Consider the following 141,532-nt stretch of genomic DNA (forward strand, 5'->3'; position numbering starts at 1 on the left):
TCCTTTTTGCTGCTGCCCTTCGTTCTGCTGCGGGAACTTTGTTCTCAAGTCACGGTCACAATCTTGGATTTCTCTAGCTCTAACTTCTGCGGCGAGAAGAGGACACTTGAAAAGCTTGTTCAATGGGAACCTGAAATGACTTATCCAGGGGAACTGATGCTCCTCTTCCATTTTAGCCTCTATGAGACGAGGAGGCGCCTTACGCACACGTTGACCTTCCTACGCATGCGCACATATGGAGCGCCCTGTGCCCGTTCAAAGGAAGCAGGGCCCTGCGCACGCGCTTAAAATCTTCAACGGCAGAGAGCGAAAGTGAAAAATACGCATGCGTGTCTGAAACCGGAGCTCGATGGGGGAAGAGGGCGGACATTCAGCCAAAGAAGATACCCTAAGGACCAGTGCGCACGCGCACATTGCTGTTGTTTAGTCGTTTAGTCGTGTCCGACTCTTCGTGACCCCATGGACCAGAGAACGCCAGGCACCTCTGTCCTCCACTGCCTCCCGCAGTTTGCTCAAACTCATGCTGGTAACCTCGAAAACACTATCCAACCATCTCGTCCTCTGCCGTCCCCTTCTCCTTGTGCCCTCCATCTTTCCCAACATATTTCCTAGCACATTGCTAGGTTCCTGTTTTTGTTGAGCGGGTTGAGAAGGCGGGATTTTAGGTGACGATCTTCTTTTCGATTGGCTCACTCAAAATGAGAAACAGCCCTATCTTCCACTGAGAAACGAACCTCTATGCCTGGCCCAATCCCTCAAAGCGTAGGAGAGCAGTTGATGGATGGGAATTGCACAAAGGTGCCAGAATCCGTACTCTCCTGCCGTCATCCTCTAATTTCAAGACGGGGTGAAGTGGGGTGTCGGGCCCATCCAGTCCTGACTTCATCGGCATAATAAAATATAGTAATTTGCAGCTTGCATATAGATTTTTTCGAAATGTTCTGCTTGCTAAATATATATAATCGAAACCAACCTTGCAAAATTGTCCGTAATTCTCAGACTGCCCTCCTAAAGCACCACGGAGTAAGTCCCACCGAATACAGTGGGACTTACTTTTGAGAAGGCGTGCATAGAATTGCGCTTCAGCATCGTTTTATCAACCCTGTAAAACTGACTGGTCTTCTTATCCTCATATTGCAGAAAGAAGAGGAGGGTGGCAGAGGCTGAGAGATTGGGGATTGATGTGCCAGATTTACGTATAAACTAAACAAGCTATAGCTTAGGGCCCCACTCTCTTGGCCCCCCCCCCAAAAAAAAACTAAAGAAAACAACAACCTGCATGTACATTTCCAAAATATAAGATAAAAAATAAAATAAAACCTACATACAGCAACAGTGTTATTTGGTAATCTAGTCCAGCCCCTTTGGCTACAGGAGAGAGAAGAAACGGAAGTTGAGGGACGCCTCCTGATGTGCTGCAGCTGTTCCCTACAATGAAATGGAAGGCTCAACATTTGTCAGGCACTTTTGGAAGCTCAGCAGCCCTGTGTGGTTACAACAACTCTGTAAAGTAGGCCAGTGCTATTCACTCCCCAAATTGCAGCTGAATCCCTCGCAGATTTGCATCCAACCTCTGCTTCAAAGCCTCCAAGAAAAGAGAGTCCACCACCGCCCAGAGAGTCTTACCATCAGAAAGTTTTTCCTAACGTTTAGTCCGAATCTCCTCTCCTGCCCTCCTCTCTGGAGCAGCAGAAAACAAGCTTGCTCCCTCTTGCAGCCCACAGATATTGAAAGATGGCTCTCCTCTCTCCTCTCAGTCTCCTCTTCTCCAGGCTAAACATACCCAGCTGCCTCAACTGTTCCTCATCAGGCCTGGTTTTCAGCTCCTCCACACTCTTTCCCTGCCTTCCCCTTTTCTCTCCCCTCTCATCATTTACATTTACTAGGACATTCATAGCCCACTTTCCTCCCAGGAGCTCAAGGTGGCCTTCATGGTTCTCCCTGCCACCAATTGTTATCTTCACAGCAGCCCTGCAAAGTAGGCTAGGCTGGCCCAAGGTCCACCAGGGAGCTTCATGGCTGAGTGGGGATTCGAACCCTGCTCTCCCAGGTCCTCCTAGTCCAGCCCTCCAACCGCTACACCTCTGCCTGGCTCCATTTTGCATCTCTCCAACTGCCCTACGACATCGGACTTCTCCCCCTTCCTGGGGGTCTCTCTGGCTCCATGGAAGATTCCACCGACTTCCTCATGTTCTGCTCCTCTTCTGGGACACCTTGATGCTTGGAGGATCCTCCTAGGGGTCTCCTCCCTCTCCAGGAAGGGCAGGGCTGTCCTAAGACGAGGCAGAGCAGCCCTTTTAACAGTTGGCAATGCTTGTCTTTCCATTGGGCTGGAGCTCTTGAACCCATAGCACTTGGGGCCTCCTTTGTCTCTCTGCCAGCCCTTCATGCTCTGGGCTGCCTCTTTCCAGCTCTGGCGATGCCCTTTCAGGTCACTGAACTGCAGAGAGATGGAAGGAATTGGGCCAGATGCCCCCTCCTCACACACAAACACCCCCCAAGAATTGGGGCTGCCAGCTTCTGAGTCGCTCTCTCTGCTCCTCTCTTCTAAGTTAAGGTGCTTAAGATGCCTGATCAGCCGCAGCAACAGCCCTGCAAGGCCCGAAGCAGCCCATGGCGTCAGGTGAGCAAGTGTCCCTCCTTTTTGGGACAGAGGGCAGGAATGGGCTAGGGGGGTAGCTAGTCAAAAGATACACAGAGCCAGATGGCTGGATCCAACCCAAGGTCCATCTGGGCCAGCATTTGGAAACCCAACCCCCGCCCCCTGTGACCACCCCATTTTGTGAGGTCCAATGGAGGAAGCAGGTGGCTGGGCTGTGGGGCAAGGCGCGGGGGGGGGGGCAGTTGTCAGCGAGAGGGGCGCCTTCCCTGGGGAGCCATGTTCTGCGGGCAGGAGGCTAGGATTGGTCCCCAAGGCCTGGGGTGTCGCTCCCCTGTAGTAGAACTTGGAATCCAGGAGAAAACTCTTGGAATAGCCTTGCCCAGGGGCTCAGGGACGAACTCACCTGTCCCCATGTCCTTCTCTTTGCAGATGTGCTGGGGTTACACATTCCTTCCCTAGCGGTGAGCAGTCAGTGAGAGCAAGGATCCCTTAGACCAGGGGTCTGCAACCCGCGGCTCTGGAGCCGCATGTGGCTCTTTTACACCTTTGCCTTGGGTCTGGGGCGGATACTAGCGAGGGGAGGAGGCGCATTGTGCGCCCCGACACTCCCCACTATGGCGGGCGCTATACTGGCTGTGACATCGCATGGGGGCGGTGCGTGCGTTAGTCACGCACCGTCCCGACGTCACCTTCCCGGTTTTGCGGCTCCCAGTTTTTTTTCCTTCGGAAACGGGTCCAAGTGGCTCTTTTTGTCTTAAAGGTTGCAGACCCCTGCCTTAGACCTGCCTCCCGCTGCCTGGGTTCTTTGTGCTGCCCTTCCACCTCTGCCCAGGAGGCTGCGGGGCCCAGGGAGGTCCTCTGGGGCCAGGGCCAGATTTACGTATAGGCTAAGTAGGCTGAAGCTTAGGGCCTCTAAATCTGGGGGGCCTTGCTAGCCCGCCCTGTCCCCAGCACTGCTGTCTCCCCTCTCCCAAAATTGCAAACCCAAGACTTCATGAAAGGGCAGGGCAACTTGGGCCTCTAAATCTAGGGGGCCTTGCCAGCCTGCCCGCTCCCCAGCGCTGCAGTGTCCCGTCTCCCAAAATTGCAAACCCAAGACTTATGCGAGGGCAGGGCAACTCAGGCCCAGCAACTATGAGACTCAGGGCTAGCCAGTGGGGCCCAATTTGAAGCTCTGGGGCCCAAATTGGAATCTTAGAGATATAAATAAAATCCATCTAGATTGCCCTGGTGTGGGGGCCCACGTAGGAGCGGCTCACGGGCCCAGTTTGGCCAAATTGCTCCAATTGCCTTAAGGCCAGCCCTAAGGAGACCGTGCAGGGGTTGGGCTGACAAGCCCTGCAGCTTCTCGGTCCCTGAGTACAGACTCAATGACTTGTTATGGAAATAAAGGGGGGCACTTATTAGAAATTAGTTTTGTCACCTCTCAACACCTCTCCTCCCTCAAAACCCCAGGACGATGAGACTTTGCACTGTTGACTGTGCAGAACTACTTGTAAAGGCAGGAGGCCAGAATGCAGGTTGGTAACTGGACCTCATCCTGACTCTGACGTTAATGGGAAGGGGGAGACCAGGCTCCAAGCTAACAATCTTTTGCAGAAAATGGAAGAACTGGAATTTGTGTTTATGCTGCATTTTTGGACCTGTGTGCTAGGTCATTTTCACAAGGTCAGCGAAGCCCTTCAAAAATCAGACCTGTTATTGAGTTCTTGTGCAAGTTTGTACAGTTCACTTCTGGGTTTTTAAAGGAAAATTAGAGATGATTTTGAAGAGCTTGAGAAACAAGCAAAAGCCACCTTGCCAAATGTCAACTGCAAAACAAGGAGACAAAGAGTGAGGGAACGGCAAAGAAATGACAGAAGTGCACCTGGTGCCTTAGATGTGCTTTCTTCAAGAGATACGTTTAGGATACAACCTGTTGATGGAAGCCTACCCAGAAGATATTGACCTGAAACTTACTGATGAACTTTTGCACTATCCATAGGCTTGGAGCAGAGCACTCTCGGTCTCATACAGACATTTATCAAATTATATACAAGGGGGGGAAATCAGATGGCCTTTCCTAATGTGGAAGTAATCTTGCAGCTATTTCTTAGTCACTAACTACTCAGGAGAGAGGAGTTTTTCAAGACTCAATTATAAACGAATTAAGGCCCATTAATTACATAAATTATTAGGGGGGGGATGGAATGAGGAGTCACATTGATAAGAGGAATTAAGGCAATTTATACAGCTCAAACTGCAAACCTGATTGTAAATAATGCCATTACAGGAAAAATGTAAGATGTAGAAGGGGACAAGGTAAGGATGCTCCCTATGTCATGGCTGAAACTGCATTTGAAGTAGAAACTTCCTTAACACTGTTATTTTAAATCACTTGGCTATACCAGATCGGAAAACAACAGATCTCTGCCTGCAAGGTGCTTGCTAAATAAGTGTGACAAGATTAAGAGATGTGGGGGAGGAATTAGGAAAGCCGTGGTTCAAATCTCTGCTCTACCATGAACAGCCCAAGTTGCATGAAGCAAGGAGCTCAAGTGACATATGTGGCTCTCCTCCTCCCCATTTTATCCTCACAACCACCCTGTGCGGTAGGTTATGCATTCCTGTGCATGCTTGGATACGACATACCGGTACTCATTTTATATTATTTATTTATTGTATGCATGGTACCTTTATTGTGTATTTATTTCATATTCACATGTATTAATGTGGCTCACACTTTGGGGGGCTTTGGGTGGTGTATAAATAAAAAATCATACCATATCATGCCATGTGTGTTGCTGTGTGCATAGGATATGTTGCTGCATGTTGCCGTGAATGTTGGCATGGGGTCCTGCTGCGAAGTCTTCTGCACACATTTGTGTTTGTGTGTGTCAGAGAGGGGAGGAGGAGCTATCAAGACTTCAGCTGATCAGCTGTCTCTCTGGTTTGACTTACTCTGTTCCCTTGCCCTGCAAGGGAAGATGTTTAGGACCGAAAGACAAGAGGAAAGTGTGGATACATGGAGGCAGGTCCACACCATACACTTAAAATACATCCAAATCACATTTAAGGCACATGATACCCCTCCCCCCAAGTCCTAGGAATTGCATTTTGTTAAGGATGCTTTTGTATTATGGTGCTGGAGGAGACTCTTGAGAGTCCCATGGACTGCAAGAAGATCAAATCTATCCATTCTGAAGGAAATCAGCCCTGAGTGCTCACTGGAAGGACAGATCCTGAAGCTGAGGCTCCAATACTTTGGCCACCTCATGAGAAGAGAAGACTCCCTGGAAAAGACCCTGGTGTTGGGAAAGATGGAGGGTACAAGGAGAAGGGGACGACAGAGGACAGGATGGTTGGACAGTGTTCTCAAAGCTACTAACATGAGTTTGACCAAACTGCGGGAGGCAGTGGAAGACAGGAGTGCCTGGCGTGCTCTGGTCCATGGGGTCACGAAGAGTCGGACACGACTAAATGACTAAACAACAAGGACGCTTGGAATTGTAGCTTTGTGAGGGAGAAACTTCAGTTCTCAGGATCTTTTGGGGGAAGTAATGTGCATTAAATGCACTTTGTGTTTTAAATACCGCTATATGGTTTGGATCTGACATAAAAGTTGTAAAGCAGCACAATATGAGACTGTGGAACATGTTTTCTGCTTACACAGTGTAAAAGTTAAGCCAGGTCCCTGAAGCTTTACAATTCCCATGCTTTTTGTTGCATGCATAAATATATGCCATAACTCTTCACTTAAACATAAGGTTTCAACGTTCCTAGAATAATTGATTCCTAATAGTGAATACTATCTAAACTTCAGTTTTTGTTTTTTTATGTATAATGATTTGTATTCTACTGTCAAGTCTGAGAAGTGGAAATAAAGGATGAAAAGCCATGCCTGCCTGCCGATTCCGAATCAGACAGTAATAAATCACAGTAACATGTCAGAGAGGTTCTGTGACTTGAAAACATGGGTTGTGACACCATATTCACTTGTCTGTGTGCCGTAAGTTATGAGATACGAGGTCAGAAAAGTGACACTGGATTTGTAGTTCCAGTTTACTCTGCCAAAGATTATCCCTTCAACAGGGATTTTAACAGAAACCCAATGTACAACGTGTTTGCTGCAACTGGCTGTGTGACTACAAGCCTTACTGGTCTGGAAAGGATTCCCACAACTAAAAGTGTACGTACTTTCCCTTTTTGCTCTATGGAGATGCCTGCATATTAAGTGCCTTAGAATGCCATCTTCTATCCTTTCCAAGTCTCAGGCTGCTAGAAACCCCAAATTGTGCTGGGTTTTGTGATGTCCAGCCCCACTTCAGCTTGGATGTGTTGAGAATTGACCAGCACAACTGTAAATAAATCATAGAATCGTAGAGTTGGAAGGGAGCTTGAGGATCATCTAGCCCATGGGTAGGCAAACTAAGGCCAGGGGGCCGGATGTGGCCTAATCGCCTTCTAAATCCGGCCCATGGACGGTCCAGGAATCTGTGTGTTTTTACATAAGTAGAATGTGTGCTTTTATTTAAAATGCATCTCAAGACTCAAGATCTACCCACACTGGAAGAATGGCAGATGCAGCTGATAGACTATATGCAACTGGCAGAGATGACCGGCAGAATCCGAGAGCTGGGAGAAGAAAGGATGGAAGAAGATTGGAAGAAATTTAAAACTTATTTACAAAAATATTGTAATTTGATTGAATGTTAAGAAGGATGCTTGATCATAAATAATTGGCCACCACTAAACTAGATTGAAATTAGATGATAAGTGAGATTAAGGAAAAGACAAATCCTTTGGGAGAACTATTAGATCATATTTAAATGAGTGGATATAAGATTGAAAACAAGATGATAATTTGCTTGGAAAAACTTTTTAACAATGTAAGTGGGAGCGGGAGACGTGAGGAAGTCCAAATGAGTTATGGAAATTTGTATATGACATAAGCATTGTTGTTTGTTATTTATGCCTTTCTCTTATAAAAATCTTTAATAAATATTTATAAAAAAATAAAAATAAAATGCATCTCTGGGTTATTTGTGGGGCATAGGAATTCGTTCATTTTCCCCAAATATATATATATATTCCGGCCCCCCACAAGATCTGAGGGACCGTGGACTGGCCCCCTGCTGAAAAAGTTTGCTGACCCCTGATTCTAATCCAACCCCCTACAATGCAGGAATATAAAGCTGTCCCATATAGGGATTGAGCCTGCAACTTTGGCGTAAACAGCACCATGCTCTAGCCAACTGAAATGAGTGCTAATAACTTCCCTTCTTTTTAGAAATGAAAATTAGAGAGAGGTGATTCTCAAACAAAGAAGATGAGCTGAGGGAATGTCTCACACTGGAATAGGACTAAGAGTGACTGCACACAGTCTTGATTTGGTCTGAGGACTGGAGCAGTAAAAGGAAAGGGACAAAGCTTAACCCTGAACTTGCTCAAACCAAAACAGCGCAGCCCAGCCTAGGCATTTGTATACAGGAAATCACTCACATGATCTGCTTCAGCCTTTCCTGTGTTTGAATGAAACCGGAAGAGCAGGGATAATAGCTCGTTTTCCCACAATTCCCTCCTTGATGATTGCCCCATCAATGCCCCAAGGCCACAGGTTCAAGGTCTGCTGTGAGCTCTGTGCTATTTTCCAAAAAAGCTATCAGAAAAGCTTGAGTCAGTGAAGCACAATCCTGCTGGAAACATCAACCCAGAAATTCTGCCCCCAAATGCTTAGGAACCTGGCAAGCAGAGGAGGAGACGGGGAGTTACTGCTTGATCAGTTTCAGAGAATAAGAAATGTCAAATCCTAGATGTGTGATCTCTCTTGACACATCTTCACTATGCTTAGAAGCATTAGAGGTTCCCATAAATTATTTTCCCTACCCCTTGTAATCACCAATTGTTATTTTTAAAATGTTCTAGGTCTGGGTTCATGCTCAATTTTTCCCTATTCCTTTCAGTATTTGATTGTAAGCCTGCAGTCGTCATTGTCTTCTTCTTCTTCTTCTTCTTCTTCTTCTTCTTCTTCTTCTTCTTCGAAATTCTGACAAAATCAGAACAATGCAGAACAGAACATAGGGTTCCATATTTCAAAAAATAAAATTCTTGACACCCACAAAGTTAAAATAGTGATTTTAAGTTTCCGTTGCTTTTTTGATCGCGTTGCCATACATCTGGGTTTTCCATGACATTTTGCCGATCCCACCCCCGACGCCATTTTTACACCCCCAAACCAGGACATGTCAGGAATTTACCTGACGTACGGCAAGCCTACCTAAACAAAACATAAGCATAAAAGTTACATATAGCTACAACCATTGGTTAAATCTCTGTTCTTCTTTACTTATGACTGGAATCCTCTTTTTGGGGGTCTGTGGTATCACTTTATGTGATTCCACAGAAGGTCATGCATGGCTAGTGGTTGCCATTGATGTTGCTTTTGTGCTACGTATTTAATAAAGAGATGCCATGTTGCTTGTAACTTTTCTTCTGTCTTTTTTAATTTGTTCGTTTTTTGCCTTTTGTGTTATTTCCCCATCAATACAATTGCCCAAGTTTGCTGGAAGCATTCAAATAGCAAGTTGTCTCTCAAATCCAGGGGTCAGCAAACCTTTTCAGCAGGGGGCCAGTCCACTGTCCCTCAGACCTTGTGGGAGGCAGGACTATATTTTGAAAAAAAAAAAATGAACGAATTCCTATGCCCCACGAATAACCCAGAGATGCATTTTAAATAAAAGCACACATTCTACTCATGTAAAAACATGCTGATTACCGGACCGTCTGCGGGTCGGATTGAGAAGGCGATTGGGCCAAATCCGGCCCCCGGAGCTCAGTTTGCCCACCCATGCTCAAATCTTGCTACCTTCAGGCTGAAATACTCCAGATAGTAATATTTTTAATATCCTTATTTTTTAATCACCCCTAACTTTTTATCAAATTTTTGTAATATACAAAAATAGATAGGCACTGGAAAAAAGGCAAATAACAAAGGGGGCAGGGTGTGTAATATACAGTATTACAGAATGAAATAACAACAGCAAACAATACCAATCATATATCAGATGGTATTGAAATACCCCAAGCATAATGTTTTATATTTTGACTTCCCTCATCAAATATGGGTAGCAATGCTATCCTGGAATTTCGGTCTAGTTTCTGACCCATGGTAAGTCCCATTTCATAAAATATTTTTTTCCCCTATAATATCTGTATCTTCTCACAGGACCACAACATACGGAATTTGGAAATTGACTCTGCAGCCTCTCCAGCATAGTAGGCTATCAGTACTTGATATTCTGCTAAGACTGTGAGGAGCCAGGTACCGTCTATGAATTAATTTGGATGAATTTTCTCTCATTTGGGATGCAACAGACTGGAATGGTATTGTGCTCCAGATTTGGTTTGGTTTATTCAATTTATTATATCTCTACGCCGCTTTCCATTCAAATGAATCCCAAAGTGACGTACAAACAATAACAATAACATAACATGTAACTGAACATCACAAATAAATTGTATAAAATAATTAAGGAATTACCAGTGAAACAATACAATTTATAGTCAACTTTATAGTCAGTTTCAGGCTCTAAGTCTTGTTCCCACAGTTCTCTTAGGCTTAGGGAGTCTAATAATGCTCGTGGTTTCTTGCAGTTTCTGATACAGTCCACTTATCAGCAAAGATTCCAATTATTTAGAAATAATGCATATTTATTAATTTCAAGGCTGTTGAGAACCAAACCAGGAGTGGTTAACCTGCGATCTCCAGATGCTGGAGGACTCATAACTCCCATCAGCCCCAACTAGCCAGAGTTTTTAGGGGGCTAACCAGGTTGGGATAGCTGGGATAGCAGGCTTGTTAGTTTTTGAATGTCTTGTGTAGATTCAATTTCGTTGTTCTGTATGGGACAATGGCAATAAAGATTATCGTATCATATCGTATCAATGATCACCAATGATTGGCGCTGCAGAGCCATAAAACCCAATAACATCCCGGGGGGCACAGGTTGGCCATCCCTGCCATAATCTATCTCACAGTATTCAGTGTGCCCCATGCTCCCCGGATGTCCCGTCTTGTATATATTTTCTTCAGGAGTCAGTTATGGACCTGGTCTCTCAGAGGAGGTTCAGAGGCTTTAGAAGTCTTCCTTTGATTGGCGTGAGCTGCAGGAGAGCGCAGAGTTTCGATTTTCACAGAACGCTGCTCCGGGAGAGAGAGAAAAAGCCCAAGAGTGCTGTTGGACTCCAAAGCTTGCCCGCGCCCCTTTTTATACCAAACGAAGCTGCTCCCCTGGGAAGGGAGACAATGGTTTTATGTATCTCCTCCCACGGATCTGGAAAGCAAAAGCCCCCGCGTTCTGGAGGCCGGAGCTGACCCTTCGCTGGAAAGCACCCTTGCCTTTTGTTCCACCCGGGGGGGGGGGGGGAGAGAGAGAGAGAGAGAGAGAGAGAGAGACCCGCCTCCCCCGGGGCAGGCCGAGGAATTCAAACCCCTCCCCTGCCCTGCCTTCCCCGCCTCGCTCCGTCCGGCACTTCTGCCCAGGACCGAGCGCAGCGAAGGTACAAAGCCCAGGCAGGCGCGCCATCGGGGCTTCCTCCTCGACGGGACGAGTTCCTTGTGTGACGGGGGGGCCTGTCTGCCCTCCACCCGTCCCAGCGCCGGCTTTGAAACGGGGCTAGAGAGCGAGTCCTTTCCGTGGAGCCGGGCGCCGCTTCGCCTGGAAGCTTCGAGGGGAGGGACCGGACGGGACTGGATAAGGAAGCTGATCGCGGCGCAGATCCGCTTGGAGAGCCTCGGACGGAGGGTGCCTTGGGAGAAGAGCAGGCAAGACGCCAGGGTGGGGGGACGACGGGGGGACGAACACCATTGCCTACATCGGATCGCGTTGGCAGGTTCGACGGGGCCCCCCTAGCGAGTTCCCCGCCCGCTTGGGAGGAAACCGGCCGTAGGGAGCGGCCCCCTGTTCTCTGCGGGAGAGACTAGACGGGGTGGTCTTCCTACCCCTGGTGAGGGCGATGGAGAGCCTCTGACCCCGGATTCGTGGAGAGGAGTCTATAAACTCAAAGGGCTGGATCCTGCTTCCTCGACGGAAGGGGGTTTTGGCAGGCAGGAGTGTTCACCCCACTTCCCTGCTGAACGCCCCTGTGGCCCCCTGGATGGTCTCGATCCCGTGGGAAGTGGCGAGGAAGGCAATGTTAGTGACCTAGATGTGGGGGGCCTTGGACCAATGAGGCCCAGAGGACTCCAAGGAGCCCCTGGGAAGTATGTTCCGGAAGGCCCCACTAGTGGCCTGGGGGCCAGGTTCGCGGAGCGGGGGCACCACGGCCTACGCCAACCCCGTCTGGACGGCGTTATTTGACTACGAAGCCGCCAGCAGCGACGAGTTGACCCTGCGGAAAGGCGACTTGGTGGAGGTGCTCTCGTGGGATGCCGCCATCTCTGGGGACGAAGGCTGGTGGGCCGGCAAGGTGAACAACCAAGTGGGCATCTTCCCTTCCAATTACGTGTCGCCCAAGACGGGGGGCTACGCGGGCCCCGAGAGCCCCCCTGAGGCCGACTTCCGGGACCTGAGGCTGGAGGAAGTGATAGGAGTCGGTGGCTTTGGGAAGGTGTACCGCGGCAGCTGGAAGGGGGAGTTGGTGGCGGTCAAGGCTGCCCGCCAGGATCCGGACGAGGACATCAGCACCACGTCAGAGAGAGTACGGCAAGAGGCCCGGCTCTTTGCCATGCTGCAGCACCCCAACATCATCGCCCTCAAAGCCGTCTGCCTCCGCGAGCCCAACTTGTGCCTGGTGATGGAATATGCGGCCGGGGGTCCCCTCAGCCGCATGCTTGCTGGCCGCAGGATCCCACCCCACATCCTCATCAACTGGGCCGTGCAAATCGCTCACGGGATGCAGTACCTGCACTGTGAAGCCATCGTGCCCGTCATTCATCGCGACCTGAAATCCAACAACAGTGAGTAGGAGGGTTGGGATTGGTGGTGAGGGATTTGGATATATTTGCATATATTTTGCCTGAACAAATCAAGCTGGTTGGTTAGTTCGTTTCAAAAATGTGCATCCCCGCCTTTCGGCTTGAAATTGCTCGCGTAATGATATATTAAGATCGAACAGTGGAACGAAAGGTGAAAAAATGTAACCGAGCCGTAAACTGACAATAATGAAAAGAAGAACAACCGAGAAGGGAAAATAAGAATGGAACATGGAAAATTAACTCAGAACATTCCTGTTGAAATAATCTCGTTTTTAAATGCCAGCTTAAAGATGAACAGGGAGGAGGCCAGGCAGACCTTTCTGGGAGAGAATGGCATCTTCTGGGTGCCACTTTGGAAAAGGCTCTGTCTCTCTCCCCTCTTAATCAAATGTTTGCTGTTGTGCAGAAACAAGGAAAGCCTCAGCAGCTCGACAGAGGTGATAGGCAATTCTCAAGGCACCACCCTGCTTGCAGATTTGAGTGCAGTATTTAAGAAAACGAGGAAGCCAGGAACAGGAAGCATTAGGCCTGGGGGCCAAATACGGCCCCCAGGACCTCTGTCTGGCCCTTGAAGCTCACCCAAGGCCATAGCCCTCACCAGCCCTGCTCTGTGCCATAGCTGAGTCGTTTTGCCTGGTTTGCCTGTCTTTGGACTGTGTGAAGGTGTCTTGCTTGCCTGGGTACAGGATGGGAATATGTGGGGGAAGTGGGAGCCATGCAATTGCCTTTGGCTTTTATGTGCCCAGAATGCAACCTACGGCACAAAGCTGAGTGTCACATGCATTGCTCTGCCTACTTTCGCATCTGGCCCCTCCCACCCCGGCACGCAGCACCTAGAGCATTGGCCACGAAGGAATGCGACCTTAATGCGGGGAAGAACTTCCCCATTCCTTCCTTAAGCCTTGATAATAAATGTCAAAACTGCAATTCCAAATTGCATCAATTTCATGGCCTAAGCTATGTCCTTCCTTATTTATTTTAGCTTTGGGGTACACAATCTAGCAGGCGGTTTGTGCCATTGTGTAGAAATATAACTTCCCGCTAGGGATTGTGCCCCACAGGGGGTGGGAACCACAGAAAGCCTTCCTTTCAGCAGTGGCGCTAAAATTTGAAATGTTGTTAGAGTTTCAAGTGTAAAAAAAAAAATGCGGGGGGGGGGGGAGGGCTGAATGAAGGCAAGAAAAGGTGACTTCTGGAACAGGTGTACTGGGAGCAATCAGCACTCTCAAAAGAAGCCATTGATAAGGAATATGCACCGTAAATTTGAAGCACTTGTTCCCCCTAGAGAATCCTGGGTACTGTAATTTAAGGGTGCTGAGAATTGTTGCTCTTTGAGGGGTAAACTATAGTTCCCGGGATTTTATTTGTATGGTGTATATGCAGCAATAGGAATGTAGGAAGCTGCTGTATAGCAAGTCAGACCATCGATCTATCTAGCTCAGTATAGTATAGAAACATAGAATTGTAGACTTGGAAGGCACCCCAGGGGTCATCTAGTCCAACCCCGTGAAGCGTAGGAATCTGCACTAGCTGGCAGCTGCTCTCCCAAGATTTCAGCCAGGGGACTCTCCCAGCCTAACAGGAGACGTTGAGGGTTTAAACCTGGGACCAACTGTGTGCAAAGTGGGCACTTGACCACAGAGCTACATCCCTCCCTGAAGGGGCAAGCTGCCCAGTGGACAGGAAGGTTTTGGAAGGCACGGGAAAGGAGCCTTCTTTTAAGCCAGAATCCGGCCTGGAACCTTCTTTCAGTTCTGGGACATGAGAAGCGAGGGTGCCTCTGAGCACATCCAGAATACTCTCCTCCTCCCTCCCCCGCCAGTTAAACACATTTTCCCCCTCCCACCTGCCTTAGGTCAAGAGGTGAACTAAGGTGGAGGCAGGCATGAGAACTAGCAGGTCCAGTTTGGGAAATGAAGTTCTATCTGCCACCCTCTCACTGTTCTCCTCCCGGAGTTTTGCCACCAGACAGCAAATGAGTTGACCTCAGTGACCCAAAGCTAGAAGGAAGTGACAGCAACTCTCTCTCTCTCTCTCTCCCAGAAACTAACTCTACACTGTCGTTTCCTCTTGTGAGGGCGAGATAAATGTTTTTCTTTCCATGCAAACAAGAGCCTGATGATTTGAAGCCTTTTCCTCTCTCTCTCCAGGCGCTGGGCTTCCTCCAGCTGTAGATTTGGGGAGGGGAAACCAGGGACAAGGAGGGGGAATTTTGTCCCATACCATTGCAGCCCTCGCCCTAAGCAACTCTTGCTTTGATCTGTTTGAAAGAAAATCTTCCTGTGGCAGAAGCCCGCACCTCCCCATCGCAGATAGGCAGATGGCCAGAGTCGTCTCCCTTGTGCTGGTTGCAAGGCACTCTGCACATGTTCAGAGGAACATTGTCCTCTAGATGTCGCGTCTTTCAGGCAGAGCACTGGTGGAAGGGTTCCTGTTTCATAGCTGATCGGATGATGGCTGTTTTCTTAGTCCCATCCCAACTGCCTGCCTCTGTCGGTCATATGAGAATCACGCCTTGCAGGGTTGTTTTAATTCTGGATTAATGAATTTAACTCTGGGTTAATGAATTTAATTCTGTATTAAATAATTTAATTCTGGGTGAAATGGGGAGCATCTGTTTGGCTACCATGGGGAACGACACGCTGGAAGAGGTGAGCCTTTGCTCTTAATCCGGCAGCTCTGCTTCTTACGCTGCGGGAATAGTACCTAGCAATTTGTTCCCTAAATTGTAGTTATTACTGTTTGCAAAATGTCCACCATTATGTCAGGCACGGTGTGAGAGGAGGACAAGCCCGTATATGGCAGGGAATGTTCACTGCAACAGGATTCCTCCAAATATAGGACTAAATGGGAGCTGCCTTTGGATGCAGAGTTGGGAAGGGAGTAGATGTTAAGCATCCATCCTGCACCTGTGTGCAGAGCACTGTCCTCCTCGTTTCTTGGTCACCCTGAGTGTGACAAAATGCTGCAAACTGGGATACAGTGGTGCCTCGCTAGACGAAAAGAATTCGTTCCGCGATTCTCTTCGTCTAGCGGTTTTTTCGTCTTGCGGAGCAAGCCCATTGACAGCTTAGCGGATTAGCGCTACAGCTGTCAAGCGGCTTCCAGCGATCAGCTGTTAAGCGGCTTATCAGCGGAACAGCTGATAAGCGGCTTAGCGGCTTAAGAAAAGGGCGAAAAAAGCCGCGGGGGGATGCAAGATTTTTTTCGTCTTGCGAAGCAACCCCATAGGGAAATTCGTTTTGCGAAGCGCCTCCAAAACGGAAAACCCTTTCGTCTAGCGGGTTTTTCGTCTTGCGAGGCGTTCGTCTTGCGGGGCACCACTGTATATGCATATATTTTAGGCCCGCGGATCTTCCTGGCTCAGGGGCCTCACCTAGAGTCGGAAGGGACCCTGAAGATTGTCTAGTCCAGGGGTGGCCAACTCCCAAGAGACTGCGATCTACTCACAGAGTTAAAAACTGGCAGTGATCTACCCCATTTTGGGGGGGTTCAGGTCAAAGCTGTTGAGCTTCTTTGGGGGGAGCCACTGATCTACCAGTGATCTACCACAGAACGTCTACTTATTTACTGGTAGATCACAATCTACCTGTTGGATGTGCCTGGTCTAGTCCATGGGTAGGCAAACTAAGGCCTGGAGGCAAAATCCGGCCCAGTCGCCTTCTAAATCTGGTCCGCGGACAGTCCAGGAATTAGTGTGTTTTTACATGAGTAGAATGTGTGCTTTTATTTAAAATGCATCTCTGGGTTATTTGTGGGGCATAGGAATTCGTTCATTTCCCCCCCCCAAAAAAAAATATATTCCAGCCCCACACAAGGTCTGAGGGACAGTGGACCGCCCCCTTGCTGAAAAGGTTTGCTGTCCCTTGGTCTAGTCCAACCCTAGGAATATGCAGCTGCCCCATATGGGGATCAAACCTGCAACCTTGGCGTTATCTGCACCATGCTCTAACCCAGTGTTTTTCAACCTTTTTTGGGCAAAGGCACAGTTGTTTTATGAAAAAAATCACGAGGCACACCACCATTAGAAAATGTTTAATATTTTTTTCTGTAATGGCAAACAAAAACGTTGCGGACCGTTCTCTGCTCAGCGGGGATCGATCCGCTGATCCCCGCTGAGCCGGCAGATGACAGCTCCGTCTCCGCACTGTTTGCGGAGAGGGAGATGTCAGAGCCCCGCTGCTCTCTATGGGGAATCGGATGAGAGTGGACTGCCTGTCCGCTCTCATGCGATCCCATCCGATCTGATCCCCACCCAGGACAGATGGAAAATAGGGTGGACACAGTCCGGCGCCCGCCTAGTGGGCGAAAATTTGACATTTTTTTTTAATCTTTTGAATTTTTCAATTTTTCCCACGGCACACTAGGCAACATCTTGGGGCACACTAGTGTGCCGCGGAACAGTGGTTGAAAAACACTGCTCTAACCAACTGAGCTATCCCACTAGGGCACAAGATAGGGAATATTTTCAGCCTATGAGCAATGTTCGCTTCTGGGGTCACATTCCCCTTGTAGGCAGGACTAGCAGCAAAAGTGGGTGGAGCAAAAATAATGTTAATTTTACCATTGTATAATCAGCTAGTTTCTACACACACTCAACACATTGCACTGTATTCTCCATCAAGAAGCATGATCAGAGTTCAATGACACATTCCAGCTTGGCAAAAACACCCAAAGGAGGATGTGGAACATCTGGAATTTGACAGAAGGGCATCCTGTTCAGAGCATACAGTATAGCCCATAGCTGTCAACTTTCAGATTTGAAAATAAGGGATCAGCAGCCTCACCTGTTCCAGGGACAGTCTACGGGATATCTAACAATCCGGGATAGCAGCAGGAAGCAGCGGGAAACGGCGCTGGAATAAGGGAATTTCCCGCAAAAAAAGGGAAGGTTGCCAGCTATGGTATAGCCTCTCCTAACAGGCTCAAAATACCTGGCCATCTGCCTCTCTATAGAAATATAAGCTACCGTAACAGAACGTAGACCAGAGCTTTCCAAACTTGTCATGGTGGTGACACACTTTTTAGACACGCATCATTTCATGACACAGTAATTCAGTTCTACTCACATACCAGTAATTCAGCTTTACCAGCAAGCTCTCATTCTAGGCCACACTGCAGCCGGCATGATAACGTGTCGTGACACAGAATTTGGAAAGCTCTGACGTAGACAGTCGTTTTTAAGTCAGTAGGAGGTGGCTTGGGAGAGAGATTTCGCTTCCTGTGATGTACACACATATGCAAACTTATCTCTTCCTACTGTCACTTCTGATCAAACAAGTTTTGTGGGGGTGGGCAAAGGGGGGAATACGGAAAAACTTGCCAAACCTGTTTAACACAGGTGAAAGTGGAAGGAGTAGGTACACCCCCCCAAGCAGTGATCCCTCTTTCAAATTCTTTTCGACTCCTCTCAAAGGACAACAGTTGCTTGTCTATAGGTTCTCCCTTCTTTATTCCAGGTCTTATGCGTATGTGTGTGTAAATTTGTCACTCATCTCAGTATTCAACCATCTGGCAATATCTAAAAGCAGCATGAGAGTCTTCTTTAAATATCTGAAAGGCTGTCCGTCATGCAGAAGACAGAGCAGACTCAGGCCACCTTCGCACCATACTATAATACTACTTTATAGTCGTGACTTCTGTGCCAAAAACTCCTGGGAAGTCGCGTTTGTTAAGGGTGCTGAGAGCTTTTATTCCTCTATTTCCCTCCCAGGGCTACAGTTTTCTGAGTGGTTTAACAGTCAATCTCTTTCCCCAGGTAGCACTAGAAATGGTAGCTTTGGGAAGGAGAGAGGGGTCTCCTAACAACTCTCAGCATCCTTAACAAGCTTCAGCTCCCAGAATTCTTTGGGAGAAGCCATGACTGTTTAAAGCAGAGACCAGTATACTTTTTCAGCAGGGGGCCGGTCCACTGCCCCTCAGACCTTATGGGGGGCCAGACTATATTTGGGGGGGATGAACTAATTCCTATGCCCCACAAATAACCCAGAGATGCATTTTAAATAAAAGGACACATTCTACTCACGTAAAAACACGCTGAATCCTGGACCGTCTGCAGGCCGGATTGAGAAGGCGATTGGGCCGGATCCATCCCCTGGGCCTTAGTTTGCCTACCCATGGTTTAAAGTGGTATCATAGTGCTCTAAATGTATGAATGTGGCCTTGCTAACTGTTGTTTTGGAAGATTAGGTGAAGAACCCTAGGTCTGGGAACAGCAGGGAAGAAGGTTTTGGCTAAAGATTAAGAGAAAGGTCCTAGTGGCATAAGCTGTCCGACAGAGAACCAGGCTGCCTTGAGAGTCGCAGGTGGGCCCTCCTTTGCAGGGGCTGTTAAATCCCTGAGTGGCTGTCGGTCAGGGCTGTGTCACTGTAACATGCTGCACGAAAGATCCTTTGTGGAGGTCATCTTGTGCAACCCCTTGCTCCACGAAGGATCTTCAGTAGATCTCAGGGCTTGCCATTAAGCCAAACCAACACAGAGTTTTCATGTATTGATGACTTCATCAATGCATGAAAACTATGTGTTGGTTTGGCTTAATGGCAAGCCCTGAGGAGCTGACTGGGGAGAGGGCAGTTGCTATGGTATGTTGTGAACTGCCCTGTGATCTATGGGTGTGGGGCAGTGTACAAATTTAATTAATAATAATAATAATAATAATAATAATAATAATAAACACAGTTTGAGCCAAGGCTTGGCCCTCACCTCTGTTTTCAGTGCTCCAGTTTGCTAACAGAGAGGAGAGTTTCTTTATACCCAGCAAAGTGGCACTTTCAGCTTTACACCACAATATTATAGGGGCTGGATGGAATTCCAACCCCCTTCAGTGAATTCCCAGGGTGTCTTACCGTAAATGCAATTAAAAGAGTTAGAGAAGCACCACCATTTAATGAAGCAGCTGAAAAGCAAGGCCAGGAGATAAAATTATTCTTAAAAGCTGTTGTTGTAGTTTTTAAAAGCACATCTTTGCCCCATGCAGAAGCCAAATCAGAGTAGGCCTCACCCACGCTTCCTTAAGGAGAGCCTTTCACAACCAGGCTGCCACCACAGAGAAGGCCTTTTCCTCGATCACCACCCACTGCACTTCTGATGGCAGAGGACAGCCGCCAACGAGACCTAAAAGCAGGGATGCGGAGCTTGCGGCCCTCGGCCTGGCTTCATGTGGCCCTCAGTCAAATATCATGCGGTTGGCAGTAGCTGGGGGGGGGGGGAGAGAGAAGGAGAAAAAGTGGGGAGTGGGAGGCAGGAACAGCTGAAGCAGAAGCAATGATGGAAGGGGAGAAGGAAAGCCCTATTCAATAAAGCAGTCCAGACCTCTGGCAAGAGAAGTCTGCTCATTCCCTGGCAACCTGCCAGGCAAAGAAAGGTGGGGGTTGTAGAAAGAGATAGACAGATAGAGAGAGCTGGCAGTCGGAAGGTGGAAAGGGGAGCTTACCCTTCCAATCCTGAGTGTTGCCACTTCCCATTAAGGTTGGGAGTAGTTGCTGACAGTGTTCGAAATTAGCCAGGGGCCAGGCGCATTTTGCACCTGGGTTTCGACCACTCGCAACCAAGTGAAGGTGTCTGGGTGCCAGGATGGCGCCTGACATCTCTACCACCTGGGGATCATTGGATCTGGACTGTTTTCCCACACTAATACCCCATCCTGTAGAATTCTTATCAGATACATTTTATCTTCACAATTGGAATGAATTTCAGGAACCAAATTGCTTTACCTGTGCAGCTTGAGCAGGAGCAGTCAGCATTAAGAAAAAGAGGTCGGAATAGGCCGATAGATATGCGGGCTGTCTCTGGATCAAGTGACTTTTCTTCTTTAAGTTCTCAAAAGTTCTTAAGCTAGCTCAAGGTTGTCAGCTGAAGTAGCCGGATGTTTAACTGAGAATCAGTCACAGTGAGTCCATGAAAAAGAAGACTTTAGAGCCGTCTTGCCCTAAAATGGCAACTAGACATTCTCTTTTGGCGACTGCAACCTTGGTTTAAGGAGTCATTTGGCTTATATACTTGAGTTTCTAACACGGCGAGTCTTGGCAGGGCGGCAGAAGCAGGAAATGAGGAAAGTGCTCATTTCAGCCGCACACATAGGCGGTGTTTTCATCTTCAAACCATAGCTAAGTTTAGCCATTGTTGAAAGCGACATGTGAACCAATCCACTGCCAGGGCCCTTTGCAGAAAAAGTGGGATGCAAATATTCCAAATAAGAAATGAAAATATATGCTGGGGCTGGTAGCAGCCTCACACAGCCTGCGAGAAGTGGACCCCACCATCTCCACCATGGCTGTGAGACCTGAGATCCGACATTTTAAAATTTTATTGCATTGCATTTCCACCCCACCTTTCTCTCTCAGGAACTCAGGGTGACGTACATAAATCTCCCCTTCCTCATTTAATCACCCTAACAAGCCTATGAGGTAGGTCCAATGTCACCCAGGGATCTCCACGGCCAAGTGGGGATTTGAACCCTGATCTCCCAGTTCCTAGTCTGACACACTAACCACAACACTGTACCTGCCTGCGCACTCCGGTGAGGAGTCTGTGTGGGGCTTCTCAACTTAGGTGTCAACTTTTGAATTGGTGGCGGCAGCTGCTGTCGCTGGTGTGCCTTTGAAGATCTTACCACTCCTCTTGTGGTGCTGGCACGGTTGTTCTGCACTCCCACTCACCCCACCCCCGCACCAAGGTGAGGATCTCAGTTCTGCCTGTTCTCTCTCCTGTCCTGGAATTGTGAGCCAGAACTCCCAGACAGTTGGGGAGGCCAGAGAGTTGTGAAATCACGAGCAGAAAATCCCCGCGTACCAATTGTGCAATAATCACCATGGGAACTCTCTCGTATGTAAAGCAGCAGTTCTTGGCAGTAGAATCACAAGTAGGGACCCTGAGGTTGTTTATGTGCATGTGACTGAACGTCCGTGTGAGAGGCAAGATGATTTCTGTGTAACATATATATCCTCCTTATGTTCTAAGGCTTTGCTCCTCTGTTGCAGACCAACCAGCTAAGGCATAAGTGTTTCTCTGTGTGTGTACTAGTTGAGGAGGGAAGGGCAATTCACTCTGTAGCTGCCCCAAGAACTCCCCTTGTATTATACTTGCTAATAACATTACTTACTAATAATATTGTTCAAGGTTGGTTTCCATCTCAGTCTTATTCTGAGTAGACCTATCAGGAGGTTGTGAACTCTGCTTCCTTGGAGGTTTTTAAGCAGAGGTTGGATGGCCATCTCTCATGGATGTTATAGCTGAGATTCCTGCATTGCTGGGGGTTGGACTAGAATGACCCTTGGAATTCCTTCCACACTACAATTCTATGATTCCATGATTCTATGATCCAATGAAATCCATAGCTATAACTAGCTTAGGACCATTTATTCCCATGGGTCTACCCTGAGGAAAACATAATTGTTGACGACAACCCTAGATGTATTTATTACCTGCCCTTCACAATGATGTTCCAGAGTATTAAAATCAGTTAAAACTGATATTGCAGTACCTTGAGAACCTTGCCTTTTTGAGGGGAGAAGAGACAAATTTCTAGTTCTTTATGCTGCCAAGTAAAAACTCAGTGGGCCGCCCATGAACACAAAGTAGTGTGCTGGTTAATTCGTAGGTAGAATTAACCTAGTGGCCTCCCGAACAATATTTACACCGTACATTTAAAGCATTAGAGTACACTGGGCAGCTTCCAACTTATATAAAAACATAATAAAATATTTAAAAACTTCCCTACACAGGGCTCCCTTCAGAAGTCTTTGAAAGGTTGTATAGTTACTTATCTCCTTGGTTTGGGTTTTGTTTTGTTTTTGCATAACTCCATACCCTCCAACGTTTCTCCAATGAAAATAGGGACATCCTAAGGAAAAGCGGGACATTCTGGGGTCAAATCAGAAATCGGGACAGCTTCTGTAAATCCGGGACTGTCCCTGGAAAACAGGGCCACTTGGAAGGTCTGAAGTGTGGGTGCTGCCACGCTAAAAGATGGATTGTTTACAAATGTGGAATCAGTGTTACGTGGCACCTGAATCGGCACCAGTTCCACAGACCAAAGCGATTTGGGTGGGTACGGAGGAAGAAAAGGCGACTTAATAAGTTGTGTGTGTTTGTGTGGCGGTGCTGGTAAGCAGACCTCCCTCCGGGATCTCTAGGAAGGCTGTGGATGTCGGTGGAGGGTGTGGCGTTGTTTTAAAGAGGGCTTTCCTTGCGTAGGGTGTTCTTTCAAGGCAGAGGAGGGAGGGAGGGAGGGAGAGAGAGAGAGTTGTTCTCCAGCCTCTCTTAAACAATGGCCCAGTGGTTGTGGCAGAGTTCTGGTCCCTTCACTTCCTCCCCAGTGGCTTCCTGCTCGCTCTCGCTCAGGCTTCCTCTCTGTCCTGGCTGACTGGGGAAGGGAAAAACGTCTAGGCCTCAGAGCAGCAGCAGCAGCTGTTGGGGGCGGGGAGGGTGCCTTCTTGGGGTACTTCTGTCAGGGGAGCCCCTTCCCTACAGCCCAACGGAACAATGGACCGATTCTCCTGCCAGCACCACACACAATGGGGCGCTCAGTGACGCAGCGTCCCAGGGAAATGCTTGAGTCGCCTACGGGTCATGAGGCCAAAGCCCAGCCAGAATGGCGGGGCTGGGATTGCCTCGCAGCCAGAGCTGCGGAAAGGGCTTGTGGGCCGTAGTTAAGGACCAGGGCTGAGAGGGACCGATGTTCCCAACTGGTACTAAAGGAACGTGGGGGGCAGGGAGTCCTTTTGGGTCTCTCAGAGGGAGACACCCATAACCATTTCCCAGGATCTGGGAGGTACAAAACGGTAACAGCAGTGCCTCTGATGACGTGCAGAGTGCAGTCTTGGGTCACCGTATCCTGTGCTCGTACAGCTGGATTAAGGAGACAGGCTTGCTTTCTTCTGTTTATTGGGTGGTGGTGTTTGTATTTATAATGCTCTGCAGCATCTGTCAGACATGAGACACTAATCCGCTTATGCGTTAGGTAAGGCAGATAGATCACAATTCCAAATATGTCAGATCAGAAAGGTATGGCAAGGCAGCTCTGTTTCAAGTAGCATTAGGGATTATTTGGTTTATTCATAACCAAAATACAGTCGTACCTCAGAAGTCGAACGCCTTGCAAGGCAAACGTTTTGGATCCCGAACTCCGCAAACCCGGAAGTGATTGTTCTGGTTTGCGAATGTTATTTGGAAGCCGAACGTCCGTTGCAGCTTCCGATTGGCTGCAGGAGCTTCCTGCACCCAATCAGAAGCTGCACCTTGGTTCTCCAATGTTTTGGAAGTCAAATGGACTTCCGGAACAGATTCCATTCGACTTCCAAGGTACGACTGTTGTGAAATGGACCTAAGTCTTGGTGGACGTTTACAAAGGGCTTTTGCCTGTATGTATCTGCAAGGAGGAGGGAAGGAAGAGTGTTTCAGCTGCTAGGGGCCAAAGTCCCTTCGCCCTCCCCCACTAAAGTATTTGAGGGGGCCAAGCCCCCCAAAGTTGATGGCCATTGCCATTCAAATGGTGTGGGTGAGCCCCAATATGTGATTGATTATGGGGGGGGGGTGGGCTTACCTGCCCTCCCACAAATATTTTACTCAAGTTGGCACGCCTGGCTCAATGGGAAGACATCTACTTGGCATACAAAAAGTTGCCATTTCAATCCCTGGCATCTCCAGTTAGGGTTTTTGAGAGCATCCTTTTTGAGAGCTGGACATTTATCTCTGTCTGGCAGCCACTCAGAACAGGCAGCAGCTTTTTAACAGGCAAGCTGCACATTGTTAAATGCACGATCACATTTAATGTACCTGCTTTTAAAAGGTGGGGGTAAGGAAGCCGAATCGGGACCACATCACAAAGGGAGCTGCGTCAACCCTCCTCTCTTGCCATGGTGAACATATACACATGGAAGTTGTTGTACACGTTTCCCTCCTGGGCAAAGAGCAGCGTTCAGTGCGGTGATATTTATCAGAGTCCAGGCACAGAAGAAGGAAAAGGTTCAACAACCCTCTCCCTACCACATGCCACTGTCTAGATCCCTGACCAACATAGGCCTGATCCCCCTCCCTCGTCATCCCCCAAAATGCCTGCTCTTAATAAAACGAAACAAACCTGTGCACACTCAGTGTGATTATTGGTTCCTAAGATTTGTCGTCTCCTATTCTGTGTGTGCCCCCAAACTGTTCTGGGGAAACATCCTGATAAGCAAGAGTTGTCTGGAGGCAGAACAGGCAGCCTTGGGAGGCGGTGGGCTCTCCTTCACTGAAGGTGAATAACTAGAGACTGTCAGGGATGCTGTCAGTGGAAGATTCTTGCCCTGGGCAAGGGGTTGGGCTAGATGACCGTTAGGATCCCTTCCAGCTCTAGGATTCCACTGCCCCTCCTATGTTGGTGATGACCACAAACATCTAGATGCTCCTTCTGGCTCCTGGATCTCAAGTTGCATAGATCTTTAGGGGGAATCACTACCATCTCAAATAGAGGTTAAAAAAACGGACCAGGAATTACATGTGCTTTTTCCAGCTCTGGCATGTTGCATTCCTGACAGTCAGGCAGTAGTTTCTGATGACTGGTCCCAGGGCTCTAGCGTTGATCTTGGAGCATCAAACAGGTGGGGTAGAGAGCCTTAAATATGAGGACTAGCAACTTGAAAATAAGACCCAAAGCCATTGGAATCCAGTGGGAAATTGAAAACACACTTGTAGCAGCAGGAGAGAAGTATGAGTTCAATCTGGAAAATTCACCACTGTACTGAGCAAAATTCTTTCATCTCCCCACTTTGAAGAGTAGTGAATGGGGGAGTGGGTTTCAGCTTTTTGGACCATCAGGGCATGGAGCCAGGACTCCTGGGTTCTTTTGCCTGTGAAGTTCTGAGTTGGGTTTTGTAGGTTAGAGCAGAGGAGCGTGACTGCTTCTGCCTCGCCCTGGCACAGTTTCCATGCTGTGTGTGTGCCAAGTGCATGGAGGAAGCTTGGCAGCGTGGGCAAAAGCTGCCAGCACAGGAAGCTCCTTTTGTGCCAGGGAGGTGCTGACGAGGGTGCCTTCCCAGGGACCGATTGCCACATAGTGCAGCAATAAGAATGTCAGGAGAGCTCTGCTGGATCAGGCCCATATGGCCCTGTTCTCACTGCTGCCAACCAGATGTCTGTGGGACGTTCACAAGCAGGACCTGAGTGCAGCAGCCGTGATCCCCACCAACCAGTGTTTGGAGGCATAGTGCCCCCAATAGCATATGTAAAATATTGCCATTGTAGCTAGTAGCCAAATCATAACCCCTTAGCCACCCAAAAGGCAGTACTCTAGAATGGCAACTTAAGCTGACAGAATATGCGCTTTGCAGACTTAACATATAGAGCAAAAGAACGAGAAGAACATATGTTTAAAGAAGAATGTAAAATGTTTATTGAATATATGGGGGGAAACTACATCTGAAAACGCTGGCAGCATTAAGATAAATTCAACAGTGTAAATATGTTTTGATGGATGCAATAATGGAATACTGAATGGTTTAGTTTTTGTAAAATATGCAGGGATTTATGATGTGCAAAATGAACCATGGAAAGAGAAGAATGGAAGTCATTAATATTTTAAGGATGTTTAAATGAGTATTTAAAATTGTAAAACAGAATTATTTTTTTAAATTATACACACACACACACAAAATAAAACAAAATGGCAGTACTCCAGAGGGCTGTCACAAAAGGCTGTCAGCCTTTGTAATTTAAGCTCCCTTTAAGCTGTTGCTATTATTATATATTAGAGGATGTGGGTGGCACTGTGGGTTAAACCACAGAGCCTAGGACTTGCTGATCAGAAGGTCGGCGGTTCGAATCCCAGTGACTGGGTGAGCTCCCGTTGCTCGGTCCCTGCTCCTGCCAACCTAGCAGTTCGAAAGCACGTCAAAGTGCAAGTAGATAAATAGGTACCGCTCTGGCAGGAAGGTAAACGGCGTTTCCGTGCGCTGCTCTGGTTCGCCAGAAGCGGCTTAGTCCTGCTGGCCACATGACCCGGAAGCTGTACGCCGGCTCCCTCGGCCAATAAAGCGAGATGAGCGCCGCAACCCCAGAGTCGGACACAACTGGACCTAATGGTCAGGGGTCCCCTTTACCTTTACCTTTATTATTATATTTGGGATGCGGGTGGCGTTGTTGGTTAAACCACAGAGACTAGGGCTTGCCGATCAGAAGGTCGGTGTGTTCGAATCCCCGCGATGGGGTGTTCCCTGTTTTAGTGTAACCTACCTCACAAAGTTGTCGAAAGGAAGAAGAAAAAAGTTTGGTGGGCAGGGAGATAGAAACCTTGTGCACTACCTTGAGCTCCTTGGAGGAAAACTGGATATAAAGGGAATTAGGTACATAAATGGGGATGTGGGTGGCGCTGTGGGTCAAACCACAGAGACTAGGACTTGCTGATCAGAAGGTTGGCGGTTCGAATCCCCGCGATGGGGTGAGCTCCTGTTGCTCAGTTCCTGCTCCTGCCAACCTAGCAGTTTGAAAGCACGTCAAGTGCAAGGAGATAAATAGGTACCACTCTGGTGGGACGGTAAATGGCATTTCTGTGTGCTGCTCTGGTTCGCCAGAAGCAGCTTAGTCATGCTGGCCACATGACCCGGAAGCTGTCTTCAGACAAACGCCGGCTCCATCGGCCAGTAAAGCGAGATGAGCGCCGCAACCCCAGAATCCCTTTACCTTTATTATTATTATTTGTTTGTTTGTTTGTTTGTTTGTACCCCACCCATCTGACTGGTTTGTCCCAGCCACTCTGGGCTGCTTCCAGCATTTACAAAAACTCAATAAAACATTAAATATTAAAAACCTCCCTATAAAGGTTGTATCATCCGCTATGCTGAAGTCCATTAACCACCTTTAACATGCTATTTCCCCCTCTCCCAATATTTATTAAGATAATGTGCTAAAACCCAAATAGCCTTGAAAAATAAAAAAGTGCCCTTAACTTTCCATCCCACCAATGTTGGGTCCATGTCCTAATTTAGCATTAGGACAACTTCCTATGGACTAGGGCATGGGAGACCGGAGTTTAAGTCGTCAACACAGCCATGGAGCTCAGCGGGCGGGTGACTTTGGGCCAGTCACTATCACTTGTCTTGACCCCCCTCACAGGGTTGTTGTGAGAGTATAAGATTGAGAGGGGAAGAAATCTGTATGCCACATTGAGCGCTCTGGAGAAAAAAAGGTGGCGCCATACAAAAATATAATCAGGATGGTGCAATGGTAGATGTCTGTGTTAACGGGAGAAAAAGTATTTTGTTACTATTTGTAACAAAAGGACTCTGAGCATATGAAAGGTGTCTTATACTCACTCCTGATTAGCCCCTCAGATTTACATGGGGAATTTTAAGGAAAGGCTTCCAGGTTATGAGCAATGAGGGCCAGGGAAGCTTTGGCCCGGTAAGGCCTCTCTGATGTGTTTTCCTGGATCGAGGCCTCCAAACCTTCTCCACTGGCTTCCCTCAGAATCCCATGTCTGCTTCTTTTCTTCCCTCAGTACTGCTGGCGGAATACGTGGACGATGGAGATGTGAGTGGGAAAACGCTGAAGATCACCGATTTTGGGCTGGCCCGCGAGTGGCACAAGACGACCAAAATGAGCGCGGCAGGCACCTACGCCTGGATGGCACCGGAGGTCATCAAAAGCTCCACCTTCTCCCGGGGCAGCGATGTCTGGAGGTGAGAGGGTGGCTGGGCCCTGTCTAAGGTTGGGTTTTGGCCTTGGAGCCCAGATGTGCAGGAAAAAGCAAGGACCCTCTTGCCCTGGGACACCTCCCTTGCCAAAGCAGAACACCCTGTTTTGAAAACTGTCTCAGAGTCCCAGTTAACTAACACGCTCTTCATATTCTTGCTCCAAGGATCTGTGGAAGTCCACAGCAGGTAAAGGAAGCCAAATTCTGCATGTGTGTAAGAAAAGAGCCTCCCCTCTTACACACACGCCTTTCAGGCTGGGTTTGGAGCTTTGACAGGGAAGCAGCTCAGACTGAGGGCTTGTCTGGGAGCTGGAGGTTCCAGCCCTTTCTGGCTCTCGGCAAGGCCCTGATCCAGGCAGGTGCTGACTTGCACTTCCCCCTCCTCACATGCAGCTAGCCAGGCACTTTGACAGCAACTCTGAAGCTTCTGGCTGCCTTGCCATCTCCTGTGGCCCTGAGGGAGACTGGAGGGTCTGAGAGCCAGCCAGTTGGTGCAGGGATCCCTAACAGGTCCTCACGGTAATTGGTAGTGTGGATATCTGCAATGGGGCTGGATGTGCTCCCCTAGTTCCTCCACCAAGGACACTGCAGGTCCAGGTCTGGGCAAACCCAAGCAGGGTACGTGTGTGTAAGAAAGAGGCAGACAGAAACAGGCCTCCTTCACACCATACATTTAAAGCGCTCTGATGCCACTTTTAAATTGTTTCGTTCCCCCCCAAAGAATCCTGGGAAAGTGGGAAGGGTGACGAGCGTTTTTAGGAGACCTCTGCTCCAGAGCTACACTTCTCATAGTGGTTTTCCAATCAACTCCTCTTTGTGGGGAACTCTGGGAAATTGTAGCTCAAGGAAGGGAATAGGGGCCTCCTAACAACTCTCAAGGGGACGCGGGTGGCGCTGTGGGTTAAACCACAGAGCCTAGGGCTTGTCGATCAGAAGGTCGGCGGTTCGAATCCCTGTGATCGGGTGAGCTCCCGTTGCTCGGTCCCTGCTCCTGCCAACCTAGCAGTTCAAAAGCACATCAAAGTGCAAGTAGATAAATAGGTACCACTCCGGCAGGAAGGTAAACGGCATTTCCGTGCGCTGCTCTGGTTCGCCAGAAGCGGCTTTGTCATGCTGGCCACATGACCAGGAAGCTGTACGCCGGCTCCCTAGGCTAATAAAGTGAGCTGAGTGCCGCAACCCCAAAGTCGGTCACGACTGGACCTAATGGTCAGGGGTACCTTTGCCCTTTACCTAACAACTCTCAGCTCCCAGGATTGCATTGCCCGTCATGCATATGGTACAAAAAAACCCTTGTGAGCTTGCAGCTCCACGTCTCAATCGCAAGCTTCAGTCTCAAGTAAGCGTAAAGAGATGGGCTTCACTTTCCAGGTAGATGTTTGCTTGCCGTTTTAGCCTTGCTAATTAACTGAGGGGAAAGACACCCCCCCCCCCGTGGCTTGCAAATATCAATAATAAAAGAGTCTCTGCCCTCAGGCTTACAAGCTAAATTGTTGTTGTTGTTTTATAATTTGTACCCCACCCATCTGACTAGGTTGCCCCAGCCACTCTGGGCAGCTTCCAACAAATATAAAAGTATAATAAAAGATCAAACATTAAAAAATTTCCCTAAAAGACACTGCACAAAAGGAAAATAGATTGGGAAGAAGGAGGAAAAAGACATTTGGCACTAGTTCTTGCAGTTCTAGTAAGGACCAGCTGGAATAGGAGATCAACTAGAAGGGGACAGAGTGGAACCCTCTATGGATGCAGTTGCAAAATGTCTGGATAAGATTCATGAGGAGGGACTTTATAATTCCCACCCCCACCCCTGCAAAGATCAGGAGAGGAGGGAAGCCCAGAGCTCCACCCTTTGGCCTGTGTGATGTAGTGGTTAAGAGCGGTAGTCTCGTAATCTGGGGAACCGGGTTCGCGTCTCCACTCCTCCACATGCAGCTGCTGGGTGACCTTGGGCCAGTCACACTTCTCTGAAGTCTCTCAGCCCCACTCACCTCACAGAGTGTTTGTTGTGGGGGAGGAAGGGAAAGGAGAATGTTAGCCGCTTTGAGACTCCTGAAGGGGAGTGAAAGGCGGGATATCAAATCCAAACCCTTCTTCTTCTTCTGTTTTGAGAGGGCAGCAGAATATCATCCTGCAAGCGGGGATCCCGGGTGGCTCAGCAGCACCCTAGATTTAGCCCTATCTCCCTTGTCCTTTTCCCTCCAGCTATGGGGTACTCCTTTGGGAGCTTCTCACTGGCGAAGTTCCGTACCGGGGCATCGATGGCCTTGCCGTGGCCTATGGGGTCGCTGTGAACAAGCTGACACTTCCTATCCCGTCCACTTGCCCGGAACCCTTTGCACGTCTCATGGCAGGTAAGCAGGAAGCAGTAAAGGATGCGGGACTTAGGGACTCCATCACGAGATGGGATGCCCTGCAAAGAAGTTGGGAAAGGATTGTACCCATTTCTGGCACGGTTTGAGCTCTGTGTGCATTCTGTCTCCCTCCCTCCCGCTTCCCTGTTGGTCCCACCAGAGTGCTGGGAGCAGGACCCCCACCGGCGCCCCACTTTTGCATCCATCCTGTCCCAACTGACGGTGCTGGAGACCCAAGTCCTCCATGATATGCCCCAGGAGTCCTTCCACTCCATGCAGGACGATTGGAAAGTCGAGATCCAGGACATGTTTGATGAGCTGCGTGCCAAGGAAAAGGTAAGGGAGAGACAAGAGGAGCTGAAACGTTCATTCGGAGGCAGGGCTCGGGCCTAGAATCTTGTCGTTGTACCAGAACACAACACTTTTGAAAGCAGCCTTTGTCAACCTGGCTCCCTTCAGATGTTTGGGACTACAATTCCCATTCGTCCAATGGGAGCTGTAGTCCAAAATATCCAGAGGGCACCAGGTTGGCAAAGACTGCCTGGAGGTATCACTTATTTTATTATACGGTCACAGGCCTGCCAAAATAGAACAAACAGAGAATAAAAACATGACAATTAAAACATTCACTTATTTAAAACACAACATGATACAAAGGGTAAAGCATACATATTTAAAATACCAATATGATAAAAGGATAATCCATCTACTCCCAGAATGAAGGCATAGGATACCACCCTGAAACTGGGACCTTGTACATGTCTCCGTATTAATGACAGATAGCGCTTCTGAAACAAACATGAAGTGTAATTAATGAGTATGAATGGGCTTTGTTCTGTTCTTTCTTTTTAGCTAGGAGGGATGGTTGATGGCTGCCATTTTATTTCCCAGGAAGCCACAGTACGGCGCCACAGCTGGGGCATTCTGGGACAATAAAATGTTGATGTCCAGGAGGAGGCAGCAGAATAAGACAAAGAAGAGTGAGGGTGGAGACAAAAGCAAATGTGGGTAATTAAATCAGGGGTGGGGAACTTTGGCCCTTCAGATATTACTTTAACTCCCATCATCACTGGCCATTGGCCATGGTTGCTGGGGCTTATGGGAGTTGTGGTTCAGCAATGTCCGGAGGGCGAAAGGCTCCATGTCCCTGAATTAAAGGAAGGCGAATTTACTCTCTGAATTCCAAGTCAAGTGAGGGGTTTACTAATGAAAATGAGTGGAAAAGCAATTTCGGTGCACCCTTTCGCCCAGGTCAGTGGCAGGGCCTATGTGCTGGCTGGGACTCATGGGAGTTAGAGTCCTGGACGGGCCCTGGGGAAGGGCCATACCTCAGTGGCTGAGCACCTGCTTTTGCACGCATAAGATCCCATTGGCCATGATTGTTGGGGTTGCTGGGAGTTGTAGTTCCGCAACATCTGGAGGGCCAAAAGTTCCCCATACCTGATCTACATGAACCAATGTTCTGACGCAGTATAAGGCCATGTTCACACCATACATTCAATGCACTATGGCACTACTTTAGACAGTCCTGGCTTCCCCCAAAGAGTCCTGGGAGCTGTAGTCTGTAAAGGGTGCTGAGAGTTCCCTGTGGAGAGGGATGGATTGCTAAACCACTCTGGGAATTGTAGCTCTGTGAAGGGAATAGGGGGTCTCCTAATAAATCTCAGCACGCTTCACTACACTTCCCAGAATTCTTTGGGGGAAGCCATGTTTGCTTAAGGTGCTTTTAAAGATAAGGTGTGCATGTGGCCTAGGTCAGGTTCCGGCCCCGATACTTCTCATTGGAGAAAAGAAGCTCTGTCGCTTACAGGTTTCCAAAAGCCAAACACTCGCTCTCTACCTCTGCCCAGACCCACACACGTACCTTTCCCCCCTCTTCTTCGCAGGAACTGCTGAGCCGTGAGGAGGAGCTGAAGCAGGCAGCCCTGAAGCAGAAGTCCCAGGAGGAGTTCCTGCGTCAGCGGGAGCACGAGCTGGCGCAGTGGGAGCTGGAGGTCTTTGAGCGGGAGCTGAGCCTCCTCATTCAGCAGATGAACCGGGAGCGTCCCTACGTCAAGAAGCGGAAGGGCACCTTCAAGAGGAACAAGCTGAAAGGGAGGGACAGCGAGCACATCAGCATGCCACTTGGTAGGGCCCACAGGGGGTGGGTCGGGGGGGGGGAATCAGGCAGAAGGCAAGGATTCCTGTCAGGGATGGCTCCTGGTTAGAAGGGGTGTCTTGGCAACAGGCCTTCTAGGAACATAGGGTTGTTGTTTGTTTGTTTGTTTGTTTGTTTGTTTGTTTGTTTGTTTATACCCTGCCTTTTCCCCTGACGAGACTCAAGGCAATTGTATCCAGTGCTAGTCCTACTTAAGAGTAGACACACTGAAGTTAACAGACATGTCAAACGTATTAATTTCAACCAGGGTGGATTTCATTTCAATCAAATCGATTTAAATCACTAGTCAGTAAGACTTGGTTTAAATCACGATTTAAATCATTAGTCAGTAAGACTTGATTTAAACCATTATTATTTTTTTACAGAAAGACTCATTCTTCTTGGTATCATCTTAATATTTACAACCAGATGAAGCTTTCATTTTTGGAATAATAATAATTTTCAGAGTGGTTTTTACAGTTGTATCAAAAATTACTGATTTGGTTATAAATAGTTAATTATGAAATTATCATGAGGTTTAATAAGTTAACTGTTTTTATTTGGACAACTTTTCTGCTGTACTTGGAAGAAAAACAATCATTTCCTTAATAACAATTTAAACCATTTATTTAACTAAAACAATAACATTATAGCATATCCATGTTGGTAAGGGACGCAGGTGGCGCTGTGGGTTAAAGCCTCAGCGCCTAGGACTTGCCGATCGAAAAGGTCGGCGGTTCTAATCCCTGCGGCGGGGTGCGCTCCCGCTGCTCGGTCCCAGCGCCTGCCAACCTAGCAGTTCGAAAGCACCTCCGGGTGCAAGTAGATAAATAGGGACCGCTTACCAGCGGGAAGGTAAACGGCGTTTCCGTGTGCGGCTCTGGCTCGCCAGAGCAGCGATGTCACGCTGGCCACGTGACCCGGAAGTGTCTCCAGACAGCGCTGGCCCCTGGCCTCTTAAGTGAGATGGGCGCACAACCCCAGAGTCTGTCAAGGCTGGCCCGTACGGGCAGGGGTACCTTTACCTTTACCTTATCCATGTTGGTTAACAGATATGGTCAAACAATTTTTTTAAAAACACACACAAAACCTGTTGCCGGTCCTAAGTTCAGTGATGGGGATGAAGAACCATGAGCCAAAACTTTGGAACATTGACAGAGCCTGGACTTCTGAGCTGGCCTTTTCTAAATTAAGCTCATTTTAAAATATGCATTGTTATAGATGGTGCTACTGGGTAATTAATGTCCCCCCCTCCTTATTTCAGATTTTAAGCATCGCATCACAGTAATGGCTTCTCCTGGATTGGACAAAAGGAAGGACTGCCTGGAGATGGGCGCAGGTGGCTCCCCTCCCTTCCAACGTTTCCGAGCTATCCGATGTAAGTAACATTTATTGGGGGGGGGAGGTGTAGAAGGGGAGCAAGTGGAATCTGGAGTGTTCAGACTTTCCTCTAGATAACCTCAACCAAATCCTGGCTGATTGCCGGCGATTTTGGAGTGAAATGACAGCAAGGTCTGCTTCTAGTCAGGTGAGGCACAAAGGGCTGCCAAAATGATCATGAGATTGGAGCAACTCCCTTATAAGGGAAGGTTACAACATCTGGGGCTTTTTAGTTACAAGAAAAGGCAAGTAAGAGGGCAGGGAGACACGTTAGCGGGTGTGTAAAATTATGTGAGGTGTAAAGGAAGTGGCAACAAAGACGTTTTTTCTCCCTCCCTTATAATAACTAAAATTCGGGAGCATCAAATGAAAATTGAATGTTGAAAAATTCAGGACAAATCAAAGGAAGTATTCCACACTGTGCATAGTTAAACCCTGGAACTCACTGCTGCAGGAGGCAGTGAGGGTCGGCAGTTTGGATATCTTTTAAAGGGGATTAGACAAATTCAGGGAGGATAATAATAATAATAATAATAATAATAATAATAATAATAATAATAATAATAAATAATAATAATAAATTTTATTTATACCTCGCCCTCCCCGGCCAGAGCTGGGCTCAGGGCGGCTAACACCAGTAAAATTACAATAAAAACATAATAGAAAAAAACCCAACCCAATTTAAAATACAGGTTAAAATGCAATTTAAAATGCAGCCTCATTTTAAAAGTAGCCCATAGATTAAAACCGTAAGGGGAGGGAAACATAAGGGTCAGACTGAGTCCAAACCAAAGGCGAGGTGGAACAGCTCTGTCTTGCAGGCCCTGCGGAAAGATGTCAGGTCCCACTGGGCCCTAGTCGCTTGTGACAGAGCGTTCCACCAGGTCGGGGCCAGTGGCTGCTAGGAACAAGGGCTATGTGCTACCTCCAGGATAATTAGTCCTCTGAACACCAGTGACTGGTAATTGCAAGTGGGGAAGTGCGCTGTGGCTCTCAGGTCCTCCTTGTGGGTTTCCCAAGGGCATCAGTTTGGTCACCGAGCAAGCAGAATGCTAAACGGGCCTTTGGTCTGATCCAGCAAGGCTCTCGTGATATTCTTCTTATGGAACAGCTGAGCCTGGTACCTGGATTTTGTGCAAGCCAATAAACTGAATCTTAACCATGACAGAACAGTTCAGTTTCAGAGTGGTGGTATATGACCAGTTCTGGATGGAGCTGCAATCCCCCGAGGGAGTGGCTTTCCCCCAAGGAACTCTGGGAGTTGTAGTTCTTTAGTTTTGCAGGGAGGTCTCCAAATTCTAACTGTACCTAAGAGGAGGAAGCAATTATGGTTAAAACCAGTTAAGGTTTGCATGCAAAAGTGCCGTTTAATACGTGTACCCCTTTCTTTTTTATTTTATATTCTTTATTGAAAAATAAAAAATGGCGTCCACAAAGATAAGACACAAAAAAGAAGAAACAAGAAATAGCACCTATGTAGAAAACAGAACACAAAAAAGGATAAAGTGGGAAAAGTTGTTTCTCTTTGCCCTCCCACCCCACCCTTTGCAGTGGAGCCAAGTGAAAATGATCGAAATTGGGGTCGCCAGTCGCCGCGTCGAGGGGACGAGATTTGCAACGGCCGTACAAAGAGCTCCAGTTCCCCCAAACCATGTGAGAGCAGTACGCAGAATGGCAGGTAGGGGGCAGCCTTTCCCTCCTCCCCCATTCCCTTGCTTGCTTGTAGAGAATGGGGATGCCTGGGTTAAAAGAAAGGACTGCAGCTCAGTGGCAGAGCACCTGCTTGGCATGCAGAAGGCCCCGGGTTCAATCCCCCAGCCGCTCCAGTTAGAAGGATCTAGTTGCAGGTGATGGTAAAGACCCTTCTCTGCCAAGACCCTGGAGAGCGGCTGCCAGTCAAAGCAGACAATGCTGGCCTAGATGGATGAACAGGCCGGCACAGCATAAGGCAGCATCGTAGGTCTTAATGACTGGAGCAGGCTGTACTGTCATGGACTGGCTGGGTGCAGAGGAGCAGTGGGAGGCACCAGCTGGGGAACCCCCAGGGGAAGAAGGCTCACATCCAGAGGGTTGGTGATAGGAGGATGATGAGTGGTCAGAGGAAGAAGAGGGAGCAGATGGGAGGAGGAGGAGGTGTCGGAAGCGGAAGAGGCAACAGGGTTTAGTGAGCAGGAAGAGGCTGTGGCAGAGAGCAGCTCAGAATTGGAGGCAGAAGCAGAGTGGGGTCAAGAGGCAGCAATGAGGCCGGCTGCTGAAGAATCCAGGGAGTCTCCCCCTCCTGCTGTGACCTCCCCCCTGGTCTCCCCAAACACAGAAAGGAATAAAGAGGGCACAGCAAAGACAGACAAGGCAAAGGAGCCTCAAGTTGCTTGCGGGGGGGGGGGGGAGTCTTTGAGAGAGGTAGGAAGGCGGGGACCTTCATTCCTTGCCTCATAGAAGCAAGATGTATTGGGAAGGGTTACTGTGATCACTAGGCCTGGGCTGTTTTGATTTCTTTGACTACAGAGTAAATTCACTGACCCTGGTGTTTTATATTGCTGACTTACTCCTGACTCTGGCTCCTGACATGTACACATCCCCTTAGCAGGTTGCAAACCCTTTCTTGTTCCCCTCGCAGGAGAAGGTCGCGGCTAGAAGAAACGACGTGGTACATGGAGCCAGAGGTGCTGCCCATTCCTGAACAGACCCAGCCCAGCCCAAACGGTGAGCGCTTTTCGGGGTTTTTTTGCAGTGTTCTGTCTCCTGAATTGTTTCCCCTGAGGAACAGTTAGCCAAGCATTGCCCAACTGCTCTACACCTCAGCATCATGTCTATAGTGTGAGGCAGGAAAAGATGCGTCTGGGCCAAAGGAGAATTGCGGGTGCCGTCCATGAGCTGGTCGACCGTTCGGGGGGGGGGGGGAAACGGGTTGGCTGGTGTCACTGTGGTACCAGCTGATTATGAGGTGGGCAGCCCCACCTACCTGTCAAACGTGGCCTGCATACATGGGCGAGAGAGGTTCCCCATCCCTGCTCTACATGCATTTCCCGTTACCTGTTATGTCACTGGCATGTTTATACTGCCCCTGGAATAAAATGAACACCTGGCACCTGGAGTTTCCTCCTATTATTTGCTGAGCTGAATCTGACACATAGGAGCTGCCCTGGATATAGTTTTCCGACAGCTGTTGCATGTCAACAGGACTTTCCATGCGGTGGTCTGCTGAATCACCAGTGATCCAAGAGCTTCATTCAGGTGGTCCAATGCCATACCTGATGGGAATTAGAGCTCTCTGAGGGCTAAACTGCAACTCCCAGGTTTCTTGGAGCTATGTGCTTTAAACATAGAATGTGGAGATGACTTCAACAGTTTGCATTCTGTGGTATTTTGGGTTCCCCTTACAAATTTTCTAAAGTTTTTTTCTTATTATTATGGAGTACTTCCGCAAGTCCTGAGGTGTGCCCAAATCTGCCGACACTTCCCTCTTCTATGTCAGGAGGTGTCAGTTTGACTACATAAGCCATGAGTAGGCAAACTAAAGCCTGGGGGCTGGATCCGGCCCAATCGCCTTCTCAATCCAGCCCGCGGACAATCTGGGAATCAACGTTTTTTTACATGAGTAGAATGTGTGCTTTTATTTAAAATGCATCTCTGGGTTATTTGTGGGGCATAGGAATTCGTTCATTCCCCCCCCCCAAAAAATATATAGTCCGGCCCCCCACAAGGTCTGAGGCACAGTGGACCGGCCCCCTGCTGAAAAAATTTGCTGACCCCTGACATAAGCAATAGCACTCACAAGCTTAACAATAGATACAGTGGGAGTGGTGTCAGCATATGCCTGTGAGAAGGGCTGTAGCTCAGTGGTGGCACTACTGCTTTGCATGCAGAAGGCAACAGGCTCTATCCCAGGCATTTCCAGGTCAGGTTGGACTGTATGGACTGCCTGGAGGCAGAGGAGTGGTGGGAGGCATCAGCTGGGGAACTCCCAAGGGAAGAAGGCTCAAGGCCAGGGAATTGGTGGTGGCATGATGATGAATGGCAAGAGGGAGAAGACGGGGGGGGGGGGAGTGGAGGTATCAGAAGCTGAAGAGGCAACAGGGAACTTCATTAACGTGTGACCCCAAAATTCCGGATTCCGCCCCCCAAAAAAACTGATGCCAAAGTTTAGTGCTATTTTTAGTTCTGTTTTGTGTTGCAAACCCTGTGTTCCATGCCACCACCCCCCAAAAAAAATAGTCATTGACAAATCGGGGTCACAAGTTAATGCCAACAAATCCAATTTTGTCCAGTTGACTTCATCAGGTGCCAAGGTTTAGCGTCGGCATTTTGTGCCATCCTGCAAACTGAGCAATTGACACTCAAACCAGGGTCACTGTTAAATGACCCCAAACCCAACCTTGTCTGATGGACTTCAAAGCAATGCCAAGGCAGTCTGATGGTTTGGTGCCGCTAGCCCCACATTTTGTGCTGCACCCCACAAAACTGAGTGGGCTTCAGTGGGCTAAGTGGGGACTTAAGTTAGCTAAGTGGGGACTTAAGTGGGGACTTAAGTTTGTAACACTATGTCAGGTTGTGGTTTGACTTTCCAACTTTCTTACCCTAACAGGCAGTGTCCCAGTCGACTCCCCGGAAATCGAGGACCCAGTCCCAGAACGCCCCAGTGCCCCCCGGCTCATCCAGCGGGCCCTGCTTCGGGGAACAGCCTTGCTTGCTTCTCTCGGGTTGGGCCGAGAGCTTCCGTCCGCCCTCCAGGAGCCCCCGCCGCCCTCCCCTCCGCAAGAGTCCACCCCCACCGTCCATGTGGAGCTGTGCAAGGAGGAACCTCCTACGGATCTCCTCGTCGATGTGGCCTCTGGGGGCAACAGGGGGGCCTTGCCTCCTCTCTGGACCCAGATGTCACCCAAGATCCCGAGACTTGTGGAAGGCCGCAGCAACAAAACCCAGAAATGGGGTAAGTCCTGGCAGGAGAATTTAGGAGGCTGCAGAGGGGCGGGGTTGATCTGGTGCAGATGAGGGCTGCAGCTCAGAGGCTGAGCAGACGTTCTTCAGGCAAGCAGCCCCTGGGTCAGCCCCACTGTCATCTCCAGCTAGGGCTTGGAATTGTCCCCCTGCCTGCGCCCCAGAGAGTTGATACCTGTCCTTGAAGGCAATGCTAGATGGGTCAGTGGACTTGGGCCACATTGGCGCAGTTAAAGTGCTTATTATAACACTTTTAAGCATACCAGCTTCCCCCTGGGAATTATGGGAGCTGAGTATTGTTAGAGGACCCCCTTATTCCCCTCACAGAGCTACCATTCCCAGAGTTCCCTGTGATTCTGTGAGGGGAAATAAGGGCCTCCTAACAACTCTGAGCATCCTTAACAGACTACAGCTCCCAGGATTCCTTGGGGGGTTTAAAGTGGTATTGTAGCTTCCTGTCTTCGTAGGACGGAGGCCTTAGCCGAATATCTGGGTGTTAAACCAGCGTAAAAGGCAGTGGCATGGCTGAACATAGTTTTTTGATCTTTCACAACCAGATTCCAGGGTTTCTTTCCGCTTGAGTTAGGGACATTATGGCTACTGTGTGCTTATCCAGCTAATCCAGAACGCGGCAGCTAGACTGGTGACTGGGAGCGGCTGCCGAGACCATATAACACTGGTCTTGAAAGACCTACACTGGCTCCCAGTACGTTTCCGAGTACAATTCAAAGTGTTGGTGCTGACCATTAAAGCCCTAAATGGCCTCGGTCCAGTATACTTGAAGGAGCGTCTCCACCCCCATCGTTCTGCCTGGACACTGAGGTCCAGTTCCGAGGGCCTTCTGGCGGTCCCTCATTGCAAGAAGCCAAGTTACAGGGAACCAGGCAGAGGGCCTTCTCGGTAGTGGCACCCACCCTGTGGAACGCCCTCCCATCAGATGTCAAAGAGAAAAATAACTACCAAACTTTTAGAAGACATCTGAAGGCAGTCCTGTTTAGGGAAGCTTTTAATGTTTAATAGGTTTAGTGTTTTGTTTTATTTTAGTGTTTTGTTGGAAGAGTGGCTGGGGAAACCCAGCCAGATGGGCAGGGTATAAATAATAATTATATTATTACTATGCTCTCTGTTCCTTACAGATGGTGCTCTCCCTTCTCCTTCCTCCCCCCGCAGCCCCCGCTCCCCACGCCCCTCCCCCCACGCCAGCCTCATCTCCAGGCCCCGCCCTTCTCCCGTCCGCAGCCGCATCGACCCCTGGAGCTTTGTGTCTTCTGGGGCCCGCTCCTCCCCAGTCCAGTCCCCTCGCCTGGGGCCGCGCCAGTTCAAGCCACTGGGTCCTGAAAGGACCAACCCTTTTGCGGCTCCCGATCCCTTTGCCTGTGGGGACTTCTCAGCCCCGAGGGAGCCAACAGCGCCAGCCACCCCCGACCCCTTCCTCGTCGCGTCCAGATTGGGTCCACCTGGGCGGCTCAGCCCTTCTCTGTTGCCGCGCCAGACCTCCCGGCCGCTCCCGCCCGAAGAGGATCTGCCGTGGTGGACAGCAGCTGCATCAGCTCAAGGACGGACGGCCCCAAAGTGAAGGGAAAAGCAAAAGAAGGAGGTCCCGCCTTCCCGAAGCACCTTTTCGTTCAGGAAGTTGGCGCCTTGAACTTTGAACCCCACGCTCAACTGTGATTGGACATGAGGCTGCAAATGTAGTCGAAGGCTGGGAGCATGGGCTCGCTATCGAAAGGGGAGACGGGAATCACTGTCAAAGGGGGAGAGGGGGATTTTCCCATGCCGTAGGGGGGAGGTGGGCACACCCCCACACCCCCCACACCTGAGTACCTTCTTCCCTTCCTTCCCACTTTCCATTCACCGAGCGCCTTAACCTCAACAGTGTTGGGAAGACCTTGCTTCTTTCTCAGCCAATTCCTTCAGGGATGTCAAACCATGGGATAGTATTGAGTGCCCCACGGAAGTGATGAGGGGTTGTGTATATTGGGCAGGGGGTGGGGGTGGGGGAGAGCGGAGAGCCCTTTCTCACGCCCCTCCATCTAATGAACACTAACCGGTCAGACCCACGCTGGCAAGTCACTCTCCTCTCCTCCACCTTTGCTGGAATGGCTTGTGGGGCTTCCACGACCCCCGCGTTGGCCAGGCTCACTCGCTGGCAGCTATTGTCTTCATTGCGTACTGATTCTCCACTCACCTTGAGGGGCACAGCTCCTCCTTTCCATGACTAGGCCTCAGTGGCTCTCCCTCCACTGAATGCAGGGGCAGGAGGTGGAACAGCTTTGTCCAACCTGGAGCCCTCCAGATGTTTTGGACAACAACTCCCATCATCCCATAGCCAGCAAGTGCTGATGGGAGTTGTAGTCCAAAACATCTGTTAGATTCCTAAGTTGGCCAAGGCTGGCATGGAGAGCCTGTGAAGCCAGCAAGACTCCACTCTCCTTTCTCTGTATCCTTTGTCCCCAAGGTGGGCGCCGCTTCTCCCGATTTATGCAAGGAGTGGAGCCTGCCATGGCTATCTTGACCCAAGCCGGTCCGAGGATGCTCTGCAGCATTCAAGAGCGAGCCACATTGCACAAATATGAGAGGAGATAGCTCAGAGTGGGGGTACACACTGGAGCCAGATTGCCCCACCTGCTTGTGCCCGTCTTTTGACGTGGACGTGTAAGAGGAAAGCAAAGAATGTCTTGCAATGGAAAAAAAGCAGTGCTTTTTCCTGGTTGGAGTCTGACAGCCACTAGCACTTTGAATGTGCAATTCTACTGTGTCCGCCTCTCCCCTCTTCCCACCCTACTTGAAATTCACATGTGAGTGCCAGGATCCCTCGTGCACCTTCTCCCACTCCATGAGGGAGCCACCTGTGTCAGGCCCACTCTCAACTTGCGACGGGCCAAGCCTGTGAAATGAGACCAAATAAACCTCTGATTGCTGCCTCCATCCCATGTGTCTCCAATGGTCCATAAAGAGGGTCTGCAACTCCTCCCTAACAGTGGGTGTGGGTCAGGGTGAGAGAGAGAGAGAGAGCGCGCAAACTCCTTCCATTTTTAATCTCGTGACTTGCATCTGCAAGAGTCAAAACAACAGCCTTGTCTTACAGTGGTACCTCGGGTTACATATGCTTTAGGTTACATACGCTTCAGGTTACAGACTCCGCTAACCCAGAAATAGTACCTTGGGTTAAGAACTTTGCTTCAGGATGAGAACAGAAACCGTGCTCTGACGGCGCAGCAGCAGCAGGAGGCCCCATTAGCTAAAGTGGTGCTTCATGTTAAGAACAGTTTCAGGTTGAGAACGGACCTCTGGAACGAATTAAGTACTTAACCCGAGGTACCACTGTATTCCATGCCTGCATTTGTGATAACTTGGAACTTCGGCCACATTCCCATTCAAAGCACTACGACACCACTTTAAACTTTAAAGGTGCTACTGGAAGGAATTTATTATTATTATTATTATTATTATTATTATTATTATTATTATTATTATTATTATTTTCAACTACGGCAGACCAACACGGCTACCTACCTGTAACTAGAACCACTTTAAACAGTCACAGCTTCCTCCCAAAAATAATCCTAGGAAGGGTAGTTTGTTTAGGGTGCTGAGAGTTGTTAGGAGACCCCTATTCCCCTTGTGGAATAACAACCAATCCCTCTTCACGGGGCACTGAGAATTGGGAGGGGAATAGGGGAGTTCTTTAAAAGCAGAATGTTAGAAACTCGGCTGGAGTGTATCCCACAGGTCAAGAAAGGTTCCAAGAGGGCTGCGTGGTTAAATATTATGTCGGAGGAGGGGGCAAAGGGACCTCAGCCCCTAGGAGTTGGCTCCTATACCCTAAATGACAGCTGGTGTACTGACCCTGGATTTTATCCTGAGTGATGCCCAGGACCAGACACAATATGTATTGTCAAGCCGACTGGGAGCAGTGACAATAATACCATTGGCATCCATCTGTCTCGAGAAAAAATGGAGTGTGCTTTTGGGGGTGAAGTCAAACTGCTGCTTTAGCAGCCTTGAAGTGACAGCAAGATCCCCCCTCCCGGCCTCATGATGTGGTCCAAAGGAAAGCAGAGCAATACGTTCGGCACCAGCTTGCCAGAAGGGGGCGTACAAGGTGACACCTGACCATATTGGAGACTCTGAATTTGTGTACGGTTTATTCCTTAGCCTTTTCTTCTGAAGGTATTCCATAAGGCAGCAGAGGTTTAGAGTTTTCGCCTAGGTGGGTTACCTCCTCGGGTTGACGAGCCCCACCTGCGCCTCTTAACACTATTAAATATCCATGTAACTGTCCAATTGCCAAGAAAATCCAACACAGCCGTGTTTAATTTCAAAAGAGGAAAGTTCCTCAAAATGAGGAAATTGGTTAAAAAAGGAAGTTGAAGGGCAGAGCCAAGAGGGTCAAATCACTATAAAATGCTTGAAAGTTGTTTAAAACGGAGGGGGTGTGCTAGCTACACCCCCCCCCAAAAAAAATCATTGCCAAAGGAAAGTTAGAGAATGACAATATGGCTTGTAGACTCCAATACCCAAGGAGGCATGTTTTATAACCGTGATTTTCAAGGGTTCTGAAATACACAGAGACCCCACCATAACCACAGGACCCCCACTCTTCAGAAAATCACCCTTCTACTTGTGGAGGTGGGTCAGAATGGGGGTGGGGTAGCACAGTTGCCCATTCCATGGCATGTTCTATATACTAATGCAAAATGGATGAGAAGTACTAATCTGTGATAGGTAAAGGGGCCCCTGACCATTAGGTCCAGTCGTGACTGACTCTGGGGTTGCGGCGCTCATCTCGCTCTATAGGCCAAGGGAGCCGGCGTTTGTCCACAGAGAGTTTCCGGGTCATGTGGCCAGCATGACTAAGCCACTTCTGGCAAACCAGAGCAGCACACGGAAACACCGTTTACCTTCCCGCCGGAGTGGTACCTATTTATCTACTTGCACTTTGACGTGCTTTCGAACTGCTAGGTTGGCAGGAGCTGGGACTGAACAACGGGAGCTCACCCCATTGCGGGGATTCGAACCGCTGACCTTCTGATTGGCAAGTCCTAGGCTCTGTGGTTTAACCCACAGCGCCACCGTGTCCCCACTAATCTGTGAAGCAGCAGCAAAAATGGCCAGTGTGGTTTTGGACTGCATTAACAGAGCACCTCCTTTGTGTGTGGACTCTCCCGGGTTCAGTCCCTGGCATCTCACAGGTAGGTCTGAAACCTTGGCGAGCCACTCTCAGCCGGCCAGTGTAGACAACAGAGAGAGATGGACCCGTGGATCTTGACTCCTGCTTCCGATGTTCTTTTAAGTGACAGGAAGCAAGAATACCGTGTCCAGTTTAAGACACCTGGAGATGCGGGGAAATTGATCCCGAGACTTCCCATATGCAAGGCTCTTTGACTATGGTGGGGAAACACTAGCTGGCAGCAGCTCTCGTGTTGTTTTTTGCCCAGCGCTACCCGCAGAAGCCTGGGATTGAGCCGGAGACCCCCCTCCCTTCCCCCGTCCAAAAAGGGTCCGTTGTGCTCTTCTTGCGCCCTCTCTGGGCATAGAAGCGCACTCTCGCTGAGAATGGATGCCATGAGTTGTGCAAAGTTAGACGGCGCGCCCGGGAAGCCGAGCTGCGAGGGTTAAAGCAGCTGTGCGTCACGGGGAGAAGGAACCGGTTGCCGCGCCCTGGGCTGAGGCCAGCTCACCTGGGACAGGTGAGAAGAGGCTGCTGGCTCGCTTGCTGGCAGAGGGAAGGGCCGGGCCGGGCCGTCGAGGATGGCGCTGTGTCCGGCCGTGCCGCCGTCGTGGCGCTACGGGTTGCTGCTGGGAGCCTACGGGCTCTTCCTGCTGGTGGGCGCCGCCGTCTTCGCGGGCCTGGAGGGGCCTCCCGAGCGAGCCCTGCTGGCCGCCCTGCACGACGCCCGCGCCCGCCTGCTGGCCGAGCACCGCGCGTGCCTGTCGGAGGAGAGGCTGGCCGGCCTCCTGGAGCGCCTCATCGACGCCGGCAACTACGGCGTCTCCGGCCTGGGCAACGTCTCCGGAGACGAGAACTGGGAGTTCACCTCGGCGCTCTTCTTCACCGCCAGCGTCCTCACCACCACAGGTAGGTCGTCGAGCTCAGCCCGGGGGGCATCCCTTTCCTTTTGGAGCGGCGCAGGCAGAAAACCAACCGGGAGGGACTCCAGCTTCCCTAGGCTGCCCAAGCACACAGCTCCCTGATCCAGCCTCAGGCTGTGAGCAGCAAGGATGGAGGAACCGTCCTGACCGCCCAGGTGCTGGGAGGGGAGCCACTGTGGTGCAGCTGTTACAGGGTTGGACTAGGACCTGAGAGACCAGGGTTCAAATCCCCACTTGGCCATGAAGCTCCGGGGTGACCGTGGGACAAAAAGGCAAAATTAATGATGATGCTACAGAAGAAGAAGAAGAAGAAGAAGAAGAAGAAGAAGAAGAAGAAGAAGAGTTTGGATTTGATATCCCGCCTTTCACTCCCCTTCAGGAGTCTCAAAGCGGCTAACAACCTCCTTTCCCTTCCTCCCCCACAACAAACACTCTGTGAGGTGAGTGGGGCTGAGAGACTTCACAGAAGTGTGACTGGCCCAAGGTCACCCAGCAGCTGCATGTGGAGGAGCGGAGACACGAACCCGGTTCCCCAGATTATGTGACTGCCGCTCTTAACCACTACACCACACTGGCTCTACTACACCACACAGGAGAGCCACCTGCCCCGTGCCTGGCAGTGGCTGGCTAAAGTCCCCTGCAAACAAGGTCTTTTGCTCTAGCCTGCTCCCTGATCCTTTGAGCTGGTGATGTTGGGGATTGAACCTGCAGCTTTCTGTATGCTATGCCAGGCACTCTGCTCATTGAGGTTCCTTCTGCATGGCAAGCTTTGCACAGAGAAACATCCCTTTCATTTATTTACTTAATGGTAATTTAAAGGCATGTTGGCCATTTATGAGGTATGTTGTTATAGTCCTACAACACCTTACAATGTCATAAAGGTAAAGGTAAAGGTACCCCTGCCCGTACGGGTCAGTTGTGTCTGACTCTAGGGTTGTGCGCTCATCTCGCTCAAGAGGCCGGGAGCCAGCGCCGTCCGAAGACACTTCCGGGTCACGTGGCCAGCATGACAAAGCTGCAGCTGGCGAGCCAGCACCAGCGCAGCACACGGAAACGCCGTTTACCTTCCCGCTATACAGCGGTCCCTATTTATCTACTTGCACTTAGGGGTGCTTTCGAACTGCTAGGTGGGCAGGAGCTGGGACCGAACGACAGGAGCTCACCCTACCGCGGGGATTCGAACCGCCGACCATGCGATCGGCAATGTCATACAAGCAAGTAAATTTTTTTAAAAAAAAAATAAAACACCCCAATCTAAACCAGAAGATGAAGTTAAGGTAATGCATCAGAAATCCCTGATAAACATTTGTGTAGAGGGGAATATATAGTTTATGCTAACCAAAAAGCCTGGCCACTAATAAAATATAACTTATTAAGGGATTGTTGGTTAGGGTTATATAGATTGAGCAATGCCAGCACTGGGCATTTACAGGTATTTTGCATAGTAATTGCTTTTATTTCAACAAATACTTCCTGCCAGAACTGAGCCACATGTGCATGTCCACCACATACATTGACTCAAGCCTTTATAAACAAAACAAAAGTATTATCAGTCATTTATATCTTGCCAGGACTTTGCAATCAGTGTAAACATAACGCGGGTATAAAATGTGCCAGCATTAAAACTGAAGAGCAAATACAAATGCCAGTAAAAACCAAGATCATAAATAAAAACAGCTGTGTGGAGAAGGGTTTCCTCCACTGGATAGCTCAGCTGGCTAGAGTGTTGATAACGCCACAGTTGTGGGTTCGATTCCTGTATGGGACAGCAGCACGTTTCTGCATTGCAGGTGGTTGGACTAGATGATCCTCAGGGTCCCTTCCAACTCTACAATTCCAGACCCTCCAAGTGTCCCTATTTTCCAGGGACGTCCCTGATTTAGAGAAGCCATCTCGGTTTGATTTGATCCTGGAATGTCCCACTTGGAATGTCTAAGGTAAAGGTAAAGGTACCCCTGCCCGTACGGGCCAGTCTTGAAAGACTCTAGAGTTGTGCGCTCATCTCACTCTATAGGCCGGGAGCCAGCGCTGTCCACAAACACTTCCGGGTCACGTGGCCAGCGTGACAAAGCTGCATCTGGTGAGCCAGCGCAGCACACGGAACGCCGTTTACCTTCCCGCTGGTAAGCAGTCCCTATTTATCTACTTGCACCTGGGGGTGGTTTCAAACTGCTAGGTTGGCAGGCGCTGGGACCAAACGACGGGAGCGCACCCCGCCGCGGGGATTCGAACCGCCGACCATGCGATCGGCAAGTCCTAGGCGCTGAGGTTTTACCCACAGCGCCACCCGCGTCCCCTTGGAATGTCTACCGCAGACTAAACATAATGTCTTCCACAGACTAAACATAACCAGCTCTATTCCACAGAATAATTCGTTTCCAGACGCCCTCACTTGCCTGGCTGCCCTCCTCTGGACGTGCTCCAGTTTGTCAAGACCCTTCACAAAATGTGGTGCCCAGAACAGCACTCGCGATGCAGCCTGACCCAGCACAGAATAGGGTGCCACACTTATTTCTCGTGATCCTGCCTAACCATGTGTATCTAGGAACACGGCCTGATTACAACTCTTAAAGGCAGTGAGCCATCAGGTCACCATGGGCTAATAGTCATGAAAAGCCTTTATTATCCTAGAGGGCACGTTAGATTCTCAGTGTCAGGATAACGCAGAACAATAGTACACTGCATTACCGTTCCACAAAACAAATTAGAATGGAAGTTGCTCTTTCCTAGCTAAAACGCACCCATTTTGTGTTCCTTTTTCAAACTGGGTACATCCATGGATGAGCTTTGTTTGGACATGTTATTCCGCCTTTCCAGAAAACATGAGCAAATACGTTCTGTGCAAATTATGAGCAGAGTTCCCAATCTGTTAACAATCCATAGAAACGGTGGCCTGGGGTGGCACCTTAATCACGTGCAGAGGTCAGGGAATAGCATTTTTCCTGTGCCATAATGCAACTTCTTCTGCAAGTGCTGATCCTTAGATAGCCAAAAACTCTATCACACTCCTACAGAAGGATGGGAATTGTGGTGCCAAGCAGGTGGAATGCCCCTGGTTGGGGAAGGCCACTTTATTCAAAAGAAAGAACTGGGTGCAGGAGATGGTTGTGTTCAGAAAGTACAACTGGCCATTGGTGCCTGCAATCCCCTGTGCTTTAGCCAGCACAGTTTGGTTTAATGGTGGCATCAGGTAGGCAGTCCCACCTCACCTGCGAAAATGGTCCAAGAGGCTTGATCCACCCACCAACCAGCTCCAGCTCCCCATCCACAAAGTACAAAGGGGAAATGAGCTTTTATATGGCAGTAAAGGCGTTAAAGGGACGCAGGTGGCGCTGTGGGTTAAAGCCTCAGCGCCTAGGACTTGCCGATCGAAAGGTCAGCGGTTCGAATCCCTGCGGCGGGGTGCGCTCCCGCTGCTTGGTCCCAGCGCCTGCCAACCTAGCAGTTCGAAAGCACCTCCGGGTGCAAGTAGATAAATAGGGACCGCTTTCTAGCGGGAAGGTAAACGGCGTTTCCGTGTGCAGCTCTGGCTCGCCAGATGCAGCTTTGTCACGCTGGCCACGTGACCCGGAAGTGTCTCCGGACAGCGCTGGCCCCTGGCCTCTTGAGTGAGATGGGCGCACAACCCCAGAGTCTGTCAAGACTGGCCCGTACGGGCAGGGGTACCTTTACCTTTACCTTTAAAGGCGTTAAAATGTGCCCCATGCCTTATACCAGAGTTATTTATTTAGTTTGTCAAAAGTACTGTACTCACTGCAACCAGCTGAATGCAACCAGCCATGCTCTGGGCTCCCCAATCTCTCTCCCCTCCAACGAAAACTAATAAATGAATAGATGAACAACCTAGCCACGTGACACTGATGCAAAACCCCTGCAGGGATACGATGCAAAAGAAGGAAAAAGCATTACCCCCCTTCTTTCTCCCACCTCTCTCTCTCTCCACATGTTTTCTCCTCACGATGCCTATGATAGCAGTATCTTACCCCAAACGTAACTGACCTGTAGATAGGAGTCTATGAACTTAAAACAGAGAGACTATATGTACCTTTGTTATCCATGAAAATATTTCAATAAAAATAATTTTTAACAACAATAGTATAGCTGATAAGTGAGCAAAATCCCTGAGCAGAAGCAGGCCAGCTTTGGAGGAGCAGGGGGTTGCAAACTGCCCAAAGTCATTGCAAATGCAAAGAGGGGAGAAAGGGCGATGTGCCCATTCGATCCAGTGTTGCCTATTCTGACTGGCAGCAGCAGTCCCGGCTGCCAGGTCCTGAGAATTCCCTTTCCCCATCACCGCCTCCCTGCTCCTTTGAACAAAGTCAAAACTCCTGCATGCAAAGTGGGACCGCTGTCACTTAAGTTATGGCCCTCCGGAATGACGCTAAACATCAGAAGAAGGTGGTGTTGGTGTTTTGGGGCGACAAATGAATGGTGCTTGTTCCTCCGTATTTTATACTTGCAGCTGAGGATCAGCTGGGCAAAACCAAAAGCAGAAAAGGCCCCACCCTCGTATGACTACAGACGCAAAGATAACACGACCTGGATCAGTTGCCTTTAACATACTTCAAAATACTGTAGTTCTGCACACACAATCAGGATGATGAATGTCTGAGAGGTGGCCTGTCCTGGATGGAATTGCTCTCTCCAGGAAGGAGTAAATCTGCAGTTTGGCGTCCTCCTGCACTGTCAATGGAGCCTCGACTGGCCTTGGTGGCTAGAGTGCCTGTTTTCAGCTCTGGCCGCTTCACCAGAGGGACAGTCCCAGATTTACAGAAACCATCCTGGTTTTCTGATTTGATCCCAGAATGCCCCCACTTTCCTTAGGACATCCCTATTTTCATTGGAGAAATGTCAGAGGGTATGGTGTTATGTGTCTCCCAAGCTAAGGAACTAAGAAACTCTACGACCTTTAGAAGACATCTGAAGGCAGCCCTATATAGGGAAGTTTTTTAATGTTTAATGTTTTGTTATGTTTTTTATATATGTTGGAAACAGCCCAGAGTTGATGGGGCAACTCAGTCAGATGGCCGGGGTATAAACAATCAAATTATGATAATGGAATAGGACGTCCCTATTTTCATTGGACGTGGGACGCCGGTGGCGCTGTGGGTTAAAGCCTCAGCGCCTAGGACTTGCTGATCGAAAGGTCGGCGGTTCGAATCCCTGCGGCGGGGTGCGCTCCCGCTGCTCGGTCCCAGCGCCTGCCAACCTAGCAGTTCGAAAGCACCCCCGGATGCAAGTAGATAAATAGGGACCGCTTACCAGCGGGAAGGTAAACGGCGTTTCCGTGTGCGGCTCTGGCTCGCCAGAGCAGCGATGTCACGCTGGCCACGTGACCTGGAAGTGTCTCCGGACAGCGCTGGCCCCTGGCCTCTTAAGTGAGATGGGCGCACAACCCCAGAGTCTGGCAAGACTGGCCCGTACGGGCAGGGGTACCTTTACCTTTACCTTTATTTTCATTGGAAAAATGTTGGAGGGTATGAAAGACAACTCGGAAACTTCAAGTGGTCCAAAATACAGCAGCCAGATTACTGGTTGGTGTCCTCTTCAGATCTCAGATAGCCCCTGATTCAAAACAGCTGCATTGGTTTCCCGGCCTCATTCAAGGTGCTCACATTAATGCCTTCTCTGGGGCAGCCCCTAAGTTGTGGAACTCTCTCGCCACAGAGATGCGTCTGGTGACTTTGTTATCCAGCTTTCATTGAACACCGAAGACACACCTCTTCATCCTGACCTCTGGCCTCTTGACACTGTATATTTTAGGAGCCACCTTATTTTTTAATTTTTGTTTTTTTAACTGTTTTTAATATTGTTATAGGGTTGCTATATGTCTGGAATTTCCCGGACGTAGCCAGGATTTGGCTGTCGGAAACAGTGTCCAGGCGGAAATTGCATAACTGTCCTGGACTTCCCATGTCGGAAGTGTAGATTTTGTCTAATTTACTTAAAATAGCTTCATTTGTTGTTGTTGAGATTTTTCAAAAAAAATTAAAAAAAGCTCAACAGTTTTGTGTTTGAAATGCGGCAACCTTAATTGTGCATTATTGTGTTTTAATATTAATGTTGTTTTTTAATTGTTGTAACCTGCCCTGGGGCTCTAGAGTGACGGGCAGGTTATAAATTATTGATGATGATGATGATAATAATAATAATAATAATAATAATAATAATAATAATAATAATAATAATAATATTTTTTAAATGGCAGGAGATGCAAAATTGTCTCTAGCCTGTCAGCAAATTGCATAGAGAGACTGTTATTATGCCAGTTCATTCTTCCACAATAAAAAAGCTCAAAAACACTGACATCCTGGAGTTAATCCAGATCACCCTATCTGGAAAATTCACCATACCGACACGCCTAGACTAGTGCTCAAATTACAGAGGAGGCCAGAGCAGCCCATCCCATTTTGCGGAAGACTTTTAGAAAGCTACAGGGAGGCAATGATTTTATTATAACCAGAAGAAGCACTTGGTGTGATGGTCTCCGGCATACCATGCATTTAAAACATCCTTATCCCCAGAGATGCAGTGGCCGGGGGGGGGGGGAGTCAGTGGTTGGGGAGGGTCAAAGGCACATTACTATTTCTGCAGCAGGGACCCTGCCATCACCCTAGAGCCACCAAAACAGTGCGAAAGGGGAGCCCTTTAGCCACTAAGAAGATGCACTCCCATTCATTGTGCTGACCTGGAGCCAATCAAGGTGAAAGGCGACTGAGGATTGGCTCCTAGGGTCACTCTGGAGAAGGTGCATAGGAAGAACATTGAGAGGTTGCCTTGTTCTGTGTGCTCCCAAGCTAAGCATTTAGGAATACTGAAAATGCAAGGGGCTTCTGTTTCAAGACTCTGGCGTGCAAATTCTGTTACATACAACGAGGAAGACACAACCTGAGTCAATCTGACATAGGCAGCTGCCCCCACCCCCCCAAATCAATCAAATAAATAAAAACACTTAAGTAAAAGTATAAACTATAGAAAGATTTTGACAGATTTTTCTGAGCACTTGGGTTCGGAAGAAACTACTTGTTGAGGCATTTTGTTCCAAATCTGCTAGGCAGAGGATGGTCACAGGTGGGTGTTCTGCCCCGCACCCAGCATCAATCCTGCCTGCACCCATGCACTCCGAAAGCAGATATTGGTGCACTCCAAATCATTTGCACCAAACATAGCAGATCTAGCTGAAAGGCAACACCTGGAACTCTATCCTCCATCTGTGAGATGTCATCAGAGTTCAAGGACACATTCCCACCAGGAAAAAAACACCCAAGGAAGGTGCAGTGTGGTGTAGTGGTTAAGAGCGGTAGTCTTGCAATCTGGGGAACCGGGTTCGCGTCTCCGCTCCTCCACATGCAGCTGCTGGGTGACCTTGGGCCAGTCACACTTCTCTGAAGTCTCTCAGCCCCACTCACCTCACAGAGTGTTTGTTGTGGGGGAGGAAGGGAAAGGAGAATGTTAGCCGCTTTGAGACTCCTTAGGGTAGTGATAAAGCGGGATATCAAATCCAAACTCTTCTTCTTCTTCTTCTTCAAAGAAGTAGGGTATAGCCTAGCAGGTGGGTCTGGCCTGTGTGAAGGCAGGCCACATAGCGGAGACTCATGCAGCGGCGCCTGTTCCTCTCGCCTACAGGTTATGGACACACGGTCCCTCTCTCGGCTTTGGGCAAAATATTCTGCATCCTGTACTCGCTGCTGGGCATCCCCATGACCCTGTTGCTCCTGGCCTGCCTGCTCCAGCACCTTCTGCCCCTCCTCAGCCACCGTCCCGTCCGGTACATCCAGACACGCTGGGGTTTCCCGCTGGCCCGCGTGGCCCTTGTCCACGCCATGGGGCTGGGGCTGGCCACCCTGGGGCTCTTCATCCTCATCCCTGCCATCTGCTTCTGGGCCCTGGAGGGCAGCTGGAACTTCCTGGAGTCGGTGTATTTCTGCTTCATCTCCCTCAGCACCATCGGCCTGGGCGACTACGTGCCGCGAGGGAGCTCACAGCCGCCTCTGCACGAGCTCTATGAGCTTAGCATCACTTGTAAGTCACTAGGCGGCGCTGCTGCACACTTATTAATTATTATTAATGCGTAATTATAAGATCACTGTTATCTTCTTAGTTATGGAATCTTAGAAGGGGACATGGCTGTTCCCACCATGAAGGGACCCTGCATTTCTGAATTTGCCATTGCACTACTGGTTGGGAATAAAGTGTTAAGGCTGAAGGTTTAGAATTCAAGGAAAACTTCCAAGTCTCTCTCTCTCTCCCTCCTTCCCTCCCTCCGTCCCTCTCTCTCTGGTCAGGCATTTAAATTAGCCAGAAGCTGTTCAAATCCTCACTTAGCTAATGGGCTTGACCAAGCAGATGGGCTCAGATTTCCGCTTAGTTTGTAAAATGGGGACTATCGACCTTCTGCAGCGTTTGAAACAGAAGTGGAAGCAACTTTCACAATGCATTTTTTGCAGCGGATGCGAGCTAGAACATTGTTGTTGTTGTTGTTGTTGTTATTCCGCCCTTCTTTCATAACAGTTCAAGACAGTTCACTGAATCAAGTGCAGGATAAAAATAAGTAAATGAGTAAAACAAAACAGCAAAACAATAACCTCCCCCTTCCTACAGACACATTTAAAAGGGTATAAAATATTAATCAGCCCAAGGCCTGTTTGAAGAGGAACGTTTTCGCCCGGTGCCTAAAATATATATAACGAAGGCGGCAGGTGAACCTAGATGCAATGTTGTCTCTGCCCCAAATGGCTTACAATCTGGATTAAGACCTCCATAGCAAACGTGGGGTGAGAAGTCAAGGGCTGAGGTAGGGGACACATGGGGAGGCTGGCCATGAGAGAAGAAGTCAAGAGGGTGGGTAGGTAGGTGAGGCATGGGTGGGAGGTCAAAGGGAGAAATGAAAGGGGAGGCAAGGTACGAAATATTGTCAAATGGGGGAACTGAAACAATGAGGACTAGTAGCTTGGTTTCCTGGCATGCTCTGGTCCTTGGTTTTGCCTGGCGTGCTCTGGTCCATGGGGTCACGAAGAGTCGGACACGACTAAACAACAACAAGCTTGGTTGCCGGTGGAAAAGGCCTATAAAGGGGGCATCGTGATTAGGAAATGCTATGACTATGCTCAAGATCAGGTGGGGAGATTATTATTATTTTTTTAATAATGCTGCCCCTCCCTCACTGACCTTTATTTTCAAACACACACCAGGCTATCTCCTTGTTGGCTTATTGGCCATGCTTGTGACTCTTGAGACGGCCTATCAGCTACAGGAAGTCCAGGCTTTTGTGCGTTTCTTCGCTCCTGCCAGTGACCCACCCCAGGAGGACGACGACCGTCTGGAGATCTTGGCCAGAGACCAGCTTGCCTTGGCCACAGTGTCTGGTTCCACTTCCCAAGATGTGCCTATGGAAAGAGGGGCCACTTGACATCTCCTGGGGGGAGCCAACCCTCCCCCAGTCACTGGATGCTTTTCTTTATTTGCGTTCTTGCTATTTTACTGTATTTTTTTATATTTGCATTATTGTTGTTGTTGTTAACTGCCCCGAGCGCCATTTGGCGGAAAGGCAGGGTGCAAATTTAACTGATGTAAAATAAGAAACTGCACCCTCAACTCCTCCTGCCCATGTCCAGCCTTCAGTTTGTACCCTAGAGAGGAAGATTATATGTGATAGAGAAGCATGCAGAGAGGAAGCAAAAGCTTTGCAGGGCATGGAGAAGCCACAAGTAGAAAGCCCATATTTTCACTGGGGGGGGGGGGGAACAAACAGCAAGAACTGAACCCTCTCCTTGAATGCAGCACTTTGTGATTCTGTGGGATGACTCCATTCAAGCATGGTTGATCTATGTCCAATCACTCTTCTAAAAAGAAGAATTCAGGAAGCAGTGCAGATTTGACACCACCTCCCAGACTCACATAGAACTCTCCTTCGTTCTTTCTCGGGCCACATTCACAACCTCAGTAAAAAGCACTACGATGCCACATGGCTTCCCCCAAAGAATTATGGGAACGGTAGTTTGTTAAGAGAGGAGAAATGTAAAGTATTGCACTTGGGCAAAAAAAATGAGAGGCACAAATACAAGATGGGTGACACCTGGCTTGAGAGCAGTACATGTGAAAAGGATCTAGGAGTCTTGGTTGGCCACAAACTTGACATGAGCCAACAGTGTGATGCGGCAGCTTAAAAAGCCAATGCAATTCTGGGCTGCATCAATAGGAGTATAGCATCTAGATCAAGGGAAGTAATAGTGCCACTGTATTCTGCTCTGGTCAGACCTCACCTGGAGTACTGTGTCCAGTTCTGGGCACCACAGTTCAAGAAGGACACTGACAAACTGGAACGTGTCCAGAGGAGGGCAACCAAAATGGTCAAAGGCCTAGAAACGATGCCTTATGAGGAACGGCTAAGGGAGCTGGGCATGTTTAGCCTGGAGAAGAGGAGGTTAAGGGGTGATATGATAGCCATGTTCAAATACATAAAAGGATGTCACATAGAGGAGGGAGAAAGGTTGTTTTCTGCTGCTCCAGAGAAGCGGACACGGAGCAATGGATCCAAACTACAAGAAAGAAGATTCCACCTATACATTAGGAAGAACTTCCTGACAGTAAGAGCTGTCCGACAGTGCAATTTGCTGCCAAGGAGTGTGGTGGAGTCTCCTTCTTTGGAGGTCTTTAAGCAGATGCTTGACAACCATATGTCAGGAGTGCTCTGATGGTGTTTCCTGCTTGGCAGGGGGTTGGATGGCCCTTGTGGTCTCTTCCAACTCTATGATTCTATGATTCATTCCCCTCACAGAAATGCAATTCCCAGAGTGGTTTATCAATCGACCCCTCTTCCCAGGAATGATGAGAATTGTAGTTCTGGGAGGGGAATACAGGCCGCCTAAACTCTCAGCATCTTTAACAAACTATAGCTCCCATGATTCTTTGGGGGAAGTCACAGCTTTTAAAGTGGTATCTTAGTGCTTTAAGCATATGGTGTGAATGTGCCCACCCCAGCACATTAGAACCTAAGAGATGCAGTAGCTATGAAAATCCCTCAACATGCACAGCTATTAGGCTGCACCACACATAGTAATTTTAAAAAGCTTCCATACATACAAGGAAGGAAAGCTGTGGTTTGGATGCGGAGGCCTTGTATGCTCCTCCCAGTCGATTTTGAGATATTTCCCACTCTGGGTATGTTTAGCCTGGAAAAGAGGAGACTGAGAGGAGATATGAGAGCCATCTTCAAATATTGCAAAGGCTGCCACATGCGAGAGGGAACAAGCTTGTTTTCTCCTGCTCTGGAGGGGAGGACCCGAACCAATGGCTTCAAGTTGCAAGAAAGGAGATTCTGACTAAACATCAGGAAGAACTTTCTGACAGCAGGAGCTGTTCTGACAGTGGAACGGTCTCCCTCGGGAGGTGGTGGACTCTCCTTCCCTGGAGGTCTTTAAGGAGAGGCTGGATGGTCGTCTGTCTGGGAAGCTTTAGCTGAGATTCCTCCATTGCAGGGCTTGGACTAGAGGACCCTGCCAACGATTCTGTGATGATGCTGTCCTTCCACTGTCAGAGGCAGGGTGTAGTGTAATTTACCAAGCAACAAATGCAAATTTTACCTTTGTACAGCAGGTGAGTTTCTACATTCACTCCTGTATCCGCCAACCAGGAAAGCACAAGGTGTTAGCAGAGTTTGAGAGCATTTTCCTGTCTAGCAAAACACTAGGGTGAAAGCCACAGCTGAGAAGAGGATTTGTAGCCTGGGCAGATTCCAAATGGTCAAACACAGAGGCCTCAAGGGCTGCATTTGGTTCCTCGGCTTCGGGTACCTGAACAAAGCCGGTGCAGTTATGTTTATCTGGCTGTCAAAAGGGTAATTATTCTGGCTGCATGAGTAAGTCAAGGCACTTTATGTATCTAAATATAAGAATATATTTTCCTATTCTTCTTTTTTAAAATTATTTTAACCCCACCCTGGGGTCCTTTGGGAGGAAGCGTGGGAGAACTAAATAAATGAGTGGTGATTTTGGAAACCACCCAGAGACTGTTGGGTTTGGGGGCAGCACAGAAAGGCAGTTAAATAAATAGTCTGTGTGACTCTTTCAGAGCAGGGCAGTTCCCTTGCAGCAATCGGTGAGGGTCGCAATCCATTAGCAGAGGAGAAAGAGGCTTAGAGTAATGAGTTCTTGCTTATTTATACAGCTTACACAGTCAATTAGCACAAAGATGAGATTAGACTATGAGTGGAAAAAGGCTGACTGATTGTAACATGCCAGGAGCAAAAACTAGAGGTGGTACAGCCCACTTCCTAGAAGTCTTTGCTCCTGCCTAGTCAAGGGACAAGGGCTGTTTACCAACCCAATGCCTGCATGATGCCAGAAATAAACGCCCCTGCCATCTCTATTGCCCCTTGTCCTCTTTCCCGTATTCTCTACCCCATTTTCTCTGATTCCTGCTTATTTAAGGTAAAGGTACCCCTGCCCGTACGGGCCAGTCTTGCCAGACTCTGGGGTTGTGCGCCCATCTCACTCAAGAGGCCAGGGGCCAGCGCTGTCCGAAGACACTTCCGGGTCACGTGGCCAGCGTGACATCGCTGCTCTGGCTCGCCAGAGCTGCACACGGAAACGCCGTTTACCTTCCCGCTAGAAAGCGGTCCCTATTTATCTACTTGCACCCGAGGGTGCTTTCGAACTGCTAGGTTGGTAGGCGCTGGGACTGAGCAACGGGAGCGCAACGGGATTCGAACCGCCGACCTTTCGATCGGCAAGCCCTAGGCGCTGAGGCATTTACCCACAGCGCCACCCGCGTCCCTCCTGCTTATTTATGTACCTAGTAAAGGTAAAGGGAACCCTGACCATTAGGTCCAGTCGTGACCGACTCTCAGTTTTCTTAGAAAGGTTTTCAGTGCTGAAGGCCTTCTGATTTGGGTTCTTTGTTCAGCTCTATCTGCTTTATCGATGTTCAGCTTGCTGTATTAGTGTAGAATTGTAGTTTGTTATGTAATCATCTCGCTTTATAGGCCGAGGGAGCCGGCGTACAGCTTCCGGATCATGTGGCCAGCATGACTAAACCGCTTCTGGCGAACCAGAGCAGCGCACGGAAACACCATTTACCTTCCTGCTGGAGCGGTACCTATTTATCTACTTGCACTTTGACGTGCTTTTGAACTGCTAGGTTGGCAGGAGCAGGGACCGAGCAACGGGAGCTCACCCAGTCACTGGGATTCGAACCGCCAACCTTCTGATCAGCAAGTCCTAGTCTCTGTGGTTTAACCCACAGCGCCACCCACGTCCCCATTTATGTACCTAATTCCCTTTATATCCAGTCTTTCCTCCAAGGAGCTCAAGGTAGTGCACATGGTTCCTATCTCCCTGCCCACCAAACTTTTTTCTTCATCCTTTCGACAACTCTGTGAGGTAGATTACACTAAAACAGGGAATGCCAACCTTTTTAGTCCAGTGGGCACATTTGGAGTAAGTTAAGGGCCCCCTCTGTTTGCTTCTCCTCCCCCTCCCCCTACAGAGTAAGTGCATATAAACAAACTTAATTTTCCCCAAAGGATCTGTGTTAAAGGCGTATCCAGTAAACTGAGCCCTGAAAAACATGCCAAAGTTCAGAAGGAAGTGGGAAAGAGCCCCACTTCCTCCTTCAGCTCTAGGTACTTTTCGAAGGAGAAAAAGGTAACCAGCCTCACAACCTCATGTCCAAAGGGGCACTAAGTGGGGGGGGGGTGGCATGCTCAGAGGCTTTGTGAGCACCACAGGAGGACCTTGAAAGTGTCGCATATTTTGGTTACTCCCTAGGCTAAAAGGTGCTGAATGGCTCAGGGTTACAGAGTAAGCTCCACAACCGACTAGGGATTTGAATCATAGTTCCTCAGACCTTTGTGCAATACTGCCATACCTTTAGGCCTTTGTTCTGATAAGCCCTAGGCCTTCCTGCTTACTTTGTTCTAACAGCATACAGCAATTCCTGTTCTTTTGATATCCCTGCCAAGCTCTCAGTTGCCACACAGAAGGGGAACTGTTCACCAACATTCTATAGCTATACCTCACAGCAAGTGTTCAAAGACTTTCTGTGACAGGAGGGCAGCTCAGCCAATGGCCACAAAGCAGCAGGCAATTTCCAGCATGTATTGCGAACACACCACAAACTACCTTCCTCACGCACCTTGTGTCTTTTGATGTATTTATTTCAAACTCTGGTACAAATTTAGTGCAAATAACCAGGGAGAGACTCGGCTGAGGGGGAGGTGCAAAACTGGAGGGGGGCAGAGGGAAGTTGGCCACTGTCACATCTGGCTTTAGGAGTATTCAAGGCACTTTGTGGCTTTTGTACCATTGACCAACAACAAACATTGATCATTAAAAAATAATAATAATAGAGCCAAATAAACTTTGTAAAAACGGCAAAGGTGGGGAGGAGGCACCCGTTTTCAAACCCTAAAGAGCAGCTCACATGCATGTGCACGCACACAAAAATCACACACACACACACACACACACACACACACACACACACACAAATAAATATCGTTCCTAAAATTTGGAGAGTGTGAATTTGAAAAGCTGATTTCTTCCCTCTCCAGGTAAACCAGGGTACACGGGCACTGCCCTTTAAAAGTGGCATCTTCTCTGGGGAGGGCATGGACATAGGGTAAGAGAAAGAAAGAAGAGTTTGGACGATCTCCCTTGCCCCAGTAGGGGAAAACAAACAAACAAACACACACACACCTCTTTGGCATGAGCAGTCAAGCAGCTGCGGCCCCCCCAGAGGACTGTGGGCAATGACGTGCTCCAGCAAGGCTGTGGCATGGCAGGCGAGGCCCTCCCAATGGCTAGTGGGGATTTAGGGCTGGGGTTGCCTTTGGAGTGGCAGAAGTGCTCTTGTGTGCTGTGCCTCCTGCCATCCCATGTTTTGGGGAGTGCGGGGAGAAGAGGCAAGTTGGACCAGCCCATCTCAGCTGACACGGCACTTCTCCTTGCGGCTGAGCTTGTGGCGTCTCTGCTGCAGTCCCCGTTCCAACCGGGCGTCCTCTTCCAGAGCTCTAAAGTGGTGTTGGAGGGGGGCAGGCGGAAATGGGGAAGAACAACAACAGAAAAGCAGCATTAGTGGGTAGAAAGTAGAGCCACATCACAGACAACAACTGGTTGAGGGCCCCCCCCACGCTCCGCAAGTACCTATCAAGAGCCCTGCTGGCCAATGGCCCGTCTAGCATCCTGTTCTCACAGTGGCCAATCAGATGCCCCAAATGGGAAACCGACAGGCAGGACCTCAGTGTAACAGCGACTCTCCCCACTTGTGGTTTCCAGCATTCACTGAACACAGTGAACGCCATTTCTGAGCAAATGTGATGCAGAGAGGATCACACTTTTTAATTGTTGCACCACTTCCATTTATCAGCAAACTGCCATCCTTCTGAACATTAGCCTTCCTCAACTGGCAACCATCACCTTAAAAGACATGTTTCCCTAGGGAGGCAAGTGTTTTGTTTTGTTTTTAGAAAGGGAGCAAGAACCTGAAGTTTCAAGAGGGGTGGAATGACGTTTGCCCTTCACTCGCTAACAACATTTATCCCCTCCAACCTGCTTCAAAGAAAAACCAAACCAAAAAGAGAATTGGTTCCATGAAATCAATGGAAAAATCAAGGTTCCAGTCCTTACTAGTTTGTAAAACCCTCTCATCCCCCAGCCTGATTTTTAAAAACAAATTATTTTAGATGTTCCATTCAGAAACAAACTCTGGTCTCCAATGTTTATATTTGACGGGAACATCAGTGTTTACTGGTGGGGCGGGGCAGGGTAGGGCAGGGCAGGGCACAGGCTGACACAATAGCCTACCTACTTCAATGAAACGAGTCTCTCTAAAAGCTGGCATGATATCCAGGTACCTCATCACCCCTATTATCTTACTATTCTCATTTCTATACTGTAAAATATGCCCAATATTTTAAGAATACTGTATATTAACTCTTCTTGTCAATACAAGTTTCTCTCTGCAGCTACATGGCAAGAACAATAGAGAGAATTTAGTGTTACATATTGAGCCTCAAGGACAAGGAGCCAAATGAAATGGGGATTTGTATGTGTGTGCGTGTCTGCATGTGTTTGCACAGTATTCCCATTTATAAAGGTCTCCTCCCCATGTGTCATCACTGTCATCGAACACCCCCCCACAACCCTTTCCCCAAATCCTGACCAAAGGGTTAATATCTAAAAAGGAAAAATTCCAATGCTCATGCATTCCTGGATCAGGAAATGTGGCTACAAAGGGGAAAGGTACTCTGCACATGTGCAGAGGCACTGGTGCTTTTGCTGTTGCTTGAGTGCTCAGAAAGACATGGTCCTTGTATCAGGAGCCCAGAGTTTAGGAAAGCTTGGGAAATGAGGCTTTTTGGCTGCAAACAGGAGGATTAACAGGCACCAGAGAAGTCCTTATACCAGAGGACCCCCAACTTCCATTCTCACACTTCTGTAGTCCCTGGTGGGAAGGAAGGTAGCTTCCCCCTTGTGCTTTAACTGCCAGCATCCCTCTTCCCTCACACTCCAAAGAAGAGATGAGCCACTCACATCCTCTCTTTGATGTCCAGGTCTCTCACCAGCTCATCCCTCTGGTTCACCAGCGACACCAGCTCTTCCAGAAGGAGCTGCTCCCGCTGCTGCTGAGCTTCTGTTTTGAGCCAGTCTGGAGCGGGGAGAGGCATAGCAAGAAAGGCTGATCCACCTTCCAAACCACAGATACACAAAGCCACGTACAGATGTACATGTATATATTAAAAACCGCAAATAAACCTGGGCATGCAACGCACACACTGTAGGACGATTAAAACATCTGAAGACTGAAGAGAACAATTTTGAAAACAGCAGTAGAGAAAACCAAAACATTGGAATAAAAACCAAGCACAGAATAAATGGCAGAATAAACTTTAAAAGAAAGAAAAGAAAAACGGAACACTGAAACAGAACTTTCATTTTGCCACCCTGCCCTGCCGCCAAACTTCCTAGATCTCTCCATACTGCCTTCTTCATCAACATCCCCAAGTCAGGAAATGCTCCAGGGGGCACAACAACCCAGCAAACTGGCCATACTGGAGAAGCACTGACACAGCCTCCCAGGCCCCCTTCCCCAGTCCTCCACCCTAGTTTTCAAGTCTTCACCTTCAATAGCCATCATGGCTCTCAGCTCACGGCTCAGGAGTTCAAATCGCCGCTCCAAGTCTTGCTCTTCCATCCTGGAGAATAAAGGAAGAGACTGCGTTCAGACACCCAAAAAGTACCAGTAACTCCTCTTAGCAGCAGCTGCTAAGAATTACAATTCCCAGAGTTCCTGGGAAAGAGACACTCGCTGTAAAACCAATATGGTAGCTCTGTGAGGGGAACAGAGGCGCACCAAAGACACGTGGCACCCTTAATAAACTACAACTCCCAAGATTCTTTGGGGGAAGCCATGGCTGTTTAAAGTGGTGTGGATGTGGCCTTGGATCACATGAACGAGCCATCATGCTGTGTGCTCCATCAAGCAGGAAGTCCCGCCCCCTTCAGTGCTGCCATTTTCTCCTCCCACCTCCCGCACTCACAGCAATTGCAGCTGGTCTTGCCGTCGGATCAGGGCATTCTTTTTATTCACCAGTGTGAACCATTCCTGGATCAGCTCCTCCTCCCTCAGTTTGTCAGCACCTGAAGTAGATCAGGGGAAGAGAGGTAGGGTGAGGATCTCATGATCTGTCTTCCCCAACATCTGGAACATTTGGACATTTGTCACTCCAGAGAATTTTAAAATTGTGAGCAACTTGCCCCACCCTTAAGGCCATATGTTGCATCAGATGTGTAGGGCGTAAAAAGACAGGGCTGCAAAGGAAAAACCAGCCTGCTGCCAACTGTTCAATGCTAAGCGGGACTTGCAAGTGTTTCACTTTCAAAGGGCTTCATTTTCAGTACCCATCAGCGCTGATAGCAAGCCCACTTTCGTGGCTGTGCTAGAGGGACTTGCTGTCAGCACCGATCAATGCTGAAAATGAGTCCCTGCCCAAGGGCTGGATTTAGGTTTGATGAGGCCCTAAGCTACTGAAGGTAACGGGGCCCTTTATATGTCCAGCTGCCCTTTGTCAACAACAAATTGTCACTGTTTCTTGTGTTGAATATATGCTATATGGTAATTTATGGACCTAAAGCCATTTGCCACTGTTGCTGTATGTAGGTTTTATTTTATTTGTTTTTTTATCTTATATATTGGAAATGTACATCCAGTCCCCCCCCTTTAATTTTATTTTGGGGCCCCCAAGAGAGTGGGGCCCTAAGCTATAGCTTGTTTAGCTTATACGTAAATCCGGCACTGGCCACATGTGAGAATGAATGAGTGCTTGACAGGCTTGTAAGGGTGTTGCATGTCACTGGATATCTGTGGGTGGGGCCTGGGGTGAGCAGGGGTATTTAGATACGCAGGAAGGGGAGGCTTTACCCTCCCCCTCCCTCCCCATCACAGGAATGTACTTTGCACAGGCACGAATTGTGCCCTCAGCACAGAGGCAGCAAAATGCAGGGAAGGTCTCTGCAGGCTTGACCACACTCGCCCATGAGGTTGCCCCCTCTCCAGAGTTTCAGGCAGGGGTCTTTCCCAGCCCTACCTGGCAATGCCAAGAACAGAACCTGCAAACTTCTGCATGCAAGACAGATGCTCTACCCACTGAGCTGTGGTTCCCGTCTCCAGTTTTCCTACCTGATTCCATAAGGCCCCGCAGGTCCTTCTCCACCACAGCTGCTCGCCCATCGATTTGCCGCTGTTCATTCTCCAAAGCCCGGAGTTCAGCAACCACATACTGGCTGGTGTCTTGGAATCTCTAGGGTGAAACCACAGCAGTCATTAGAGGTGGTGTCTGTCCTGGGATGGGGTGTGTGAATGCCACCCTGGGGCATGGAATGGGGCAGGGAAGAGCTAGACTGCTGTCTACAGAAATGATATCTCAGAAAGCAAAAACGCCTTGCTAGAAACGAAAACAGGACCCAATATACAAGAGGACATTCAAACTTGCTTTTTTACCTGCAGATTATCCCAATCTGCTTCCTAGTGGTGAGAGTATGACTTTCAGATCTGGGAGATCTGGTTGTTAAAAGTCCCACCTCTGCCACTGGGTGGCTTTGGGCAAGTTTGCATTCCAGTTCAGCCTCAGGTGCCCAATCTAAAATTGGAAGAACAGTGGCCAGCCTCACAGGGTGGTTGTGTGCAGAAAAAACCCCACACACAAAGGCTGTTCAGTGCTTTGCCAATTTAAAGGAGCTGTAGAAAAATGAAGGTGCAACTTATTCTCATTGAAAAATCTACTTTTCTGTTGGTGCAGAACTATTTAGGCAGATGGCGTTAAGACTCAATGAATCAAAAAAGAAGATGCTATATTCCTTGTCTGTTTTGTAACACAAGATTTTTTAAAAAAAAAACTACCGTAATTAAAAAACAAGAGTGGATTGGACAAATTCATGGGGGAGAAGGCTATCAATGGCTATTATAGCCAAGGTGGCTGTTCTCGGTCTCCACTGTTAAAGGCAGCTATGCCAGTTGCTGGAAACCACAGCAGGGGAGAGGCTCTCATGCTCGGATCCTGCAACTGGCTGGCCACTGTGAGAACAGGATACTGAACTAGTTGGAGCACTGGCCTGGTCCCGCAGACTCTTCTTAAGTTCTTTGAGGAGAGGCTTTGCAGGCTTTGGACATTTTCAAAAGAAGGAACAATAAAGCACATTATGAGCAGGCCCAGACAGGCGGGGGGCATATGGGCCACTTGGCCCGGGTCTCCGATTCCAAAGGGGGCCTTGGTCAGCATATTCACAATCCCAGGGGATGCACTGGGGCGAACGCGGAGGGTTCAAGCCTTGAAAGAAAATTATTTGTCAGTATAACTTTTGTGAAAATTATTTATATACTTATTTATAAGACTTCAGTTATACCCAGAGTAAAAAAAGGGGGGCACATTATCTACCTGGCCTGGGCCTCTGCCTGGCTCTGCAAGGCCCTGATTATGAGCAACAGATGAAGCAGCCTTGTAGGAAAGCAAGCCATTGATCAATCAAGCCCAGTATTAGTTACTTTTGACTGGTAGCATCTCACGCAGCTCTGCAACCTGAGATCCTTCAAATGTCAAGGATTAAATCTGTGACCTTCTGCATGCAAAGCATGAGATTTGCCTCTAGGTTACGAGGCGCTTCTCTTGTAACACGCAGAAAGAGAGGAGAGACCACGAACTGCCTAGAAAACAAGCCCCATCCCACGGTTAGTAGAATCAGCTACCAAAATTTCTCCTGGGTTACTCATATGCTTTCTAGAACAACTATAAGTGGCAGGTAATGAACAACCAACCAACAACAATTGCTATCTTAAAACTAAACGGCCATTTCACACAAGCCCGGCTCCTGAAATTAGCAATTGATTTTCCCCCACACCAGAGGCAACCAGAAGAATGCATGAGCAAGTTTGCAAGATTAAGTAACAGGCTCATCTAGACCACATGTATACCCTAAATTTAAAGCCCTATGATTCCACTTTAAAACAGTCATACCTTCCCCCTAAAAATTATGGTAACTGTAGTTTGTTCAGTGGCCTGAGAGTTGTTAGGAGAACCCTTACAGAGCAAATGTAATTTTTGTATCCCACCCATGTGATTTGATTGCCCCAGCCACACTGGGGCAGCTTCCAACAGGGTATACAAAAACACAGCAGCAGCAACAACTACAATCCCAGAACAGAACATCTCATGTTAAAAGTGTCTTGATACAGGGCTGCCTTCAGGTGTCAAAGGAAAGTTGCATAACTATTTATCTCTTTGACATCAGATGGGAGGCCCCATGAAGAGACATTGAGTGTTAAACCATCCTGGCAACTGTAGCTCTAGGAGAGGAATAGGGGTCTCCCGACATCTCTCAGCACCCTTAACCAACTACAGCTCCCAGGATTCTCTAGGGGAAGCCATTCCTGTTTAACGTGGTATCATAGCACTTTCAGTATATGGTGAGAATGTGGCCCTAGTCCAGCAACTTGATCTCACAGCATTCTCCAGATGCTTATGGGAAGTCTGCAAGCAGGACGCGAGTGCAAAAGCTCTCTCCTCTCCACCTGAGACTCCCAGCAACTGCCTCTGACAGTGGAGGGAGAATGCAACCATTGTAGACAATAGTCACCCATAACTGGTGAGAGTTGGGGGAGGCAGGCAATTGGTCTGCTTCCAGCACCAATTAGCAGGGAAGAGGCTCCTTGGAGGCATGGAAGTTGGCTAAGAGCCATATGCCACCTGGGGCTGCCTGTATGTGCCACGATGCCAAACTCTGCTGCCACCCACCCACACAGCAAGGTCTCCACTCCCCCTAGGAAAAAACCCTTCTCATAAGATGGTGCCAACGTCCCCAACACCCCAGCATCTTTGGGCAAATATGGGGTATTTTGAGGTTTCTGTTTCCAATAAAGGAACTTGGATGACTCACTTGCTACGAACATGGCTGGTCTGGGTAGGAACTGAAACAGCCTCCTGTGCAACACAGCAGTCATGTGGTTCCCCTAAGGGCCTAAGGCCATGCAATTTCCTGCGGGGACTTGTGCTCTTAGACACCTCCTTAAGAGCTAGAAACTTGTCAAGTGTTAAAGCCAAGTTTCTTAGGATTCAGAATAAGCTGTCCAACACAACTGCAGCTAAGAAGAACCTAGTCTAATATATGTTGCCCATCTCCTATTAGTGGAGGACCACTCTGGTGAGTTAAACCAAAGTTTTATCTAGATCAGGACACTTATAATCAGCAGTAGTCAACCCAATGTTTCTGAGAAGCTCATGGACACAAGGAGCTGAATTTTGACTACGGTTTGTCCCCATAATCTGGGAAATCAGAGGTAGATTGCCTTAGGACATGGAGGCTCGATTTAGTTATGTTTAGCTAAATGGTTAATAATAGCTGCAAATAGTCTCCAGTTTTTCATGCCGTTGTTAAAGAGCCCCCAGCCAGGCAAAAAGGGACACCCAAGAGGGCAGAGGGGGATCAGATTTTAGGATTAAAGTCTCCTCTTTTTTGGGGGGGGAATGTGTATTTTATAAAAGCTGTGATGTTAGAGGACTAGCTTCCTTTTTCTGGTGCACCTTTTTTACCAACTGAGGCCCAATTGGTCATGAGGCCCAATTGGTCCCATTATCTTACCAGAATCTCTTCTTCATTGGTGCTGATCTTCAGGCTGGTGTCCTGGGGCAGTTCCTGGGAGGTAGCAGTTGGAGGGGCTGTGAAGAAGAGAGCCAGAAATAACCAGGCAGAGCGAATTACAAGTTTTTTTTTGTGGGGCTGGGGTAGATAGAAGGGGTATTCAGACCAGAGCACCTGCTTATTCAGGGGACCCTTCAGAGACAGTTGGGAGATGGAGGAAAAAGCAAGCTGCCCACCTCTTTAGTTCCAGCCTACCAACTCTGCAAGGATCCAAACTCACCTGGGTGCCGCTGAACTTTTGATCGGGGTCTTGAGCCCCCATCGCTAACATCCTCCTGGGAGAGGGAGGGAGGGGGAGGGGGAGGGGGAGAGGGAGAGGGAGAGGGAGAGAGAGAGAGAGAGAGAGAGAGAGAGAGAGAGAGAGAGGGAAAATTGGGTCTCAGCAAAGCAAACAGAGTCATGTAACTTTCATCTTTGAAAAATGTTGAACAGAGTCAGGAGACAGATGTGGAGAGGCTACATCCTCCCCCCCCCCCAAATGTTGTGGGAGCCTAGCTCCCATCACCTGCGGCCATGTGCCACGTTGCCTAGGCTGATGAGACCTGGAGTCTCAACTAGAAGGCACCATGAGGTGGCACCCCAACCTCCCAAACCCGGTGTGCACCAGAAGATTTAGACTACAACTCCCATCTGCCCCAGCCCTCCTTGCAGGTGTTGAGTCCAAGATATCTGGAGGCTCCCAAGCTGCTACAGAGCACCAGAGCAAGTGTTTAATTTATACATTTAAACCAGGCATAGGCAACCTCGGCCCTTCAGATGTTTTGGGACTACAACTCCCATGATCCCTAGCTAGCACGACTAGTGGTCAGGGATGATGGGAATTGTAGTCCCAAAACATCTGGAGGGCTGAGTTTGCCAATGCCTAATTTAAACAAACAACAGATTAGTATTGCCTTAAGAGGGTGGGGAACCTTTGGCCCTCCAGACGTTGCTGAACTGCAATTTCCATAAGCCTTGGCCATCAGCGATGGGACTGACAGGAGTTGTTTTAATGCAATGTCTGGAGGTGAGAAATTGCAAGTTTTCAGTCAGAATTTTTGCCTAGACAGATCTATGGTCTTTATGCTTTCACCATGTGATGGCACATTCATAAAAGAACATGGAAACATGGAGATGGCTGGCAACCGAGCAAGCCTTGAGCAGAAACCAGCCAGTAAGGGGTGTTGCCAGCTGCCCTGATCAGCTGCAAATGCAGAGAGGTGAGGAAGGCATTAAAGGAAAGAGGTCAGACTTTATCCGCCTGGCCTGATATTGTCTGCTTTGACGGGAAGCTGCTCTCCTGGGTGTCTGCCAGAGGTGAGTATATTTCCCATTACCTCCTTCCTGATCTTTTGAACTGGAGATGAAAACATGACCTACAGCCCATTACTAGCAGACTATTCTACAGCAGGTGCATCCAGCCTAGCTGCCTGCACTAAAATTAGCAAACCAAGCATAGAAGCAGTGCACATAAAAGGCACATACTTGGGAAGCAGAAGATCAGTGCTGGCTCCAGGTTTCCATCAAGATGGCCTCTGTATGGCTCCCCCCACCCCATTTCCTTTTGGGCCAAAAGGCTCTGAGAATCGACAGTCTTCCCTCTGCAGGGGTGTAGGTCTTGGCAGCTGCATCATGATACCAACCCCAGTGCCAACCCTGCACAAGACATAGCTAAAACAGATTCTGGCCACACTCGCACCATAAATTTAAAGTACTGCACTGCCACTTTAAACAGACATGGCTTCCACACAAAGAATTCTGGGAGCTGTAGTTTGTTAAGGGTGCTGAGAGTCATTAGGAAAACTCCAATTCCCCTCACACAGCTACAGTTCCCCAATTCACTTTGCCATCTAAAATGGTTGGATATCGTGCACAAGCACACATACCCCAAGTACGGAGAAGTAAGTTTTTATTTTATTAATTAATAAAATGATTAGTAGTTCACCAGGACAACTCAAAAGTGAGAGGCACACAAAATTTTAAGCTAATTGTTATTAGTTCATCTGTGGACAGAGCAAAAACCACACAGAACAACCCGTTCGCCAATGAGGTTAGGGCAGAGACAGGGAGGCCTGCAACTCTTCCAGTTGTTGCCTAACTGCAACTCCAATCTGCCCCAGTCAGCACAGCCAATGATGACACAAGTTGCTGTCTAAGAACATTTGGAGGGCCACAAGGTCCCTAATACCAGGGTTAGAAGGGATCAAAGGCTGTGCAGCTAAACTTCCAAGACACGGGACAGCACCACACCACCACAAAATCCAAGCAGTGTTCCAAGAGGAGGGCAGCTGTTACAAAAGGCAGCCAAAAAGGCCCAGTTCTCGAAACCTGTCCATCAAACCCAACCACCAAGTTTCAAAAGCAGGAGACCAGTGCCAGAGTTCAATGCTGCCTGGAAGCCAAATAGGTATCTGTGGCTGTGCTGATAGAAATGCAACTCTGCACATGCCCAGCAGCACTCTCTCCACAGCAGCACATTTTTCAAAGCCAAAAGCTTGGATCCGAAGCAGTTGCAGGGCCAAAGCCAGGCCTAGGTTAGACCCTCTTAGATCAAGCATCCCATGCTATAAAAGCTCTTAGTTCAGCAAGGCAAGGGGTTAGCAAAACCAGAAGTGCAATGATAAAAAAGCGGCCATGCAACATTAACCCGGCAACACGCCCAAGCAAGCTTGTTCAGTGTCTCCCTGGGAGCTCCACTCACCATGGCCAGCCGCCTGGCAGGGTCCTCAACCGGGCTCCCCGGCTCCCCTTCGTCCATCGACAAGGACTCGCTCTTGAGCCGTGAGCGCCGCTTCTTCACCAGGTCTGCATCCCGCACATGGGCGAAGGTGGACTTGGCAGCGTGGGAGCGTGGAGGGGCTACTGGGCCTTGGCTCCCTGTGGAGAGTGCACGCTGCAAGGGGCGTTCGATGCTGCCCCGCGACGCAATCCGCTTCAGCCGCGGAGGGGGTACCAGCTTCTCCCCATTGCTGGTGGGCGGCTTCCCCTCAGGCCTTGCAGCTTCTGCCCCAGAAGCCTCTGCTTCTGCACCCTGAGCGAGAGTAGCCCCATTGGCCAGCAGCTTCCCATCGGGCTTTGAGGCAGCAGTCTCAGTGTCGCTCAGGGCAGAGACCTCTTCCTGCCGTTCAGGGTTTTGACTGGCTTCAGTGCCATTAGCCACAGTATGTACACCAGGTGTCGGGGCCTCAGTCCTAGAATCCACTTGGGCCTGAAAACTGGCCCCACGTTCCATGGCTGAATCGGCTGCAGTGCCATTAACAAGTGTGTTCCCATCAGATTGGGAGGCCTCCGCCTTAGTGGGAAGAGACTGTGTGTCTGCAGTACTCTCAGCCACAGCCTTCTCATCAGAATTCACACCCTCAGCTTTAGAGTCCACAGTTCTGAGGGGCTCTGGTGTGGCTTCGTCGGCTGGCTTGACGGCTGAACCATTGACAATTCCCTTCTTGTCAGCTTCCGCCATGTTCACTGCCTCATGGGCCCGATCTAGTTCCACAGGCTGTAGCGGCTCAGCACTGTTGGCTTCTGCCACTTTGTCCTCTGTCACAACTGCCTTCCCAGAATCCTTTGCAGCAACTGCCTTCTCCTTGCTCTGAGAATGCTCGGGGGCAGCATCCTCCAACTTTGGCTTCTGGCCTTCCTCTGGCATGGTGCTGGATGCCTTTGCCACCCCAGAGTCCTCTGTGCCCGACCCACCGGGCTGCTCTGTCTGGGAGGCGGCAACGTGGAGGTGCTGGGAGTAGAAGTCGACGGGATCAATGGAGCCAGACGAGTCCGTGTCGAATTTGCCCACCTTGTAGGTGGTCTGGTTGCTATTGGCGGCAAACTGCACCACGTTCAGCTCTTGCCCGGTGAAAAAAGCCCGGATTTGGCACAGGTATGTCATGACGATTAGCCGGTCGGGCACAGCCAGGAAAACCATGTCGGCAGGGTCCATCACCCGGGAGATCCCCAGTGAGGCAAAGCCATCAAAGGCCTGGTTATGGAAGGAGAGAAAGAGAGAGGAACTCAAAGAGCCTGTTAAAGCCTTTTCCCAATCAAAGGGCTTTTTCCAAAGCCGGGTTTTATTTATTATCATGTTCTTCTCCTCCTCCCCTACTGCATTTTACAAGGGCTAAAAAAACTTTTATGCCTATCTATCTATCTATCTATCTATCTATCTATCTATCCCACCTTTCCTCCAATGAGCTCAAGGTGGCATATATAGTTCTCCCCATTTCATCCTCACAACAATTCTGTGAGGTAGGCTGAGAGTAAGTGACTGGCCCAAGGTCACTAGTGAGCTTCAGGGCTGAGTGGGGATTTTAATCCAACCTGCCAACACTCTAACCACTACACCAACTTGACACTATTACTCGTTTTACATCTGGGAGGGCTGAGAGAAACAGAGGCCTCCTGCACCTGTTTTGTCCACTCTGGGCCACCCCAGAGTTTTCTGAATTATTTATGCCCAGAAAAACCCTGTGAGGTAGTCAGCCTAGAGCAGGGGTCTGCAACCTTTAAGACAAAAAGAGCCACTTTGACCCGTTTCCGAAGGAAAAAAAACTGGGAGCTGCAAAACTCGTCATTATAAAAATAACTTTTTTGTCACTTTTTTATTATTTCTTTGTTTGACCCCTCAGAATTACTCCTCCTCATAGAAATAAACGTTAAATTAACAAGTTACCTTTTTGTGTGTGTGTGTTCTTCACTCCCCTTCAAAACAGTGACCAGCGTACATGCCCCTTACAATGTAGCGGGGGGGGGGGCAGGAAGGTGACGCATGCACCGCCCCCATGCGACATCACAGCCAGTACAGCGCCCGCCACAGTGGGGAGTGTCGGGGCGCACAATGCGCCTCCTCCCCTCACTAGTATCCGCCCCGGAGCCGCAGCAAAGGTGTAAAAGAGCCACATGCGGCTCCAGAGCCGCGGGTTGCAGACCCCTGGCCTAGAGTAACTTTGACTTAAGGCCATCCAGAAACTCAATAGCTCAGCTAAGGATGCGAACCTCTCCCCAACAAGGCCTTGGGACCTCCCTATGTTAAAGGTGTCCCTCTAAAGCATGTCCAAGCAACAGCCTGGCCCAATTTCTTCTGGCTCAAGGAAAGCTGGAGCTACAGACTCACCAGTTTATTGTTCTCTTTGATATCAAGCGGGTCCAGGGCTTCGTAATTGCTGAAGGTGGGAAGGGAGGAGAAGCATAAAGTCTGTGAGCAGGCTTTGACCTGGATCACCTGGGACCCCAAAACTTTCTATCACCACCACCACCACTGTCCGTACTTGGCCCTACTGCCACAATGACCCCCAACCTTTTCTCGTTACCTCTGCTTAAAACAGTCTATCCCCGGGTGCCTTGATCTCTTGTCTATCCCTATGCTTCTGGATGTTTCATTGCTCAGGCCAGTAGACACCCTCCTCCCCACCCCACTCACAGGGGGCTCTCCTCCCTCCAACAAAGCCTTTTGCACCCCTGGAGCAACCCCTACCCATTGGCTGGCTGGCTTTGAGGGGTGCATTCATGGTGCCCTGCAAGCCTAGCTTTGCAAGACTAGACGACCCTTCTATAGTTCTATGATTCTAAGGCAGATTCTCAAGTTCTTCACATTTCCTGCAGTATCTCCTCAAAGGCAGATTTATTGAGGTTTCTGGAACATGTAGATGCACATAAATTCAATGGGAAAGGCCCATAGTTCAGGGGCTTTCAATGGAGGAGGTCCTAGGTTCCATCCCTGGCGTCTCCAAGTAGGGTTGGGAGATTTTCCTGCTACAGAAAGTCTACGCATTACAGAACTAGCTGGACCAATGGTGTGACTTGATAGAAGGCAGGCCGCTTCTACTACACTGATCTTCTAGGAGAGATAATGAATCCAGACAACACTCTTTAACTAGGTTGACTGTAAGAGCCACAGGCAGGACACTAGACCTTTGGGTCTGCCATCAGGACAGCTCCCTTACGTGTCAGTTCTCTGCCACAGTGAAACAGCCATGCAGCCGCCACCATGGGCTCCCATCAGAACAGCAGCTCTGCACGCAAGACAACAACTCACATCTTCTCTGGGTGGAAGTGATGGAGGATGGCACAGAATGCCAGCCCATTGCGCCAAGACGTGGTGAAGTTGGTGATGCGGACGCCCCGGGAACCTGCCGTCACTTCCTGACACCACTCCAGCAAGGACTGGCTGGAACTCACAAGCGATGGGCTGGTGGGGGAGTCAACCTAAAAAGGGTGGGGGAGGGGAGGGGAGAAGCTGGTCATGGGTCTGGGTGAAGGGACACTGATAGCTCCCTCCCTGCACCCACAATTGTGGCAAAACTTTCTAGGTCATGGGTGGGGTGTTGCTGGGCCACAACTCCCATCGTTCTTGGCTGTCAGCCACATTGGCCGAGGCTGGTGGCAGCGACAATGCCTGGGGAAAGTAGCAGTGAAGATCGCGCTTGCATGCCATCCAGCCACTGCTAATTGGGTCTATCAGCATTTCAGTATGCTTGTTCACGCACAAGGGTTAAGATGGATATACAACTACATATTAAGGTCTGCTCAAGATGCTCAGCTCATTGTCCCAGCGTTAGCTTCTGCTGGGTGGACAGCAACACAGCCATTCAGCCATTCAGCCATTCATTCATTCATTCTCTCTCTCTCTCTCTCTCTCTCTCTCTCTCTCTCTTTCTCTCTTTCTTTCTTTCTCTTTCTTTCTTTCTTTCTTTCTTTCTTTCTTTCTTTCTTTCTTTCTTTCTCTCTCTCTCTCTCTCTCTCTCTCTCACACACACACACATACATACACATAATGGAACTCCCTAACTCCCTTTCAAATAACACTCAGATGCTCCCCACATTGAAGCACCAGGTAAAGGACCTTTCCATTTGCCTTTGGGATGCATCAAGCATTTAAAAAAATGAATTCTATTGTTTTTCTGCCTACTATTGTTACTCTTTCCTGCACACTATTGTGTACTGCCATGCGTGGGATATGGTACTGTTGGCCAATCTGCTCTACTGAGCTTGTTGGAACCAACACAGAGACACAAAGACAGAAGCACACACACACAGACACGTATATATATGCAGGACGGCTGTAGCTTTCTGCTTTGCATGCAGAAGGTCCCTGTTTCAATCCCCGGCATATCTAAATAGGGCTGGGAGAAATTCCTGCTTGCCTGAAATCTTGGGAGAGCTGCTGCCAGTCATTGCAGAGACAACACTGAGCTTGATGGGCCAAGGGTCTGACTTGGTATAAGGCAGCTTTCTATATAGGCCGGGATGCAAGCAACAAACCAGCAAATATCCCTGAACCTGCCCATGGGCAGTGGCCATGGGGCACGCTGCTTCACCTGTCTCTCTGCAGCATGCTATGATTGCTGGGAGCCCCAGCTGGGTCTCTGTAGGTCTTCTGCTCTGCACTGTATTCCTGCCACCCCTCCCCACAGGAGGAAATTAGGAGCCATCATGAGCTCTGCCTCTTCTGTCTCAGCAGGACCCTTCCTGCTCCAAATCCCGCACCCAGTTTAACTGGTAAGGTTCAACACTCACTGCTCCAGAATCGAACACATTTAAAAGGAATGAGGTTCTGGGATCCCATAGTTTCAAGTTATCTTACAACAAGGTTCCAACCACCATGCTCTGACCTCGGCCCTCCTATACCACTTCCTTATATACAAAGCAGGGAGTGTCCCACAACAAAACCAGAGTTAGCTGCACATTGAGAAAGCAGGGGAGAGAATTGGCCATGGGTTGTCGACAGTAAAGAGGATGGCATGGCACGGCCTTCTGTACCTGGGATTCGCCTTGAGCTCCAAGGTCTGTTGCTGTGCCACGGGGTGGGGGGACTGGTGCCAGAGTTTCCTGGCTGGACCGGGCACTCCTCTCCTTGAGGGAGCGGGGAGCTGGGAGAGCTAAGGCAGGGCCCTGAGGTGATGGAGGACTCGGGGGGTGAGGAGCTTCAGTCGAGACTACCGCTTGCTCTTTGTTCCCCAGTGGCAAATTATCTGCCTCTGTGCTGGATGCTTTTTCTGCCTTGACCTCTCCGCTGTCTGACGGACTGCAGCTCTTCAGCCATTCTTGGCCCATCCCTGCCCCATTTAAGCTGGGGGCACTGCTCTCTGGAAATTCCAGGCCTGACGCCTCACTCCTACTGTCCGCATCTGGCTTGTGCGACTCCGCTGCTGCTGCCGTCTCCAGAACACCTTCTGGCCCTTCCTCTTTGCCATGTTCTTCTTTGCACTGCTCTTCTCCATCCTCAGAAGCCATACCTTCCACTTGAGCAGCTTCCTCTTCTGCCGCCTCCTCCTGAGAGGTCCCTCCGGAAGCTCTTCTCCCCTCAGCATTCCTCCCATCACCTGCCTCTCCTTCCTCCGGTCCTGAAAACGCCGAGCCTTCCGGCGGGCTTTGGAGACTGCTCTCAGCAGCTGCCATTTTGTCACCCACATCCCTACTCCTCTCAGGACTGGGTGGGGAAGTGAGGACCGGGATGGGCATCTCTGCCATGCTGACCTCTTCCACCTCTTCCCTGCCCTCCCTTGCAGGAGACAGTGGCGAGTCTGGCAAGGTTTGAAGGCCGCTGCCACCCACCCCAGCCAAATCTTCCGCTGGCACAAATTCCACCTGCTGCAGAGGTGCTTCTGGGGAAAGGCTTATTGGTGGGCTGGGGCCTTCAAGCCCCTCAGACACTTCGCAACAGCCCATCTCTGTTTTGTCCCCTATCCAACTTTCCTCCTGTTTAGGAGCCTCCTTGACAGAAACAGCTTCACATGCCTCCTGGCTGGTTTCAGCCTCAATCTGCTCCCTCTCCAGTTCCACTGCACAGCCCAGCTCGCCATCAGAAAGCTCTCCTTTGAAAGCAACCCCCTCCTCCTCCTCCACCCCACTCCTTGCTGGGCCAAACGGGGGTACCTCAGGCAGGTTGCCATCTCCAGGAGTCCATGTCCCCCCTCCCCATCGCTCCATCTTCACCACAGCGCTACCCCCATCAGGCGAGACAGGAGCAACTGCTAACAGGGATGGATCTCTTGCTGCGCTAGTCGCTGCTTCTCCAAAAAAAGCAGCCATGGGGGAAGGCCCCATGAGGGGAGACAAGGCCATGAAGGCCGCATCCGAAGACGACCCCATGGACTCTGCATCGTCGGTGACTAGGAGGGGCCTGTGTTCAGCGAGGGCTGAGTCTTCTGCAAAATACATCACCACTGAACCATGGGTGGGAGAGGAGGGTCTTTCTGTGAGGCTCCTGAGGCCTAGTCTTTCCCTAGGCGGGCTATCTGGGGCACAGGGCACACTGTGGGGGTTGGAGCTGTCCTCCACCAAAGGTGTGGCCACCTCTGCCAAGGGGCTTGGAGACTCTGGGGACAGCGGCATCTTCTCCAGCCTGCGTTTCCGCACAGGGGGGGCCTCAGGTGCCAATGGAGGCGAGAGAGGGGAATCTGTGGGCCCTGGGCCTGGAGGTCCCCTGGGGGGGCTCTTCTTCCTCCTCTGTGGCACAGGAAGAGGGTTCTGCTCTCTGGGTTTCCAGATATCGCCAGGCCTGGAAGCAAACAAGAAAGGCAAGTCCTGAAAAATTGGCCCCAAAAGGACAACACATCTTTCTTCTGCCAATGAAAAGTTCAAACCCCTTCCTGGGCGAGAGTTGGGATGGAGCCACCACTGTCTCCCAGCCTCAACCTTTTCTGTTTTCCTACCAGCATTCTGCCTTGGGGTCCTAACTCTCCATCTCTGCTCTGAGACCCACTTCACTGCCTGCATGTGCATGCAAAAACCAACAACCATCACTTCCCCAACACTGCTGCCTTCTAGACTGATCCTGTGCAACAGCAGCCCTGTTTGTTTTTTGCAGGTTAGCAGAAGTAAGCTTTGGGAAATGGTATGGGTCAGTGCAAAAGTCCAGAGAGAAATGGAAAGGACAGGCATGATTGGGAAACAGGAGAGACAAGGGCAGAGAAAGCAAGTCAGAAAAATGATCTCAGCATCACGGATAGGGAACCTGCAGTCCTCCTGTTTTTGCACTACAGCTTCCATCAGCTCCTGACCATTGGCTACCCCTGTTCTTTGTGAATGGAATTATTCATTCCAAGGACCCTCCAGATGTTGCTGGACTCCAGCTCCCATCAGCCCCAGACCACACAGTCAAAGGTAAGGAAAGATGGGAGTTGGGAGACCCACAATGTCTAGAAGGCCAAAAATTCCCCATTCTTAATTCAGAGCATTCCTATGGTGTAGAATGGACCCATCTAAGCACTGTAAGCCACACTCAAACGACTACATCGGATGCCCTTTAAAACGTGTTGTGGGAGTTTTTGTTCTTATTTTTAATATGTTTTGTGTTTTTTATATTGCAAGTTTATGTTGTGAACCGCCCTGAGATCTATGGATGAAGGGTGGTACACACGTTTTAATAAGAATAAGAGTAAGAATAATAAGAACTTCGGGTTCTTTTACAGATGACCCCTGCCCAAAGCTAGCTCTAGATCACCCCTGCCAGTGTTTGAAATATGAAGGAAGATAAAGAGAACTTGCTGCCCACCTCCTTAACAAGGGAGGGGTATGATATGACTGAGTTGGGATTTGTGGGTGTCATTATGGGACCCTATAGCTCCTCCTCCAACCATAATTTGAGCACTGATCCATGCAAGGGATTATGCTGCCCATCCATTTAGGTTATTAAACACTTTCTACATGTTTATTTCAAAGTGCCCAGAGGAAGTTACGCTATGAAGCAGCAAAGAAATGCTGCAAATAAAATAGCTAACTTATGGAATAGTCTAAATTTATGGAACTCACTGCAATAAGATGCAGTGACAGTCACCCATACAGGCATATTTAAAGTGGGATTAGACAAGTTTGAGGAGGGTAAAGCTATCAATGGCTACTAGCCACGGTGACGACATATGCCCTCCAGCATCAGAAGTGGCATTGCTCTTTGAGGAGCAGCATTGGAGAGGGGCCCCTGCACTGGACTTCTCACTGGGACATCTGACCAGATGCTGGACACTAGGTAGCCCTTTAGTCTGACCAAGTAGCCAGGCTCTTCTTACAAGAAGAAAAAGAGAAACTCGTGCAAAATCTGCTACCACAAAGTGAATCAGAGCAATTGACTGCCCTCTTGCACAACAACCCAGAACCCTTCGCAACAAAAGGGGTTTGGTTTTGTTGCTGTTGTTTTAAAGTTCCCTACAGAGGCAAAGCAGGAGACCAGTGGAAACCAGCAAGCTGGACCAGAGCACAACACCAACTTTCCCTGCTTGTGATTCCCAGCAAGTGGCGTGTTAGAGGCATTCTGCCTCTAATCCTGGAGGCCACAGACAGCCTCACTCTCCATAAATTTGTCTAATCCAGGATTTCCCAAACTTGGGTCTCCAGCTGGTTTTGGACTACAACTCCCATCACCCCCAGCTAGCAGGACCAGTGGTCAGGGATGATGGGAATTGTAGTCCAAAAAAACCCCAAAACACAACTGTTGGAAACCCTTTGGGAAACCTTGATCTAATCTAACCAGATGACCACTATGGGAAGCCTGAAAGCAAGACCTGAGCTTGAGACTCCCAACAACTGGTATATGGAGGCTTTGAAATTGCCCCCTCCCACACACATAAGCAAAGCCATGTAGCCGAGACTCGTTTTAAAGAACAGTGCTGGGGAGGTAGGAATCTGTTTTTTGCAATGGGGCAGTGCATTGTCCTGCTTTCTTCCCAGCCCCACCCTCGTCCTTCTAAACGGCCGAATTCCCCTCTCCCCAACCCCTCCCTGCCCAGAGAGGCCTCTCACTTTCCGTTCCTCCTGCGAGCAAACTTCTCTTTTCTTCCTGCGAGTGGAACAGTCTTACTTCTTCCTAGCCTTGGGGGTGGGGTAGCAGGGACAAGCAGCTATATCTGGCAAGCACCTTCACACCCAAAGAAAGGAGAAGCAAAACTCGCAGCTGTCCGTCTCACTTTGCTCCTTTGCTACCACATGCATTTCAGGCCCGCCCAAAATAAATAGAGGCGCCTTCCTCAGCGGATCAGGCAGACAACAAAGCACGAGGGATTCTACACTTCCTGTGTCCAATGAGAGCGTGAAAGAAAGAAAGGAAGGAAGGAAGCAATGAAGGGGGGGGCATCTGCATGATTCATTTAAAATACTATGATAATGCTTTAAGCAACCATGGCTTCCCCCCAAAATAATAATAATCCAGGGAACTGTAGTTTGTTTGGGGTGTTGAGAGTTGTCAGGGGGCCCCTCACAGGGCTAGAAGCCTCAGAAAAGAGCAATTCTGAAAACTCTAGCTCTGTGAGGGGAGGAGGAGGGCTCCTAATAGCTCTCAGTAGCACCCTTAACTAACTACACTTCCCAGGATCCTTTGGGGGAAGCCATGACGGTTAAAGTGATATAAGAGTACAGTGGTACCTCGGGTTACATATGCTTCAGGTTACAGACTCCGCTAACCCAGAAATAGTACCTCAGGTTAAGAACTTTGCTTCAGGATGAGAACAGAAATTGTGCTCCGGCGGCGCGGCAGCGGCAGGAGGCCCCATAGGCTAAAGTGGTGCTTCAGGTTAAGAACGGACCTCCGGAACGAATTAAGTACTTAACCCGAGGTACCACTGTACTTTGAATGTTATGGTGTGGATGTGGAGGGAGAGACAGCATGAAAGCAAGAGCATAGAACAGAGCCCAGGGCCAAAACAGATGCGGATCTCAAATAAAATTCATCCCCCACCCCTTTTAACAATAGAAGTTGTAGCAGAAAGGAGAGGATTGGGACCGTTTTGAACACATGGAAGGGGGATTTAAGCCCATCCTCTGTTCCACAGTCCCATTTTTCTTTTTTCAAAAAACCCCAACCCCACCAAATTTGCACCCAAAAGGAAGCTTCTATCAGTGATGTTTATTAAGACAGAGAGAAAAACAAGCAGCCACAAGAAATGCATGCAATGTCGCATCTTGTCCCTTTGCTCAGACCCAAACAGATGCTTCTTCTTTCAGATTCTGCGACAGGACCCACATGCCCAACTTCCCCCGTCTCCCAATAAAGCAGCACTCACCTAACTTCTGTGCCGTCCAATGGCGCCAGCTGTCCCCGGAGCAGTTCGGGTCCTTTCTCTTCCTTCTCTTCTTCAGCCCCTGCCTGTGCCAACTCTGAGAAAGTCCCCGCAGCTTGGTCCTGGGTGTCCGGGCCTCCTGAGGGGCCAGTCGCTCCTCCTGGCAACACACCACTTGCCCCTCCGTGCCCCACACTCCCAGCACACTCTGCACCACTTACTGCAAAGGGTGCCGCCCCAGAGATGGTAGGGGCTGGCTCTGCCGCAGGTGGAAGGCTGTCCAAGGGGGCAATGGTGCCACTGGGAACAGCACCAAATGGTTTCTTGGGAACCTCAGCAACAGCTATGGGGCAAGAAAGAAGAGCTCAGGTTTGGGAGGGACAGGCAAATCAGTCAAAATCCATTTCTTACAGTTTCTTTTTTTAAAAAAAAATTTATTCAAAAAGTTCAAATAAATAACACAAATACACATAACAAACAAACAACACAAATATACATATTATACATATAGTCCCTACAAACTCAAAAAAGGCACCCTACCCACCCCCATGACTTCCCTCCACCATGGCTCGACTTCCTTAAATTTTTATTTGATTATTTCACTGCATTTCTAAGAATCTTCATCTCTTACAACCATTCCTGATTTCATTTTCATCTTTGCTTTACCTACTTATTCATATTCTTACATCTACATATTTAATCTATGCATATTAACATATTCTTTTTAGAACAGTATTTTCCCATGTATTCTTCAAAGCAATTCCATTCTAATTTTAAATTTTGATTTGTTTGGGATCTTATGGCTGCTGTTAGTTTTGCTAACTCCATATATTCACTTAGTTTATAAATCCATTTCTTTCAGTTTCTCATTTACCCCATCTGAAGTTCTGTTTCCGCATCAGTTTGCATTAAAAAAACAAAAAACAATGAAAACTCATTGGCATTTTGTGCAAAATTTCTCCTAATAGACACAGTCTCGTGTGCAGTTTTGCCTAACACGTTGCACATTTTCCGCAAAGCAACCTTCCCTGATATAATGCTTTCTTCTGTGTTATTTTTGCCTGAAAAAAACATTAAATAAGTTGGAGTTCTTGTTATTAAGTTGGAGTTCTTGTTCTTGGTATATTTTTGCCTGAAAGCCTGGAGAGCTGCTGCCTGCCACTGTGGACAACACAGCGCTAGATGGACAAATGGTCTAATTCCATATAAGGTAGCTTTCTACGTTCCTACGTTCTTTTTTAACTGGAGATGCTGGAAATTCAAACTAGGACCTTCTGCATCCCATTGGGGCTTCCTCCCTGGACCCTTAAGAGAGCCACACTGTGAGACAATGTGGAGCTAGATGGTCTAAGCTAGGAGTGCCTTTTCCCAGCTGGATCCTGGCTTCCCTAACAGTCCACTTTGCCAATCACTTGATACCATCACAACATCAGGTAGCCCATTTTTCCTTCGCAGTCCAGCTTAAGTTCAAAGGAAGATCCTAGCAGGGCTTGCAGTCACAGCTGATCAGAGCTGACTGATTGACTGTGCTACAGAGTGCCCAGGAGGTCACTTCACAATGCAGCCGACCTCAGCAGGCTTGAAGTTCATGCCTATCATCTGACTGGTTGTGATAGCAAACCTCCCTTGCTAAGAAACAACTGGGAGACACTTTCAGGATGTCAATTGCTTATTGACAACAGCAACCCATGTGACAACTTCTCAGGTGTGGGAAAAGCAGGCATAGTTTTTGCATGATAACACTGAAAGCTAAATGGGGACCTGTGCTAGACCCAGTAAGGCCTGCAAGTAGGAGGTGCTCAATCATGGGTCTAGACCTGGCAAAAAACTGCTTCAAATATTTATCCTTTTTAATCTTCTCTACCACAAATGAAACCCCCTTCTTCCCTTACATCTGCTTCTCACCCTTGCCAGTAACACACCCCTTCAGTCATCAGTCAAAGCATCACATTGACACCAATCACTTCTATCACTTTAACAGTCATTGCTCCCCCTGCAAAGAATTCTGGGAGCTGCGGTCCGTCAAGGGTGCCTGAACATGTGGCTCTATGAGGAGTCCCCTAACAACACTCAGCAAACTACTGTTTCCAGGATTCTTTGGAGGAAGCCTTGGCTGCTAAAAGCACTTTCAATGTATGGTGTGGATGTGGCTGACTTCTCCCCTCTGCCCAGCCCACTCCAATGCAGAACAAGGGATGCAGCAACCTTTGGTAGGCAGACTCCTTCCTACCGCTTACCTTCCTTCCTGGAAGGGGCAGCTGTTGCCAATGTGCTCTGAGCAGACGGGTCCTCCTCTTCCTCAGCCAGAGTGTTCAGGTCCCGTGAAGTGTCTGCATTAGGAGGAGGAGAGATAAAGGGGATTAGATACAATTCATGGAGGATAAGGCTATCCGTGGCTACTAGCCACAATGGCAGTTGTCTACCTCTGAATGCCAGTTACCGGGGGTCACAAGCTGCTGTTGTGTTCAGCTCCTGCTTTTAGGCTTCCCTTTGAGGCATCTGGTTGGCCACTGGGAGAACAGAGGGCTGGACCAGATGCAAACCCCTCCCCCCAGCCTTTGGCCTAATCCAGCTTTAGAGCTCTTCACATGTTCTAATCTGAATCTACTGCCTGTACCGAATGCCAAACACTCCCAGAGCAGCCCCCAAACTACCTGGTCCCTTTGCAGTCATTTTAGTCCCCCTGCTAGATGCAGGAGATGCGGAGCTAAAGAGTCCTTCTGGAAACAACAATGACAACACAAGAACACACTGCTATTTGTGACTGGAACTCCCTCGCAGAAGCCTGCCTGCTCTCTCTTTTTCCCTCTCGCCTTGTGAAGCCTCAATCCTTTAGAGCCCCTTCCCAACTGAAATGAAACCACAACACAGGCTTGCAAAGGACTGACCCTTGCAATCCATCCCACCTCTTCATTTTGTCCCCTTCCTCTCCTACTACTACCATCATTTGGATGAGGGATCACCAACTATGATCACATTTGGCCTTGGGAGCAACTGCTGTGGTCACCCCTTTCCCCACATCAGTCCCCACCCTCCTCTTTGGCAGAGCAGCAAAGAGAGCACATGCTCACATTTTGCGTTTTCAAGAGATCTGGGTAAAAGCCGGATTCTGTGGAGTTAAGCTGAGCCTTGAAGAGCCCATAGAGCTGAAAGAGGAAGTGGGAAAGAGTGACACTCTTCCAACTTCCTCCTTTAGCTGCATGTACTTTTCAAAAGGCCTTGCTAATTGGCTCAAGAGACTTTGTGGGCAGCAGGAATGACCTCAAGGGCGCCACTGCACCCACAGGAACCATGTGGGCAACCCCTGATTTAGATTGCAATCTCTCTCTCTCATGCACACAAAATAGAACACCACCTCTTATGCTAAAATACATCCGCTGGCCTTGCTCTGAAAGGGCACCAGGTTGGGGAAGCCTGCATTACACAATCACAATCATTCTTTGCTGCATGCTAATCAACCCGCAACAGGCAACACCCTCCGAATAAGCAGCCACAATTGTGAGCATGAGTCACAAGTTCCCCAGTATGCATTGGGAGAAAGTCACAGAGGTTGAGTTCCAGCCAGATTATGAAAACGATGGTTCAATGGTGCTAAGCAAACCTTGGGCGTCTGCCTACGCCTACCTGCAAAATAGTCCGTCAACACGTTTTGGAGAAATCCTGAATGGATGAAACAGACAGACAGACAGAGAATAAAGAGAGAGAGTGACTTAAAGGCAGAAGCAAATGCGAAATCACTGGTGGAGAAGCACTGTGGGGGAAGGCGAGCAATGATACAGCAGATTCTAGGAAGAGGGCAGGGCATGCATGAGTAATTAAATTTGGAAAAGGGACATTTGAAAAGCACAACGATGCTCCCAGCCAGGCAAGAAAGACACGGTATCTCTTGAGAAGGAAAAGCAAAGATTGTCCAGAAAGCCAATGGATGTTTGATGGGGTGGGAAATTCTGTGATTTTGCTGTCCAATAGGAGGAAGTGGGGACAGAACCTGCATTATACCCAGTGAGATTTTTTTCCTCCATCTAGCCCAGTATGACCTGCTCTGACTGGCAGCGGTTCTTGGGGTCTCAGGCAGAGAAGCATCTTTCTCATCATCCTCTGGATCCTGACCTTCTGAGGGAAGAGGAAGTACAGAGTATACCCAGCACAACCAGCATGGAAACGCAGTGGGATAGGAGAAGATGGATAGTTCACTCCATCCCTCCTCTGCTAGTCAGCTTGGTTTTCACATGTTTCTCCTCCTCCAGAGAGAGCATGGAAATGAAAGCAGGTAGCTTCTTAGCAGGCTAGTAAAAAATGGCAGCCTTGTAACTTTTATGAGCTTTTTTTACAAGGCTGCACTGAACAACGGTTGCAACCTTCCCTCTCTCCTCCTCTGGCATGGCCACAAGGGACGAATCGGAACTAAGCAACGTTCCCTGTTACATAGGTATGAAGTCAGGGAAACACTGGTTAGTTTAAACTATAGATAACGAAGAAGCACAGTTTGATCCTGATGTTTGAACTAGCCATAGACTAACCAGAGTTCCCCCAAGTGCAGATGTAAAGAGGCTTGGATTAGTTTGAAGGAGAAGGAAAATATTCCAATCTCCCGAAGGGGAAGTACATAAGCCCAAGGCTCATAGATGTAACCCTAAAACAGCCATGGGAAACTTGCTGTCCTCCAGAAGTTGTTTGTGACTTCAGTTCCCACCAGGCCCAGCCAACAGGGACAATGGTCAGGGCCATCGGTGATAAGCTACTGTTTTAGTGCTAGTCTCCCACATTTATTTGTTTATATGATGCCTTTCTACCCGACATCAGGTCTCCAAGGCAGCTGACAGTAAGTAAGCAAGATTAATGCACAGAAAAATATAATGAAAACAATAAAACCTAAACCAGAGAGTGGGAACCAGCAGCCCCCCACCTCAAGGTTGCTGGATGACAACTCTTTATCATCCCCGACCACCAGTCATGCTGGCTGGGGCTGATACGAGCTGGTGTCCAGCAACATCTGGCCACAGGTTCCCCACCCTTGGGTTTAGAGTTTGGCCACCCTTTTGCTTAGGTTCGTTTTCATTAATTTCTCTTAAGCAACGGCACTGGCAATTCAAACTACGCTTGATAAGAGCCAAGTAAAAACATATGGCAAGACCTCAATGGTTCAGCAAGTTAATGATTTACAAAGAGTCTTGGAAAACCAAGAGCTGATGGGCCAGGCCAAAGCTCCACAAAAGACCTCAGCTCACCTGCAGATTAACTAAAGTGAACTTTGACAGAACCCAAGCAACTCGCTCGATCCAATTCAAGCTCTAGCAAGGGACAATTAGCTCTGGTTCCAGGAACCAGGAGTGGAGACGGAGGGGGCGACTTCCAAGACTGGAGGGAAAATGCTGGCATCCCTCTTTCGTTGATGAAAGAGATCTGCAGGGCTGGGCCCAAGAAATGTGAGGTTTCTGGCACAGAAGGGTCCCCCCACCTTTAGACGATGCCCCCTGGCTTGCACTATCCTCTTGGCGGCTTTTCTTCGGGGCTTCCTCTGACTCCTCTTCGCTGTCAGCAAAGTCCTCCAGGTTGGCGATATCGGAGGGTTTGACGCTCATCAGGCTTGCCAGACTTTGCATGTCCTCATCCCTGCAAAGGTGAAAGGGTTAAAGGAATGTCACAAGAAGGCAGCTGCTTTTCCATCATCCACCCTCACCAGGACATTTTTGGCCAAAAGTGACTCCGCTGCTCCCTGAACAATGGATGCCAATCCAGTTATTGTAGATCTTACTATAGGAAAATAGGAAGGTGTTTATTCATCTAGCCAAGTACTTTCTTCAACCAATTCCAAGTGCTGGTTCAAGGACTGCCTCTCCCCATATAAACTGACCCTGGACTCTGCGTTCCTCATCTGAGACCCTTCTTCATGTGAGGCTCAGAGGGTGGCAACACAAGAACTGGCCTTTTCTGCATTTGTGGAATGCCCTCCCCAGGGAGGTTCACCTAGAGTCTCATTATATGTATTTTAGGCGCCAGGCGAAAATGTTCCTCTTCAAACAGGCCCTTGGCTGATTAATATTCTACAACCTTTTAAATGTGTTTGTGGGAAGGGGGAGGTATTGTTTAGTTGGTTTTGTTTTAACTATTTACTTGTGTTTTTTACCTTGCATTTTATCCTGTGGACCACCCTGAGATCTTGTGATGAGGGGCAGTATATAAATCTAATACTGTACATAATAATTTATTCAATTTTGTGTTTTTATATCATGGTTTTATGTTGTGAACTGCCCAAGACCTGCTGGTAAAGGGCAGGATGCAAAATAAGTAAATAAATAAATGTTATTCTGTCTAGTGGTGACTCTCCAAAGTTCCTGTCTCGCAAAGTGCCTTCCTTTTTCATCCTCTACAACCCAAAGATTGTTATCAACATTCAGAGGAGGTGCTCCATCTCCTGAGTTAATGGGCCCTGATGCAAAGCTACCTTTGGCCAATACAATCTAGTCCAATATTGCCTGCTCTGACTAGCAGCCATTCTCCAGGGTCTGTAGTAGGGAAGAGTCTTTTCCCATCTTCTTCCACCTGATCCTTCCAACTGGAGATGGCAGGCATTGAACCGAGGATCTTCTGGAGGCCAAGGAAGTGCTATGGTGCTTTCCCCAAAGAAAGGGCAACAAAGGATTCCAGGATAGCCTCATTTTTAAAACGGAGGAGGTCCTCCTGCCACAACCCTCTCCCCGAAAGGCAGCACTCACGTGGCTTTCCCCTCCCGGAGGAAGACGCAAGAGAGGGTGAGCTGCAGTGTGGCGGCCACCACCTTCACCGACCGCGGCTTCAGATTCAGCTTCAGGTCCACTTGGGTGGGTGTGGTGCTGGCAAAGCGCTTGAGGTTCACATCCACAGAAGCCAGGACCTTCCGGTGCCCCTTTGATTCCTGGCATGAGGGCGTTAACAGTCATGATTAGGACAACTGACATTCTCTCTGCGCACATATTCACAAACTCGCCTTTCCCACTTGCCCCTTATTCCTCCCACAATGCATGGCTTTCAAACCCCTTATCCCTGCATGCCTCCTCCCCGCCATTAGGAACTCATACTCAGCCACAATCTCATGTCTCTGGCTATCAGAAAATTGCCCTCATTGCCATCATCTGCCTGGGATCAAGTCAAAATACTGTACTTCCTTTCCACCTTTAACACTGGGGAATGTTTTCCAGCCTGAGGGCTGCTTTCCCTTTTGGGAAACCTCCCGCAGGGAACATCTCAGTAAATGTGGGAGGAGCCTTGAATGTAAATATTATCTTTGTGCAGTAGTCTAGTTTCTACATGTCCCTACCCATCTCTCTACCCTCCATCCAGGAAAGTGAGAGGCTTTGTCAGTTTAAAGGCCACGTTCCTGCCAGGCAAGAACACTTGGGGTGTGTGAGGGGTGTGGCCTGAGGAGAATTCTGAGGGCCAGACAGAGAGGCCTGGAGGGCCACATCTCATTCCCTTGGGCCTGAGATTGCCCATCCCTGCTTCCTTGCCTTGACTTGGCTCATACAGTGGGGCCTTCAGTGGTTGAATCAGAGAGTTCTATAGTTCTAAGGCGCCTTGGAGATCATGCAGGAATCTTGCAACTATGACATCTCTCTGCCTAAAAACCTCCAGAAAAAAAGAGCCCGGAGCCATCTGAGGCAGCCTGCTTTGCTGTCCAACAGCCTGGCATAGGAAGCCGTTTCTCTGCAAATTCCACCCATTCAGTTCTAGTCTCTTTGGAGCAGCAGGATGCAAGTCAGCTCCACTTCAGACATGGCGGCCCGTTGGATAGTTTAAAATGGCTACAGGATCACAGAGCTGGGAGGGAGAGAGGGAACACACAGATCCTTGATGGAGTTGTAAGCTGCCAGAGGCACTAAGACTGGCACGGCATCACAACCACAACCCCAGAGTGAAAAATCAGGGACATTGACAAGGCCTGTCATTGCTGCGTGAGGTGAGGGCATCCTTTTGCTTTTTTAGAACTCAATCAATACAGGTCTGTATTGCTGGGCAAGGGACACTCCTGGCAAGAAAAGATGCCCACAGCTTTAGACAAAAGGACCCCTGCCTCCTCCCAGTTCCTATTCCCAGGCCCACCAAGGCCCACATTTGAGGCTCCCAGAAACAGGTTCACTTCCACATACGTTTTCAATCACGAAGGTCCAGTCTTTGTCTTCATATTCCTCTACATGGGGATCCTGGAAAAGCAATGAGAAGAAGGTCACCTGGAGTGGAGGTCTGAACATACAGTACCTAGGGCTGCAATCTGACCACAAGCACCCTCCATCTAGGATAATCAAGCCTCTTTCTAGGAGATCATACCGTTTATCCATCTAGCACAATATTGCCTGCTCTGGACTGGACTCTCCAAGGTGGGGAACCGAGGGCCACATTCTTGTCTAGGCAAAATTCTGTGAGGTGGGGAGTGGGGACATGCCAGCAGTGGGCAGGGCCAGTGGGAAAATAGTCAGAAAAACAAACGTAAATATTAACTTTGTACAGTAGACTACAGTCTATGTACAATCGCACGACCCTCTTTCTTTTGCAAAATGCATTATCGAAGGCCACACTGACGGAAAACAAAAGCACTATGACACCAGTTTAAACAGTAAATAGCTTTCCCCAGAGAATTCTGTTAGCTTGTTAAGCGATTTGAGAGTTATTAGAAGACCCCTACCCTCTTCCCAGGGTTACAATACCCAGAGTTCCATGTAAAGAAGGATTGATAATTATAGCTTTGTGAGGGGAATAAGGGGTCCTCTAACAATAATCAGCACCCTTAACACACTAAAGCTTCTATAATTTATTTGGGGGAAGCCATGACTGTTTAAAATGGTATCATAGCATTTTAAATGTGTGATGTGGATGCGGCAGAAATCTTCCTCCTCCTAAGGCCTTCCTTGTGTCAGTCATAGAGCCCACAACAGACTCCCAGCACTGTGGCTGCCATACCCGATAAAGCGTCACCATGATGTCCACATTTTCAGGTACCATCCACACCACAGTACCCCTATAGGGGTTCTTGATCCCTGGCTGCCAGCCATGAGCCTGCAGGTGGAAAAGCAGATAAGAACAAGCTAAAACATCAACTGGTACCTCCAGAGGTGCAGCTTCTGCTGGGATTTGGACCCCGCACCTTAAGGCAGCCTTCCCCAACCTTGGACTTGCCAGATGTTTTGATCTATACAGCTTCCATCCACCCCGGTCAGTTGCAGGAGGGTCCCAGGTTGGGGAAGGCGGAGGCCAAACCCCGCCGTAGTTGAGAAAGTCAACACACCTTGGAGCAGATCCTCCGGTTCCTTCGGGTCCAGACCACAACCAGCTTGTCGGGCTGCCTGGCATTGGGAGAGAAGACAATTCAGAAACAAGAACAAAGAGGCAAACGTACTAGAACCCATAGAGATGTATAGGCCACGTACCTCTACCTGTTCTTAGGCCTAAGGCAGAGATGGGGAACCTCTGGCTCTACAGATGCGCCTTGATTACTTTTATATATCCCTGTCTGGCTGGGGCAACCCAGTCAGATAGGTGGGGTACAAATAATAAAACAACAACAATTTATTTAAAATATCTAAAAACTGCTAAACACATCTAAACAGTGCTTTTTTCTGGGGGTACGCATACCTCTAAACATTTTGTGAATCTAAGTTTGGCCTCATTGAAGGGCAGTATTTCAATATGGGTAGAAAATGAAAGTACCCCTAAACATTTTTTGAAGGGGAAAAGCACTGCATCTAAAACAAATTGAATTATGGTAAGTTTGTTCTGGGTATAAGCTTATGTGTGCATGCACACTTTTTCAGATACGTGTGCATGCACACTAAAGCTTATACCCAGAACAAACTTAGTTGGTCTCTAAGGTGCTACTAGACAGTTTTTTTTTAAAAAAAATTGATGCTACTACTCTTGGACTCTGTTTCAGTTGTGGCAAGTGCCCCCCTCATTCCAGTTCAAATTTGACTTCTGGGAAAGTTGCACTTGCATGCCATTCTGAAGAAGAAACTCTTTGGCTAGTCTCTTCCCCAAGTTGGTTTCAGGAAAAAAGGGAAGCTATGATCTGCCCCCCAGGCCAACCAGGCATGTACTGGTGGTATTAGGGGATGACTTGGTACATTGTCATCTCTTCTGCTTAATAGCCCACCGCTGCTGCTATTGCATTCCCAGTATGGGGTGTGGGGCAGTGGTGTTACTCCTCAGTTCCATTACAAGCAATGCCCAGCTTCTGATTTTGCTGCTACACTATTTCCCTCCTAATAAACGAAAAACAGATTAAGACTTGCATAAAGTTTCTAAATATCCGGGTAGGCTTGTCTGAACAACAATGTTTTCAGCAGGTGCTGAAAAGAGTACAGTGAAGGTGCTTGCCTAATGCCAATAGGCAGGGAGTTCCCAAGTTAGGTGCTGCCACACTAAAATATTGAGTACTTACAAATGCACAAGGAGTACTATGTGGTGCCTGTAGCCGTGCCAGGTCCGTTGACTGAAGTGGTCAAGTGTGTGTGTGTGTGTGTGTGTTAGTACTTTTTAATGGGTGCCTTGGCAGAAAGGCGGCATATAAATGCAATGAGTAAATAAAAAAACCCTGTTACGGTAGTTGATCTCTAAGGTGCTACTGAACAATTTTTTCATTTCGACTGCGTCAGACAAACATGGCTACCTACCTGAATCTAAAATATTTTTTGTTAGCATTCAAAGTACAAAGTCCTGTGCAAATTCCTCTGAGTTCATTGGGACTTCATACCCTCCAATATTTATCTGATAAAAATAAGGACATCCTATTTAACAACAACAACAACAACAACAACTTGTTGTGGTGGTGGTGGTTGTTTTATTATTTATATTCTGCCCATTTGACTGTGTTGCCCCAGCCATTCAGGGTGACTTCCAACATACAGTGGTACCTCGGTTCTCGAGCGTCTCGGAACGTTTCAGTTTTTCTATTTTCTCCATTGAAATTGAAATTCTCTCCTTGCACCTTGGTTTTCAAACGTTTCAGAAGCTGAACGGTCTTCTGGAACGGATTACGTTTGAAAACCAAGGTACCACTATATATCAAAATCTAATAAAACATTAAACATTTAAAACAGTTCTCTATACAAGGCTGCCTCCAATTGTCTCCTAAAGTGTGCATCTCCTTGGCTTGGGGGTCGCATACCCGCCAACATTTCTCTAATGAAAATAGGGACATCCTAAGGAAAAGTGGGACCAAATCAGAAACCGGGATGGTTTCTATAAATCCGGAAATGTCCCTGGAAAATAGGGACACTTGGGAGGGTCTGGGACTTGTTCCAATGTAAGGCCGCATCCACACCTTACATTTAAAACAATATGATACCACTTTGTTTAAAGTTGTAGCTTCCCCCAAACAATCATTCTTCACAGGGAACTATGAATTATAACCCTGTGAGGGGAAATAGGGGTCTCCTGACAATTCCCAGCACTGTCACAAACCACAACTCCAATAATTATTTGAGAGAAGCCATGACTGTTTAAAGTGGCTCCACACTGCTTTAAATATATGGTTTGATTGCGGCCTACATCTCCATACGGACTGAGGCCTTAACTGCCACTTTATATCCCACCATTTATTTATTTTAAACATTTCAATGTTGCCTCCCCACTTCCAAGTCTGAGGCGGCCTGCAATAATACTAAAAGGCATATCGAAACATGAAAATATACAGGAAGAAAAAACAATCGAAAAACCAGGAGAGAGTTTAAGGTTATAATGCCCTGAGCTGTGAGCACCAGTGAAGGCTTAGGAGGGCTGTTCTAGCCATTCCTCAGGCCTTCAAATTCGACAGAGGGTTAGTCTCTTGCAGCAAAAACAGCATCTTATAAAAGCTAACAAAGCCTTGAGTTGGGCATATGTCAGCCTTTGATAACCTGGGATAGAGTTGACCAAAGTTGGCATAAGCTTTTGTGGGCTGAAGCCCACTTTGTCAGGTGCACAAGCTTCAAGGACCACACCAGCTTCTTGAGCTGATTCTCGGCAGAAAATGACTTCTTTGCTGGCATGTGGAAGGGAACCCGTGGCTTCTGTGGGGCAGCGGAAAGGAAGACTTCCTCATTTTCCTTTCCGGAGTGGGCTTTTGAAACCAAGAAGCTCTGGGGCCAGGCAGTAACTTGAACTCTGGCTCAGCAACACAGAGGTTATTTCGGTGGGAAGCTTTATCTTCCCCTTCCCAGACTTCACCGGGCGCGGCTCTGATCCTCCTCGGAGCTGGGCCAGGTCGCACCCAGCCAACATGGGTGTCAAAAGCGACCAGCCCCACTGCTGCCCTTCAGGCCTGATCACACTTTCCTTCATTTCTCAAATCGAATCAGGAGTCTTTGCTCTTTAGCACGCACCCTCTCAGATAAAGCTCCTCTCCCTGCCTGAAGTTTAGGATCAAACCGGATTTAACCCAACAGCCTTCCCTGGTTCTGAAAAGAACCCAGGTGTCCTGGCTTCCTCTTTGCCAGGAAGAACATGTGAAGATCCTGAGGCATGTTCTGAGCAGTGGTATACAGTTATTGGACTAAGGGGACTAGGCTAGTCCCCTAAATGTTCCCCGGGTGCCTCCTTCCGTTATTTTTCATTGCATTTCTATATTTTAGAGAACACATCTCAAAGCAGTTTACAACACACTAAAACATCAAATAAGACAATTCAGAATAAATCAAATCCAAGCCTCAAGGAAAATATTTCGGATCCTCTTAGTTACATTTTGCTTCCCCCAGTCGCCAACATGGCATCCACAGATTTCCACATGGTCACAGTTGGACCCGCGCCAGTCGCAAGACACGCCTAGCACCTGGCTAATTTCTAACTCTGCCTACTATAGCAGGGGGTGGGGGACTTGTGGCCTTCCAGATGTTTCAGGAGCCCAGCTCCTATGACCCCCTGACCATGGGCCATGCAGGCTCTGGGCTGATGACAGCTGAAGTTCAGCAACATCTGGAGGACCGCAGATCCCCCTGCCCAGACTCCTGTGCTCCCCAATCACAACATACAGTGCACCACACACACACACACACACACACACCTGTTGATGAAAGTGATGCCCAGCTTCATCTTAATAGCCTCTATAATTCTTCCGGGCTAGTGTCCAAAGGCTAATTTTAGCCCCTGGGGGCTAGGAGTCATAAATCCGCTGCAGGTGCTGGGTTAAATCTGGGCGCAGTGAGGAAACCCAATACACCCACCAAGCGTCCTTCTCTTCATCACAGAACAGCCTTGCAGCACTCTCCACTTTCACCCAGAATGGAGAGCCAGAGGGGCAAAGACCCCCATGAGAGGAGGTCTCAAGGCAAAGGTTAATCTCGGAACGAGGGGCTGGAAGTCAAGTTGACCCCCAGGCTCCAGTGTGTAAGGACCCAACTAAGGCTACACTGTGTAGGTAAGGTGAAGGTCAAGGACCCCTGGACAGTCAAAGGTGACTATGGGGTTGCAGTGCTCATCTCGCTGCCTTCAGGCCGAGGGAGCTGGTGTTTGTCCACAGACAGCTTTCCGGGTCATGTGGCCAACATGACTAAACCACTTCTGGTGCAACGAAACACCGTGATGGAAGCCAGAGCGCAAGGAAATGCCGTTTACCTTCCCACTGCAGTGGTACCTATTTATCTACTTGCACTGGCGTGCTTTCAAGCTGCTGGGTTGGAAGGAGCTGGGACAGAGCAACGGGAGCTCACCACGTTGCAGGGATTTGAACCACTGACCTTCCGACTGGCAAGCCCAAGAGGCTCGGTGGTTTAGACTACAGCGCCACCTGCGTCCTACACCATGTAGGAGGAAGCAACAGAACAAAGAAACACTCTTGACATGCCCAGAGGTACCCTTGTTCTTCAAGATTTCTTTTTCCATTTTGCAGCTGTGTTTGGCTCTGGTGCTGGAAAACAGGGTCTTGAGCAGACTATTCCCCTATTGGATGCTGCTTCAGGCTACAATTCCCATTGACCCCAGCCTGCACTGCTGCTATGACTGGGGTGTATCCTTTTGTAATGCCAACATCAGATGATTACAATTATATTTAAATCGTTTCTGTAATGTGTCAGGGTGGCAGGTGGATGCTTTGCCTCGTTTCCTCACCCCAAGTCTGCTAATAAACTCTTCTTGACCTTCCATATCCTAGTGTTCTTCAGACACTGGGCTACAATTCCCATCATCCCTGATTTGGCCAAGGAGACTGCAGAAGCGGGGAGATGGGAATCCAATATCTGAAGGGATGCAGGTTTCCTGCCCCTGTTCTAGGAGCTTGGTCCTGTGAGCTCTGGAGATAGCTCAGTCAGTAGAGCATGAGACTCTCAATCTCAGGGCCATGGGTTTGAGCCCCACGTTCGGAAAACATCCCTGCATTGCAGGGGGTTAGACTAGATGACCCTGGTGCTCCCTCCCAACTCTACAAATTCTATGATTCAGAGCCAGGGATGGGCCCCCAAAATCAACACAGCATCTCAGGCCGGTAGCAAAAAAATGTGTTCCTGTACATGTGCTGAGTGTGTAGTTCGGCACCATTAGTGAAATTGAAGATAAACACTCTTAAGTCAGGCTTTAAAAAGAGAAAGAGAAAGAAAAGTACTGGGGTTTGAGCCAAGTTCTGTGTGGCTGAATGTTCCCCCCCCCAAAAAAAAAATCTAGCCAAGTCATGGGAATGAGGGTGTGGCTGAGGACCAGCAAAAGTACTGGAAATAACTTGAGCTCAGAGGAATCCAAGAGCTCTGAAGTCAGATTACCCCCAAGGGGAGGACAGACTCCACACTCCCACTCAGCTGCGTCCCTGCTCTTCCCATCTGAGACAACCCACATTCCCTCCCTCCTGTTTCCATTTTTTGCAGCGTTCCTGTTATCCTAACACACCCACACCCTGAAGTTTCAGCCCTCCCTTTTCCATTTTTAGCTCTGCAATGACTAAATATTTATCATTTCCCGAGTCCCTTATAAGGCCTTTGCCATGTCAGAATGAGGGGAGGGGTGTGTGTCCTTATTCGCCTGCTCTTCCAACATATCAGTCTGTCTGGAACTCCCAAAGTCTGGCAACCGGCTCTTCTCCCAGTGGAGTTTGTTGCAGGGAGGGGACAGGGGGGCTAGACATGAGAAGTAGGCCTGACCTCCAGCATCTCACCTCCCCACCACTTTAAAAAAGAAAAAGTAACTATATCAAGTCAGCCTTCTCCCACCTGGTACCATCCAGATGTTTAGGACTCCCATCAGCTCCTGCCAGCACAAACTAGCCCCTTCTGCCCCAATCTTCTTCCTCTTTCTTCCACTATTCTGAATGCAAACCTCCAGCACATCATATATGTCAGGACTCAAACCAGGAACATGCAAAGCAAAAGAGGAGGAAGAAGTGACTCAGAGCATGTGCAGAGTACATTTGCATCTAAGATCAGCATCCTAGGTAGGTTTGTTTCTTTCAAGCCCCTGAAGCTTGAACAGATATCACCAGCAGATGACTTTTCTTGGGGAGATGCTAGCTGCACCCCAAACTGGTGCCTCTCTGGCCGGCTAAGGAACCAGAAAGCCCACAGCTCAGCAAGTGAGAAACAGCATCTTTCCTGAGTGTTCATGCTGCTCCGCTGTCTGTGCTCGCTGAGCGCTTAGGAAGTTATCTTCTACCAAGTCCATCCTTCTGTGACTGGCGACAGCTGTCCAGAGACAAGGAAGTTTTCTCCACTACTGACTACCTGATCTGCTAGAATCATAGAATTGTAGAGTTGGAAGGAAGCAAAAGGATCATCTAATCCAGCCCCCTACAATGCAGAAATCTTTTGCCCAATGTTCTAACCCCGAATCCTGAGATTAAGACTCTCATGCTCTACCAACTGAACAATAACATGGGCCCTTTTTGCAAGCGTAGGCAGATGCTTTACTGCTGACTTTTGCTTATCACCCCGAACCTAAGGCAAGATTCCAGCTCTCTAGTTCTGAACAAAGCACTGATTTAAAATAATAACCGTTTCTTTATTCTTTAAAGCATTTTTACCCTGCTCTTCAGTTTAAGAAGGCTTCCAGAGAAGTTTACAAAGACCAGTAGTAATAAGATACAGTGGTACCTCCTGTTACGAACTTAATTCGTTCCAGAGGTCCATTCTTAAGCTGAAACAGTTCTTAACCTGAGGTACCATTTTAGCTAATGGGGCCTCCCGCTACCAGTGCGCGAATTCTGTTCTCATCCTGAGGTAAAGTTCTTAATCCAAGGTACTACTTCCGGGTTAGCAGAGTCTGTAACCCAAAGTGTTTGTAACCCGGGGTGTTTGTAACCTGAGGTACCACTGTATGCTCTTTCTGAAGCTTATAATCTAAAAGATGCAACACAAAAGGGAAAAGGGACTGGGAGGGAGGAGGGGAAAATGCAAACTCAGCCGCTAGTTCCTCATGGCTCAGCACAGAGGAAGCTGCCTTATCCCAAGTCAGGCCCGGGATACGTCTAACCCAGAAATGTCTGCAAATGACAGGCATGAGTCTCAAGACAGGAATTTTGCAAGTGACATCAGTTAACCTAGAAGACAGACGGCCCGAGCCAGTCGGATGGCACAGACAGCACCTTGTGAAGTGGAGAGAAAGAATCAGCCTCAGGCAACTAAGCAAGGAGGTCAGGCTCAGTTCTGCTTTCCCTTCCTGACCACTGCAAAGAAACTTCCAGGCTAGCAATGTCAGTGTCTCGTGTCTATGGCTGTTCCTGGTGTCCCTGGCACGGCACAGCAACCTACTGCCCAAGAGAAGAGGCTGCTTTCCTACTGCAGGAATGACCCATCCATTCAGGCTCACACCTTTACTAGACTGGCAAAGCAGGAACCCAAATGAGATGACCGACCTCCTAGAAAGACCACCAGATGTCAAGGACTGACTGGACAAGAAACAGTGGAGAACCCCCTTGGGAAGCTTCAGAGCCAGGGGAGTGGTGGTGGGACACGGAAGACAGGTCAGAGAACGGAGGGGAGGCAGAATGGTTGGATGCTCAACAAGCAGCAGGCTTGAGTGAGAGAGGGGAAGAAGAGTCAGAAAGCACTGCAGACACAGGATAGGCAACTGAGGAGGAGGTAGGAGCTGAGGCTACAACAGATTTACAGGAGCCTGTATTCAGCTCCACTCTTCCCTTGTCTCCATGGGCACAGAGGGCTTTGCCATGTAGCAGAGCAGAGAGCTCAGAGAGTGTGGGGGGGGGAGCCCTCCGCGACAGAGTGAAGCAACTTTACTGCTCGTCTCTGAGTCTGATCTGCAGCTGAACCAGCCCTGACACCAGATTTTCCTAGAGTGCAAGGGAGATGCGCTTCCACCCTCCCCAGCTTGGGAGTTTGGAGGACAGGGGAAGCAACTTCTCCAGTGACACCATCTCTAATCTGTCCCCTTGCATTTGGACCAAGCCCCCCCTCCACCCTTTACATAGTCCCTTGTACAGTTTACAACAGGGGTAGAGGTCCTTTTTCCCTTCTGGGCACCTTCCTGGGGGCTGCATGCAATTGCTTGGCGGAACTGAAAACAAAAGTGGACAGCGTAATGAATGTTAATGTTTACTTTTGTGCAACAAGGCTGGTTTCCACACACACACCTATTCTGGCAATAATAATAATTTTTATTATTTATACCCCGCCCATCTGTCTGGGTTGCCCCAGGGACTCTGTGCTGCTAGTAGCATATATAAAAACATGATAAAACATTCAACCTTAAAAAGCTTCCCTATACAGAACTGCCTTCAGATGTTCCCTAAATGTGATATACAGTGGTACCTTGGTTCTCAAACTTAATCTGCTCTGGAAGTCTGTTCCAAAACCAAAGCGTTCCAAAACTAAGGTGTGCTTTCCCATAGAAAGTAATGAAAAACAGATTAATCCGTTCCAGACTTTTAAAAACAACCCCTAAAACAGCAATTCAACATGAATTTTACTGTCTAACGAGACCATTGGTCCATAAAATGAAAGCAATAAACAATGTAACTCAATCAATCAATCAATCAATCAGTAGTTGATCTGGCTTCCACACAGTCACGAAAACAAAACAAAAAGAGCCGCAAAAACGCAAAATAAATAGCAAAAACAGACAGACCTCAGTGTAACACTCAAAACAGAAGTGTGGCACTCAAAACAGAAGCATGGCAGTCAAAACGGAAGCATAACACTCAAAATGGAGCATGTTCGGCTTCTGAAAACAGTTCGCAAACCAGAACACTTATCTCCGGGTTTGCAATGTTTGGGTTCCAAGTTGTTTGAGTACCAAGGCATTTGAGAACCAAGGTCCCACTGTTATTACTCATGCCAGTCAAAAGCATTCAGGGGGTGGGTGGCCAGAGAGGAGGGGGTGGGCCTGGAGCCTGAGGCCCCTTGCAATTCCATCTTTTCCCTTTTTTCCAATTCACCTTTATTCCTAGCATCATGGGCACCCAATCATCCTCATTCCACCCCCCAACATGCCAAGATACCATGGTCGCTGCAATTTCCAAGCTGGATTGCCTCAGCACACGCTCTTTGTGGGTCTGCCCTTGAAGACAGTGCAGAAACATCAACGGGCGCAGAGCGCAGCTCCCCGTCTTCCTGTTACAGCTACTGTGTGACAAAAAACAGATTTCGGTCTGCTCTGTACAGCACCAGTTGCATTGTTTACCCATTTGCTTCCGAGTTCGATTCCACGTGCCAGAGCTGAAAGTTTTGCAAGCCCACCCATCGACAGAGGCCTAAACGCCATGCATGTTATTATTTATTTGTTTCCTTTGTTAAATTCATATTTCAATGTTCCACTAAACGGTGCTTAATCAAGGCAGCTAACGAAGTAAAAATTGTTATGTGGGGGGTGCGAATGAGGATACCCCCCCCCCGCATGGGCCATCTGTGTCCTGCAGGTTTTCCACCCCTGACTGCTCTGTAATTGTGGCAGAATTCGCTAGACCTTTTCCAGATGGGTTTCAACATAGAATCATAGAATCATCTTTCACTTCTATCAGGCATTTGTCCAATCTGGGTTATTTTCTGGGCTTATTCAGTACATAGATTGCTTTTAAATGCAATTTGGGGGAAAATGGCCTCTCCTGTTGTTTTCATGATTGCATGGACTTGTTGTTTTTTATGTCACAAACCACTCTGAACTACTTGGAAACTAGCAACATCGTAAATGGGTTAAATCAATAAAAACATGATTCCCTTTCACCTCCATTTACCACTTCCTGGTGCACAAGCTTCTACCCGTAACCTAGAACACAACTTGTGAAATGCAAACTGGTTAAAAAGGCCTGCACAGGAACCGGCGGCCCCTGGTGCAAATCTCATCTTTGCCATGAAAAGCCTAGGTATCTCCTTAGGCACGCAAAAGCGACACAGGAAACTGCCTTAATGCAGAGTCAGGCCTCAACCAGAGATGGGAAACTCCCCCCCCCCACACACGTTATTGGACTTCAACTTTCATTATCCCAGTGCAGAGTTAGATGAGTCTAATGATACCATTAAGGCCTTTGGCTCTCCTGGTCTGAAGACATTTCCCAGCTTTACCAGGAAATGATTGCAGTCAGTACTACGATCTTATTTATTTTAATTTTTTTCTAAACCAGAGGAGTGTACAACCGTAAAAATACAGTGCTATCAAGCGATAATATAAACAATATGAATTAAGAAGCAATGAACTACAGTACAAGGTTACTAAGCAAGACAAAGACAACAAGCATTGCTCTACCACTGAGCTATGGTCCTTCCCATAAAAGATAAAGTAAGCTTCTAGTTCTCATGGTTGTGAAGAAAAGGCAGAATTAAACAGGGACCTGGGGAAATGCCTTATAGTACCAAGACAGGCTATTGTTTCATTTGGCTCAGTATTGTCCACACTGACTGGCAGCAGCTCTCCAGGGTGTTGGACAACTCTCTTTTGCAGCCCTGCCTAGCAATGTCCAGGTTTCAACCTGGGACATTTTAAAACGCAAAGCATGCCATTACCCCTCCCCTGGAGGAGCCCTTTCCCCAAACTGTCCCTCCTCTCCCAACCTTTTGCACCTACAATACAGGTTTATGAACACAGGGCCTTGTAAAAAATTATACCAAGATATAATTTGAAGGTTTTAGTGTATTCTTGTGCGTACAAAGTATGAAATAGAATAGAACAGAATGTAGTTGGTAGATCAGAGACTCAATCTCAAGATTGTGGGTTTGAGCCCCACGATGGTCAAAAGATTCCTGCATTGCAGGGGGTTGGACTAGATGACCCTGGTGGTCCCTAACAACTCTACGATTCTAGATGATAATATATTATATCCCTTGGGTTTATTAGCAACACCGGCCTACCTTAAAAGGCAGTTGTGAAACCCTACCCCGCCCCTTCACCATTGCTCGTGCATTCCCCGCCCTTTTCTCCACTTCCTGGGTCCAGACCCCCCCCCCCGCCAAAAACCCTCCTCGTGTACTCACAAGACCCTGAGTCACCGTCTCTCCCTCTCCCCCACGGACTCGCTGCCCCACCCAGCCTCACCATTTCTTGGTGCACTCCACCACCAGCTCCTGGTAACAGGCCACGAAGTGGAATTTGGCCGCCCGCTTGCCGACGCGCTGGAGCCGCTTCCACACCGAACTCATGGCCGCCCCGTCGGTTTCCGCGGCTGTCGCCTCGCTGCTGCGGCTCCGGAGGAGAGCTGTGAGTCGCCGCCGCCGCCTTCTTCACACCCCACCGGCGCCCCTCCGCTTGGCCCCCATCACCCGCTGCTGCTGCTGCTGCGTCTCCTCCTCCCCGAGCCCCGACGGGGCGAGCAGAGCAGCCTGCAGAGAGCCTGCCTCCTTCTCCTGCTGCTGCTGCCGTTGCCGTCTGAACGCCTGGCTCGCAGCCCGCGGAAACCTGGCCGGGAGGAAGTTGGTGCAGAGCGAGAAAGTTACAGACTTCGAAGCGGGGAGAGGAAGAGAGAGCGGGGGGGGGGGGAGCCCGGTCTCCGTCCGCCGCTGGCAAACGGGCTGTGGGTGTGATCTTCAGACGGAGAGGGCGGAGCGCGGGAGGGAGAAGCAGCGGCAGAAGGCGGCAGCAGCAGCAGCAAGGCAGAGCAGGGAGCGAGCGACAGCTGACGGCAGCTACAGCACCCGCACCCACCCCGGGACATCGGGGCTGCATGTCTGCAAAGAGACCCTCAGACGGGCTGCCTCTGGGCCTCGGGCTTGCGCTCCGTCGTTTTGGCCAACCTCCGCCGAGTTGTTTCTGCCCATGAACAGACGGCCTCCTCCTCCCTTCTTCAACCCCGGCCAAAGTTCGTAAATGGCTTCAAGACGCCTGCCTGCTGGGCCGAGCAGCAGCGTAAGGAAGAAAGCCTGTCTTAGGAAATAGTGCCTCTGGGCACATGCAGAGTGTTTGCCCGTCCAGCGCGCGGCTGCTTAGATGGGTTCCACGGTTTTTTTTTTCTTCCCCAAGCCACTGCCGTGTATAAAAAAGGGAAATAAATAAAAGACGGCACACTGAGCAATTCCTCTCCCTCTCCTCCTGGCCCTACATTCTCCTGCGTTGGCCATTAACCAGGAGGAGGAGGAGGAAATTCTGGCCAGCTGGCAACCCCGCTTTGTCAACAGCAAAACCGGCAATGCTGCTTGGCATTGGACAGAAAGACAGTCGGGGGCCATGTGAATAAGTAAATAGTGGAGAGTAGGGTGCCTTCTGAGCATGTGCAGAGTGTTAATTCGCTTGCCCTGAAATAATCCTTCTCAAGGAGGGTTAGAAGGCTGCATGCTGAAAGGGTTGGCCTCCAGGCAGCCACCGGCCGCTTTTGAACCTTTTTACATTTACGTCCAACTTTTCTTTCAAGCAACTTGGGGGGACCTACCCGGTTCTCCCTGGGTATGGTCCCATAACCCCTGTGAGGTAGATTAGGCTGAGAGACAGGCCGCCTAGGGAGCTTCTTGGCTGAGGGGTGGGGTTTGAACCCTGGTCTCCCAGGTCCTAGTAGTCTGACACCTTAACCACTGTACCACACTGCCACATCCATTCGTTTTTTCCCTCACACTGGGGCTGCTCTTTCACAGAGGTGATAGACAGATGACCTTGGGTCGTGCTAGTCACTTTCACACCCCCCCCCCACTAAATCTAACCTACCTCACAGGGTTGCTGTGTGGATAAAATGAGAGGGGGCTGTGTGCGCCCCCTTGAGCTATTTGAAGGAAAAACATGCTATCAATGGCTTTAATTAACCAGCAGTAACATTCTCACTGCCATCCACAGGGGTTCCCTGGAGGGTTTGGAGAGGGAATGGGAGGAATAATACCCACCCCTTCCTCACCATATTGCAAGCCAGAATGTATGACAGGATATATTATTATTTTTTAAAACCAAAGTAAGGATCCTCCCGAGCAGACATATTTCACTTCCTCCGAAGTTTTGTTGCCAGCTTGAGGACCCAAATTCCAGGTCTCTCAATCTTTCACCTCGAATTCTGAGCCTTCATCACACTCCTCAGCCCTCCCTCCCTTCCCTGCCATCTCTCCCTCTATCCCTTCCTTCCTTCCTTCCCTCCCTCCCTCTGCTTCTTTGGCTTCTTACATATTTGCCTTCTAGCTCAGAGAGTATAAATAAGCACCCCGTAAACTGATCCCAAACTGATCCTGGCATCATCCTGGGTGGGACGGGTTCGTCATGGAAATTCACCAACCCCAAATTTAGCAACCGAGGGACAGAATCTGTCCCAGAGGCTCCGGAAGGGCAAGTAGGAGGGATGAGGCTCGTGTAATAGCTTAAATAATGCGACACCCTTCAAAAGAATGGGTGGCTTAAAACTGGGTGCTCACCTATCCCCACACAATCACAGCTCTACCACTGTAAGCAACACAGAACTGCAAGTGACTTTTCATGCTGGGATGTTTGTGTGCATATCCTGTTATGGTTCCACCCACTCTAGTGATTTGCCATAATAATAAAAATAGAGGGGGAGTAGCAATGCACCTGAGCAGGCTCTTTTAAAGTCGCCCCCTGTTTTTAAATTTGCACCAAAGTGCTTTTTAAACATTAGGTACTATTACACAATTGCAAACTTTTAAAAGGTTGGGGTGTGTGTGTTAAAATCTGCAATTCAGTGGTGGGGAACCTCAAGCCCCTTCTGACTCTCGCAAGTCCCCAAACTTCCCTGGCTTTGTACCTTGAGAGTTTTTGCCTGTCTTACATGCCCCTGAACTTCAATCATGCCTCTTGCTTGCCTAGATGGAGGGCAGAGAAGGTTGTGTGATTGTGTGTAGGAAACTAGCCTACTGTACAAAGGTAACATTTGCATTGATGCTCTGCTCACTTTTGCCTTTGCTCCCATAGAGTGTAAGGTCATACCAACATTTCTCCAATGATAATAGGGACGTTCTATTCCACAGTAATAATAATTTTATTATTTGTACCCTGCCCATCTTACTGAGTTGCCCCAGTCACTCTGGGCAGCTTCCAACATATATAAAAGCATAATGAAACATTAAAAATCTTCCCTAGACATGGCTGCCTTCAGATGTATTCTAAAGGTTGTATTGTTTCTTATTTCATTTGCTCGGAGGGTTGCATAACTCCATACCCTCCAACATTTCTACGATGAAAATAGGGATGTCCTAAGGAAAAGCAAGGGAGATAGGTGGCGCTGTGGGTTAAACCACAGAGCCTAGGACTTGCCGATCAGAAGGTCGGTGGTTCGAATCCCCGTGATGGGGTGAGCTCCCGTTGCTCGGTCCCTGCTCCTGTCCACCTAGCAGTTCGAAAGCACGTCAAAGTGCAAGTAGATAAATAGGTACCACCCTTGCGGGAAGGTAAACGGCATTTCCATGTGCTGCTCTGGTTTGCCAGAAGCGGCTTAGTCATGCTGGCCACATGACCCGGAAGCTGCTCCCTCGGCCAGTAAAACGAGATGAGCACCGCAACCCTAGAGTTGGCCACGACTGGACCTAATGGTCAGGGGTCCCTTTACCTTTACCTTTAAGGAAAAGCAGGACATTCCAGGATCAAATCAGAAACTGGGATGGCTTCTATAAAACCGGGACTGCCCCTGGAAAATAGGGGCACTTGGAAAGTTTTTAAGGTTATCAAATCTGCTATTCATTATGGCTTTGTCCTACCTCCACTGCTGGAGGCAGCATGCCTCTGAAGGTAAAAGGTGAAGGTAAATGACCCCTGGATGGTTAAGCCCAGCTGAATTTGACTATGGGGTGTGGCGCTCATCTCCGCTTTCAGGACGAGGGAGCCAGCATTTGTCCATGGACGGCTTTCCGGGTAATGTGGCCAGCATGACTAAACCGCTTCTGGTGCAACGGGACACCGTGATGAGAGCCAGAGTGCAAGGAAACGTTATTTACCTTCCCGCCACAGTGGTACCTATTTATCTACTTGCGCTGGTATGCTTTCGAACTGCTAGGTTGGCAGGAGCTGGACAGAGCAACGGGAGCTCACTCCATCATGTGGCTTCCCACAGGCGTCTGGCTGGCCCTTTGCAAACAGGATGCCAGACCGAATGGGCCACTGGCACTTATGGGGGAGCTGTGAACAGGAAGGCAATTATTATTTATCATATTTGCACCACACCTTTCCTCTAACAAATTGTTTACTTCACAACAACTCTGCAAGGTAGGCTACGCTGAGAAACACTGGCTTGTCCAAGCCCACACAAGCAAACTTCATGACTCAGGAGGAATTTGTGTGAATCCACCCAGGTCCTTTGTCCATGACATCACAACAAAATAACAATGTGCTGTCAGAGCGTGTTTTCCGGTTTTTAAGCACGGTTACCCACAGTTGAGCCCTTGGGAGGGTGGTGGCAGCCAGCAGCTGGAATTAATAAAGAATCCTTAAGGCTCATTTGGAATCTGTTGCTACCTGTTCCAAGGCAATTTAATTAAGCACTCGGAGCTTCGCTCTGTGGTGCAGGACGCAAGCTTCCAGTTAAGAATGCTGTGTAAGCCAAAAGCTTTCATCATCCTTCATGCCAACAGAAGCTGATCCAGCCCAAGGAGTGATCTGACCCATTTGGCGTCTCTCGCTCCAAAGCCTAGTCAGAAAAGTGCAAGCATGCTTTGAAAGCCTGGTGCGGAAAAGTGGTTCTCAGGTCACAAGCCTGTGCACAGCTACAGGTTCCTGGTGGCTGGGAAAGTGCGTTTCTGGCTTTTCTCACTGCGCACAAGAGCTCTAGAGGTGGGGAGGAGTACTTGGGGGGGGGGGGACAGCCCCACCCAGGACAAACAGAGCCTTCCTGTGACTCAGCCTGGCAAGAGCCGGCTGCTCACCCTGACACAGCAGGTGAGTGAGGCTGCCCCTGGGGCAAGACGTACAGGTGGCTTTGGCCCAGGGCCTGAATAGCAAAGAGGGATCTAGAGACGCCTCGTTTTCTGCTGAAGTTTCTGAGAAAGTTGCCTAGACAGAGCAGGCCAATTCGGGCGAAGAAGGAGGAGGCGGGGCGTTGGATTGCCAAGAGAGGCTGGCTGGGAAGGCCTGAAGTCCTGCTTGAAATGAACAGAGGAATATGCCCTCTTCGGAGTCAGTTCCCTGCGTCATTTCCAGCCCAGTATTGCCCACAGCAATACCCAATATTGGGACGTGGGTGGCGCTGTGGGTTAAACCACAGAGCCTAGGACTTGCTGATCAGAAGGTCGGCGGTTCGAATCCCAGTGACTGGGTGAGCTCCCGTTGCTCGGTCCCTGCTCCTGCCCACCTAGCAGTTCAAAAGCACGTCAAAGGGCAAGTAGATAAATAGGTACTGCTCTGGCAGGAAGGTAAACGGTGTTTCTGTGCGCTGCTCTGGTTTGCCAGAAGCGGCTTAGTCATGCTGGCCACATGACCCGGAAGCTCCCTTGGCCAATAAAGCGAGATGAGTGCTGCAACCCCAGAGTCATCCGCTAATGGACCTAATGGACCTAATGGACTGGACCTTTACCTTTTATCGCCCACAGCGGCTGGCAAGAACTCTCCAAGGTTCCAGGCAGGGTCTGATCTGGACATGCTGAGGACTGAACCTGAGACCTTCCAACTGCAAGGCACATGCTCTACCATGGAGCTCCAGACCTTTCCTAAAAGCTGCACGGGGTGGTCCTGTGACTGGGTTCTGGGACCTTGGTTACATGGCTTTGGGGCTTTGGGCAAGTCACTCGCCCCCAGCCTCAGGTGCCTTTTAGAGGAAGAGCAGAACATCAATTTGCAATTTTCCAAGGTGCATTTAGCAATCAGGGAGGGACCACCGTGCAGGAGGAGAGAATATGTTCTGTGTGCAAAAGGTCCCATTTTCAATCATTTCCAGGTAGGATCTGTGAATGACTCCAGTCCAAAATTCTGGAGTGCTACTGCTGGTCAATGTGGACCAAGGCTAGCTAACTTGTGGGTCTCCAAATATTGTTTGACTACAACTCCCATAATCTCTTGGCCATTGGCCACGTTGGCTGGTGGGAGCTGTAGTCCAAGAACATTGGGAGGACCAAGATTAGCCATTCCTGGTGTCAACAATATTGAATTCTATGGACCAACAGTTTGACTCCATGGGCGCCAGCTTCCTATGTTCCTTCTGCTGATAATGTGTGTGGATGCTCAGTGTCCTTTAACTGCATGCAAAGTATTACAACTGAGGTTTTACTGAGGGCAGGATTAGATAGGAGATTCCTTCCAGCTTTTCAGGGTTGATCATTTTGTACTTAATGAGAGAGAGATAGCCCTAGCACAAAAGCCATACGTGCTCTTGAATTGCTCAGAATTACCTTTGGCCTGCTTCAAATATGTCCTGTTCACTATTTTTATGTAAAGTGATGAATGTTAACACTCAACAGTGTTTTGTGCAATGGTATTTTGTTATCTCCATGAAAAAAGCGTGTGTGTGTGCAGACACACACACAAAACCGTCCCACAATTCTGTAAACAGCCTTGCTCTTAGAATCTCCTCTTCCCACCATGTTGGATGGTTTCTATTCAGTACGCTAATTCCCAGAAAACGCTGAATTTGGGCTGGAGCTTTACTGCTGAACCTCTTTCCAGTTCCAGCACTGAGCATGTGCAAAATGTCCTCCTCTTCACTGGTAACCCCCCTCTGCAGCTTCTGCCATGCTGCCTGGGGCTGTTGAGAATTGCAGTCTGGAGGGCACCGGATTGGCAAAGTCTGGCTCTACACAAAGGCAGGGTTGGAGCTCACCAACCTTTCTCAGGCAGTAGGGGAAGGGGAAAAGTCCTCCAGCATAGGACATTATTACCCAATACAGATTACCATATTTTCCGCTCTATAACACGCACCCGACCATAACACGCACATAGTTTTTAGAGGAGGAAAATCCGTAGGCATGCCACCCGTAGGCATTCCCTCCATAACACGCACAGACATTTCCCCTTACTTTTTAGCAGTAAAAAAGTGGGTGTTATGGTGCAAAAAATACGGTAAGTCATGGGTCATAAGGCTGGGCAGAGAATACTCATTCATTCCAGAGGCTGGCCTGTGTTCTTGTTTCTGATCCTTAGTTCTCCTCATTTCTGATCCTTTGCTTGCCACATTTTGTGCATTTCCTGAGTGCATCTAATGACTATCCAGCTGCCATCCATGCTCGAAAGCCAGAGAGCTCGCAGGCTTTTATCACGGAAGATAGTATTGTAGCCTAAACACCAGATCAAGTGAGATAACCGAAATCTAGGCAGCTCCTCAAAACTTTCCTCCTTCACCTTTGAAGTGAGTCTTTCTTCTTTTTCTTTTGCACTGCAAAATGCCTGGAACAACTGATCATCCTGATACACAAAGTCAGAGAGGCCCACAAGTCTAGCCACTTCTGAGATCCCTCTCAGTTGTGGCACCAGCAGCTGTTTCACAACTCAGCCCAAAGGAATATTCCAAACCCCTGAGTTAAAGGAAGTGCATCAGTCCCTGGAAGAGAGAGGCAGATGTAAATAGGAAACTCAGAAGCTGTGTGTGTGTGTTGGAAAAATATTTCAGACTTCTGGGAGCCAGCATCTAAATGTTTAGACATCTGTCACCCATGCTCAAAAGCCTGGGCGCATGCAAGGTTTTGAGGCAACACAGAACACTGTATTCATTTGTTCCAGCAAAGCGAAGAGTTCTTTGTAACTCCAAGAGACGGGGCAGATTCGCACCACACACTTAAAAGCACAACCAACTCACATTTAAAGCACATGACTCTCCCCAAATAATTATGGGAACTGTTTGTGCAGCTAGCGTTTCTAGCAACCTTAACAAACTACAGTTCCCAGGATTAGTGGGAGGGGGGACCATGTGTTTTAAAGGCACGGTTTGGATCTGCCCCCACTCCCAACCTTGCTTTCCTTTTCTGCCACCCTTGTTGTACGAGGAAACAAAAGCAGTTCAACTTTGCCGAGGAGTTGTGTATAGACTTGGTAGACATTCCCTGGCACGATGCCAGAGCCAAGAATGGGCGGAAACAAGGAGCTGGGGAAGCCCAATTATTGAGACAATATGAAAACCAGACCGATTCCAGCAGCCTCACAAACAGGAAGAAGGGAACAATGGTTGCCTCAGCGTGAAAGGGATACATACGCTGGGGTGTGTGAGAGAGCAAATACTGGGGCAACAGATCTGTAAGACTTCACCCAGAGCCTGTTTCGGTTGATGTTTGAGGTAGTGATGGTGCCTCTGACCATGTGCAGAGTAGCTGCACAACCTGGGGGAGGAGGGAGCCTATGCTGTTGAATCCTTACCCTCCGCATAAACCAGGCATAGGCAACCTTGGCCCGCCAGATGTTTTGGGACTACAATTCCCATCATCCCTGACTACTGGTCCTGTTAGCTAGGGATCATGGGAGTTGTAGTCCCAAAACATCTGGAGGGCTGAGGTTGCCTATGCCTGGCATAAACCATCCCACCCACTCCCCCAAAAAAACTATAGATCAAGGCAGAGGACTGTCAGTAGTGGTACCATTGGAACAGGAATTTGGGGGCAGCAGGAGTCCCTCCCCACAGCAGCCGGGTAACATTTTGAAATAAACTAAGCAACACACATTGCCATAAAGTGGGGAATAAGACCATCACATCTAGAGTCTCAAACATACCTACCGGGATCCTTTAATCTTCTGAGCCATGCAGAGTTTGAAATCGTAGCAAAAGAAGAGGGCATCCCTGGAAGTCTGCTGAGTGTTTCTCATTTTTTTTAGCTAAGTGGTTATCCATTTGGGATTTTTTATACCTAGTTTTAAAATAACAATAACAATGAGTCACTCTTCCGGCTTCAGCAAGAGGAATCCTCCAGCTTCCTACTGTGGTCAAGCTCCCAGCAGATGTGTCTGGCTTCCAGGCAAGCAGCTGTCTCTAAATGACATCGGTGCTGCAGGAAGTGATGTGGGGTGAAGCCCATCTCAGTGTGACACCGACACCTTTGCTAGCCTGCCTGCTAGGCTCTGCCTCCACGCTAGGGCTAGAGGAACCTTTTCTCAGCTAAGGGCCACATTCCCTTCCGGGGGCCACGTGCCAGGGTCCGAGGCAGACGGGGGCAGAGCAGTGGATGTAAATGTGGACCTTTGCATAGTAGACTATCAGGGTTTCCCAAACTTGGGTCCCCAGCTGTTTTCGGACTACAACTCCCATCATCCCTTGCTAGCAAGGGGCCTTCTCGGTAGTGGCACCCACCTTGTGGAATGCCCTCTCATCAGATGTCAAGGAAATAAACAGCTATCTGACTTTTAGTAGACATCTGAAGGCAGCCCTGTTTAGGGAAGTTTTTAATGTTTGATACTTTATTGTATTATTATTTTGTTGGGAGCCGCCCAGTGGCTGGGGAAACCAAGCCAGATGGGCAGGGTATAAATAATAAAAATATATATTACATTACAGGACCAGTGGTCAGGGATGGTGGGAAATGTAGTCCCAAAAACAGCTGGAGACCCAAGTCTGGGAAACCCTGGACTAGTACTCTCACACGGCCCTCTCTCCTCCATCAAGGCAAGGAAGAAGCAGAATCCGAGTTGAAGGACTCATCCCCAAACCAGGAAAAAAACCCCTGAAAGTGAGGGGTGTGGTTTGGGGACATAGGTATGGCCTAGGGCCTGCTGCTCCCCACTGCGGCAAGACCATCCAGATCAGGAGGTAAAAGAAAAGCCGACGTGAATATTCCCAGAGGAGCTGTGGTAAGCTGGAGCTGGGCCTACGTGTCTCCACCTGTGTCCACATTTTATTCTTAGTGGCTCCAGTGGATTCCACAACAAGCAGCAGGCCTGGCCCATCATCAAACACAAGAAATCTCTTTAGAGGTTGTTCAAAACCAGGATTCTCGCTCCCGCCCCAGCTTGGAATGAAACGCAGGCAAGACCTGGTTCTGCGAGGCCATTTTATTCCCTGGATTCACGCCACGGTTGCAATGGGCTCAGTTGCAAAAATGCCCCATTAAAAATAAACAAAACAATATATTAACTTAGCCGTCCAAAGTTTGTACCCAGTTATATAGTGCGGGATGGGAGAGAAGCAGAGGTCTGCCCCAACCCTTGTATTTCAAGGCCTTAAAATTAAAACCAAAAACCCAGAACAATCATATATAATTAAATATTTTAAAGAGGCCGCTTTTTAGGTAACGCGGCCGAGGCACTAATAATTAATCCAGCAAACGCAACTCTGCCTAGAAAAATCTAGCAAGTAAGCTTCTTCGTGCACAGCAAGTTCCTATCCAGCTACACCATTTTGGGATGCTTCCAAAGGACTGGGGATGGGGTGGAGGCTGGGACAGAGCTCAGCCTCTAGAGCAGCGTTTCCCAAACCCGGGTCTGCAGCTGTTTTTGGACTACAATTCCCACCATCCCTGACCACTGGTCCTGCTAGCTAGGGATGATGGAAGCTGTAGTCTGAAAACAGCTGCAGACCCAGGTTTGGGAAACCCTGTTCTAGAGAGACACAGGAAGCTGCCTTATATTCAGAGTCAGACCCTTGGTCCCTCTCTAGCTCAGTACTGTCTACACTGACTGGCAGCTGTTCTCCATGGTCTCAGGAAGGGGCTGTTGCCTACCTGGGGATGCGCTGCTAGGGACTGATCCTGGGACCTCCTGCATTCAAGAGATGTGGGTCTTCATCTCCCAAAGAGAGAAAGAGAGCAGGTTTGGAGGGGCAGCCGTGGGGACTAAGCGAGGGAGGTGGCCGAGGGAAATCCTGCTACGCCAGCCCAAGAAGTCTCTTTCAGCTGGAAAATACAGTGCCTAGTTGAGGTGTGACGCATTCCCCAGAAACAAACAGTGAGGTAGCCACAGGCATGGCCTCAGTTATGCCTCAAGCACCATGTACATGGAACAGAGCTGCAGCTTTTCTTTGAAATGGAAGGGGCTTCCTTGTCTCCTCTCGAGGAGACTCCCCTTCTGGCACAGCTGCAGGGTCAGATCAAGCACTGCTGGGCAGCAATGCTGGGAGGTTTCTTCTTGGCTGGGGTGGGGAAACTTGGAGAAATCCCCCCCCCCAACGCTGCTCCCAGAGGCCACAGGGCTAGTGGCCAGGGATGGCAGCGGCTGGAGGGCTCCCTCATCCCTTCTCCAGGAACCTGGTTGGCCACAATGGGAAGCCAGATGCTTAAATCCTAATGACTGCATTGCTCCTCTGTCCCATAAGCCCCTTTTTCTGAGTGAGAAGAGGATGGCCTTTGGACTGGAGTCAGGCACTCCAGCCCATTGTTTTCTCCTGCTCCGGAGGATAGGACCTGAACCAATGGCTTCAGGTTACAAGAAAGGAGATTCTGACTAAATGCCAGGAAGAACTTCTTAATAGTTAAGAGCCGTTTGGCACCGGAACGGATTCCCTCAGGAGGTTGTGGACTCTCCTTCCTTGGAGGTTTTTAAGCAGAGGTTGGAGGGTCATGGATGCTTTAGCTGAGATTCCTGCATTGTGGGGGGTTGGACTGGATGACCCTCAGGGTTCCCTCTTAACTCTATGATTCTGTGGTTCTATGCCCTGGAGCAGAGGCGCATTTCGGGGACCACGACCAGTTCACCCACAATGGGTGCCAAGCTGAGGGGCTGCTGCAACAAGGACTTAGAACGGAAGGCAAGAGGCAGATTTCGGCGTTGCACGAGGCGCCGCTGAAATTTGAAAGCCCAACGTCCGCCACTGCCCAGAGGACTAAAAGGAATTGCACTCTGTTCCTGAACTGGCCACACACACAAACCTCTTTTTCTCTCTCTGGAAAGATTGCTCTGTGACATCTTGGCGGTGATTGAATGCTAAAACCCCCCACAGGTTAATTGTGAAGCGTAACGTGGTAGTGATCCTCAGGGGTCGTTTGATTATGATAGAGACAGATGTAAACTGCCCGAAGCAAACGGCCCTCCTCTCGCTCCCGCCGGCGACAGACCCCCTACATTGCCACCCTGAACGTCTTTTGAGAAAGATGCAGGAGTCAGGTTCGCCAGCTGACACACAGGAGGGGGAAAGGCAAGTGTGGAGCAGAGGCTTCAGATGGTGATGTGGAAGGAGTCCTGGAGCCACTGATCCCGGGAGTTCTGGGGCTGGAGCAGGCGGAGCCGCTGGCCCAGCGGGTTCTCCTTGTGCCCGTCGGGGCTCATCTGATCCACCTCGAAGTCCTCGTCCTCATCCGAGAAGCCATTTTCAGCAGCCAGGCTGCCTTCCGAGTGCAGCGAGGAAGACATGTCCTGGAAGAGGCCCTTGTATTCCTGAATGGACTCGTACAGGGACCAGAGCTGGCACAGCAGAGACATGTCCAGTTGCCGGAGCCCCACCTGAAACAAACAAAGAGCAGAGAGGCTCAGCTGGAGAATCAGCAACACTTCCCCATAGTCCCAGCCGTTCAGCGCTTGCTACTTATTCCATGGGACGCTCTGTGGGTTAAACCACAGAGCCTAGGACTTGCCGATCAGAAGGTGGGCGGTTCAAATCCCCGTGACGGGGTGAGCTCCCGTTGCTCGGTCCCTGCTCCTGCCAACCTAGCAGTTCAAAAGCACATCAAAATGCAAGTAGATAAATAGGTACCACTCCGGTGGGAAGGTAAATGGCGTTTCCGTGCGCTGCTCTGGTTCGCCAGAAGCAGCTTAGTCATGCTGGCCACATGACCCGGAAGCTGTCTGTGGACAAACGCCGGCTCCCTCGGCCAATAAAGCGAGATGAGCGCCGCAACCCCAGAGTCGGTCACGACTGGACCTAATGGTCAGGGGTCCCTTTACCTTTACTTTACTTATTCCACACCATAGAAAGAGGCTGTGCCCATATCTCACTGCCTCTGGCAAGGTGGGTCCCACAAGCTGGCTATGCCTACCTCTGCTGGATCAGGCCAAAACTCCATCTAGTCCTGTTCTCCCAGCGGCCAACTAAGTGGCCATATAGAGTCCTTAGGTAGGTTCTTTATCAGTAGGAGAAACTAACAGAGGCCAACCAGAGAATATTGAGAAGCAAAGCGGCTAGTAAGCATGATCTTTATTAAACAAAGTCCCCCACTCACCCCGACACAGGGATGGAGGAGAGGAACCCAGAACATTGGTGTGCGAGCTCTTATATAGACTTTTGAAATTGTCTACCCTGTAGCTCAAGACCCCCCCCAAAAAACATCAGACATACATCACATAAAGAGGTGATCCCCAGCAGAAATTTGAGTGTGTTGCTTCTCTCCTGTCTGCCAGGATACTGTACCTGATAATGCCTTATCTGATTGCCTTTTCTGGATAGCTTGGCCATTCCTTTGAGATGGTAAATACTTTGTTCCTGAATCTCTTATGCCTATTGATAGTTTGCCCAGCTTAACAGACACTTGCCAGACTGTATTTGCAGGGAGGTGTAAGCCCCTAGAGTCCAAAGACAACTGGAAAGCTTTTCCTATTTCCTTGCTCCTTGCAGAGAAATATTTGAGGTCAATTTGGGAGAGTCAACATGGCTTCAGGATTGCTCTCCTGCACTATTTCAGACACGTGGTTTATATACTTATGTATGTGTTTGCCTTGTACATTTATGAACATTTATTTTATATATATAAGACCTTAGAATTCCTATAACAGTACGTAATAAAGTGAGATGGTGGGGAAAGACAGTGCGACCAAAGCTCTGTGGCAGAGCTCATAATTTGGCACCTCCAGGTACATCTGGGAAAGAGCTCTGGCCCAAACCTTGGGACCCTACCCAGACCCTGAGATCATCTTTGGAGGCCCTTCTCTGTGTGCCCCAATGTGAGGGGTCCGGACCAGGGTGGCAAGACTAGAACAGGTCTTTTCTACAGTGGTTCCCTGCAGAGGATTTTTGACTCAGTGGGTCTTTGGCCTGACGCAGCTGCTGCTGAAAGTGTCTCCTCATGCTCTTGTTTTGTTTAAGTGCAGAGGAGGAGGAGGAGGAGGACAAAAAGCCCTCAAAGTCACAAAGGCCGATTTGACATCAAGGGCCAGGAAGCTTAGACTTCTTTATCAGGCTGGCTCCCTTGCAAAGAAAAAGAGAGTAAGCTTTAAAAAAAAAAGGTACCAGAAGACAATTGCTGCAAACTGAAAATGGGTTTCTAGTACAGTGGTACCTTGGGTTAAGTACTTAATTCATTCCGGAGGTCCATTCTTAACCTGAAACTGTAGCTAATGGGGCCTCCTGCTGCCGCCGCGCCACCGGAGCACAATTTCTGTTCTCATCTTGAAGCAAAGTTCTTAACCCGAGGTAATATTTCTGGGTTAGCGGAGTCTGTAACCTGAAGCGTATGTAACCCGAGGTACCACTGTATGGGTTTCCCTGCGGGTGCAGTTGGTGCATTTTGAAAAGTCTGCTGTGTGTTTCTGCTGCTCCCTGCTGGAGGAGGAATGCACAGCACATGCTTTGAAGCCATGCCAAGTCACACTTCTCCTTGACTCCCATTCGTTACATTTAGCGGTTACAGGCAACCAACCCAATTTATGTGGGGGCTGCGTTTAAGTGAAGCTGTGCATATTTGAAACATCACTGGAAAAGCCTGGGAAGAACCTCTCAACCTCTGCAAAACCTTGAAAAACTCTTGGAAAAAAACCCAGACTTCCTCCTAACTTCCTTGCTCAAACTCCAGCTCTCTGCAGGCCTCATGGGATGGTGCAAAGGCTCCTGAGATTGCACTTTGCAAAGGCATGTGGGATTGCTATGTGCTGTTTCCATGCCTTTTTTTTGCCCTTTTCGGGCTCTTCTAGGGACACTTTTGAAATTTTTATATTAACTTCTGGATTTAGTGCAATGTCCACATCATAGCTGTCAATGTTTCCCTTTTTTAAAGGGAAATTCCCTTATTCTGAATAGGATTTCTCGCAAGAAAAGGGAAAAGTTGACAGCTATGGCCCACATGCACAATTGCTCATCTGTGGGGAGTTGCCTGTGCTATTAACAGTGGCGTAGCGTGGGGGGTGGCAGGGGGGCCGGCCGCACCGGGCGCAACATCTGGGAGTTAGAGTTAGGGGGCGCAAATCCACGGGTTAGGGGGCGCAAATTACTTGCCTTGCCCCAGGTGCTGACAACCCACACTACGCCACTGGCTATTAAGTGGACTGCAGTTCCAAGGGTGGTTTGCCGGCTTTGTTGGGTTTGTTTTCACAACCACCTTGTGGGGGAGAGGGCCACTGTTTAGTCTCATTCTCTTTACACACAGGAAAAGCTGAAGTTGCACCCAACTGTACAATGTAAAAAGAGCCCTGATATGTCAGACACCAGCCTGTCTGGCCCAGCCTCCTTTCATCACAGTGGCCACCCGGATGCCCCAGTGGGAAGTCTGCCAGCAGGACCTGAGGGCAAAAGCACCCTTCCCCGCTTTCAATTCCTGACCACTGGCAGCCAGAGGCATACTGCCTCCAGCAGCAGACCAGTGTTAGAAATTAGTCGGGCGCCAGGCGCGTTTTGCGACGGTCCAATTGTGACCATGTGGTGATTTGTGGATGCCAGGTTGGCGACTGGGGAAATCAAAATGTCACTTAAGAGAAGAATCTGAAATCTTTTCCTTGAAGCTTGGATCTATTTTATTCTGGATAGTTTTAGTTCATGTTTTAATGTGTTGTAAACCGCTTTGATATTTCTTCTTTAAAACATAAAGCAGTATAGAAATGATGATGATGATGATAATGATAATGATGGATGTCAGGGTTTCAGGGACAGAGAGCGAGGGGGAGGGGTCCCAGGGCGACGAGGAAGAGGACGACGATGACCCGAGGTTGTCAGTGAGTCCGTCAAGTGAATCCGAGGATTCCCAAAAGGGAGCCCCCCTGGTCAGGCCAAGGGGCAGTAGAGAGGGAAGCAGTCAGAAGCAGGGGAACGAAGAGGGAATCCCCAGTGGGGGTTGGAGATCGGGACCGGCCCCTCCGTCGGAACGGAGTGAAGGGGGTGGAGTTGCCAGTGTGTCAGAAAGAGCAGAACAGGGAGCAGAGAGGGGAAGGAGTTCGGAGCAGAACGTCCTGCCGGAAGGGGAGGAGTGTAGTACCGAGAGTAGCGTAACGGTCGAAAGGAAGGTCAGAGGCAACGTACGCGCGCCAAGTTCAAATGTGGAGGCGCGCGGAAATGAGGAGAGCCCTGAGGAGGAGCCTGGTCCCAAAGCACGAAGGAGGGGGGAGCAGGCGTCAGAAGACTCAGCCTCGGGGGAGTCCCGAAGGGAGGGAGCACAGGGGGGCAGGAAGACCCTGCGGAAAAGGAAGGAGAGGAAAAGGTGGAGCAGTACAAGCCTCTTAAGCTGGTGCAGGGGCGGGACTGACTCAGAGGGGACTTCTAACATCTAAGGGTAACAGATGCTGAGCCACGGAGCTTGGATGTAACGACAACAATGTTCTTCAATAAAACCTTTTGTATATAACTTGGACTGGATTTTGGTCTCTTCGTTCCCCTGCTTCTGACTGCTTCCCTCTCTACTGCCCCTTGGCCTGACCAGGGGGGCTCCCTTTTGGGAATCCTCGGATTCACTTGACGGACTCACTGACAACCTCGGGTCATCGTCGTCCTCTTCCTCATCACCCTGGGACCCCTCCCCCTCGCTCTCTGTCCCTGAAACCCTGACATCCATCCCCCCCTCGAAGCCCCCCCTTCCCCCCTCCCGCCCATCGGGTGCAGGTTGTAGGAGCTGCAGCTCTTCGGAGGTGGATGCAGGATACAGGTTGTGTACCTCCATTTCCTCTGCTTGCAGTTCGGTGTATGAGTCTTCGAATTCGGGTTCTTGACCCAAAGTGTTCTCTTCTCCCTCTTCCATTGGTACCTCGTCTGGTGCTGCCGGCCAAGGTCCCGTCAGCCATTTCCTGCGCCAGTCCTCCTCTGGTTGCTCGTCCCACCAATAAGAGGGTTCTGTGTCCACCCCTGAGCACGATCCCCTGGGCGGGCTAGATTCTGGCGTTCTCTCCTCGGCTGAAGAAAAACCCCGGAAAGTACTGTCTGAGAGTGTGGGCGTAAAGAGCCAGTCATCAAAGTACTCGGCTGGCATGGGTCTATGCGGGAAAAGGGCATGGAACTCGTCTTTTAGAAGAGGTTCGTCTAAAGCGTAGCCCGGCACCCAACCGTTGGCACTGGCTGGAGTGCCCTCTGTGGCTAGAAAGTATTCTACCCCCTCTTTCCCCCATCTCGAGTCCAGGATTTCTGTGACCTCGTTGAGTGGTTCGGCCCTAGGCGCCCTCTCCCTCTCCTGTGACTTAGTGTGTAGTTGCGGGACTGTTTCAGACTCCTGAAACCTGTGCGGTGCCTTGTAGGGGGTGAGCACCGACCTGTGAAATACCGGATGCACTCTGGAACCTTCGGGGAGGGCTAGTCGAAAGGCTACAGGGTTGATCTTAGCCTCCACCTGGTACGGCCCAAACTGCCTGTGCCCTAGCTTCTTCTTGGCCAACGACTTGGCTGGCATCGCTTGGGCCGCTAACCACACCCAGTCCCCCACCTGGATCTCCTCCCCCGCTCTCCTGTTTTTGTCTGCCTGCACCTTATATGCTTGCTTGGCCAGCTCCAAATGTCTCCGCAACTCTTCGTGCACCTCCTGCAGCTCCGCTGCAAACTGGTCGGCTTCTTGCGGCACCCCCTCTCTCGGTGCCCCGAACCCCGGGAAGGTTCTGGGATGACGACCGTTGTTCGCGAAGAACGGCGTCACCCCCGTGAACGCGTGCTTCGTGTTGTTATAGGCAAACTCTGCCATCGGCAGGTAGTCCACCCAAGCTGCGGGTCGCTGATTGGCGTAACATCTCAGGTACTGCTGCATGATCGCGTTGACCCTCTCAGCTTGGCCGTTGGTCTGTGGGTGTCTCGCCGACGTAAGGTTGATCTTGACGTTCAGGATACCTAAAAGCTTCTGCCAAAAATTGGAAACAAACTGGCGCCCCCTGTCGGACAGGATGGACTGCGGCAGCCCATGCACCTTGAACACGTGATCAATGAAGAGTTTGGCAGTCTGTTCCGCCGTCGCCACCTTTGCGCACGGAATGAAGTGCGCCATCTTGGTGAACAGGTCCACAACCACCAGTACCGCCGTCTTCCCTCTGGAGCTGGGCAGGTCAGTAACGAAGTCCAGGGCTACCCTCTCCCACGGTTGCTGTGGCGTTTCCAGCGGTTCCAACAGCCCCGCTGGCTTCTGGTGTACTGGCTTGGACCTTTGACAAGTGTCACACCTGGCGACGTAATCCGCTACCTCTCCACGCATCCGAGGCCACCAAAAGTCCCTTGCCACCAGTTCTATTGTCTTCTCCTTGCCGAAGTGGCCCGCACTGGGGGCGTCGTGCAACTGCTGCAGAACCTTTGCGCGAAGCTCGTCGCTTGGCACGTAGAGGGCACCTTTGCGAGTTAGCAGCCCGTCGCGTAGTTGGAAATCTTCGCCACTCTGCACACCTCTGCGCAACTCCTCCATTTTGGACTGTGCGAACTGATCCACTTGCAACGCGCGTCGCACCGCGTCCAGATCTACTGTGATGGCAGCGCACGACCACGCCTGCGGTGCGAAAATGTGCCTGGCTGCTACTGGTGTCGCTTCATCGAGATATTGCGGTTTCCTGGATAGCGCATCGGCTATAACGTTGGAATCTCCGGGGATGTACTCTATCCGGAAGTCGAAATCCGTGAAGAATTCCGCCCAGCGCATGTGTCTCTGGCTTTGGAGCTTCGCCGTGCGCCAATACTCTAGGTTCTTGTGATCCGTGCGGACCTGTAATGTGTGCTTGGCTCCTATGAGGAAGTGTCGCCACGCTTTGAACGCTGCGTGAATGGCCAACAGCTCTCTGTCCCATATGGTGTAGTTTTGCTCCGCCTTGCTGAGCTTTTGGGAGTAAAAGGCACCGGGTCTCCAGTTCCCATGTGGATCTTCTTGCAGGAGCACGGCTCCAACCGCCCTGTCTGACGCGTCGGTCTCTACTCGCATGGGCCTGCCTGGATCCACGTGCAGCAGCTGCTCCTCGGAGGCGAAAAGGCTTTTAAGCTTCCGAAAAGAGCGCTCCGCCTGTTCCGTCCACACGAACCTCTTCTTCTTGGAACTCAGAGTGTCCGTGATCGCTGCTGTCTCCTTTGCAAAACCTCTGATGAATTTGCGGTAGAAGTTGGCGAAGCCGACGAATCTCTGGACTTCCTTCCGATTGCGTGGGCTCTTCCAGTCCAACACCGCGCGGACCTTGACGCTGTCCATGGCCAGCCCCTTGTCGGACAGCTTGTAGCCCAGAAAATCCACCTCCGTCACATCAAACTGGCACTTCTCTAACTTGGTGTAGAGCCTGTTCTCCCGTAGTCTTTGCAGGACTTCCTTTACGTCCCTCTCATGGGCCTCTTCCGTCTCCGAAAAGATCAGGATGTCGTCGAGGAAACACACACATTTCTTGTAGAGGAGTCCCGCTAGCACGTGATGCATAAAGGCTTGGAATACGTGAGATCCATTTTGGAGACCAAACGGCATAACTCTGTATTCATACGTGCCCAGAGGCGTGAACATGGCCGTTTTCCACTCATCGCCCTCCCGGATGCGTATGAGGTTATACGCTCCACGCAGATCCAACTTGGTGAAGATCTTCCCCTTCCTCACGGTTGCTAGGAGATCATCTATCTTGGGCATGGGGAAGGCCTTGGGCTTGGTCATACTGTTTATGAACCTATAATCCACAATGAGTCTTTTTTGGGGCGTGTCTTTCTTCTTTACAAAGAACACAGGACTGCCCCCCACTGCTTTCGATTCCCGGATGAATCCACGCTTCAAATTGTACTCTATGAACTCCCTGAGCTCTTGCATCTCGTCCTCAGACATGGAATACAGTTTTGCAGTCGGCAACTGCGCCCCCGGCACCAGGTCGATGGCACAATCATAAGGTCTGTGGGGCGGCAACTGGTCAGCTTCCTTCTCGCAGAAAACCTCCAGGAACCCTTCGTACTTGCTAGGTACCGCCTGCACCATGCCAAGTCGCAGCTGGTGCTCAGCCCCCTCCTCCTGGCAGGACTGGATGCAATTTTGAGCACAGTACGATGAGCAAAAGGTGATCTGGCGTTGGTACCACGCTACAGCAGGACTGTGTCTCTCCAGCCAACTCATGCCTAATACTATAGGCGTGTCAGACAGTTGGGTGACATTGAAGCTAATGACTTCTCGGTGATCTCCTATCCGCATCACCATGGGAGGTGTCTGTTGCACAACTTGCCCTCCTAGCAATTTCCTGCCATCCACCGTGACTACGTTCAGAGGCGTTGTGGCGGGCAGAAGCGCTATGCGATGCTGCTTGACGAATTGCATCCCCACGAAATCGGCGTTGCTCCCCGAATCGATCGTGAGGGGCACTTCTAGGGTGGTCCCATTTGGCAACTGAAGTGTTGCAGTGAGCTGCACCGCTGGCTTGGGTGGTAAAGGGTCTGTGGGTTGCAAAGACGCTGGGGACTGTTCTACAGATTCGCCTGGCTGAGCCCCAGCAATCCTGCTTGCAGGCAGGCATTGTCGTTTCCCTGAGGTTCCTCTTCCTGGATCACTTCTGCAGCTACCGTCGCTAAAGCTGCAGTGTGCTTCTGGAGCCTCTGGGGGCACTCTTTCGCCATGTGCAGTGCACTGTCGCAGATGTAACACTTCCTGGTCCCTCTAGGAGGCTTCGCCTTTACTGCACCGGAAACTGGGGCTCTGGCTGTTGCTTGAGCCTTAGCACCACCAAGTTCCATCGGCTCCTCCCCCTGCCTCCCTAGCGGCGAGGGATGTGACTGACTGAACTCCCTGGGGATGAAATAAGACGTCCTCGCTGGTGGACGCACCTGACGTTCTTCCTCATTGTGCCAAGGACGTCCCTCGTGACGTATCCCAATCGCCAGAGCCCTCTGCACCACCTCCTCCAGGGTCTGAGGTCTGTCTCCCCTGGCAAGTTCGTCCTTTATGGGACCGCTGAGACCCTCCCAGAACAAATCCCTCACAGGTGTGCAGTCTTTCTCCCAGCGTAACGCAGTCAGTAAAGCAAAAATTCTGGAATGGTACTGACGCACAGTGGCTTTGCCTTGCCGCAGTCCAAATATCTCCCTGCGTGCAAGATCCAAATCTACGGTTGACTGGAAGCAGGCATCCATCGCTTTAATGAATTCATCAGAATCGCGGCGGGCAGGGCCATCTTCACGCCACAAATTGCGCAACCAGTCTCTGGCCGGCCCATGCAAGTGAGAAACAATAAACCCCACTCTCTCCTCCTCATCTTTAAAGTCATGACGAAGCAAGTGTAATGCATACAAAACGTCTGCTCTGAAACTGGGGTAGTGCTTCAGGTTCCCATCGAAGTGGGTGACTAGGCTGCCCCCCCGCCTTCCAAGTCCAATGTCCTCTGATCTGGACCCTGGGAACCCTTCCCTGTTTGCACGCTCCCACCTTGTTTGCAGGTCCTGGCAGCGCTTCTCCATTTCGTCATGCTTCTTCTGAGACGCAAGGACTGCAGCAGTGAGTTCGGAAACTGTAGTTCGTAGTGCTGTCAGCTGATCCTCCGCACTCATGGCTGTCACCGTTTGTGAGCTTTGCAAAAAAAAAATTTTGCGTTCTTTGGGAGGGGACTTACTGTCAGAGCCACCCGAGGTCCCAGCTCACAAGAGACCAAAATCCAGTCCAAGTTATATACAAAAGGTTTTATTGAAGAACATTGTTGTGGTTACATCCAAGCTCCGTGGCTCAGCATCTTTTACCCTTAGATGTTTGAAGTCCCCTCTGAGTCAGTCCCGCCCCTGCACCAGCTTAAGAGGCTTGTACTGCTCCACCTTTTCCTCTCCTTCCTTTTCCGCAGGGTCTTCCTGCCCCCCTGTGCTCCCTCCCTTCGGGACTCCCCCGAGGCTGAGTCTTCTGACGCCTGCTCCCCCCTCCTTCGTGCTTTGGGACCAGGCTCCTCCTCAGGGCTCTCCTCATTTCCGCGCGCCTCCACATTTGAACTTGGCGCGCGTACGTTGCCTCTGACCTTCCTTTCGACCGTTACGCTACTCTCGGTACTACACTCCTCCCCTTCCGGCAGGATGTTCTGCTCCGAACTCCTTCCCCTCTCTGCTCCCTGTTCTGCTCTTTCTGACACACTGGTAACTCCACCCCCTTCACTCCGTTCCGACGGAGAGGCCGGTCCCGATCTCCAACCCCCACTGGGGATTCCCTCTTCGTTCCCCTGCTTCTGACTGCTTCCCTCTCTACTGCCCCTTGGCCTGACCAGGGGGGCTCCCTTTTGGGAATCCTCGGATTCACTTGACGGACTCACTGACAACCTCGGGTCATCGTCGTCCTCTTCCTCATCACCCTGGGACCCCTCCCCCTCGCTCTCTGTCCCTGAAACCCTGACACCTGTGCATGTCAAGCTGACTGGGTGACCCTGGGCCAGCCACTCTCTCTCAACCTACCCTGCCCTACAGGGTTGTTGTGAGAATAAAAGGGATCAGAAACCATGGCTGGATCTAGACACATCAAAGAAGTGTTTCAGTTAAACCACGTTGCAAACTTTGTATGAGAAATCGTGTTGGCAAAAAACGGAACTCCACAGCGCCATCTGGTGTCACAGTGTTAGAATGCCTTAGCAACACATATAAAACGCCTTTTCTTTGTCAATGTAGCTGAGTCCCACGTGTATTTAGAGGAGAGATGGGATGGAAATGGAAATTTAAAGCACGTGCACACCGGATCAGGGCTGTGCGCACACCACAGAGCACTAAGAAAAGACGAATCTGGCTTCCTCAAGTCCAGAAAGTGGTAACACAGCTTTACAATAACGTACCTTAGGGTTGAGCTACCTAGCAAGGAAGGTGGTTCAGCCAGGTGATCAGTGCCTTTCCTTGAGAGAGGGGGTGGTCCCCCACTTGTCTAAAGGAGGTGGTGGCGAAGACCACCCCCTTCAGAAACCCTCCCTGGGTTTGGAAAACCTAAGCAAGGAACTCCATGTCAGGCTAAGGTGACTTTTCTGTTAGAACAAGCATTTTTTGGCTTGCCAGACCAAACAATTCTCCTCTCCTGCCTTGTGGTGTTGCAGGGATTCTCTCAACCCCCCCCCCCCACCTCCCTGAGCCAATTCCGGGGACTGTGGGGGAAGGGGGAAGCCCCACTGTGCAACAGAAGTCCTTGGGGAGGGCCTCCAATGAGTTGACTCCCACCCTAAATAATTATTAGCTGGTCCCCAATGCGCCCTTCTTGGGCAAGATTATTGCATGAAATTTTCTAGAGCCATTTCAATCGGGGTTTAGGCTTGGAGAGTTTCAATCAGCCCCATACAGTGGGGAGTGCTGCAGGGCTTGATCTTATCCCCCATGCCGCTTAACATCTACATGAAACGGCCAGCGTTTTGGAGTGCCTTGTCAGCAATATGCTGATGAAATACAGCTCCATTTCTCCTTTAGACGTGGAGGCATGGCAGCAGATGTGCTAGCTAGACAGATGCCTGACCTCTGTAACGGACTGAATGAAAGCCAATAAACTAAAACTTAATCCAGAGGGGCTGTTAGCTGATGGTTTCCTAGACCGGATGGGTGAGGTTTGGCTTGATGGGGTTACACACCTCTAAAGGAGCAGGCGTGTTGAATGGGGGTACTTCTGGGTCCACCAGCGTCACTTGAGCTGATGTCTTTCGGCAGCTTCAGCCAATGGCCCAGCTTATATTTTTCTCTCTACTTGGACAGGGATAGCCTAACTTCTGTTGTCTGGTAAACCTCTAGGTTAGATCACATTATGCCTACATGGGAATGCCTTCGAAGAGAGTTCCAAAATGGTAGCTGGTTCAGCATTCAGCAACCAGATTGTGGACAGATGGCTTTCTTGATACAACTGCATTGACTGGCACTAGCTTCTCAGCTCAATCCTGAGTACTGGTATGACCTATAACGTTCAGGACCCCAGTGCCCCAAGAGCTGCCTCTCTGCACATGAACCATCCTAGGCCCTGCATTCATCATCTATGCGCTCCCCTCCAAGGCACAGCATTACAAAAACAGGCCTTCTCAGTGGTGGCTCCCCATTTGTGGAATGCTCTCCCTAGTGAGGCATGCCAGGCACCATCACTGTGCATTTTTAGGCATCAGGTAATACCATTGGGCTGTCACCAATATGCTGATGACACTCAGCTCTATCTGCTGATGGATGGCCACACTGACTCGGCCCCGAACACACTGACCAGATGCTTGGAAGCTGTGGCTGGATGGTTTCGTGGGAGCCGATAGAAACTAAATCCTTCGAAGACAGAGATCCTATGGCTAGGTCGGGATGGCATGGGGATGAGGGACCAACTCCCTTCTCTTGTGGGGGCCCAATTAGTGCCACTGCCTTCCGTTGAGAGTTTGGGTGTAATCCTTGATGCCTCCCTTTCCATGGAGGCGCAAGTTACAGCAACAGCCAAGGCGACATTTTTCCACCTTCGCCGCATGAAGCAGTTGGTCCCTTACCTTTCCCGCCCCGACCTGGCCACAGTGATCCATGCGACGGTCATCTCCAGGCTTGACTACTGTAATTCGCTCTATGCGGGGCTGCCCTTGAAGCTGTCCCAGAAACTCCAGTGGGTACAAAATGCTGCAGCGAGGCTCCTCACGGGGTCTCTGCCATGGGAGCATATTCACCCAGTGCTTTTCAAGCTGCACTGGCTCCCGGTGGAGTACAGGGTCAGATTTAAGGTGCTGCTTTTGACCTTTAAAGCCCTTCATGGCCTAAGACCCTCGTACCTACGGGACCGCCTCTCCTGGTATGCCCCATGGAGAGCCTCAAGGTCCATAAATAATAACACCCTAGTGGTCCCAGGCCCTAAAGAAGTTATATTGGCTTCAACCAGAGCCAGGGCCTTTTCAACTCTGGCTCCGGCCTGGTGGAACGCTCTGCCTCATGAGACCAGGGCCCTGCAGGATCTGATTTCTTTCCGCAGGGCCTGTAAGACAGAGTTGTTCCGCCTGGCCTTTGGGCTTGGAGCCAATTTGATTCCCTCCCTCCCTCTCTCTCTCTCTCTCTCTCTCTCTCTCTCTTTTTTTCTCTCCTCTTTCTTTCTTTTCCTTCTCCTGGGATGAGGCTACATTTTAATATTTTAATGTTCCATTATTTTAATGTTGTATTTTATTTTTGTTTTTAAGTTGTAATCATTCATCTTGTTTTATTATTGCTTGTAAGCCGCTCTGAGCCCGGCCTTGGCTGGGGAGGGCGGGGTATAAATAAAAAATTATTATTATTATTATTATTATTATTATTATCCTTATTTCACCCAGGCTTTTGGCCCTTACTTTTGGAAGTATGTTTGGGACCTGTTTGGGGGTTTTTTACTCAACATTTTAGTGGAGTGGACTCTTGCATTTTAGCTTTGCTTTACTCTTGATCTTACGTGTTTATTTTGGTACATCGCTTTGAGTCACTTTTGTAAAAAAGAATATGCGTAACTGCACTCATCATTGCCCTGTGTTATTTATTCAGGTTCTGCTGGGGAACAAAATTAAGCTGTGCCCTGCCTCTTGCGACCAGCTAGAAACCTTATTCAGTGCCTTTCTGGATTCCTGCAGACACAGTCATATCCTTGCAGTCAATTGAGGACTAAAAACCTGCAGAATTTCGTAGCCCAATACCACTATCTATGCAGGTGGCTTGAAAGGACCTGAGAAATGCACATTCTGGTGGAACCCAAAACTTGAATGGCTCAAGACAATTTATTGCCCAAGGCAGAATAGTAAATTACCCCCTCCAATGACAAGGGACACAGCATCCAAGGCTGGCCCAGTTATGTTGGCACCTGAGCTCGAAAATCCCACAGGTGCGTCTCCCTGCGGGCACATACACAAGAGTAATAATACATCAGATAACTTAACAACTTCCTCCTCTTTCATGGCATCCCAAATCGGCCTGCTCCCTCTGCCCCATAACAGGTCTGCCTGAGGGTCCCGACTTACCATTTCCTTGCGCAGCACCGCCAGGGCCGAGTCGAGGTTGGCGGGCTTGCTCCGGAGCAGCAGCTTCTCCGAGGCGGCCTGGGACTTGCTCAGGTCGTCCTGGATGCGCGTCTTCTTGCTGTAAACTTTCTCGATCTCGCGCCACGAGCCTCCGCTGGAGTTGAGGATCCCGCTGAGCCCCTTGGGCAGCGGGGGGAGACCCTCGATGGCGCACACGTTCCCCGCCAGGCTGTCCTGGGAGGACTGCAGGCAAGTCATGGCGAAGGAGAGGAATATGTTTGGGGGGTGGGGGAGGAGAGGAGAGAGAGAAAGGGGGGGGGGAGTCGAAATCAGCCCCCACCCGCGCCCGAGGATGGAGAGAAGAGGCCGGAGGCCGAGAGGGAGCGCCGACCGGACGGCAGAGCTAGCCAGCCCCCAGCCATATACGGAGGTGAACAGAGATGGCGGGTGGGGGCGACGCTTCAAAAAGGAGAGGTTCGGGGGTCAGGGCCTACCGGTCTCCACGCCGATTTGGCTGCGGCGAAAAAGGCACTCTGGCTATGCTCAGAGGCCCCCTCGAGACTGCTGGCTTAGGGACCTATGCAGGCTGGGAAACAGGCCCGCGCTGCCCTTCTCTCTCTCCGGCCGGCTAGCTTACCGAGGCCGGCTCGGAGGCGACCCAGCCGGCTCCCCGCATCCCGCGGCCCTGCCCCGGCTGCTCCGGACACCAGACAGCGGTGCCCTCCCGGCCGACCCGCTTGGCGCAGGAGAAGTGCCCCGGCCGCGAAGAGAGCAGCTCCGCCCGGCGACCGTCTCCGCCTTTGTTCACGGCGGCGGCGGCGGCCACACCCGCAGCGCCCCTGCCTGCCTCCCCGCTTGCTTGCCGTGGCGGCGCGGCGCGCACAAGGACGCCGCTTAAAGGGGCGGCCGCCGCAGCGGGAGGCAAAAGGACGCCGGGCCTCCTTCGCCGCTTGAAACCCGTTTTCAGGGCCGGGAAGGAGCTCTCGGACGTGGAGCACGTGCAGAAGTCGACGCCCTTCCCACTGACTGGGAGAGCGCAGGTGCCGCGTCTCCAGGTTGGAAAGGGGGCTTGTTGAGCGCGGCAAGGGACTGCAGGGGTGCCTGCGCTGACGCAGGGCTCCGTTTCCTGGGAAGGAAGGTCAGCGGAGACTGTGGTTTCTTTAGATTATATACCTAGGATGCCAGCTTGAATAAAATCTGGGGGGGGGGGGGGAGGTAAGCCCCGCCCCGCATAATCGATCACAAGACGCGGCACACGCACACCATTTGAAATACTTTCTGGGAAGGGGGGGCGAAGGGACCTCTGCCCCTAGGAGTTGGTTCCTATGCTATTTCAGACCCTCCAAATCCCAGATTTACAGGAATTGTCCCAATTTCTGATTGGATCCCGGAATGTCCTGCTTTTCCTTAAGACGTCCCTGTTTTCATCGGAGGGTATGGAGTTATGCGACTCCGGAACCAAGGAGATAAGTAATTATACAACCTTTAGAAGACAAGCTATATAGGGAAGTCTGACCTGGTATAAGCAGCTTCTTATATTCCTAAGAAGTCACTGAGGATGCACAGAGTACCCTAAACCCTCAGGCTGCTTCCGGCATCGCTAAACGCATAGTTCTCTCTGCCTCTGTGTGGCGCCAGAGCTCTGATCTTCAAACGCCATCCCTGCAGGTATATCACCCTTCTAAATATTGTCCTTGCCTTTCATGGAGGAAATATCAACCCATCTCCCCTGAGCAAATAATTTGCTTTATCAAGAATGGTCAGTTCAGAATTTCCCACCTGTTAACCATATTCACTATGTGCCATCTGTGACAGGCTACTTTGCCTAGCCAGTGGTAGAACCCACCCTGCTTTTGGCAATGGCTAATGAGCTAAAAACCAAGCCATGTTCCTTTTCTCCAGCACTGCTTTACTGGAGTCTGAGACCTAGTGAGAAATCCGCCAGAGGTTACCATACCCCAGTCCTTGTTGTGTCCTTCCAAATGACAAGCTACTATTTTTACCATTGCACATCCTGACTATGTAGAATGCTAGGCCTGCCGATTTTGATATGCTTAGGTCTGCCTAACTCTGCATAGGAAAAACGTAGTTTGTTTTTTATTGGTGGGGAGAGAAGCTTGGCACCTTTCCGCTATCAGACTGCAGCTCTGGAAGACTGCCACTGACTGATCGTTTCTCAGTGCATCCTTTCTCTTTCAAATGACACCCAACTTCCCAACAGGAATCATGATAGGGCAGGCTACAGTTGCCTGCTTGCGGTAACATTCTCTACTGGATTTGTTTACTTCCAGTGCAGAACAACAAGGTATTACGCCAGACTGGGGCTTAGTGTTGCGTAACTAGGGAGGACCATATTTTGGTAGCAGAACACATGTTTGCATGGAGGTCACAGGCTCTGTCTCTGGCATCTCAAGAGAGAAAGAATCAGGACAGTCACAGGAAATGCTGCTAGGAAGTAGCTCATAGTCAACATAGGCCAGGCTGGTGCCCTCTAACTGTTTCTGGCCACACACCGGGGCAGCTTTAAAATAGGATTGGCCAACTTCAAGCACAAGACCATCAGTGGCTACTAGCCACAGCAGTTATGTTTTACCTCCATTGTCAGAGGCCATACACCTTGAATGCCAGTTTCTGGGAATCACGTATGGGGAAAGTGCTGTTGTACAAGGGTTCTGCTTGCAGGTTTTTCATAGGCATCTGTCAGAACAGAAGGCTGAATTAGATGGGCCTCTAGCCTGCTCCATCAGGGCTCTTGGGTACACAAGGCAGCTTCTTCTGTTCCTATTGCATTTGTCTGTTGTCATGAAGCATAAAAACAGATGCATTCCAAATTCAGCCCCAGACTCATAATGCAAATGCAGAGAAACCTTGGTTGAATACTGTTTCACATTAGGAAACCCGTATCACTTTCCCAAGGGCTACATTATGCCAGCAACTATCTTTGAAGCAGGCAAGAACCCAGAATTCTCACAGCAAGATGTACCGTATGTTCGTGTTTCTCTGCTGTGTATAAGGATCCAACTCTGCCGGTAGAACTAGAACACGCTATCTTCAACCCCCTCATAAAACCAGCCAGACAGGGAAGATGCCAGATTTCTCCTGACTTTCTGCAGCTTCCATAAGCATAGATGATTTGGTAGCCAGAGTTCTAAACCTTGGCTGCTTCTGGCATGATCTCCCATCCTAGAATTTTGTACCCTTGCAAATATATTGCATGCTCCTCCCAAAGGGGCCTGGCCTTCAGCTTGAGAGCTATGGGTTTAATTGATCATTCATGAGGGAGAAAGCAAGGCCTATCAGAATTCACATGGATTTAGGGATGAGGAACCAGCAACATATGGAGAGTCACAAGTCCCATCATCCTGACCACATTGTCTTGCTTAATAGCAGTTGCTGAACAACACCTGAGAGGCCATGGGTGTCCTATCTCTGCTCTACATTAATGTTTGTATAGCTTGTGACTGCCCCCCTCCGCTAAATTAAACCCTTGACAACCCTAATTTTAGAGTATCATGCAGGCAACAAGACCAGGACATTTACTGAGTGGGCCCAAAGTTCTGCAGGATGGTTCTATGCACCTTTGTCAGAGGGGAAGTCTAACTCATTTCCCTTATTTTGTCCCAAATGAGACCCACCAGTTCAACAAACATCTCCAGGAACCTTTCCCAAACTTCAATACAACCAGAATGAGACAAAAAACAACACCTTTTAATCGGAAGAAAGAGCACAGTCTTGTTTGAACTGCTCAGACTCTAATCTAGCCTCTAAGAGACACATTGCTTGGTGCCATAGGCATGGCTGTGCTCCTATGGCTTGCCAATGCTCCTATACATCAGGGCCACCTCCCTGCAACAGTTCCTTAATTCCTTTGAGGGATTCTGTGCAGGACCGGATAAGTGAGCAGAGCTGTATGCTTGTTTCAACGCAAGTGCTCTGCTGGAGCTCGTGGACAGCCCAGTTGATCTTCTGCAGTATGGCCTCCTCCGCTGCAGCCAGGGCACCAGTGGAAGGTGGGCAGGCAGGCACTGCAACAGGAGCTGGGAGTGCTGGAGCAATGGCAGAAGCTCTGAGTCCTGCTGCTGCCCCTTCACAGTGTTCTGGGCGTGGCACATGGCGAGGAGTTGGCAGAGAGGAGAGGTACTCAGGTGAAGTGGCATCATCCGAGTTAGCAGCTAACTGTCGTTCACGCACTTGGGATAGAGCAGCTTGAGCATTCAGGGCTGCAGAGAAGAAGCACATAGGCATCACCATGGGGCCCTGTTTCTCCTGGGCCTCCTTGAGCCCCTGCCCCAGTCCTGCATACACACAAGCCTCTTGCCAGCATCCCAATGAAAAATAACAGGCAAGTACCACTGGAAGATCTAAGCAGCAACTTAACACTAACTCTCTCTTGTTAAGTGAAGCAGAAAAGGTTCTTTCCTGGCACACCCAGAGGCCCACTATAATAATTTTACAATAATAATATTTTTATGATTTATATGCTGTCCATCTGACTGGATTGCTCCAGACACTCTGGACAGCTCCCATAAAACACAATAAAACATCAAACATTTAAAACCTCCCTGTACAAGGCTGCCTTCAGATGTCTTCTAAAGGCAGAATGAACAATACAAACATGAATATAGGGATCATCCAAGTTGCGAGAGCATCAGTGTGTAAGCATTAAACAAGTGCTGCAGCACCAGTTATGGTTTATAGCAACTGCTGCATTTAAACTCCCAGCAATGGAGTCAGGCTCATGAATTATTTCCAGCTAATTAAGAAATACCTTTCCCCACCAACACATACTGGGAGGAAAGCCCTAGTTCCTAATTCTCACCCTCTAGTCCAAGAGTCCTGCCCTTCCCAATCCATCCCAGTGAGGCAACCTCCCCACACTACCCCAAACATACCCGGATTGTCCTTGTCAACATCAGAATTAAGTTCTTGGCAGGCAACGCAGTACAATTTCTTCTGCCTGTCTTGCAGCAAAATGGTCTGAAAGGGCAAGGTTATAGCAAGGAGAGAAAAGTGTCAGAGCCTGCAAAAGGAATGTGATGTGTGTGAGAGAGAAAGAATGGTGTATGGGGGTGGGGAGGTGAGAGAAATTACACCAGCGAAATAAATAAAAACCTGGATTCTAGGCGCCAAAATTCTAACTGTGAGCTAATGTTTGATAGAGAAAAGATTGTCACAAGATGTCAGGTGCTGAGGAAAGAAGCAGAAGCTTCCTCCACTTTAAAGACACAGGTGCAAAATATTGGTTGCCAACCTGGGCACAATTTACCTCATTGTTTTTGCAATTACATTCAGGGACATATAAAAAAGCATTCTGCACTTGTTTAAGACCAACAGATATCCCTTATTCAGAAAGATTCTATCTCTCTACAAGGAAAAGATTAGGGCAAAACTATTGTGTGCATGTGTGTGTAGTGGTGGGGATCACAAATGATATGCAGGTGCTGCTTTCTGGATCCCTCCTATCTTCTACTGATCATATGACTGCATATTGAAACCAGTGCTCTGATTACCGGAGAGAGAGGAGCTCTCTTGGCTCCTGTTTTTAGAAAACTACAGGAGAAAAATATTTGGCTAAAATCTGGGTGAGAACTCAAAGGCTTGTTGATCTCATTATTCCCACCCCAACTTTCACCTCAAAACAACCTCAGGCATCATATTTTCTTCCATGGTTGCTGCAGACTTGCTGAGCCTATGTGTGGCCCTCTCCCACAACCTCGTAAATAAGACCCAAAAGTCTTAGTTGCCTTCTACAAAATAGCTGGCAGAGGCTAGCTAAGAAAGGGCAGAGAGCTCTGCTTCTCCCACAACAGCCTACTGCCTTTCTTTGGATGAGTGGCCTTTCCTCTCCCAATAGCCCACTTGCCTTTTATGAAGGGATCAGAGGAAGGATGGAACCTTCTGTTTCTCTTCTACCAGCCTGCTCGCTAGCCTATGGCACCAGATGAATGCTGATATATGCTTTGCAGGCCAGCGACTGCCACAAAAACAGCATATACAAGCCACAATAATACTCAACACTGCCACAAACTATTTCAAGCATTCAGAATGCTTCTCATGTGTTATCTCACTGTATTCAACAGCCCTGAAAAATGGAGACCATATTGTAAATGAGGAATGAAGTGCAGCTAGGAGACAGACTTACCAGAGGTCACTGGGGGAACTCATGGCAGTGCTAAGATTCAGACCAGTGACTCCACAATTCAGAGCTCAACCTCAGCTCAGCCTTCAGCAACCTGCCACCCTGATGCCTTCGTGTAGGCATCAGGTTGGCAAAGGCTGTCTTTGCCAGTCGCTACACCAGCTATTCATTATTATATAAAAGCAACGCACTTCAGGGAATTCTCCTGCCTTTAAGGCGCTTGAGTTTAAGATTTTTATTATTGTTATTTTTTATTAAAAGCCTTTAAACTCCTCTCAGATGTGCTGCAGCTCCGACCTGCCCTGAAATTCTTCCTTGGCGGAGCAGGGAGAAAGGGATGACAGAAGATAGGGCACTCTGAGCATGCTCAGAGATCCCCTCGTTCTCCCCCTCGGGCCTCGCGCTCTGCAAACATGACCAGGCGCCTTCGCCTCCTCTCACCCCGCACTCCTCGCAGCAGTCGCCCAGCATGCGGTAGCCCTTGAGGAGATAGTCGCTCATCAGCTTGCTGATCTTGTCCTGCCGTTCGCGCCGGGCCTGGATCACCTTCAGCTCGGCCTCCGACGGCGGCTGCCACTCCGGTTCGTCGCCTGGGCGAGGGAGGGAGAATGGGAACAGCGGCGGTGGGGAAACAGGCCTTCTCAGTCCCCGTCCCGCTAGCCGATTACTGGGCCAAGCTCGCCTCTCGCCAGGGCCTGCAGGCCCGGTTGCCATGGTTACCCCTCCTCCCTCACTTACCTGCCGCGTTCAGCGCCATGATGTTCCCCGGACGCCTCAGCTTCCGGCTTTGACCACGCCTCCTCCCTGGTCGTCCCTCGCAGAAACTCCGCCTACAAACCTCTCTGTCCTCTTTTCTTTCCTTCCCCCCAGGAAACTGAGGCGTTAAAACGAAGGTTCCGGCAGGACGTTTGCTTCCACTTTACGTTCACGCACGGAAATTGGCTAGCGGGCAGCGTAGAGTCTAGTTTCAGGCTTGCCTGCAATCCGTAGATTCTGGCACGCACAGGCTTCCCTCCCATAAACCCACGATGTGTCTGCGGGAGAAGCAGTTTGCAGCCGCTTCAAGGGAGAGAAGGCACTCTGCACATGCTCAGTGGGAGGCAACGTTCAGTGGTAGAGCACATACTTTCTATGCAGAGTGCCCCAGGATTTGGCAAGGCATTTGAATGAGAAAATGGAACGCTGCTGCCCAGTGGAATACAGAGTGCTGGTCTAGGTGAATTAAGTATGGGTGGGATCATAGTTCACATCTTTGCATGCAAAATGTTCTAGGTTCAATTCATGGCATCCTCGGTGAAATCAATATCAGGTGGCAGGTGATGTAGAAGAGCAGCTGCCAGTTTGAGGGGGCAATAATGGGCTAAATTGTTGCTTCTCTTCTTTCTGACTGGGGTTTCCCAGAGATATATGGCCATCTAACCAAAACACAGATATCTTGCAGTATGATTCTATGCATGTGTACTCAAATTCCACTGAATTTAATGGGACATACTTCCAGGTGTGTATAATATTGCAGCTCAACACTAATAACTCATTTACCTGCAGGACTTACAAGTTCCTCTGGGATGCCCTTATGTTCTAATTAAAGTGAAAACTACTTCTGGAGATGGAGAAACCCAGCAGTTTATTGTTGCAGTCAGTTGGCAGCAGCCTGGATATGCTGACCTCTCGCCCTCAAGTAAAGGCAAAAAAGAAAGGAGTTCATGCTATTCAAAATCATCTTATTTGGGATAAATGTGCCTGAGGGTTTTAAAAAAAATGAAATGCAAATGTAGAGCAGATTTTTATCTCCATACAGATAGACTGTGCGCACATCATACATTTAAATCACATTGCTTTCCCCAAAGAACCTCAGAAACTGTAGTTTGTTGGGAGTTGTAGTTCTGTAAGGTGGAAGTTTCAGTTCCCAGAACTCTTGGGGGGAAACCGTATGCTTTAAATGTAGGGCATGTATGCAGTCCAAGTGGTGGGGTAGGAAGGTGTGATGTCTATGACAATCCAACAGTGTAATCCCCCGCTATGGTCCCCAATCTGCAGGTTGGGGATGAGGTCATAATCATCTTGTTTCATGATGCTGATACCAACCCAGTAGATGGGAGACTGAGCTTGATACTCTCTAATAAAAGACTTCATATTATTGCCTTTTTGTTCTTTATTGATGAAATGCAACAGAACAGATCAGGGTCTGCAGTGAAATATGACAGAGATCACTCGCTATTAATTTCCAAATAGACAGAAACAATAATGTAGCAGGATATTAAAAACATTTCAAGTGTACTCTTTCGGCTAGCTTTGTTCACATGGTTGTATCTTCAGACAGACCCAGCTCCCGGGTTCGTTTCTTTGCGGGGGGCGTGGCGGGTTGTCCTGTTCAAATAAGACAGTGAAGCAAAAACCAACCGATACCATGTCAGAGGCAGCAAAAATAAAATTGCTTGGTGGTTTTCTTTCTATACCTTTTCCCCTCCGGTCACAGCAACGCCGAAACTCTTTCTTTGTAGTTTCTGATGTTCTTGCAATAGGAAGCCCTCGTGTCCCGCGGGCGACTAAAAATGGTTTACAAAGCTACGCCGGAAGTTTAAGCTAACGACAACTCAAGAGCGCCCCCTAAAGGCGGGCTGACCCCAGAAAGGAAAATACAGGCTGGCCCAAAGCAGGAATTCTGTTTCTCGGTGGACTCCCCCCCCCCCCCCCTATACAGAAGCGAACGCTGGGCATAGAAATCATTGGGAAAATCCAGACTTAAGTTGTGGTTGGTCAAGATTGCAGCAAATATGAGTAATTTTTGAGAATTCTTTTTTTAATCATTTCAGAAAAATGTGAAAGCGTAACTCTTCTGTGCGCGAGGTAGCGGAGCTTGAGACTCCTCTATGCAACCGATTGCTGAATTAGGGCTGTCAGAGACTCAGTAAGTGGCAGGATGTTTAAAAGCAAGCAAAGAAAACATTTCTTTCTCCACACGAAGACTCAAGTTGGAAAGAGGACGAAGAGGGCTAGAGTCGCACTTACAGTAAAACCCCGGATTTTGCAACACAGTTCCAGCTCGGCATGTGGTAGCTGTTTAAAATCCGTGCGAGGTGCGCTTCTCCGCTTTGTCCTTCTGTGGTTACGACCAAGGAGCGCTGAATTTTAATACCCACCCCCCGCGCGCCCTCCTTTGTGGAAAGGAGCAGAAAGCAGCTAAGGGCGATTGGCTTCGGTATCGGAGAAAACTGGCTTCTACCAATCGACGTAAAGTATGTTAATGAGAGGGCGGAATTTCCTGCCACCGTTAAAAGGTATCCCCCCGGTTCCGCCTCTGAGGCGGTTGCCGTGGCAACGGGTAGCACGCGCTGCTCTTACAGCGGCTGCGGGATACGGGTGGGGATGGCCTAGTGGCGGCGTCTACCTGTGCCGCCGCCACCCTGTCTGCACGCCGGCCTCGGGCTCCCTCCAAGCGAGCACACATTGGCCCGCCAAGTCCAAATGCATAGCCCTAGTGCACGAGGCTTTGCAGCGCCGCCTTCCCGGCTGCCTCGCCTGTTTGCCGGCGGTGTGCCGTGGGCGCTCAGCGCAACTGCCCCCTCCTTGAAGACGCATTTGGTGTGCGACCCGCGAAAGCAACCTCATCATCCGCCGCCGCCACCCTCCTAAAGAACTCCGCGTTCGCTCGCCTCTCCGAGGGGGCCGAGCTGCACCAGCTGGGGGCGCAGGGCGAGGCAGGATTCTTAAAAAGGCCTACTAAACTCTGTCAAAGGGTCCGAACCTAGTTTTATGCCGGAAGAATTTCTCGCAGAGACCTATCAGACGGGGTACAAGTCTGACGCCGCAAACGGGTTGACACCTGGCGCCGCGGATACCTGTGCTCCATTTGTCCCGCAGTCGCAAAGCTTCCTGGGGCAAGTCGGTAACGGGTCCTAACCTCTTAGGGTTCCCAAGGGAGTCCGCGTAGCAAGGGCAGGTTACAAAGGGATATGTAGTGACACCTGGGAAACTAGGCTTGATGATGTGTCTGTTTAAGTGACCTGTGAAGCACAATATTGACACCTGATCTGAGGTTTGCTGAAGGGTAAGTGTAAGCAGGTGTGTGACTAATCAGTCTTTTCAATAAAGTTTGGCTAGCACAGCAGCCAATTCACGCTAGAGGAAGCAACAGAATTCTCTTCAACACAGAAAGTACAGCAGGCCCCTCTCAAAGCTACAATTTCAGTGTTCTTTAAAAGGAAGCAGATTCAACCTAAATGAGATTAAACCTGAGGTTGGGACACAACCCAGGGATGGACACACTGCACTGAGTGAAATGGGCAACTTATAAGGTACATACTATTTTAATATTTAATTCAGGACATCAGAGTGCTTAAGGCTACAAACCCCAGAAGGAAACAGTGGTTGCATTCGTGTTCAGGAAGCTGAACTGAAAATCCTTGGTTCAGCAAGGCTTGACCACTTGGATATAGGTCTTCTGCAATACCTCTAATGCACTTTTTACACACTTAACACAGCTCACATTTCCTCTACTGTCTGCAGAGGAATAGAGCAGACTTGTACTGTCTTGAACTACTTCCCTGAGGCAGTAGGGAAGTGTTAGATTGCTTACTAGACCTGTTTTTAAAAATGCCCCACCACACCATTTTTAATAAATGGGAGAGGAGACACAGTGCAGATGGGCAGTAAGCTCTTGAAGGATAGAAACTGAACATATACCAGGAGAAACGCATGCTGTCTTCTACCACAGTAAAATCAGAGATCTCGTCCCTTTGCATCAATGTACATCTTGACCAGCCCATCAACTCTCAAGGCCCATAATTACCTTTTCCCCAAGGGGCACAGAAGGCAGATGATTGTGTAACTACAGGCAGCATAAAAACAAAGAGTGCTGCTCCTTTTAAAATTTCCATTTGTGGTCTCCCTGGGAAAGTTCAATGTAGGCCTCACTAATTGAAGGGGAAAGTAATTATATGTAAGACTGTGCCCTTTGGTTTTAAGGAGCAATCCACTCTAGATTGGAATTGCAGCTCATCTGACACAAAGGGACCAAGCGAAACACTATTTAGAGCTTGTTGATGTGTTCTTGGGTGATTCTGTCTGTGTCATAGGGAAACTAAGAGGGCAGATCATGCAAGTCACAAGAAGTATTTGCCCCCAAACTCAAGAGCCTTAAAAACATGGAACAGATTCAGGCCAGGAATACAGCAAGTTTGCACATTTTAATCAGTTGCCCAGAAAGCATAATCCTATAAAAAGCAGTACAATTATTAATTAACTACCTACTTGGAAAAACACAGAAAAGATTGGCTTCACTCCAAGCATTTTTGTCAACTTATTACTAGAAACTGAGCAAGCATTCAGCCAACATTGTCAGTTGACAATGCTGCTTTTTGCTTTGTGTAGCCACGCTTACTTAAAACTCTGATTAGATTCTAATTGCTACTGCTGTTCATAAACAGTTGTAATGAAATGGAAAAATATAAAGAGGGGATAAATGTCTCTTTGCAGTTGCACTGTGAGTTAACAGTGGCAGAAAAAGGCATTGATTAAAAAAAACAAAAAAAGTTATGCTGCAAGAGATGAAAACAGGTTTCCTGCTACAAAAGCAGCAGCACTTGGGGAGAGTACAACTACCTGCCAATAATGTTCTGGAAGATGTCCAGCTGTCCTCACCCTTCAGCATTCTGGCACTATATTTTGTGCAGAGATAGCAGTAGTAGGACATGGCACAATCTAACAAATATAGTAGGGAACATCAAGCTGAACTCCACACTTGCTCCTGACAGAACCATCACTTCAGCCCTTCACAGCTTCATGAACATCTCTCTCAATTTCTCCTACATCTTGGGGTGTGGAGCCCTCACCTATCCATGGTATTCCTCTACTTGAACCCCTGTGAGAAACCTGACTTCTCCCACTATCTGAAAAACTTAACACCATGAAAGACAAATAGGACAGATATATTGGTTGAAGTGGGGAGAGAGAAGGGAGAGGTTCCCAAAAAGATTGTAAGGGAGCAGTCTTAAATATTGCAGGAATAACAAAACACTGGAGACAGAGACTTCCCAGTTCTAGGCCTGAAGGGTGTTCCAGGCCAGTAAATATCCTGTGCAACTAAAAAGGGGAGTATTTTGATAGCATTGATCACTTATCATCATCACCACTGTGTGATGATCACCCACCAGCAGGGATGGTCCTGAGTTCTGCTGTTTACATACACACTTGTATGTAATATGAAAGAAATAATAGTAACACACACAACCCACCAAAACCACCAGGCAGCTGGATTTCCTAAACTATCAGTCTGCCTACTTTTTATTTACAGTTAATACAAAAAATAAAATCTAAACTCACTTCTAACTTCAGGTTTACTTGTGCACTCTATATTAGCAAAAATCAATGGATGCTGTTACATAAAAGCAACTGAGCTCACTTGGAAAGGATACAAAGTGATCCTTTCAACAAGCATATTAAATGAGGATTTCAATGCTAGAACAGCTTCCTTTCTAACAGGTGGGACATGGCAAGAGGCAGGACCAAGGAACCAGAAGCAAATGTTCACCATGTTGCCATCTTCACCCAGGGACTTTGGTTTCAAAATGACTGAATATACAGCAATTTACAGCAGTCCTGAGGCCGAGCACAGAGCCCTAACATTGAAATTAAGATAGCAACCACAAGACTCTCCTAGAAAACTGTTTATCTTGGATGGCCCCATATGGCTAGCTAAAGTAAATAACACCCTTTACTTGGTATAGGAAAGGACAACAACAGAAGATACAAGAGCTACAATGACAAGCTGCTAAGGGCACTGTGACAAAGGGTGAGAAGAAATGTAGTGACTAAAAGGATATTCTGAAATCAAATGGCAAAGACTTCTCATCAAGGATGCAGCAGCCGGGGTTTATGCTAGACGTGTTATAACGGCGGGCGCCAGAACAATGACGCAGTCCCACCCCAGGAAAGACGGGGGAAATCCTTTACAGGCGGCGCTGGTAACTAGCATGCAGCTGCAGTTGTGCGTTACGCATGTAATCGCCATAGGCACCCGCATATCGGGCATAATCAGACTGTGTTTCTGGGAGACGGCGATAATCCAGTTGAGCTTTTGTCGGCGAATGGCGGTATGCGTGGGGGGAGTCTGTTAAATGGCGGAAATCTGAGAGGTCAGATAAACGGCGGTCATCTGAGAGGTCAGAACCGTACCTGGTTAAGAGAAGAGACATTAGATATTTGATAAATAATAAAAACCCTCATGGCCGATGCCTTACATTATATACACACTATGATTGAGATGGCCCCCCTCCACCCGCTCAGAAGATGACTGCTGAGATGTAAGCACAGAAAAGAGCCTGCTAAAGTAATCCAAACAATAATCTTTCCTCCATCGTCTGGCTGCAACTGGGGCCGTTTTACTTCTCTCAGACATGGGGAATAATCTCTCAATGGTTCAGCTATTCTGTAATACTAATTATACTTCACCATTTAAGCAGAATTTTGAGCCTCCCAGAACAGTGATAAAGCACAGTACCATGCAGGAGACCCAGACCTCACAAAACTACACTCAATAGTTTCTAAGATGGATACAAGAGCTAAGGCATATCAAGGCTCAAAAAGACTTGGAGGTGTTGGAGGTGACCGAAAACGATGGATTATGCTCATCATTGCCAGGAATTAAAGCTGGTGCAACTCTTATTTGCAATCTCAGTCAAGTCTCAAAGGTCTAGTTTGCCATCTCTGTGGTGGGATCTGGTCAGGTAGCAGAGCCTTCTCGCAAACACGTACTCACAATTATCCAGAGATATGTGCAGGCGGGGGGAAATGGTAAGAGCGCAGCCCATATTTGCTCCCTTCCCCACAAACAGTAAAGCACAGGAAAGATCTGATAGAGAGAAACTAATGGCACAGCCAGTGTAGCAAAGGTTAAGCAAGCCCCACTCCTGACCCATCCTTGCTTTCGAATAAATGCCAATTTAAAGTCATAGCGGGAACTCTGCTCCCTCCCATGGAACCACAGAATGAAGTTCTCCTTTGAACCCCTCTGAAAAGTGCAGAAAAATCCTTGTGCAGAAGGTGCGATTGGCGTGAAAAGCATTACAAGTGGTCTAGCTGCATACCTCTTATTCATTGCAGCTGCTTTTCTGTAGAGATCCTCACGGTTGCCACGCGGTGGAGAGAGGCGAGTGCGTTCATACGGCGGATGGAGAGCTGCAGCTTCTGACTGGGACAATGCTGTATATGAGGCTGCCTGTTGTGCAGATTGAGTCAGCCCATTGTATGATGGCTGAGCTCTGTAACCTGCAGCTAAGGGAACAGAAGTGGATTGCTGTGCAGCATAAGCTGTCTCCGCTGGGTTTGAGACTTGTGCTCTGTAGGCTGTTGACAGTGAAGCAGAGAGCTGTGTTTTATAGGAAGCAGCAGCTGCTGCTGCTGCTGCTGCATCCTGCATACCATAAGCAGCCGCCAAGTTTGCTGCAGCCTGTGCCCCATATGCAGCTGGCAGGGCAGATGCAGCCTGGGCCCCATAAGAAGCTGCATGGCCAACAGCTGACTGGACTCCGTATGAAGCTGTCTGTGTTGAGAGAGGGTGGGTACCGTACAAGGCTGCTTGGTTGGCTGCAGGTTGGGCCCCGTAAGATGCTGAGAGGGCAGCAGCAGCAGCTGCTGCCTGGGCACCGTAGGAAGCTGCTGCATATGTTGCAGCAGCCTGGGCCCCATAAGTGGCAGCGTATGTTGTTGTGGGCTGGGCCTCATAAGAAGGGACTTGAGAAGCAGCCACTTGTGCTGCTCCATAAGCAGCTGCTTGGGCACTGTAGGATGTTAGTGCTGAGGCTGCTGGCTGGGCCCCAGAAGTTGCCAGGGGAACAGAGGACTGGGCTCTATATTGATTTCCAAGCATGGCTGAGGACTGGGCTCTGTACATGGCAGCCTGCCCAGTTGTAGGCTGGGGTCTGTAAGCCATCCCAAGTGATGCTGCAGGCTGGTCTCTGTAGGCTGTCCCGAGGGAGGCAGAAGCCTGGTCTCTGTAGGATGCTTGCTGGGCTGCCATAGGAACTATGTAA

General features: G+C 49.2%; 5 protein-coding genes across 11 annotated transcripts in view; 2 read left to right on the plus strand and 3 right to left on the minus strand.

Annotated features, from left to right (window-relative positions):
- Positions 1-9,643: 9,643 nt before the first annotated feature.
- Positions 9,644-41,961, plus strand: MAP3K11 (mitogen-activated protein kinase kinase kinase 11). The gene is made up of 10 exons (XM_083715470.1): positions 9,644-12,539; positions 28,030-28,210; positions 30,430-30,578; positions 30,739-30,914; positions 32,465-32,705; positions 33,980-34,093; positions 35,647-35,773; positions 36,713-36,798; positions 38,681-39,025; positions 40,170-41,961. The coding sequence occupies exons 1-10, from the start codon at positions 11,846-11,848 to the stop codon at positions 40,607-40,609; spliced, it is 2,553 nt and encodes an 850-aa protein (XP_083571596.1). The 5' UTR covers positions 9,644-11,845; the 3' UTR covers positions 40,610-41,961.
- Positions 41,962-44,772: 2,811 nt separating this feature from the next.
- KCNK7 (potassium two pore domain channel subfamily K member 7) lies at positions 44,773-54,538 on the plus strand (the record flags this gene model as incomplete). The annotated part of the gene is made up of 3 exons (XM_083717622.1): positions 44,773-45,115; positions 52,756-53,151; positions 54,321-54,538. The coding sequence occupies exons 1-3, from the start codon at positions 44,788-44,790 to the stop codon at positions 54,536-54,538; spliced, it is 942 nt and encodes a 313-aa protein (XP_083573748.1). The 5' UTR covers positions 44,773-44,787.
- A 4,725-nt stretch (positions 54,539-59,263) lies between these two features.
- EHBP1L1 (EH domain binding protein 1 like 1) lies at positions 59,264-101,176 on the minus strand. 5 transcript variants are annotated; one of them, XM_083716830.1, is made up of 20 exons: positions 100,685-101,168; positions 89,538-89,595; positions 89,213-89,308; positions 88,405-88,458; positions 86,995-87,173; positions 85,737-85,891; positions 83,903-83,938; positions 82,516-82,608; positions 80,282-80,621; positions 75,048-76,788; positions 73,324-73,493; positions 72,403-72,451; positions 70,000-71,271; positions 67,540-67,594; positions 67,260-67,336; positions 63,808-63,928; positions 62,669-62,768; positions 62,250-62,323; positions 61,662-61,776; positions 59,264-60,139 (listed from the first exon to the last, which is right to left on the minus strand). In XM_083716830.1, the coding sequence occupies exons 1-20, from the start codon at positions 100,786-100,788 to the stop codon at positions 60,052-60,054; spliced, it is 4,977 nt and encodes a 1,658-aa protein (XP_083572956.1). In that variant the 5' UTR covers positions 100,789-101,168; the 3' UTR covers positions 59,264-60,051. The 5 variants fall into 5 exon arrangements, with proteins under 5 accessions (XP_083572956.1, XP_083572958.1, XP_083572959.1 ...); XM_083716832.1 differs by lacking the exon at positions 100,685-101,168 and adding an exon at positions 92,146-92,459; XM_083716833.1 differs by lacking the exon at positions 75,048-76,788 and having other exon boundaries at positions 80,500-80,621; positions 100,685-101,176.
- A 9,270-nt stretch (positions 101,177-110,446) lies between these two features.
- Positions 110,447-127,500, minus strand: FAM89B (family with sequence similarity 89 member B). The gene is made up of 2 exons (XM_083717781.1): positions 126,365-127,500; positions 110,447-112,843 (listed from the first exon to the last, which is right to left on the minus strand). Exons 1-2 carry the CDS (start codon positions 126,620-126,622, stop codon positions 112,559-112,561), a joined length of 543 nt encoding a protein of 180 aa, XP_083573907.1. The 5' UTR covers positions 126,623-127,500; the 3' UTR covers positions 110,447-112,558.
- Positions 127,501-130,051: 2,551 nt separating this feature from the next.
- The window catches only part of LOC310833975 (protein ZNRD2-like), a 19,622-nt gene continuing 8,141 nt past the window's right edge, over positions 130,052-141,532 (minus strand). The window contains exons 2-4 of one of the 3 annotated variants that reach the window (XM_083717216.1): positions 132,945-133,093; positions 131,257-131,341; positions 130,052-130,584 (exon numbers count right to left, since the gene is read on the minus strand). In XM_083717216.1, coding sequence (XP_083573342.1) covers positions 130,190-130,584; positions 131,257-131,341; positions 132,945-133,093 — 629 coding nt within the window. In that variant the 3' untranslated portion in view covers positions 130,052-130,189. Of the gene's footprint in view, positions 130,585-131,256; positions 131,342-132,944; positions 133,094-137,670 lie in introns of those variants that run through there. The other 2 variants (XM_083717215.1, XM_083717214.1) reach the window with 2 other exon arrangements.

This window comes from Podarcis gaigeae (assembly GCF_964106915.1).
Source record: "Podarcis gaigeae genome assembly, chromosome: 16".
NCBI lineage: Eukaryota > Metazoa > Chordata > Lepidosauria > Squamata > Lacertidae > Podarcis > Podarcis gaigeae.

Coding starts and splice junctions, on each gene's coding strand:
- MAP3K11 (XM_083715470.1), top strand. CDS start 11,846: ATGTTCCGGAAGGCCCCACTAGTGGCCTGGGGGCCAGGTTCGCGGAGC. Junction 28,211..30,429: donor CGGGGCAGCGATGTCTGGAG/GTGAGAGGGTGG, acceptor TTTTCCCTCCAG/CTATGGGGTACTCCTTTGGG. Junction 35,774..36,712: donor AGCAGTACGCAGAATGGCAG/GTAGGGGGCAGC, acceptor TTCCCCTCGCAG/GAGAAGGTCGCGGCTAGAAG.
- EHBP1L1 (XM_083716830.1), bottom strand. CDS start 100,788: ATGAGTTCGGTGTGGAAGCGGCTCCAGCGCGTCGGCAAGCGGGCGGCC. Junction 87,174..88,404: donor GGACCTTCGTGATTGAAAAC/GTATGTGGAAGT, acceptor CCCTCATGCCAG/GAATCAAAGGGGCACCGGAA. Junction 72,452..73,323: donor CACTTCCACCCAGAGAAGAT/GTGAGTTGTTGT, acceptor TCCCACCTTCAG/CAATTACGAAGCCCTGGACC.
- FAM89B (XM_083717781.1), bottom strand. CDS start 126,622: ATGACTTGCCTGCAGTCCTCCCAGGACAGCCTGGCGGGGAACGTGTGC. Junction 112,844..126,364: donor CGGTGCTGCGCAAGGAAATG/GTAAGTCGGGAC, acceptor TGTTTGTTTCAG/GTGGGGCTCCGGCAACTGGA.